General features: G+C 35.9%; 1 protein-coding gene across 1 annotated transcript; it reads left to right on the forward strand.

The window, feature by feature from the left end:
• The first annotated feature begins 13830 nt into the window (after nucleotides 1-13830).
• Nucleotides 13831-106090, forward strand: Axud1 (AXIN1 up-regulated 1). Its single transcript, XM_090409735.1, has 3 exons — nucleotides 13831-14002; nucleotides 67115-67483; nucleotides 104244-106090. The coding sequence occupies exons 2-3, from the start codon at nucleotides 67135-67137 to the stop codon at nucleotides 105761-105763; spliced, it is 1869 nt and encodes a 622-aa protein (XP_090265861.1). The 5' UTR covers nucleotides 13831-14002; nucleotides 67115-67134; the 3' UTR covers nucleotides 105764-106090.
• Nucleotides 106091-144179: the final 38089 nt, after the last annotated feature.

A 144179-nucleotide genomic window follows, 5' to 3' on the forward strand; every position in this document is an offset into this window, starting at 1 on the left:
TAAACTTAAGAAAATAATGTTAAAGTTAATGAACACGAGACTGTGGCAGACAGTCTTCTCCCCGGATGGTAGTTAAAATCACCAATAATCTTGGGCCAGCTTTTCTGTGATTGGATAAAGGCGGAGACTATCTCTCCACCAGATTCAAAAGTTAGTTAGGACTAAATGTGCTTGCCTATTCCCCTTTCAGGAATAAAAGTCGTTAGCAGTTTTTTTTTTTCTTTTTTTTTTTTCACACTGGAACACAGGCATATTTTAAACCTATAAATAAATATTAACTTTATTCTTCAACCAGAGTATCTCACGAATGGTCTTTCTCAAAACTTAAGTAATGTCTAAATAGCCTGAGCAATTGTCTTACAGAGACCCCTTGAATCGTCTATGCTAATATCATGCAAAAGAGACATAATAATATAAATAACGAGGATATTTTAATGAATTACTGTCAGAAAGTTTTTTAGAACATACTGCGTAATACAAAATAATGGCTTCGTTGCCTCTTCATAAAATGATTTCCCAGGTCTAATTTTTCAATTTCGCCTTTGGCGCACTTTGTCCATTTACTCTTCGAAAATGCGCTACTTGAAGATACTTATTATTATTATTATTATTATTATTATTATTATTATTATTATTATTATTATTATTATTATTATTGGTAATCTTTATTGATCTAACTAAAGCATTCGATACACTCACACATCAAACCTTGTTAGAAAAGCTGAGGCATGTTGGAATAGACGGGCCTCTGCACAGGTGGTTTAGAAAGTACCTACAAAATAGAAAGAATATCACACGCATCGGGTCAAACCGAAGTGGAGAGCTTCGGTTTGACCAGTAACCTGTGGAGTACAGGTTACTGGTCAAAGAGTACCACAGGGAGCTGTACTCTCCCCAACTCTATTCAACATTTACACGCACGATATTAATCAGCTACCTCTCAAACACTGGCGCACCCAGGGAGGGAGCCAAGGGGCCCGCTCCCCCCAAAAGAAAAAGAAAAAAAAAAGACTAGAAAATTTTCCAAAAGTCTTTTCCTAATGAAATTTATTATTATTATTATTATTATTTTTATTTCTGTTGTGTCGTGTCTTCTATTTCTATACTACTGTACTTATGAATTAGCAGTCGCATGAGGTGGGAATACCCTCTGGCTCTCGGCCGTTGTGAACGAAAAGCAAACGAAGTAGTGCTCGGGAAATACTTTGTTTGCCCGAGCCGGTCCAGAGATCACCGGTATCATGTATTGGCGATCACTGCGGATGCTTAGTCATAGGTCGCATGCAATGCGTAGTGTGTATTCTCAAATCGTCTACTCCCCCCCTCCCCAAGATTAAGTTATGAGTACTCGGCCCCCTCCAAGATTAAATCCTGAGTGCGCCACTGCTCTCAAAGGTAAGATATTCCAATACGCAGACGATATAGCTATAATATCCATCCACAATAACGCAAGCATAGCCCAAACAAATATGCAACATGATATAAATCTGATCACAGACTGGCTCACGAAAAACTCCATACACCTAAACTCAGAAAAGACAAAATTAACGATATTCAGAAATCCACTGACTCCACCAGTTGATAACAAATATATAACCATCCGACATCCACTTTCCAACATAAAAAAAAAACACACACAGAACAGCAAAACCACTACAATCACTCAGGTTGAAATAATACGATACCTTGGAATTTACCTCGATGCAGATATGAACTGGAATGGCCACATAAACCATCTACACAACAAACTCCGAACAATAACTGGCAAACTCTACAGGTTAAAAGACATAGTTCCCATACGCCTAAAAACACTAATATACAAAGCACTATTTCAAAATATACTAAGATACGCTATAAAAACGTATGCTTTCTGTGTACCCTACAAACTAAATAGATTAATGTCGCTACAGTACAAAATGATAAAACTGATCTTTTGGGGAACAAAGAGACAATAACGACTTTATATACACTGCAATGTCAGAACACAAAATACTGACAGCAAAACATTTATGTCACTATGCAGCATTGCTAAAACATTATTTCGATGCCAACTACAAGACCTCAGACAACTAATTAAATCACATATAAATACTGTACAATAATCACTACGGAAAAGCCACGCGAAACTTCTACATCCCAGACATGATAAATAAATTACCTTTTGAATACAGAAACCTTGCAAACTACAATAGCCTGAAAAGAGCTCTAAGGACATACTATGAACAAGAAACACGCAAAATACCATCCAAACGCAATATATTCGTTCAGGCTTCCAGTTCAGCGACACATCAAGACATTCCAAGTTATCGTGTGTGTGTGTGTGTGTGTGTGTGTGTGTGTGTGTGTGTGTGTGTGTGTGTGTGTGTGTGTGTGTGTGTGTGTGTGTGTGTGTGTGTGTGTGTGTGTGTGTGTGTGTGCGTGCGTGCGTGCGTGCGTGCGTGCGTGCGTGCGTGCGTGCGTGCGTGCGTGCGTGCGTGCGTGCGTGCGTGCGTGCGTGCGTGAATTTCTCAATCAACGGCTGCAGTGGAAATCAAGCCAGTTAAACATAGATTTGATTTCATAGCTTCCCAACACAGCAAATAAACCAAATAAATAATAACCGGTGTCATCCTCAGATAAGCTCACAAATAAGCTTCGAGGATGAAAGCTGAGAAAATACATCTCATCTAATCCAAGATAAAAATAATAATAATAATAAATAAAAAAATATTAATAATAATAATAAATAAAAAAATATTAATAATAATAATAAATATATCATATGTAATCAAATGCATGAAATGTATGTATCACATGTAAAGAAATGTATGTAATGTTGTATCATACGTAAAGAAATGTAAGTAATGTTGTTTTATATGTAAACAAATGTATGTAATGTTGTATCATATGTAATAAATTACTATTATTATTATTATTTTAAAAAAAATATTATCTCGGCGCATGTACTCGCCTCTACACATTAACTGGAAAAAAAAACTGTTAATATATATATACATATCTTCATATATAGGTTTCCAAGCACATACATACTCGTATAGACAGTTAAATCTACACCCTGGCTCGCCACGATTACTGAAACAAAATCACGAAACCACCGCTATCTACGAGGGTGGTTGAAAGGTTCTCGGCCTCTACCATAGATGGCAACACTATCGGCAAGATTTTTTTTTTCTAAGTTGGTACATCTTGATTGTAAGGGAAGCGGCACTCCCATGGACCCCTAGCTGGATCTATCCTCTCCTTCTTCTACTTTGAGGAAGACCCACTTACTTTAATCTTTCCTATAAGGCCTTATCAGCCAACTCTTCTTACTTTATGACCCTTGTGCTATTAGAGTACTCGAGGGCCATGGGAGCTTTTCATTTCTGGCCTTACAACTATGTCCTCTCTATAAACCTTACTATATTTCTTCTATAATCTACCCTTTCCCCTTCAATATACCCTATTCCTCCTATGGGTTTAAATTCGGAAGAAGGCGAGTTCAGAAGCCTTAAGGTAGCAGCCCTACCACTGAACTATTCCATCGTCAGGCTAGTCCCCTGACATGGAGAACATAACCATACTTGTAAGCTGACAGAAAAAGATAATCAGATTGAATCTATGGGAAACGACCCTGGAATGGAAAAGGGAAAACGAAAATGGAAACGACAATGGAAACGACAAAATATAATACACATAGCAAACTGGAATGTAAGAGGAATAGCATATAAAGAAATAGAATTAGACCAGTTATTAAATGAAAGAAATTTTAAAATAGCAGTAATCACTGAAACAAAAAAGAAATTAAAAGGAACTATGAGAACTGAAAATTTTAATGTGATATACAGTGGAGTCGACAGAGACCAAAGAGCACAAGCAGGAGTCATGATTTGGATTCATAACTCCCTTTCAAAACAGTTAAAACATTATAATTTATGGAATGAAAGAATAATAGAAGCTAGAATAAAAATAGATACAGGCTATTTAACAATAATTGGTTTATATGCCCCAGAAGAAAGAAGAAAACAGGATAATATTGATTTTTATAATCAGCTACAAAACATATATAATAAAATAAATACAAATGATTACATGATTTTAGCAGGAGACTTAAATGCAAGAATTGGAAACACGAAAATTAGTAATAATATAGGAATACATGGAGAACACACTCTAAACAGAAATGGTAAAAAATTGATTGACTTTGTAGTTTATAATAACCTAAAAATAATGAATTCCTTCTATAAACATAAAGACATACATAAATATACTTGGGCAGCAAGAGGATGGAAATCAATATTAGATTACTTCATATTAAATGAAAAGACATCAAAATTTTCACTAGATGTTAGAGTTCACAGAGGATATGAAATAAACAGTGACCACTTCCTTGTTAAAATAAAATTAAGATTACCACCTAAATGGCTACAAGTAACAAGAACAGAAAGAAAAATTGAAACATTTATTTATAAAACTAGACTATTGAATGACACAAATGTACAATGGCTATATGAACAAAGAATTAACCAGTATCTAGATAAAATAAAACAAAATGAACAAATAGAAATAGAATGGCTTAATATAAAAACGATACTAAATGCAGCAGCAAATAAAAGCTTAGGAAAGACCAAAAAATTCAATAAAAGAAAAAACTGAAGATGTGGGATGATACAATCGAAAAAATAATCAAAAAGAAAAAAGAAGCCTATCACAAATGGTTAAGCAGTAAAAGATTAGAAGATGAAATAGAATATAAAAGAATAAGAGCCATAGCTAAAAGAGAAGTCAGAAAAAGACAGAGAATCATGGAATAAATTTGTTTCTAATTTAGAACATGATTTATATAAAATAAGACCCAATGTATATAAGATTTTGAAACACCTACATGCAGATACCAAAGAAAACATAAAATTAAACACTGAATTGAAATTAAAAGAATTTCTAAATTACTACACAGAACTGTGGACAGACAAATATTTTAAAAAAGACAACTGGCAAACAATTAACGAAAATGAAAAGGAAATAACTGAAGAAGAATTAGAAATCAGCCTGAAAGAAACAAGAAACGGAAAATCACCTGGAGAAGATAAGCTAGGTTCAGAACTATATAAATACGCAGGAACAAGATTCAAAGAAAGACTCCTATTATTTTTAAATAAAATTTACTCAACTGGTATCCCCCCAATAGAATGGAAAAAAGCAATTGTGATTCCTATCTTTAAGAAAGGTAATAGAGATGATCCTAAAAACTACAGAGGTATCAGTATACTAAATTCATGTTACAAAATATATAGCAGAATTTTAAATAACAAACTAATGAAATATTCCGAAAACTTTCTTCTAGAGGTATAAAATGGATTTAGAAAAGGACGATCATGTATAGACCCAGCTTTCTGCCTAAAATTAATAATAGAGAAAAGAAGAGAATATAATTTAGAAACACATATTGCATTTATTGACTTTGAAAAAGCATTTGACAAAGTTAAAAGAAACATATTATTTAACATATTAAAAGAAAGACAAATACCAAATAATATCCTAAAAGCTGTCACAAGTATATATGAAAATAATCAAATACAAATAAGATTAAATCACGAGCTATCATATACAAGAGAGATAAACCAAGGGGTTCGACAGGGATGTCCCCTCTCAGCAACTCTTTTTAATATCTACTTAAATGAAATAATAATAAAGTGGAGTAAAAATTTACATCAAGGAATTAAACTTTCACCTACAGTTAACTTAAACACTCTCCTCTTTGCAGACGACCAAATAATAATTACAAATTCCGAAGATAACTTACAGAAAGCTATTTTAAATCTAAATGAGATATCCAAAGATTATGGTATGATAATATCAACGGAAAAATCAAAAACTATGGCCTTTAAAGGACAAGATCCAGCAAGAACTAAAATAGTATTAGATAACAAGATCTTAGAACAGGTGAATTCATTTAACTGCCTAGGATGTATGATCACTTATGAAAATGAAAAAGATATAAACATAAAAATTGCAAAATATTTAAAAATAGCAGGTGTAATTAACTCTATATTTAAACCAAACCTAGTTCAAAAACAAACCAGGCTAAAAGTATACAATACGTTAGCCCTACCGGTCTTAATGTATGGAAGCGAAATCTGGACAATAAAACAAAAAGACAAATAAAGATTAACAACAGCAGAAATGAAGTTTATGAGAAAAACTGCAAAGTATACCCTATTTGATGATCACAAAAGAAACGAAGATATTATGAAAGAATTAAACCAAGAACCAGTAATTGAAAAAAATAAAAAATATAAGCATAAATGGATGGAACACGTTCAAAGAATGAAAACAGAAAGATTACCAAAACAAGCCTTAAAGTACAAGCCATTAGGAAAAAGAAAACCAGGACGTCCTCTTAAACGATTCAACGATGACTTCTAAGGCCGGAACAGGCCATACTAGGCCTAAATCTTTGATACGTATGATGATGATGATGATGATAAAAAATATTCAAAGAAAAATACAAAAGACAAAATGCAGAAAAAGTATGTATATTTATATAAAATTATCAATTATTATTATTACTATTGAATTGTGTGTTGTATTACTGCATTGTGCAGTGAACTGTATGCGAATTTGTGCCAGTCCATATGTAAATATGAAGGATAAATATTTAGCTAGTTTAAAAATATACATACTGTATTTATATTTATAAAAATTTAAGTTCATCATTTTGTACTGAATCTTTGTACTGTACACAAATATAATAATTACTATTGAAAAATAATAAATATTATAATTATAATTATAACCGCGCACTGACTATTATTGCCACGATACCTCATAACTCTCCTTAAAATGATTCACTGATAAAACTCTCTCACGACTTCCTCCAACATATATCCCATTCATTCACCATCCTTAGCAATATATCTAGACCTCGAAATCCTACTGATTACCTCTTGCTCTATATCCTGCTGATATATATATTGAAAAGTTTCTTCCGAATCTATTTTATAAACTTACATGTTTCTATTATGTCTCCTCTATTCTCTCTATCAACTAATTTGTGTAATCCCCAATTCAACGTATCCTTCTAGGATGTATTAAATAGAGAATATCATTATTCTGTATTTAATATTTTTTTCGGCATCCAAGTGATTATCTGTGCTGTTTTGCTATTTTATTATTATTATTATTATTATTATTTTTAGCAATATGTTTTCTGAATGTCAGTTCACTGTGTATCCATCATGATCCACAAATATATGGACCTCATCAGTTTCTAGCAGTTAAACCCGATCAATATAATACAAATATTGGAAGATTTTCAATACAAAATGCATAACTTCACACGTTTTAATGTTGAAGCAATAATTATTTATCCTGTTTTAGTTTATTGTTAGAGAAAGTAACAGCTAAATAACCGATAGAAATCCTGTAATATTGCTATCGGTTTTAGCTACTGTTGCTTCCTTAAGTATCATTAGCAGACAGCTCGATATCACCCGCCAATTAATTTCCAATATCATTAATGTGCAAAATAAACAGTAGAGAGAACCTCGTCTTAAATGGTTGTTTAATCATATAATTTGCTTCTTCCCCATTCCTTCTACATATCCAAGCCATCTCGGTCAGGGAGCTCTAATTTCATCAGTCAGTCAGAGGATCTCCATTCTCCTGTTATGATATCACTTACAGGTATACAAACTTTTAGAACGATTTAATTTTAAATGTGCAAGTTTTTCTTCGTGTTGTTTTTAATAAGCTTCTTGTTACTCTCCATATAAAATAAGTCTACTGATTGTTTCGTATACTTTTTAAAATTCTATTTGAAAGAATTTTTCGAAGATAATAAATTATATATCGATTGATAAGCTCTATTGCAGCTTGTATTTCGATAATAGTGTCTTCAGCACTTTCTCCAGCTAAGCATATGTTATATGCAGGGCCGGTCCGAGAGTATCTGATGACCCTAGGCAAAGAAAATTTATGCGCCCTATATATTGTCTCTCTTTATATATATTTTGTCATCCTCACACAAGCACACGTACACCGAAGTCTTAGCACCCCTAGGCGGTTGCCTAGGTTCGCCCAATGATAAAATCGGCCCTGGTTATATGCATATTATCGATCTACTTACGGTTTTTCTAATGCTATTCTCTAAAACTAAAATAAATGAGTAGAATGTATCTGATTGTTTCGATTCCTTCTTAATAAAATCAGAGGATGAATCTCTATACATGATCGTATTGTAGCTACTCTTCTAAGCACAACACCCAATACACAGGTCAATAGTGCACTCAGGATTTTGGGGTGCCCTAATTGAGTAGATGATTTAAGAATACACACTACGCATCGCATACGACCTATGACTGAGCATCTGCAGTGATCGCTAAATCATAAATAGTATAGAAATAGAAGACATGAAATAACATAAATAATTTTAAAAAAAATTTAATTAGGAAAAAATTTTTGGAAAATTTTCTAAGGTTTTTTTTTTCCCTTTTTCTTTGGGGACCAGGGGTCTCCGTTGATGCCCGCACGTCATACCTGAATGGTATGATACTGCGTTGGAAGCAGCTGCCGCATAAGTTCAAAGACTACTTTCCGTTCTAGCGCTATAGCAGAAGTACCGTAACAGTGCGAATGCAACGCCAGCTAGCGCTGCCTTTCAACGGGAGATGAGAGCGGTATCATTGCAGTGGCATGGAATTCTGAATTCGAAGCGAATTCAGAATTCGAATATTTTACACCATGTGTTCAGAAGAGTTTTGTTTCTTTTCTTTTCTCTTTGTCTTTTTTATTTTATTTACTTATGCTTTTTTTTTTTTTGACACACTGGTATGATAAGGTATTGTTTCTATTCTGAGGGCATTTTTTTTTCACTTTCCATATTAAATTAATCAGTTGATATATCTCGAAGTTAAATTCACCACTATATTTGATGGTCGTCTTCATAATCAAATTCCTGAGAAGATGAAGAGTTGATTCGGAGAAGAACTGTGTATAAATTTACTAGATTTACATGTATTAAGCAGATCGTCCTCGAATTGATACAGTCGAGCCTTCTCAGGAGGACTTATGTGCACCATCCCAAATGTTAGAATAATATTGCAAGATGACAGGATTTTTATCAAATCATGATAAAGTCGGAGGTCATGAGAGAAGGAGCGTTTTAAATAAAATAAAATAAAAAATGGTATCTGTTTGAAGTCTGGGGAGATTATAGATGTGATATGATTGTACAAGGATAGGCTAAATGAAAGCATTAATCCCCCCCCCCCCAAAGCTATCATTATTGAATTAAGAGAAGTAAAGCAAGATCTTAAATTAAATAAGACAGAACTGTATTTTGATAGCGTTGAAATTTCCTTCATTATTTTCATCTGACTTGTGATGGCGAGAAGAGATCACTTTTAAGGGATTGCTTAGAGATGATCTTGAAGCTTGAATAATTTGAGCATGTAGAGGATTTATAAATGAAGAAGGGGATAAAATACCTCTCATCAACAAAACTACGGATATGACTTGATTTTAGTGAGAAGAGATTATTGATGCAGAGGAGGAAGAGTGTGGGCAAATGAAAAGAACTTTAGGATATCTCAGCATCCAGGGAGAAATCTAACGAAAAGAGAGTCGTGGGTTCCACATTGATGCCCACTAATTAACTGGTAGGCTTCCAGATGATAAAGTTGACCATTAATGATCTTCATTACTTTCGAGAGTACTAACGTGAGGTCAAATTATTAGTGATAGTAATAGGACTTTTATTTCCCCCTTATTTTAGGGAGAGGACTTATTTCTATGCTGCTGGTTATGCAAGCTATTATATTCGCCTGTCCATGTCAGTCGTGCGTGAATTGCTCGAACAGACGATACAGGATAGATGTAATTCTGGAGCACTAGCTTTCGGCACAACTGGAGGCGCGCACGCACGCACACACGAATTTATTTGCAAAACGTTTCAAATATGACAATAATTCGTCCATGGCTTAGTGAATTTAATAAACTTTATTAATCATAATATGATGGTGCCTGCCGATTAGTGACTATGCGCTTCGCACCCATATGCCTGGGAAAGGAGTGTCCTGGGCTCGATTCCCGTCGCCTTTCTCCGACATCACCAAGTTGGTCTTGGGAGAGGACAGCAGGGTTTTTCTCCCGCAAGCAGGCAAACCTTCCCCGTGAACATACGCAGCTACAGCCATAGAATATACCGGAAGGCATAGGACTAGGTCACCTTATTCTCGGGGGATGACTTACACGGGCTTAAGTTAGTTCTGTAACAGGCCAGTAGGCCTAATACTTAGAAGGGAGAAGAAAAAGAAGAAGAATATGGTGGTTTACAACCCTAAACAAGTTTTCGAGACTTTGCACTTCAGTAAGATGTATTGACATATATCCAATACATCATTCGGAAACATTACTGTTCCCATAGGAGACACAACCAATCAATACTATTCCAATCAAGAAGATTCACCTTGTTAGTTCTTTAAGCCTACTGACGTTTTCAACGAAAGTAATCCGTGGAATAATAAACAAATCCCTCATAAATAAGGCCGTATTTTAGTTACTAATTCAGCAGAGAAGAAAACAAACTTGTATTCAACAAGGGCAAGGCCATGAACCTAATCCATTGCCTTTCCTTCATAAGGAAGAGATAAAGAAATTAGAGTTCAAATATAAGAAATTGCAGCAAATGATTTTATAGGTGTATGCTATTATTTCTCAGCATAACTGTCGCATTCCACTCATTTGAATCACTCGATAATAAGATAAGACAAATGCTATCATATGTTGATTGCTTTATCTGTCTTCACTACTGATAAGAATAATCTGTTATGTGTTTACAAAAGTCAAAAGCTGTTATAAACGGGAAACACGTGGCTGATGGCATTTACGTCAGACAAGGAAAGGCACCTGAAGATACTGTGGTTGTATTGCCTATGAGAGTAGTAAGGGTTTTTCCGAACGAAAGCTCGAGTTTTTCATCCCCTAAAGAAATATAAGGACTAGAAGAACACATTAACATACATAATATACTGGTTCATAATTTTCGATGTAATTCCAATCAGCCAATCTCAAACTTCTATATGATATCACAATTTCGTGAAGAAATTGTGATATCATATAGAATGGGCTCTATAGAATTCTATAAACAAATCCATCTATTCAAGATCTCTCTCTCTCTCTCTCTAGATAAGGATTGAAAAGAGAGCATCATTTCATGTGAAATCATCAAATTAAAAATTAAATTGAAGCTGCATATTTTGTATTTTAGATGAAAGTGAGTTATTTAGAGGTGAAAAGTTTCTAATCTAAAAGCCAGAACACCCTCCATAGAAATCACTAATCCCCCACCTCCATTTCTCTCACTTATCCTTCCCGAAAAGAACACATTTTTACATGCAATTTTTCAAGTATAACTTGCATTTTTACATGCACCATACAAAATCCTATCAGGTTTCTTAACTGACTGTTCTCAATCCTGAATTCAAAATTAATTTTTCAACTTTGGTTTCGTGCCGCTGAAATAAAGGGTGGCTATGAAATGTTTAACTTTGGTTACTTAAGTATAAAGACCTATAAGCTTCATTTCGGCAATGAAAACATTATTTAAATTAAGGGGATATTAAATTATAGTGTACTATATTCGGCAAGAAACTCTCTGATTCGAATCTTTGAGTTTCTTATTCGGTTTTAAAACTATGTGGGATTTGACATCCCCTTAATTTAAATAATGTTTAACTTTGAATTTTTAATTAGAAATATTTCCTCTCTTGTATTTTTAAAGTCATACACAATTTAAAAAAAAAAAATAATTATTCCTGATACATTAAAGACAAAAAAAAAGATACACAATTTAGGTAATTTAATTTTTAATTAAAATCAAATTTTGCTTTCGTGTGTCTATATGAATTTGTCTGTCACTAAACTTATGACATCAAATTTCACTAAATTTGATACACACACACACACACTTACTAGCGAGGTAGTAAGTGAAATGTGCTTCCTCACTGAATTCCGGAAGTGAACTAACAAATGAAAGTTTTTAAATCAGACGCACATAAATAAATCCCCAAGCGCTTTTTTTATTCCAGAAATGAGTAGACTGAACACGATTAGCCCGAACTTACTTTTATTTATTTATAATGGGCGGTAGATGGCGTTGATGGTAGTAGGTAGTAGTGTAGTAGGAGAATTAAGTAGTGGACAGGGTGGGATGTATTTAGCGAGGTAAAGTAGAGAGCCCTTCCACGATGAGTCCTTGGACTCCCTGGAGGTGTCATGTAATAATAATAATTATTATTTTATGTAATTTTGATATTATATAGATGTATATTGATTTCTGTGTATTCCATCATTAGGCAAAGAAAAACAATTTTGTAATTGTAATTATATAAAAATGACTGTATTCTTAGAGAATTTTTTGTTTTTTTTTGGGAAATACAGATTCTCTACTTTATTTATTTATTTTTAAATTAAAGTAAAAAAAATGTAAAAAGTCAAGCATGTACACGGTTCTGTGTGCATGCTGCAGAAAGTTAAACCAATCTGTTTAAGATAGTGGAATTAACAGGCGATAGATTAATGACAAATCATTAATGAACCAATATTTTTCTCCTTAAAAAAAAAAAAAATCAAAATTTTGAGAACGCTTAGTGGTAATATCCGTGTATATGAAGCACAGTATTCTTTGGTGGGATAATTCGTGATTTTTATAGATTAATACCGAGATACTCGAAATTTTCATCTGGCAAAACCACCAGAACATAATCCGTTAATGGACATACAGTATTTATATTAGGCTCGTATCCTTATTGGGTTCTCTGTAATTCTGAACAACTGTTAATACAGTCTTGGCGATTTTTAATGTTCAGAACAAAACAGAACAACCTAGCTCCTTTAATCCTGGGGAGGTGATATCTTATTAAGTTATTCCAATAAAAAAAAAAAAAAAAGGCTAACGTATGGCGATCTGAGGATTACTGAAAGTAAACGTCTGGGAAAAGAATCCTTTTTTTTTTTTTTTCGTGAAATAAGATAGAAATTAATTTTTCTGATATTGGACTTATCACGGGTATTGAATTTCCATTCAGTATTTAAGGTAGTGGATCGACTTCCAGTGTGGCGTGAATGTTTGTGAAAGTTAATAAATATGATAACTAGCAAATTATTCTTGTGATGTTACTGCAAATAAGGTCCAAAAATCTGGAGAAAAAAAAAGGTCAGTTGATGGTATATACAAATGCAAAACAGATGACGAGATAAGTTTTTCTATTTTAATTTTATTTTTTTTAATGAACATTTTAAGCGATAGAACAGAATTTTCTTCGGAGTAAACATTTTTAAATATCACAATCATCGTGAAGTTAATCAACATTCTTGGTCAAAGTTGGTCTATATATATGTGTGTGTGTTATGCTATGTACATATATACACGAAGACTATATATATATTATAATATTAAAATAATGATTCTTTCGATTTTGCAACTTCTGGGAATATTACGTCACAATTGTTAGCAGAAAGTCAAATTTCCAAGCATATAAGTGAGAAAAGTCCTGTATATATGTTTCGATATTTTTTATCATGTAATGCAAACAAGATCGTTGCTCTTTTTATTGTTATTACAGTATTATTGAATACAAAGTAGAAAAGTAAAAAAAAAAAAAAAAAAAATCAATACTGCCAGAAGGAACCTATCGCGTGACAGTAACGAAGCGCTCATTGCACACCGTGTATACCTATCCCTGAATGGGCACATCCTGCTGGTGACTGGGTGGGCGTATGACGTCATCATGATATGTTGGAAATCTTACGTGACTGGTCATTCCAGTACCGCTACCAAGAGCTGCCATCTGTCGTTGATTTTGCGAGTGAGCAACATTAACTAGTTTGTATTGTTCGTTTCTGTTTGAAATTATCTGAATAACTTTATGCAAGTTTGGTAGTTAAATTTAAGCTTACTGTCTGCAAAGCTTTCTCTCATGGAAGCAATCGAAGTTGATTAACGATGCGGAATTAAAAACAGGTAAGAAAGGAAAAGTTCGTAGTCCTAATTCTTGAAATAATAAGGACGCCGAGCCATTTTTACTCCAAGGTGGCTTTGTATACGTGTTAGTTGTTAGAGCACCCCATAAATTGTTTTGTTCCCCCAAATCACAGGTTTTATGTAATTGCTGAAGATATTCATTGCTTATGTAATCGATTTCACTGCAAGATAATTTTAGCCTAATGAAATGATGTAATTAGATTAAAACATACTCAAAGCAGTATTCTTATTATTAAAATTAAATCAGGCAAAAATTGTAATAGTATATTCATATATACTGATATCAGCAAATGAAAGAATAGTGTCACGCATAATGTTTACCTTCGGTTTTCTCAGTTATATATTTCCCGTGTTTACTTAACTCCTGCTTTCCTATTTTGAAAGCATATACTGTGTATATATATATAGAGAGAGAGAGAGAGAGCTAGATAGATAAAGATAAAATGCGGATATATTAAATATTCTTACTACTCTTAAGTAATAGTAGTAAGAATTTTTCGAATTATTTGCGGAGCACTTTGCATTTCCGTTGATATATGTGTGTGTATATATATATTATATATTCTGGATATCTTTAGTTGTGGGTGGAGTAGGATTTCCTGATGCAGCGTTTTCAATTATGTGCAATTTCTACGTTTTTTTGTTTGTTTTTTAATTAAAAAAAAGATTGACAAATGGAAGAAAGTGTTGATTTTAACATTTTTCACTTAAAGGTGCTATTTGTATATGAGAAACATTTGAGCGCTTGAAAATTTACCTTACTAAAAACCGACCCCCCCCCATTCCATTGGTGATTATACTATCTTGATGTGATTCGCCCGTGACTTTGTATATACTTCCTTTATCGAGTTAGTTTGAAAAGCGGCGGGGTCGCTTGACGGAATTTGCCGATGCTTTTATTCACTGGTAGTCTCACAATCATTTCTTGAAGTCTGAAGAGTCTAGTCTTGCTTCGATCGATTTATGATTCCATGCATTAAAACTGGATCTTGAATATATGTATATCGCTTTTGTTCAAAGAGGACTTGTTATACAGAATTATTTGTTGATTGCCAGTAATTTTCCGAAGTCAAAATGCTACTAGATCACTAATAAAGTTTAAACGTCATACATGCATTCGATAACACATTCTACTGAAATCGTGAATGATTAAAAACAATGGCAGTCACTACTTTATTAAAGATGGAATGTTACCATGAAGCTTTTAAAGACTCAATTTTCTTCTGCTCTTGGATGTATGTACGTTTATAGTAGTTCACCGATTATAATCCTCGATGAGTATGGACTCCCTGGAGGTGTCACTAATAATAATAGAAAGAAACAGCTTACAAAATTAAACGTTTATATATGGTTTAGTTTTACAATAAAATTCAGTTACATCATATTTACTGCTTGTGTAGAGAGGAAATCAAATTACAAGTGCATATGATATAGCGAATGGTCAATAGTTTCATAGATATACAGTAATTATTTTTATTGATGTTTGTTCTAAATTACATTTCATTTAGATATAAAGCATACTCCTTTGATTTGAACAGATGTGTCATTTTTAAATGTATATTTGGATAAGACTAAGGATTTTGGTGTGTTGTGATTTCAAATATTGTTAACATTGTGTTATAGTGTGTTTAAGTATCTTAAACCATAGTCAGTATTAGCAAGTCAACAGTTGGGAATTCAAAAACAGCAATGCAAGTGCACAGAGAATTGTATCTTTTTTGCATTAGGATCGAATATAGATATGTGCAAGACAGTCAGTTAAAAAAAAAGTATGGAACAGTGAAATAGTTTTTTAAATGTTCGACATAGTTGATCATTGAGAATTGATGTTTGGGATGAAGGAGGACCTCAGCAGTTTATGTGAAAAGATATTCAAATTTCTGGTTGCTTCTCTGTAATAATTACCTTCATTCCACAGAATTTATGGCTGGTGTTTCCATGTTCGGCAAGACCAGATGTTTTGACTTCAATATAAAGTTGGTGTTGAAATGCATTTTGCAGCAGATTTGCGCATTTGTCAGAAGTAGAACAAATTACAATTACAAGGAATCTGATAAACTTCATGTAGCAATAAAGGTTGTACTTTATCTTTTGGAGAAGGTAACAGCTGATTTTATTAATAGGCTTAAATGTGACTGCAAGATGGCATTTCTTTAGTATATGAGCAGCACGTTCCAAATTGCCTTTGGCATATAGGATAGTTATCCTATGGAAGTCATCTCTTCTTGTGGAATTAAAAGAAAAATGATTGACTTTTCATTGGTTTTCAAGTTGGTTTGGTACTATCTTTAAAAGATAAATTACAACCTTTATTGATAATTGGAGTATATCGGATTCCTTGTGATTACAATTTTTCCTGTCTTCCTTCAGACAAACAGGCTGCTCCATCAGAAAGCACATTTCAGAACACGAATCTTATACTGGACTCAAACACCACAAATTTGGCCTTACTGAACATTGAATTAACAATACCAGCCAAATGTATTGTTAGGATCCTCTGAAGTGAAGCTAAATTACTACACAGAACAACTAAAATTTTGAATGCCTTTTCAGAGTTTTTAGGTCCTTCACCATTCGAATTCCAATGATGAACTGTCAATAACCGTATTATTTAATTTATATATATATAGAGAGAGAGAGAGAGAAAGAAAGAGTCACTCACTCATACCTCTAAATCAGATTATTATTATTAAGGGCAATTCCAAGGAGTCCTTAGACTCATTGAGGGAGGCCCTAAACATCATGTCAAGAACTATTCAGCATTCGCACAGTATTTATCATATTTGGCTTTGAACTCATTCACAGTCATGGCACCCACAACAGACTGACAGTTTATTCCACTCATTCACCACTCTCCAAGGAAAAAACCTAGTTCTAACATCCTTGCTAACTACACTCTTGCTAGATTTCCATGGATGGCCCTAGTTCTCCCACCACCAGACCTGTTCTAAAAAATTTCCTTTGAGCTAATCTTGTAAAATCCCCTCAGTAATTTGAATGTCTCAATCATATCACCCTTTTCCACCTATCAACCAATTTCTGTAAACCACAAATCTTCAACTTGTTCTTGTAAGGTTCATTCCACAGACCACTACCATCTTGGTCGCTCGCCTCTGGATCCTCTCTTCCCCATCACCAAGAAACCCTGGTACCCAGCTCTGTGCTCAGTACTCAAAATGGGGTCTTATCAAGGATCTTTTCACCCTAAAATGCATAACCTTATACTTTGCCGCATTAAACTGACATCCATTCTCCTTAGCTCAGTGTCAATCTATACAAATCATCCTGCAAAATGTGTATCATGTGTATTCACTATTGCTCTACTCAATTTTGCATCATCGGCAAATAACTGAACAGTTCTTCTCAGATCCTTTCCTCTATCATTAATGAACAAATTAAATAGCAGTGGTCCAAGAACAGAACCTTGTGGCACACCACTAGTCACAGGCCTTCTTTTGTACGCTACTCCTGAATAAACTACTCTCCATCAACCACCCTCCTATCCATCTCACCAACCGTATATATTCATCCCCATGTGCTGCAGTTTACTGATTAGAATTCCATGTGGTATTCTGTCAGAGGCCTTTGCAAAGTCCAGCAGTATCATGTAAACTCATTACCCTTATCAGATTCTGGTGGTATATGAAAGGTCACCGCACATGGGTTACAATTCTTGAAATATTCAGTTGTTTGCTGATGATGCGAAATTAAGTAGAGTAATAGTTAATCAAGGCGATGTGGAGAGCTTGCAGAAAGATTAAATAGGCTGTCGGTATGGGCAAAAGTTGGGTGTTAGTTTAATGTCGAGAAATGTAAAGTTATGCATTTTGGGATAGACAGATTACAAGCTGAATATCACATTGATCTGTCCAGGAAATAGATGAAATTAGAGATTTAGGAGTGGTGACAGAGAGTTCAAGTTTAGAGAACATATTGTTAAGGTTGCTAAATTAGCCCATAAGATTACTTGGCTAGTGAAGAACACATTAACAAGTAGAAATAAGGAAGTTGTAATTCCTCTTTATAAGGCCTTGATACTCCCACATCTGGATTAATGTGCTCAAGTCTGGTCCCATGGGTTTCTTGGGGATGAGGAAGTGGTGTAGATGATTCAGAGGCGAGTGGCCTGTGGAATGTTCCCTATTGAGGATACATTGAAGGGGTGTGGATTACAGAAGTTGGTTGATAGGAGAAAAAGAGGGGAATATAATAGAAACATTTAAATTGCTTAAAGGATTTTATAAGATAGATGCAAGAGAAATGTTTCAGCACTTGGCTAGAGAAACCAGAACGAGGGGCATCCCTGGAAGTTGAATAATGGTGATTGCAGTAGAGGTGTGAGGACTAGATTTTTTGCTTGGAGAGTAGTGAATGATTTGCCAGATCAGTTATGAGTGCTTTGTCTGTTAATGGGTTCAAGGAGAGGTATGATAGATTGAGTTTCCCATGATGAGTCTTCGGACTCCATGGAGATACTAGTATAATAATAATTCTTCATTTACTTTCATTGTCATTTTTGAATTTCCCATTATTCACTTCCTAACACTGACAATGATTTAAGATACTCAGACCAAAATATGTTTAATTATAATTTATTGAACATTTTTTTATTTAAGGAGATGGCATTGATTCATTTTCATTTAAATTTACTTGTCTGGATTTGACCCCTTACCTTCAGTATGAGAGAAGATATTTCAAAGGGTACAAAGGAGGATAGACATTTGATTGCAGGGCATCTGTAAACAGTCACTCATGTTGCTGTTTTAATGGAGAAAACACATCTAATAATAATTATGAACTAAACTTATTAATAAATATAATAAATTACTATGCCAGTATTTTACCTTGGTCACCAAGGCATCTTCAAACATTCAGCTGCCTCACTTTGTCTAAAACATGGAAGATAGTTATTTTGAGACCTTCAGCAAGTTTCCATCACCACACTCATAGAGGGCACCAATTGCCTTTGTCTGTATTTTCCACACTGCTAGTGTTGCCTGCATGGATGTGTTGAGTTATATTTCTTTGTGCCCACGAAGATACCCAGGTGACCAAGGTGAAATATTGGTGTGGTAATTTATTAGCTAAAAAAATGAGTAATTATCTCCAAATGTATGCTTTCTCTGTTAAACGGCAACATGAGAAACAGAACGTAGACTTCAGAACTTCAGTTATATGCATCTAAAAGGTGATTTGAAGTTTTTAAGATATGGTTACTAGAAGGTATCACAATAGCATTTTTTATTACTAGTAGTACTTGGGAGGGAACTTGTAAAGGAATAACCAGGTTCACAGCTGAAGTACTAGAACATGTTACAGAAATGGATAGTTGGGCTCCCATCCCAACAGCACATTCATATAAGGTTTTCTGGATATCTAAATTATGTCTAAGATTAACACATACTGTTTGGATTACAAGACCATAGGTTTTAATACACATATATACAAAAATGTCTATTAGTTTTGCTAGCTGTAACTGACTAGCTTTGTCAAGATGAGAAGGTAAAAAAAAACTACTAGTAAATGCAAAAAAACAACAAAGGAATGAGAACTGTTAACAACCGTTAGACAAAATTGGAAAGGTTCGCGTGACATGATACGCATGAAGCATGAGGAGTCAGTCATTTTTACAAAGTCGCGTTACATAATTTTTGGCGAAATTTAGCTCTGCTAAAATTATGAGTTAATCAGATTTTTCCACATGTCCTTTAATATAACCCCTTGGTTACGATTAAGGTTAAAGGACGTGGAAAAATCTGATCAACTCATTAAGTTTAACGGAGCTAAATTTCGCCTAAAATTATGTAACGTGACTGTAAAAATGACTGACTCCCTCACGCTTCATGCACATCATGTCACGCAAACCTTTCCAATTTTGTCTAATGGTTATTAAATGTTTCTGCATTCCTTTGTTGGTTTTTTTGCATTTACTAGTAGTTTTTTTACCTTCTCATCTTGACAAAAAAAATACCAAATATAACTTCCATCATGAGCAATCTAAATTATATCTATTAAGGTAATAGATGTAATTCTCCCACACTTCCGAAAATGAATCTGTGGACTTTGGAAGGTGTGGTGTATGGAGGGAGGCACTTGTATGCATACATTTTGTGTTTTCAGATTCTTGTCATTTGTATACTGAATGCAACATCCACGCAAAATTCTAAACTTTAGTCCCATGAGACTAAAACCTTGGTCTGAGTTCAGTGTGCAGAGTCTGTTGAAAGGATGGCTGTAAGTTTTTGGGAAGAATGTTTTTACATAAATACTTGAATGCATTTAGTTACAGGAGTAGAGAAATTTATTGGTATGAGATCTAATATTATTATTACGTTACACCTCCAAGGAGTCGAAAGACTCATCGAGAGAGGGCACACTCTCCATTTCCATCACTTAATCTGCCACTACCATCCTCACCTGCACAAATGCCATCTACCACCCATCACCACTGCCACTAGTATTTTTTTTGTCTGTAAATTGCGTGTGTTCTCGAGGTCAATTTGTCTGTATGCGGGATGAAAAACCTGAGTTTCCAGTAGGGGAAAACCCTGCTACCTCTGTATGATATGGGCTAACTCAGCTTCATTTGGAAAAAAAAACATGCAAAGATTCCTCTTGTCACAACAAGAATCGGACCTTTTGGAAGGTGTGGTGTATGGAGAGTGCAACATATTTTCTTTCTTCCAATTGTGTTTAAGCACTTAAAGGCTAAGTAAACGTTCTTCTAGTTTGGCGACTGGAATCGAACTTGTGATGCTCTCTCTTTGGACAATTTAGTAGCATGGCATGCGCACACACCACTTCCACTGAGCTACAAAGAGTCCTTTTTTTTCTTTTTGATGGGGGAGACATTACTTCATTATGATGGAAGAAATGGTTAGAAACTAAGAGTGACTAAATTATGTAATGCACTGTGTTTATGATATGAATATGCTTAATCATGGAGATGATAATGATGAAAGGATGATTGTGTATTCATCCAGTTTGGACTTCAGTATGCATAAGAAGGTCTGCATAAGTGAGGCATTAGATAAAAATAGAGATCTGCTTTTTTTCTGTCTGGATCATATAGACTACAGAAGAGAGTATACAAAAAAAAAAGCCTTGAGGTAATTTTGTGGCTTTGGTGAATACACTGGGCCTTAGATTGTAAACATTAGTGAATCTTGAGTTGAGTTGAAGGGCTATATATAGCAAAGATTTCAAATACAACTCAGAGGACAATTGCAATGCTCAAATGAACATTGACAAGGCTTTGATGCAACCTCATCTGGACTGTTTTTGTCTGTTTTCCAAGGTGATGTGGAGAGATGTAAAGGAGATTGTTAAAGATGATATTGGGACTATGGAATGTAGATTATGAGGGTAGATTGAGAATTTGTGGACCGCAGACATTGGCAAACAGGAGAAAGAAGGGATGATATAATTGAGACTTACAAACTTCTGAAAGTGCCATATATGATACCAGTCTGGAATTTTTAATTTTATGAAAGGTGGGAAGAAGATGAATGGACATCCATGATAGTTGAAGGTGAATAAAGTCAAAGGGGGGAAAGCTAGATCTTTTTTTTTTTTTTTCTCATAGTGTTTATAATTGGAATGGATTGCCTTTGGAGATAGTTGGTGTAGGTAATGAAATAAAATAAGATAGTTGGTGCAGGAAATAAAAAAAAAAAAAAAGTCTTGCATATCCCCCCCCCCCCCCTTCAGATATTTGAATACAAATATTTTGCTATATTATTACTACCAGAGACCTCCACAAAGAGTTCGGAAGTCATCGATGAAGGCTACCTATCATCCACATCAGCTGTCATGCCTTTTGTTGAATTTATTCACATTAACTGCACCAAAGGCAATCCATTCAAATTATAAACAAATGAGAAAAAAAAAATCTAGAATAAATTTTTTACAGAATAAACAGAAAGAAACTTTTTATGTTGCCTCTTATAGTTTCCAGATTCCCTCTCATTGTGGAGATCTGTGTAACTTATAGTACATGTCACAAAAAAAAAAAAAAAAAGTCCAAAAAAGTAAAGTAAAAAAACTCTGAACCATGTATACAGAAAGCATGAGAAGTGGTACTTGACTGCATTATTTTTATTAGTGGTATTATTGATGGTATTAAGGTATTGCGTGAATTTCATAGTTTCCGCAATGAAAACAATGACTTCAGCATTTGCAACGTCTTGCCCGCTCAGTACTTTTTTTTTTTTACATCAGGCAGCTGGTTAGTATTAGTTGAACAAATCAGCCTGTAACAGTGTAATATGTGTATATTTTGTTTTCTTTTTAACCATTTGCACCACCATTTTAGTCTAGTTTTGCTTAAATTGTTTGGTGGAGGGGGGGGGTGATGATCTTAAGACAATATTTTTTTTCCAAATATGATTGAATGATGTGCCTTGCTGAGGTGCCTACAGTGGTTGAAGAGAACCATGTTAAATGTGCTTGTTTTATTAACTGGATTTTCATTTACAAGATATGTCTTGTTGAATAAAATAGCAGATCCCAAATATTCAGCTTCAGATCTGTGAAAGCCAGTTTGTGGGGTTCTAATTTCTTATGTTTCAGGTATCTCCAAGCCAATCTGAAAAATTTTCGAGAAATATAAGTTGGTACAGCTACTTTCTTCTAAGGATAAAAGATTTCTTTCCTCTTTCTCTTTTAGTTGTGTACTAAGTTCCTTTAGTTGCCACTTTAGACAAACGAGTGCTCTGTAGGAAAAAAAAAAATGACAAAAACACTAATTGTATATCACCTACAAGAAATTTGACTACTTGATAACTAATAATTAAGGAATTGACAGCGTACACTAGAAATATAAATTAAATAAACTTTAATATATACTTTCCGATATTTCGGCAAACGTCACGTTGCCATCTTCTTGGGAACTTATTACAAAGACAAGTGCACACAAGTACTACATAACAGCAAATGAGAACTGAAGCTAAGAAGCTATTTTCCTAAAGTCCTGATGGTGCCCCCTGGTGGGCTATATTGGTAGTTCTTGGCCTTTGGGCTGAAGTTCTTCTGATAAATGTTTCCCAAATTTGGGGCAGTCTCATGCATCCAAATTTGTTGAGGTTTGGCATGTTCCTAAGGGCTGAGGCTGATTCCATGAATAGTCTTTCATATTTGAACTTGCTGTGGTGTATTACTGTGGCTTTCTTCCATCTTATTCTGTGGCGAGTATCCAGAGTGTGGTCTGCAAGCCCAGAGTGGCTGTACTTGTAAAATCAGATGTAAATCTTGTGCTCTGAGATTCTGATATTTGCTGTCCTGCCTGTTTGGCCAAAGTAGGACAGTTTACAGCTGCAAGGGACCTGGTATACACCAGATAGGTCTAGGGGAAGTGGTTGGTCTTTAGTGGAGAGGATAAGGGATGCCACTTTTCTATGTGGTCTGTATCAGGTGGTCAAGTCATGTTTTTTTAAAATTTTGTTGATTTTTTTCCGAGGTGCCTTGGATGTAGGGAATGGTGATGGATTTAGAGTAATCTTTTTTGTGAAGGGAGGGGATGGTGGGTTGTGGATAACTGGGTTAAGTATTTTTTGGATTCTTTTGGGGGGGGGGGGTAGCCATTGGCTGAGAACGTGTCACGGATGTGATTTAGTTCAGCGGTTAGGGCTTGATCATTTGAACAGATTATTCTGAAACAGAATAATCAATTTTATTGCAACACTAGATGTTGTATCCTTGTTGCAAGTGTTGCAACAAGGATACAACACTAAAGCATTTTAGTGTTGTATCCTTGATAGAAACTCACCATATGATAATCTATAGAAATATTAGATATGTAATTTTTATTTAATGTGTTATCTAATACCATGTCCTAGACCTCAAATTCTTTGTTACTTTCATTACTAGGGTAACTAGTAATGTGCACTGAATTTTTTTAAACAGTGTAATGGCACAATTTTACTCTTTTCACACCTTTGAGACTTTCTTAAGGTTTTTATTGAATAGCTAATTTAAAGGTGCTGTCAAATTCCTTAGAACATTGAATATGATCATTTAATCTTGACTTATTTTCTTACATTGAGAATATTTCTTATTTTTCCATCATATAGTTCCCATTGGCAGAAATACTGTAATACAGCAGCTGGTAATTTCTGTTATTCTATTCATATGAATAAAACAGAAATCCCTCTAACCATTTGTAAATTATCCTTACTTTGATATTTTGTTCATGTAAAGAGCAATAATTAATTTACATTTGGTTTAGACACCAGAATCTTGTTATTCCATTCTTTGCATTCAGCTAGTGTTATAACATTAACATCTAGCTAATTAGATGAATCATTGTCATCTTGGACCCTCATCCTTACCTCATCCTTACCCACATCTAAAATATTAAAAAGTTAGAGCTTGCAACTTTGTTGCATGGTAATGTGATTTAAATAATATCAAATGGGTTTTCCATTTATGGTTTTGTTCATTATGGTTATTATTGTGCACATGTATAAATAAACCAGTTATTCTTTGTGTAAAGAAATCTCAAGACATGCTTGTAAATAGTGCATTATACTTGTTTGATCAAGAAAAGTTTCATCTCTTTTACAAAATTTTTTGAGTTATATTGAAGCATTAATATCATAGGATTGAGGGAAGAAGAAAGCAATGTTTTATACCACTCCTGTGGTGGGGCACAAATTAAAGAACCACAGGAATCCACTTATTTATTTCATTAGGAAGTTATATTATATTTGAGGTCTCTTTTTGAATGAATCTATAGTCATTAGCATCGTTGGATGAATTTAGAATCATCGGACTACTATAGATTCATCCTTTAGCTGAATCCATAGTATTTATTCATACTGACAGTTGCTGCTTCTGTTCATAATGTATTACAAGGATACAACACTAAAATGCCCATGATTTCTTTCTGAAAATATTGCATCTCAAATATATTAATACCACATGGTTCCAGTTACTTCACTCCAGAATATGCTGACTTGGTAGTATCACATTCCAAAGAGAAAAAGAGACTTCAAAAATATAACTCATTTATTTATTTTGCCAACTTCTCAATAGTTGTAAATCTCTCAAAATATTCTATTGAGCTGTTATGTTCAGATTACAGGAAGATAACTTTTATTGAGGAACATCTTTTACTTGGTATAGAAATTATGAAAGTAAGTTTTGTCTCATTTTATATGGTACGTTGGTGCATTGTTGAAAGTTTTTTTTTTTTTTAATATAATAAATTTAGTTTAATCCTTTATCCAAGTGTGAGCAAACAAAGTTTGCGCCTGAAAGTATCTTCAGGACTGGGGTAAGGTGGTACAACATCAGGGCAACTCGTTGCAAAGGTGGAGCAAGATACCAATACCCAGTTTCTCCTATAATGCAAAACACATCTCCTTGCGGATATGTCTAATGTTATGCATTAAGGGAAGGGCCACTACCCAGACTAGTTTCGACCTTTATTGAGGTCTCTTCAGTGGGAGCCAGGCCCAGGCCAAGTTGGTGCATTGCTAGTGTAGCATTGTGTGAATTAGGAACACCCTTTATGATGCTAATGACTAAAGATTGTAGATTCCCTCAAAAGAGACAAATTCTACTACCTGATGAAAATAAATAAGTTTGCTATAACTGATCTGGTTCATTTGAAGGAAACCTATAATAATCCCTCAAGTTACTCTTGGAAATAGTGCAGTACGAAAATCACAAATGGTCCATTGCAGTGGCATTTTGCTAGATTAGAAATTCAACTACACTAAATTTCTATGCTTATTTTTGTTGTTTTAAGGATACTTGCGACATAAAACTGAATGATATAATCACGTAATCACAAGAAAGATATTTATTTAACCAAATATTTCGGTCTGGAAATAGCAGACCATCGTCGGTGGTATTACAAGAACAGTTTAAAAAAAAAATATACAAGCTAGAATACTAACAATAGATCGTTGAAATTAGAACATGCCGCGTGATGTTATATCACTAAGTATGAAACGAAATATTTTGAAGTAGAAACATGATTGAATTTGCTATAAAAAAAAAAAAAAAAAAAAAAAAAAATTAATGAGTAATCTTGATTAGGCTTTCCCAGATTTTTGATATAGATATGCAGTCATTACGATTCAGGTTGGGATGATGGAGTAAGGCCTCCACGCTTTCCTTGAACAAACGTTCGAACCTATAACGGGATCTATGTAAGAGGCGCGTTTTGGACCAAAGGATGCTGTGGTCAGTTTCAATCCCGTGTTGAGCCAAACCAGACTTTTCAGGTTTATTGTGAAGAATGGATGATTGATGTTCTTGGATTCTTTTTTCAAGAGAACGTCCAGTCTGTCCAAAGTAAGAGAGATCACAGTTGCAAGGAATTTGATAAACTCCAGGAAGAGATAAAGTTGAGCGTTTGTCTTTAGGAGAAGGAAAATGAGAAGACAATTTGTTAATAGGAGAATACGTAGCTGTTAAATCATATTTCTTCAAAATTCTTGCGATAGGTTCTGAAATACCGGAGATATAAGGAATAGGTACTCGACGTATTGAATCTTTGTTGTTTTGTGGAGGATTATAAGATGTAAGAAGACGTTGAATACTTTTTTCAGAAAAGCCATTGAGTTTCATGTGTTGCTGGATAGTAGAAAGTTCTTTCTGTAGATAATCAAAAGTAGAACAATTGCTATTTGGCCTCACAGTAAAAACACTTTATCTTCCTTTTTTAAACAGTATTAATTCCTTACATCATCGCATAAAGTTTACTATGGAATTAGAAGAAAACAACCAGTTATCTTTTTTAGACGTTCTCCTCATCCGATCATCTTCAAATATTCTTACAACTACAGTATACAGGAAACCAACATTCACAGGTCGTTATATTCTGAAAGAATCAGCCCATCATCCATGTCAAAAAACAGGAATTATAAAATGTCTCATCAAAAGAGCCAAAACTAATTGTTCTACTTTTGATTATCTACAGAAAGAACTTTCTACTATCCAGCAACACATGAAACTCAATGGCTTTTCTGAAAAAAGTATTCAACGTCTTCTTACATCTTATAATCCTCCACAAAACAACAAAGATTCAATACGTCGAGTACCTATTCCTTATATCTCCGGTATTTCAGAACCTATCGCAAGAATTTTGAAGAAATATGATTTAACAGCTACGTATTCTCCTATTAACAAATTGTCTTCTCATTTTCCTTCTCCTAAAGACAAACGCTCAACTTTATCTCTTCCTGGAGTTTATCAAATTCCTTGCAACTGTGATCTCTCTTACTTTGGACAGACTGGACGTTCTCTTGAAAAAAGAATCCAAGAACATCAATCATCCATTCTTCACAATAAACCTGAAAAGTCTGGTTTGGCTCAACACGGGATTGAAACTGACCACAGCATCCTTTGGTCCAAAACGCGCCTCTTACATAGATCCCGTTATAGGTTCGAACGTTTGTTCAAGGAAAGCGTGGAGGCCTTGCTCCATCATCCCAACCTGAATCGTAATGACTGCATATCTATATCAAAAATCTGGGAAAGCCTAATCAAGATTACTCATTAATTTTTTTTTTTTTTTTTTTTTTTTTTTATAGCAAATTCAATCATGTTTCTACTTCAAAATATTTCGTTTCATACTTAGTGATATAACATCACGCGGCATGTTCTAATTTCAACGATCTATTGTTAGTATTCTAGCTTGTATATATATATTTTTTAAACTGTTCTTGTAATACCACCGACGATGGTCTGCTATTTCCAGACCGAAATATTTGGTTAAATAAATATCTTTCTTGTGATTACGTGATTATATCATTCATGCTTATTTTTGTGAGTGGGATAGTGGTTGTGAAAAGTAAATACTGCCACAAAGTAATTAATGCTTTGATAGGGTAGTTAATCCTATCCACATAGTGTATTATGGCTATCAATTGTAGATGTTTTTCTAGTCAGTTTGCCTGTTTTGCAGGATAAAAAAAAAACATTTTCCAGGAGGGGAAACCTACCACTCTGTATGTTGACTAGCTTACTCACCTTCAGTTAAAATAGTCCCAAGAGAAAGGTTCATGTCCTAGACGGGATTTGAATCCATGTCTTTCCATCCAGAAGGCACCATTGAAACCAACTGAAAAAATTAGAAAACTGAAACCAATAGAAAAATTTTTGTTATTAATGAAGCATTTTAAAGCTTTGAGCAGAGATTAGGATTGTATCGAAGATATGACCCCCCCCCCACCTTAAATAAGGAAATTACTACAGAATGCAGCATTCGAAGAAAGTGACCCAGGCAGAGAAAACCTGGATCACCTTCAAGGCTATTCGAAGAATTTGTGGGAAATAGTAATATTCCAACAAGAGAAGAAGAAAAAAGTTAAAGAGGTTGAAACCAGTTCCAAACATTTGAGTGCAGTCTCGAAAGGTCATTTTCTTTATATTCGTGAGAAATTTTCTGGTGAATCATGTGCATTGTGTTCTTTTAATGTCTCTTAAGACATTAAAATAGATCATGGTAATGAAATGCAGATATATCTGATTACTGCCAGATTTCAGTGACACAGAAAGTCATAGAAGAACAAAAGAGAAATTTAACTATATATCCATCTTAAAAAAATGTAATTGTGTTCACATGTTAGCTTTTCTTCCATTTATGAACAATATTTATATTTATATAACTTGCATTTTTCACATTTTTGAAAAAAATAAATGATTTCATATTTTTGCAGTGAAAAATTGATGTCATAAACGTTATTTTAGAAATCGGTACCATTATAATAAGTTGCCTCTTATTGTTAAATCTTTATTTAAAAAGAGTGTAGACTAGTGTGATAATTTTTTTCTAGATGAATACAATATCTAGTGGCAAGAAGTATTATCAACCTTCACTCTACTAACAATATATTTAGCATATTGAACCTTGAAAATTCTTAACACTATCAGCATTCACGATACATTCTCATTCTGGCCATTGTTTCACTTGATCATAATTCTTCATGTGGGCTAGCAAAAACTTTTAGGGATGGCTTCTTATTCTTCTCTCTCACCTTTTACTCTTTTTTAATAATCTGTATAATATATATACTATCCCAATGAAATCCCGGGGTGCTTAAGGGTCAAAGCTATATAACTGAGAGGAGACCTCCACATAGCCTTTAAAGCAATAAATACAAAATGTTATATTCAGGCAATGACAATCAAGGAAAAGAAGGATTAGCCATAGTATTCAACACAAAATACAAGGCTAATCTTCTTGAATGGCAGTCAGGCTCAAGTAGAGTGATGTGGGCAAATATCAGAATGGGGAATTGGACAATGAGACTTATTTGTGTCTATGGCCCCACAGAAGGTTCTACTAAGGTAGAAGTGGAGGAATTGTTTGATGCTTTAGAGAAAGCGGCTGACACAATGAAAAATGAAAAGTTGGTCCTTGTTGGGAATCTAAATAGCAGAGTAGGAAATGATTGTCAGACATACAAAAATATTTTGGGAAAATTTGGAGAAAAGAGCAAAACTAATAATAATAGCAAATACCTGTTGCATTTCTGCTCGGGACACGGACTGGTTATTACTAACACCATGTTCTGACATAAAAATGTGCACAAATTCACATGGAGAGAAGAGGCAAGGAATAAGAAAAGTTTCATTGACTATGTTATTGTTGATAGTGATGTTTTCTCCCTGATGCAGGACACCAGAGTGTACAGAGGATTTGAAATTGGAAGCAATCGCTATTTAGTCTTGAGCAGGATAAAATTGAATTTCATATTGAAAAGAATTACATCTAAGAAAGTTTTAAAGTGAATAAAAGTTGAGCAGCTCTCAGATGTGAACTATAGACTAAAACACACATCTCATCATACTGTTGTCTTAAACACACTCAAACTCCTTGCAGACACCACACTCTCAGGCAAGGCATTCCAATCATTCACAACTCTCAGATGTGAACTATAGACTAAAATACACAAAGATTATTGAAAAAAAAATTATTAAAGCGACACCATAAACAGTTACTCTGTACAAACTCCAAATCTGACCAAGATTAGAAGAGTGCTCTCATAGATAGGGCAGTGCACCTAAGACCTCCCTAAAAACTCTTGATAAAAATTTATCATCCAGCAGTCTGGTTGATAAATGACACTTCTCTTACAGACTCCCTTCAGCCACTATCCCATAGAAGATCAATTTCTGCATTGTGTCTATTCTGCACATATTTTCATGGCCATTGTTCAGCAAAAGTAGCATCCATTATGCCTCGCATTTCTGCTGGAACTCATACTACACCTGCTCAACATCCTTGTACAATCGAACTGCATACTCACCTGCTACTCCCAGTCATGTTTCATTCCTTCCACCTCAATGCTGTGGAACAGCCTCCCTCATGAAGCATTTCCAAAGGACTACAATCTTCAACAATTCAAGAAAAATATCAACAGGTTACTGTATTTCTGAACCCACACACCCACACACACATTTTGTGTGTGGAATTAAAAAGAGATATAAAATATATTGTTTGAGCTCCGCTTGAGGAAGCAGGTGAGATTCAAGATCTAGTGTTAGAGATGAATGACAACGGCATTAGGATTCTGAAATTGTTGGTTATGAAGAAAGGTAAAAGAAATATATGTTGCAGTTTAGTGAACAGGCAGAAAAGAGGTGGCATGACAGACATTTAAGTTAGTGAGGGAATTTCATCATCAAATTCCTGACATGTACCCTCAAGGGGTGTACAGGATATGATAGTACTACATGAAAAATTTACATCGTTACTAACTTCCTATCTACAATTTTCCTCCAAATCAGTCTGTTACTTGTCAAGACTACAAAATTATCAGATCTTATATTTCTATCGTCTAAGGCACTTTGTACCGTATCAATCCACCTATATCTTGGTCTTCCTCTGGGTCATTTTCTTCCAACCTGGCAGAGAACACTTGTTTTGCTAATCATTACTTGTCCATTCTGCTTAAGTGACCATACTAACTGAGATTAGCTCTGTTAATGCATTCCTGGATGCTGACAATGTCAAATTCTTTCCTAATATCCTCGCTTTTAATATGATATTGCCATTGATGCCATCTGTTCATGCCTCTAATCTTTCTCAGGACTCTATGTCTGCAGTCTCTAGTCTTTGGTCAAATGTTTTACTTCTAACCCAGCTCTCAGATCCATAAGCACTGGTTGCCTCACACCAGATTTAACATTAAACCGTCTCCCTGTACTTCCTTCAATTCTAACAGCTGACTTACAACTCAAAAAAACACTAAGTATTGCTTGATATAATGCCCCATTGACACCATATAACTGTAGTGTATTGAATAGCTTCTCTGTTGGAACCTTGTCATATGCCTTGTCATATCCAGATCGACAAAACTTAAATACAGATCTCTGTTATATTCCCTTGCTTTCTCAACTATTTGTCATAAAGGGAAGATCTGATCCTGACAGCCTCTATTTGGCCTGAATCCAGCTTGTTCTTCACCAAGCTTTTCTTCCACAATTCTTCTCAACCATTTCTCAAGTGTACTTGCATAGATCTTGCCAGGAACACTCAATAGGGAAATACCGCTGTAATTCTCACATTCAGTTTTATTTCCCTTTTTATATATGGGTACTATCAGAGCTCTACTCCAATCATCAGGAATTCATCCCTCTGTCCAGGCTTTCTGAACTATGCAGTGCAGCCAGCCACTGTTAAGACTTTTATACCACCATACTTCAGCATTTCTGGTCGAATATCATCTACTCCTGCTGCCTTTCCACATTTCAAGCCTTTGATGGCTTTTTCTACTTCAAGTACGATATGTATTCCTGACTGTGCTATCACTGCTTGTTTCATTTAGCAATTTTTCGAAGTAATTACTCCATACTTCAGGATATCTTTTTCTCCTGTTTTCATGTCACCTTTATCATCTCTAACTCCTTTTACAGCACTCTTCCCTCCATTTCTAAGCTTTTTCAACAACTATCTTACCACCTTCTTGATATTTATTTTCTATGTTCTTGCCAAAGTCTTCTCATGACTTTTGTTTAGCTAGTTTTGCACAGTGTTTTGCTTTCTTACATTTGTCTCTGTATTCTGTAAGAGTAAAAGCTGACTTATTTGCCAGGAACTTTTGATATGCTTTCTTCTTTTCCTTCACTGCCTCTTTAACTTCCTGTGTCCACCAGGGAGTTCTGATTTTTTTATCCTTGCAGACAACCTTACCACATGCCTCTCTGGCAGAATCAGTCAATGTTTTCTTCAGAGTTTGCCACTGAATCTCCAAGGTTTGATTCCTGTTCTCAAACTCTTTCATTTTTTCTTCAATAATCTTTCAATTGGATAAACATGTCAATAATCTCAGGAATTCATTGCCTGACTTAGTTGCGAGCTCTTCGTCTGTAAATGAATTCAAGAAGAGATACGACAGATATTGTTTTGCTAGTTTGGGTCTCCCGCGATGAGTCTACTGACTCAATGGAGATACCCATAATAATAATAATAATTATTATTATTATTACCCCAAGACCTCATGGAGTCAAAAACTCATCTGGGAGGTCCTTTTATCACACACACATCTCATCATACTGTTGTCTTAAACACACTCAAACTCCTTGCAGACACCACACTCTCAGGCAAGGCATTCCAATCATTCACAACTCTCAGATGTGAACTATAGACTAAAATACACAAAGATTATTGAAGAAAAAATGAAAGAGTTTGAGAACAGGAATCAAACCTTGGAGATTCAGTGGCAAACTCTGAAGAAAACAATGATTGATTCTGCCAGAGAGGCATGTGGTGAGGTTGTCTGCAAGGATAAAAAAATCAGAACTCCCTGGTGGACACAGGAAGTTAAAGAGGCAGTGAAAGAAAAGAAGAAAGCATATCAAAAGTTCCTGGCAAATAAGTCAGCTTTTACTCTTACAGAATACAGAGACAAATGTAAGAAAGCAAAACACTGTGCAAAACTAGCTAAACAAAAGTCATGAGAAGACTTTGGCAAGAACATAGAAAATAAATATCAAGAAGGTGGTAAGATAGTTGTTGAAAAAGCTTAGAAATGGAGGGAAGAGTGCTGTAAAAGGAGTTAGAGATGATAAAGGTGACATGAAAACAGGAGAAAAAGATATCCTGAAGTATGGAGTAATTACTTCGAAAAATTGCTAAATGAAACAAGCAGTGATAGCACAGTCAGGAATACATATCGTACTTGAAGTAGAAAAAGCCATCAAAGGCTTGAAATGTGGAAAGGCAGCAGGAGTAGATGATATTCGACCAGAAATGCTGAAGTATGGTGGTGTAAAAGTCTTAACAGTGGCTGGCTGCACTGCATAGTTCAGAAAGCCTGGACAGAGGGATGAATTCCTGATGATTGGAGTAGAGCTCTGATAGTACCCATATATAAAAAGGGAAATAAAACTGAATGTGAGAATTACAGCGGTATTTCCCTATTGAGTGTTCCTGGCAAGATCTATGCAAGTACACTTGAGAAATGGTTGAGAAGAATTGTGGAAGAAAAGCTTGGTGAAGAACAAGCTGGATTCAGGCCAAATAGAGGCTGTCAGGATCAGATCTTCACTTTATGACAAATAGTTGAGAAAGCAAGGGAATATAACAGAGATCTGTATTTAAGTTTTGTCGATCTGGATATGGCAAGGAATATGACAAGGTTCCAACAGAGAAGCTATTCAATACACTACAGTTATATGGTGTCAATGGGGCATTATATCAAGCAATACTTAGTGTTTTTTTGAGTTGTAAGTCAGCTGTTAGAATTGAAGGAAGTACAGGGAGACGGTTTAATGTTAAATCTGGTGTGAGGCAACCAGTGCTTATGGATCTGAGAGCTGGGTTAGAAGTAAAACATTTGACCAAAGACTAGAGACTGCAGACATAGAGTCCTGAGAAAGATTAGAGGCATGATCAGATGGCATCAATGGCAATATCATATTAAAAGCGAGGATATTAGGAAAGAATTTGACATTGTCAGCATCCAGGAATGCATTAACAGAGCTAATCTCAGTTAGTATGGTCACTTAAGCAGAATGGGCAAGTAATGATTAGCAAAACAAGTGTTCTCTGCCAGGTTGGAAGAAAATGACCCAGAGGAAGACCAAGATATAGGTGGATTGATACGGTACAAAGTGCCTTAGACGATAGAAATATAAGATCTGATAATTTTGTAGTCTTGACAAGTAACAGACTGATTTGGAGGAAAATTGTAGATAGGAAGTTAGTAACGATGTAAATTTTTCATGTAGTACTATCATATCCTGTACACCCCTTGAGGGTACATGTCAGGAATTTGATGATGAAATTCCCTCACTAACTTAAATGTCTGTCATGCCACCTCTTTTCTGCCTGTTCACTAAACTGCAACATATATTTCTTTTACCTTTCTTCATAACCAACAATTTCAGAATCCTAATGCCGTTGTCATTCATCTCTAACACTAGATCTTGAATCTCACCTGCTTCCTCAAGCGGAGCTCAAACAATATATTTTATATCTCTTTTTAATTCCACACACAAAATGTGTGTGTGGGTGTGTGGGTTCAGAAATACAGTAACCTGTTGATATTTTTCTTGAATTGTTGAAGATTGTAGTCCTTTGGAAATGCTTCATGAGGGAGGCTGTTCCACAGCATTGAGGTGGAAGGAATGAAACATGACTGGGAGTAGCAGGTGAGTATGCAGTTCGATTGTACAAGGATGTTGAGCAGGTGTAGTATGAGTTCCAGCAGAAATGTGAGGCATAATGGATGCTACTTTTGCTGAACAATGGCCATGAAAATATGTGCAGAATAGACACAATGCAGAAATTGATCTTCTATGGGATAGTGGCTGAAGGGAGTCTGTAAGAGAAGTGTCATTTATCAACCAGACTGCTGGATGATAAATTTTATCAAGAGTTTTTAGGGAGGTCTTAGGTGCACTGCCCTATCTATGAGAGCATTCTTCCAATCTTGGTCAGATTTGGATTTTGTACAGAGTAACTGTTTGGCATTGAAGTACCATGTTGACTGGAAAAGGATGCCAAGTTTTTTGGCGTCCTGTTCTGGTCAAGTTATATAAGGTAGTTATATCATTATGCCAGGAAAGGTTTAGAGTAAGTCAGTCTGAGAAGAGAGAGAGATTTGATCTTTATTATTGAGCTCAGCATTATAAAAGTAAGAGAAGATCTGAGGTCTTTTTTATGGGAAACAAACAAAACTGAGTTTTGGAAGCATTGAAGCTGACTAGGTTGCTTTCACTCCAGTCATGGATACTGTGAAGATCAGTGTTAAGACCATTTATTATAAATGATCTTTTGAAGCAAGAGATTGAGCACTGCACGGCCTGTCATATGAATAGAGTGTGCTTCATCGACAAAACTATGAATACAGTTTGCAGTCAGTGAGAGCAGATCATTTATATAAATCAGGAGGAGGGTGGATGAAATGACAGAACCTTGTGGGACACTGGAATTGACAGGAAAGTGAGGAGGAGAGAAGACTATTCACCATTATATGTAGGGATTGATCTGAGAGAACTGGCAATTCATTTACACAAGGATGAAAGCAGTCTAAATGATGGTAACGTGTTGAGAAGTCCTGAGTGCCAGACCCTATCAGAAGCCTTAGAGATGTTAAGAGGAACAGCACAAGTCTCTCCAAACATTTCTATGGAATGGGTCTAAATGTGAGTTATGTAGGCTAGGAGATCTCCTGTAGATCTGGAGTGGCAAAATCAATACTGATGGTCACTTATTAGATAGTAGTTTTCAAAATGTTGAAGAAGCTGACCGTTGATAGCCCTCTTCATTACTTTAGACAACACTGATGTAAAGCAATAGGTCCATAGCTTGATGGTAAACATTTATCTCCTATTTTTAGGAACTAGTTGTATATGACTTTTTTTCCATGCTGAAGGGTGGATCCATTTGAGTAGTACAGTTTAGTAAATAGATGATAGTTTTAGCTGAAGAAGCACATCTCTTGAGCACGATGAGTGGGATTCCATCAGCACTGGCAGAAGGTCACAGGAGACACGAGATGCAATGTTCTAGCAAGGAAGGAGGTTATTTACCATGGTCACCTATATAGGAGTTGGAAGAGAAGAATGAAGCCAAGACATCGGCCCTGTGTTTAGGTGATGTTACAATGCTACCTGTAGGGTGAGATAGAGGAGGAAGCACAGATGAACAAAAGTTGCATGGCTTTGGCTAGGGGTCTAGAAGGTATGACTGCTGTTGGCAAAAGCAGCGAGTGTTTTCCATTTATCTTTGTTGAATTTAGACTTTGCCCTTTTAATTGTAGTTTTGCAGGCTGTTGGGAATGAAGCTGGTGTTTTGTCTTCAGACTACTCGAATTCCTGACAGTCCCCTTCATTCAATCAACACTCTTAATCTTTTCTTAACTAGTTCTCCTTCCAAGTACTCTGTTCAAGTGACTGCTCCTCTTGGCAATTCAGACCACAATCTTATCCAAGTTTCGCATCTGGTGACACATCCTTCTTTCAGCCATTCACAACCTCGCATGCTCTGGCATTGCAACAATTTGCTTTTCTTGGACAGTCCTAGCACACTCTTTGGGGGACTTGAACAGACTGAGGAATGAAAGTTTCTATTCCAATATGGGATTATTTTTGTAACAAGATTACAACAGATAATTGAATCAGAAGAATGAAAACAGCAGTCTGACCATGAAGAAAAGAAATAAAAGTCACACAAATCCTCCCACTTGGCATTGTTGCAATGCCAGAGCATGCGAGATTGTGAATGGCTGAAAGAAGGATGTTTCACCAGATGCAAAACTTGGATAAGATTGTGGTCTGAATTGCCAAGAGGATCAGTCACTTGAACAGAGTACTTGGAAGGAGAACTAGTTAAGAAAAGATTAAGAGTGTCGATTGAATGAAGGGGACTGTCAGGAATTCGAGTAGGGGAGATTAATGATCTGTTTTAAGTCATTGCTTACAGCAAAAATCTGTGCATCTCTTCCAACTTGTTCAGTGAAATTTGAAAACAGGAGCCAATTAAAATTGTGGACATTGAAATCACCAAGAAGGATGACTTCCCTGTTTGGAAATTTTGACTGTATGAAATCAAGCTTTAAAGATAGGAAATCGAAAAGGTCAGAACAGAATTAGAAGAATTGTAGAGGCATCATATGAATGAAACAAAATGTGGCAAAGAAACTTTAAGCCACAGGAAGTCAAAAAAAGTAAGATTCTAGGTATTCTTTGGCAAGGAATATCAGAATGCACAAAATTGAAGGAGTCATACAGGGTGGAAATAGGACAGTTATGAGCTGTCGTTTAGTAGAAATTTGAGGTTTGGATGACTGAAGATGATGATAATGCATGCCATTTAAGTTACTGTTTATGCCACAGATGTTTGTAAAGTGAATATAAAGGATTTGTGTGTGTAGTTTTTAATTTGTTTCTTTTTTTATTTTATTTTAGAGAGTTTTTTTTAAGTCATGTCTTACAGGACTTATTTTAAGACTTAAGTCATTTTTATTTCTTCAAAAACCAGGTGACAATCTATGTCTGGTAGTAAGGCATTGTAAATAGTACTAGATTTCTACATATCAGTGTCATTGCCATAATTATTGTTTTCATAATTCTCCCATTGTGGTCCTTAAATTTGAGTTCCTTATCTACTATAATTTTCAGGTTTCTCATATGCTTTCAATAAATCCATACCACTTGAATACAGTATGTTCTGCTGTTGCCTTTCAAAGACAGAACTCCATTTGGAGTGCCACAATATTAATTTTCATCCTCATAGCTTTCCCAACTTTGAATCATTTGCAGATATTTATTATACATTAAATCATTCAGTCTGCTCTCGTGAATGTAGTTTTAACATTCCTCTGGAAAAACTTTGCTAATGAAAATAATTCCTTACAGAATGTTACAAAACTGAAATTTACAAGCATTTGTAACATAGTATAAGTATTCTAGTAAGGAATATATTGACATTCAATAATAACTTGTTAGTTATAATAATTATTATTAACATCTGACCTCCATGTAGTCAGAGACTCATCATGGGAGATATGCACTATTGCACACACACTGCTCATCCAACTGTGCCTTAAACTGATTCAGTGTGTCCACATTCACAACACACTCAGGTAATGTATTCCACTTGCCAAACACTCTCCATGCAAAGGACCTGCTCCTCAGTCCTCTGCTCACATCCTCTTTATATAGTTTCCAGCGATGACCTCTTGTTCTACTCCCTCTCCCATTCTATGAAAAATGTCATCCTGATAATAACCCCTGACTAGCTTATATGTCTCGATCATAACCCCCCCCCCCCCCCTGTACTCCACATTCCAAAGACTACTGACTAGTTATATTCAGTTTACATTATATACTGTAAAAGTATATTGTATCATAAGTATTATAACTGAAATAGAAAATTCTTATACGTTGTTATCAAGTCTTTCCTTGAATTTCATGGCTGTCTGTTGCTAAATCAGTTGATTCACACAATCTCAGATGTTACTAATAACTGCTATTTAGAGTTCCTGTGTTACTTTTTTGGCATATCGTTTCTTTATGTTAAGAATTGTAGATATTAGTAATGATGTTTTTATAGTAAGGATATCACATAATCTTTGTAGATCTCTAGGTTTATCAACACCTACTGAAATACCACTGTCCTGTTTATTGGAGGTGTGAAGTGGCTGCCATGTTTCCTTCTCCAGAGTAGGATCAGTGGTTTCTGCACCTCTTCTCTTGAGCATGTTTATTAATGAATTAGGGAGCTAGCTCCTCCATTTGAGGGTACAACTGTAAAGCAGTTTCCCCAGGCTAATCACTAGATGACACATTTACTGGTATCAGAATAATCCTACTACTGCAGTGATAATGATTTTTTAATTAGTTGTTAAATTTGAAACTTAACCTACTAGTTTCACTCATCTATAAAATGCTGTTGGCTTCATCAGGACATAATACACATAAAAATAAGAGTTGTCCAAACACTGAAAAACTTTTCCTTGATGTCCTTATCACTAAGGAACCTGACAATGGTGAATCTCTTGAGGCATATTATAAGCCTAATTATGTACATTATCTTCATTCCTCATCCCTTCATCCTTTCCAAAAATTAGGCATTATCTATGCTCTCAAGATTGAACTTCAGGCTCAAATTTATTTCTTAGTGGCTATTCCAAAACAACAGTTGACAGAATTTTTTGACCCCTCATCTCACTCCATAACCAGAATGTCCATAAAGACTGTTGCCATTCTATATATTGGCAGTCTGTCAATTAAATTGCTTCTTGTTTATTCTGTGCCAATTCAAACTGCAACAGTTTGAATTGGCATAGAATAGAATCCATGCATTGACATGTAGTTTAGCATACATAGGACAAACTTGTGGATTTGGGATGAGAAAAAAAGAATATGGAAATTTTGAGCATAAAAGAAAGAAAAAATCTGGTCTGGCCAACCATATTTCTGTCACTAACCATGCTGTTAATTGGAACCGTTCAGCCATACTGTAGTTAGAAAAAAAATTATACTCTAGAATTCTAATGGAATCAGCAGATCATTGAATAAAAACTAAGAACTTATATTAAGCATCATATGGAAATAACTTAACTGATTATTAATCCCGGTGTTCCACCAAGCTAACAACGGGAAGGAGCGATGACAAGGGGCCATCCCTGGAAGTTGCAAGAGGGCGAGGAGTGGTTTCTTTGCATGGAGGGTGGTTGAACTGTGGAATGCATTGCCTGATAGAGTGGTGAGAGCAAGAACAGTCAATGAGTTCAAGGAGTGGTATGATAGACTTTGTGATTCCTAGAAAGACCTCTCACGATGAGTCTGAGGATATTAAATCCCACATTGTTTCAAAACCGAATAAGAAACTCAAAGATCGAAATCAAAGAGTTTCATGCCGAAGATAGTAAATTATAAAAGTATCAGCGGATAGTAGCGTAAGCCAAAGTACAAAACGAGTTGCCCTAGTTTGTACAAACTAGGGCAACTCGTAGCAAAGGTGGGTAAAGATCTGATCACTATTCTTAGTATTTCCCACAATGTAAAAACACATCTCCTAGGAGATGTATGATGTTATACATTATAGTGGAAGGTCACTACCCAGGCCGGTTTTGACCTTTATCGAGGTCTCATGAGTGAGTAGGTAGACCAAATTAATACTGAGGGTATAGCGAAAAGAACTTATATACTCTGCTATACGAGTTGTCAAACAGGTGCACCCATTAAATTACTTAAATAAAGAGCCAATAGGCTTCATTTTGGCAATGTAACATTATTTAAATTAAAGTGGATATTAAATCCCACATTGTTTCAAAACCGAATAAGAAACTCGAAGATCGGAATCAAAGAGTTTCATGCTGAATGTAGTAAACTATAAAAGTATCGGCAGATACTAGCGTAAGCCAAAGCACGTAGTACAAACTAGGGCAACTCATAGAAAAACACTTTGTAAGGGCAATAAGCTTGTCCCCCGTTCAGGCTGGCAATTGAGCCTTCTGGTTCATCACTAAGGATGTTGGGAATAACTTCTGTCCATTGTTTCCACCTCTCTTCCTCATCCTGATGATACCACACACAATATCACCCAAAGATAAGGCCAAATCACCTCCTGTAGTACCATGAACTACTGACTGCATGCCACACTGATTTTTTGCTAGAAGAATATCAAAAGAATCTTCATTAACCTTCATACTGATCTCTTGGTCCAAATGGTCTCTCTCAAGTTGTGCTGAATATCTTGTGCACCAGGATTAATACCCATCATGTATTGCTGTTATGTTCATCTGGCATCTGCCCAACAGCATCTAAGCAATCATTTATCTAGCCTGTACCTAAAAATGAAGATAACATTAGCCATCAATCATCCCATTGCCATCAAGTTTTAGAAAGTGATGGAAAATATCATTGTCATCAACTGGCTTCTTCACTACCTGAAGACCTATCTGTTAGTGATCAACAATTTGGAGTTTTGATAGGTAGCAGTAGATGGTGTTGGTGTAGATCAGTGGTCTCCAAACTTTTCGCTGTGAGGGCCACATTGGGTACTTCAGCACTGTTCAGCAGGCTGTAGTAATAACAAACTCTAGAACTAGATATATGAGTTTTATTGAAAGCAGATAAAAACTGATTACAGAGTATGTGAGATTAAATTATCGTATATTAATGACAACGAACACTATCAGTAAATTCTCATATTTTTATCACAAATTATAATAAAACCATTAATGTGAATGATGTAACTGTGTTTGTGTTTTTAAAATCTTATTAAACTCAGGTTCAAATTTTGAAGTGCTAATTACAAGTAGTGATTTCAAATGTTCATCAGATAAATTCGCCCTGTATTTTGACTTGATCTATTTCATTCGGGAAAAAGCTTGTTCGCAAAGATACGTTGTCCCAAAAATAGAGATAAATTTATATGCAAATTTCTTCAAATTTGCTTGTAAAATTTTGTAAATTCAAATTGTTTTTCTTCTTTAGTCCCTTTTAACCGACCTTTTACAGTCAGAAAGACCGTAACTTGGATTACAGTTACTTTTTGCTATTCGGGAATATATTTTGAACACAATTTTAATTAATGCATTTAAAATCTATCAACACCCCGTGTTTTTTTTTTTTTTTTTTTGTTTCTTATTGAAAAATTAGTCCAATTGGCGGGCCGGAAAAAATCATATTGCAGGCCGTAGTTTGGAGACCTCTGGTGTAGATGATGCGATTTGGTGGATTGAGTGGTGGAAACAGAGTTGTAGAGTAGGTGCCCTCAATGAGTCTTTGAACTCCTTGGAGGTGTCACATAATAATAATAATATTTGTAGGTATTACCTCTTTTGCAAAAGTAACTAATTGATCAGCCTTTAAATTCAGTTTCACCTTATTTTTATATTCCCATTGATTTTAACCAAAGAGGAATTCACAAAATTGTTGTTGGTAATAATCTTTTTCATAGAAAAATTTCGCATCAATAAAACTGCTTACTACACTATTTTTAGTATGTTATGCATTCTCCTTCCATTTGATAGTAATTTTGATTCTGCATTTTCAAGGATTGTTCCCAGGACAAGAGCTGTCAAGTGAAAGAAGCAAACAAAAAAAAAAAAAAAAAAAAAATTGGTGTATTAAATTAACGGCTCACACTCATTATTTTAATTACACATATCTGATCCTGATGCATCGTGTTCTTGCAGTTATCACAATCGTTTTTGTTTTCTTCACTATTTTCTATTGTGTATTCCAAACATCCTGTTTTTTAACTACTGATTCGTATTAAAGGATTTAAGATATACACAAGATTAAATAAAACTTAATATTAATTTTTATTTTTAGAGGAACCTGTGGCATAGTATAATTATTAAAGAACACGTAAGTTCACAGTAATAACTTTTAATTAATAAATAAGGTACAGATATTTCATACTAAAACTAATAGTACATCTTCAGTGTTACAAACAGATAGGAATGGAATACAAGTAACGAACATTTGGTGGATCACCTATTAAAATACATTGTTGTCGCGAGCTAGGAAATGAAAGAAATTAATAAATAATTAATATTTAAGATAATTGGTTTTTATTTAATGATTACATAAAATAAAAGTCTCCCAGGTCTTCGAGAGATAGAGAGAGACAATCATTTCGATTTAAATTTGGGCGGTGTAAAATAACTTCACAACTTTCTTTAAAGAGGCGTTCATATTTGAACATGCATCTATGAAGGGGAATAGCTTTATCCCACTGGATATTATGGGTAATGGTAATACTGTGTTGTGCTAGACCAGACTTCTGAGGTTTGTTGTAATCAATATAATATTGATGTTCTTTAATTCTTTTTTTCCACAGAACGGCCATTTTGTCCAAAATAAGAAACAGCGCATTCACATGGTATTTGGTAAACGCCAGCCAAAGATAGAGATGACAGTTTATCTTTTGTAGAAGGCAATGAGGAAGAAATTTTGTTGAAGAAGAAATAGGAATATACGCAGGAATCAGTTGGTACTTTTTTAAAATTCTACATATAGGTTCTGAGATTCCTGGAATGTATGGGATTGGAACTCTGCGGACTGTTGAAGAAACCTTAGATATTGGAACATAAGATTCAATTATCTGTTGGATTTGATTAGGATGGTAATTATTAGATTCCATTAACTTTTTAACGATGGAAAGTTCTTGTTATAAGATTTCTGGAGAAGAGCAAACTTTGTGCTCTATTAATTAGAGATTTAAGAATGCCAAATTTTTGAGATATGTGGTGAGCAGACTTTTTATGAATATATCTGCTAGTAAATGTGGGTTTTTGAAAGATGCTTGTAGATAAGGTACCAGGTTATTTTAGTTGGAAAAACAAGTTGAGGGTACTGCCATGGGTAGCTCTTTGTCTCCACCTTTGTCTTTTGAAACAATTCGTTTTCATCCATTCACCCTCAGTCATCTCTTTGGTATCGTTATGTCGATGATGTTTTTGCCATTTGGTCACATACTGAAGATGAGCTTTCTACAACAGATAAATAGCCTTCACCCTCATATCCAATTCATCATGGAAAAGGAAAATTCTGGTACTTTACCATTTTTGGACATCCTGCTTACTCGAACTTCTCCTAGTACCTTATCTACAAGCGTCTTTCGAAAACCCACATTTACTGGCAGATATAGTCATAAAAAGTCTGCTCACCACACATCTCAAAAATTTGGCATTCTTAAATCTCTAATTAATAGAGCACATAAAGTTTGCTCTTTTCCAGAAATCTTACAACAAGAACTTTCCGTCATTAAAAAGTTAATGGAATCTAATAATTACCATCCTAATCAAATCCAACAGATAATTGAATCTTATGTTCCAATATCTAAGGTTTCTTCAACAGTCCGCAGAGTTCCAATCCCCTACATTCCAGGAATCTCAGAACCTATAGGTAGAATTTTAAAAAAGTACCAATTGATTTCTACGTATATTCCTATCAACAAAATTTCTTCCTCATTGCCTTCTACAAAAGATAAACTGTCATCTCTATCTTTGGCTGGTGTTTACCAAATACCATGTGAATGCAATGTTTCTTATTTTGGACAAACTGGTCATTCTATAGAAAAAATAATTAAAAAACATCAATATTATATTGATTACTACAAACCTCAGAAGTCTGGTCTATCACAACACAGTATTACCACTACCCATAATATCCAGTGGGATGGGATAAAGCTATTCTCCTTCATAGATGTAGGTTCAAATATGAACGCCTCTTTAAAGAAAGTTGTGAAGCTATTTTACACTGCCCGAATTTAAATTGAAATGATTCTCTCTCTCTCTCTCGAAGATCTGGGAGACTTTTATTTTATGTAATCATTAAAAAAAACAATTATCTTAAATATTAATTATTTATTAAATTAATTTCTTTCATTTCCTAGCTCACGACAACAATGTATTTTAATAGGTGATCCACCAAATATTCGTTACTTGTGTTCCATTCCTGTCTGTTTGTAACACTGAAGGTGTACTATTAGTTTTAGTATGAAATATCTGTACCTTATTTATTAATTAAAAGTTATTACTGTCGACTTACATGTTCTTTAATAATTAATATTAATTATTATTAGACTGCACTTCAACATTTGTTGATAACTAACAATACAACTGTTAAAAAAACTGCATCCATCACAACTTGTGATGGAGTGCACCTATACCAAACATGTATAGGTGCGCGCATGGGATTGAAACAATCAGGACTGTTTCAATTTAAGATACAAATGATTCTGAAATTTAGTGTCGAGTTCTGACTATATGATCTGAACTATTTGAATTGAAACTTTTAATGCAAACATTTTTGAACCATGAAGTTTGAACTTGATCATGCTGTCATACAGATGTGGCCCATATAGAGGTCACTTGATATAGTCCAAGAGATGCATTTTGTGTAAAATTTCCTTTAGATTTTATTTTCAGTTATTGAAAAATTGATTATAGAATAGGCCAGTCCATATCTTGCTATATCAAAATGAATGTTACAGGAGGCTGATCATATATCTTGGGTTCAGTGTATGCCATTATTTCCAATTTTGGTACTTGTCTAGATGTGACAACATAGTCATAACCTCAACTGAACACACCGAGAACTTTTTCATTAAGGTTACAAGTATGTTCACAACACAATACTGAAATAGTTGGAGTTTATCCACTATACACTGTTGAAGGATTTCAGATTTCTGATGTTGGCTTTTAACTATTGAATTCCTTGTCTGCTGCAACTTGTAGATGTGATATTTAAAATATCACATCCACTCATGATATTTAAAATTTCATACAGTGTGTAGAGCATTATTTTAAAAGTTCCACATGAGTAGCCCCAATTTGCTTCCATGTTGGTTAGTGCTAACAGCAAACCTTCAAATATTCACTTCACAATAGAAAAGAATTATTGTCTGCTCTTCCTAGATACACTAGTTTCATGCCTTTCAAATGGTTCATATATTTTTTTTAATATATGTATAGAAAGCCCATGCAGATATTTATGCAAGCAATCTAAGTCCAACAATACAGTATCATAAAAACACTAACACATTTGTTCTAGTGATGCTGCTCTTGTCACTGGAACTATTGTATTAATTTACCCAAAATCTGGGAGACATTCATTTTAAGATCAACTTAATACTTCTAAAATGCTTTATCAAACAAATGGTGCCAAGTTGTTGCAATTATTAAATCTGTTCCTACTAATAACCATTTGTTAATGTTGTGCATAGGGTGACACTGTATTCTCATGATATTGGGTATAATTCAAGCAAAATGTTAGCAGTCAAATATTGTATATACTTTGTTCCTTTGGTGTTGTGAAATAAACTGCAAGATACTGATCCTCCAAGTGTACAGTTTTTCATACATTTAGTTGCAAGCCTCATTCTATTGTTTTTAATAATTTTATTGTCCTCTTTTTTTTTCTTTTTTTTTTTAATTCATAGGTAAATCATTTTATATAGTTCATTTGTTTTCTTGTAAATAGTCAGTTAGCCTGTTGTTAGTGTATTTTATTCTTTCCTTTTTCGTGTAAATGCCCAGCAGAAACAAGTGAAATTTAGTTTTTGTTTGCTTTCTAGAAATTACTTGCTTAGATTGAAATTATTAATATCTCATTAAAGTCCATACTGCTATTAGCTTTCAGTCTTTGATTTTTATTCAGTACTCTCAATAGATTTCTAGATCACTTATAAAACACTTTAAAAGCAGGAGTGTGGTATTAGTACAGTGTACATTACTGGTACAGTAACTCAACAGTAGTATTACTTTCTATATAAATCTAGAGAAAGTTCTTATATTCTGTAATAATTCATTTTTCTAGCAGTATTTAGAATAATTTTTTTTTTTTTAACCACAAGTACAAAAACATTTTATTTTAAATTTCCTTTTTCTTGAAAAAAGATTGTTGCTGAATAATTCCTTTCTCATGCATACTGAAATTGGAATTTTAATACTATCAGCTAGAAATTTAAGAAACACTCCCTGTTGTCACTAAACATCTCTTCTGCAGCTGCATAGAGCTCAGTGACTTAGACACAGCTACTGTTGTATTAAAGTTGCTAGGCTAATAGGCAGTTTGGTTGTAGCTCGAACTCATACTTCATCCCTCTGCTGAGAGTAGACTCAGCCTATTGATTTTTGTTGTTTAGAGAACCTCAGCTAGTAGCAAGCATGGGGGATCAATAGTTGTTGCTAGACACAGCCTACGCAGGTTCACATTGTACCATCTATTGGAGCCAGGAAAAAAGTACTGGTCTACATTGATGCAACAGTGAGTGGCCAGGGTGCAGGACTGGTCCGTCAGGTGTGTTGACCTGTTGGGATAGTAGAGGCATGTTTTGAGTTGTGGTGTGATTTGTTGTGCCATCTTCACTATACTTTAGTGCAAGAGTATTAATGGTGTAGGCATTAGTCATTAAAGTATTAGAGGTTGGTTGCTTTTCTTTTGCTCTGAATAAAATTAATGCTGTACTTAGATTATATAAATACCCCTTCCCCCAGTTAATTTTGTTTTCAGTTATTTTAAGAATGTTATAAATTAATAAACTAAATTGAATTATAGTGTACTGACAGAAAATATGTGTACACTTAATTTACTTCCTCTGTACAAGAGTTTTTTTTGCAGTTTACTATTCAAAACTTAAGATAAAGTGTGTTACTACAGGATCAATTAAGCTGATATATTCTTTGTATGCTTTTCATTATTGTTCATGTCTTATAGAGTTATTGGATATAAAGTTTTAAATTGTAATTGAATTTAAGCTGAGGAAGGCACCTGAATTTATGTTAAGAAAAATCAATAAAGTTGCTGATTGCTTTACAACATTGCATTCTAGGTTTCTTTCATTTGACACATACATTAAAAATAATTTAAAATATTAGGATAACTTAAATAATTATCATTAGAAGTCAACAGTCTAATAATGATATTGTTCTGGATTTGTAAATGACGCAGAGTTCTGATGTTTTGCAAATAAATTTTTATTTAGGGATAAATGCTTCATCTAGTTTCCTGTATCAGAACTATGTCATTTACAAGTCCAAAACAATGCTTTAGTGAAATAAAGCATTGTCTTGTAGTCATTTCATGCTGGCTAATATAAGTCAGAGCAAATTAGAAGCTTATGGCAATCAGAGTAAGAGGCATGAATAAGGCCTTAATGGTCAGATACTAATGAATTTGGTGGAGAAGAAATAGTATATAGTCAATATTGAATGATGGAATGACTAACAGATTCTGGAAAGATTTGAACATCATCATAAAAGCTTATGTTGCTCTGTAAAGGTAAATTTACTGTATATTCTGATGGATGCTTCTTCTGAAAATTTTAGTCATTTTTTTTATTATTATTAACTCTAGTTGATAATTTGGATTGTCAAGTGGAATTTCATTGTTAGTTTGAAGTGGGTAAAAAAATGTGTAATGTGAGAATCTGCATTCTGCATGTTCACACCTATGTCATTGGTGTGACATGGATATGAATAATTTACATTGTGCTTAATCCAGGATTCATTGTACTGTACTTTTTAATCAGCTTAATATCCAGTTTTACATTTGTGGTCTATGTCAAGCATTTTTATATCAATTTACTCATGTTTAATTAAGACTAAACATCATGTATTTTATACCAGTCAATAGCATTTAAATGCATTTCCAATAAAACTAAATACATACACACCATACCACCTTTTAAATGTTTTAAAGTATAATGCACTAATGAAGATAGTTGAAAAACTATCATCTGGTTGATTAATACTAATATAATTCCTAGACAAAGACAAATTAAAACATTTTGTGATGAATATCTTATCCATCTGAACACAGAAAGAACATGAGAATAGAATGGCAACAGTGCTTTCTTTTTTCCACTCTGGTCAGTCGCACGATACAGGAACCTGTGGAAAATGGTAAACAGCCATTAACACAACTATAAACATAACCATTTGGCATTAGAGCACAAAAGAGGAGATTCAAAAAGCTAATTTTATTAAAATCATCATTAAATTATAATATTTACATAAATTGCATGTAGAGTATATATACATTTAGCAAGATTACTCACATAGGTTGGTTTCATTATAGTTCATGTCGTATAGGGTTATTGGATATAAAGTTTTAAATTGTAATTGAATTTATCTGCGAATACACGTGTGTGTACACCAATAAGAATAAACACTAGATTAGTAGCAAGCTTTCTAAGTCACTGTTTCTGAGTATTTTGACATTTTTAGACCATCATTGCAGTTTAGATTAGGTTGATTGCAAAGACTTCCATAGGATTCTTTGAATTCTCTCAAATATGAAATTTGTGAAGAATTCTTGTGTTGTTTATAGGATCCTGTAGTTAGTACAAACTTCATGTTCTGAAAGATCAGATTTTTTGAGATGATGGATGAAATCCATATGTTCTGATCATAGTGTCTTATGGTAGAACTCATCTGGCTCAAATATGAGAGAATGTTCTGGAACAAGGAATCTGGTACACTCCTGGATGAGTCATGTCATGTCTTGAGGGGAAGACAGAATAGGAGAAACAAACATCCATTTTCTCAGAATAAAATTTCTTAGAAAAAGAAAATATTGGAGTCCTTCCTTTCCCAGATTCACTACCAAAGAGCTTTTGACTCAGCTTTTCTGTTTATACAAAGCAGATGTTCAGTTGCGTACATCCTCCTGAACTCAGTGCATCACTGTTCACAAAAATTCTGAATTGTCGAGGTTGTTCTCAGAAGAGCAGATAAAGTACTCTGTAGGCTCTTGCCAATGTCATCTGCCCTTCTCAGTGTACTCAACAGCTACTTTTCATCTAAATTGCAACACATCTTGTATAACGAGAATTTTCATTCTTTATATCAAAGGCATTTCTGAAAACATCAAATTTAAAACAAATTGAATTCCAGACAACTTTCAAACCAGTAAACAAGATTCCCTTCAATCCTGCCTACTAGATTCCTTCTTCTTGCAGTAATCTATTTTGGTTAATCAAGTTGTATACACTGTGAAGACATCTGATGATCAGAACAGGTGGAATACATTGATTTTCTCCAAGCTGAGAAATCTGATCTCGCAGAACATAGAGTTTCTACTAGCCACAGGATTGTAATGGAACACAAAAATGAACACAAGTCCTTTCAGAATTTGACTCTTCAGAGGATACTGTTAAGATTTTGCAATCAATCTAATGTAAACTGCAGTTATAGCTTAAAATTTTTCAAGTCTGCAAAATGGTGACTGAACTCGCTAATAATCTAAATAATCTATTCTTATAATGGTTATAAGTTTTTTTTCATTTGGTTAAACTATAAATTAAAGATGCTAAGAAATTATAGTCTTGGTTTAATCCATTATTCGAGTGTAAGCAAATAATATTTGTACATGAAGAGAAATTATATTTGTTTTCTTAAACTTGGATAATGGATTAAACCAAGAATATAATTTCTTGGCATATGTACACACGTATTGCTTGAGATTATTTTTTTTTTTAGTTTTTATATCTGCTTTGCATGATAATTATTGGTTGTGTATGTACTTTATAGGCAAATATAGTTTTTTTTATAATGAAGGTTTATTTTCTTGATCATATGAATTAGTATAATAATATTTGGTTTACAAATCAAGTATTGATAAAATTTATTAACTCTACCAACTAGTTTCGCCACACTTTAACTGTTGGCATCTGCAGGGTACTGACATATAGGCAACAATCTCACAATTATGAGTAACTGTAAAACCGACAAGAATAATTACAAATAAAATAGCATCGAACATGAGTGAAACACATATCGTGTGTACAAGATTAACTAGCTGTTGCTAAGGAACTTCCTGTAGTTTGTGTTGAAGTTCATTTCTTGTATTTTTAGAGATCTAATTAGTGTTTTCCATATCTCTGGGAGTATTAAACCTTGATTTCTGTTAAGGTTAAAAGTAGAACGAGCGACTGTGGCTGCTTCTTTGAAAATTCTTGAATGGTAGTTTCCTCTATGTAAGGGGAACAGCTTTTGTTCCATTCGATGACATGGTTAGTTGTAGGGAAATGAGACGATAGGCCAGAAATGTCCTATCTCTTGTTTTTTACATAGCCAATGTGCTCCTTTTGCCTGATTTCGAGGCTTCTTGAAGTCTGTCCGATGTAACTTGAGCCACATGAGCATGGACTATTATAAGCACCAGCATATTTATAGAAAGGATGGTTGTCGTTTGGAGATCTTAGTAGTTTACGAATAGTTTCTGTTGGTTTAAATGGTACTCTTATTTTGTGCAGTTTGAGGAGGCTGGAGATGCCACTTACATACGGAATCGCAATAGTTTTTATATATTGAATATCTTCTTGTTCTCTTTGTGGTGGTTCAAAGAAAATAGTTTAATACTCCCAGAGATATGGAAAACACTAGTTAGATCTCTATTGGATGAGCATTTGTGTGCAATAGTGTACCTCCTACGATGAATCTCTGACTCCACAGAACCGTAGGATAGAATTTGTATTCAAGTAGCTAAATTGAAAAAGATAGAATATCATTTGTAAAATAAATGTTGCATTTGTATGATTAAACATACATAAGTTTCAAAATATATAGTTTTAAATGGTCAGTAATTCATTATTCTGCTAATCAGACTTCAATCACACCTCTCACTCCCTGAATGATAACAAGAGCAAGTGTGAATTTCAAGAACAGCATTTTCCCCTGCTTCTTACGCACAGAATAATTACATGTACATTTGGTACATCATAGTGCCCTAGTGGCGAATTTTGGAACTACTCCCCTCCCTCAGATATTGCTTGTACATGATGCACAATGTATTCTTGCAAACTTTTTTGGATTGCTGGGAGGTGCTCGACAAGGGCTTAAAAGGGATACTTTAATTTTGATCACCCTGTACTTTCACATTCTTTATTTAGACATTGTACTTTATCTTTTTTGCATTTGTAATTCTCTAGAAATCTGAGAAACTGAATTTGTATTGCTATTGATCTTCATAATGTAAGCTAAATTATATATGAGCTTACTATGCATGCAAGAAATGTTTAATATAACACCTATTTTGTAATGAGTATATCATCATATCACAATTAACACATAGAAGGGACAGTTACTGCTGTGCCTTAAACTGATTCAATGTGTCTACATTCACAACACACTCAGGCAATGCATTCCACTCACCAACCACTCTCTATGCAAACAACCCTTACCTCACCTCACTCCTCTGCTCACACCCTCCTTATATAGTTTCCAGAAATGGCCTCTTGTTCTATTCCCCTATCCCATTCTCTGAAAAATCTCTTCCATGTCAACCTAGTAACAACCCCTGACTAGCTTAGATGTCTCAATCATATCCTCTCTCTTTCTCCTATTCATGAGGCTTTTCAACTTACATTCTCTCAATCTGTCTTCGTACTCCACATTCCAAAGACCTGATCACCTTTGTGAATCTTCTCTGGATCTTTTCCAGCATATCCTCATTACCATGAAATCCCAGTGACTAAATCTGTGCACAATACTCCATATGAGACCTGATCAAGGTTTTATACAATGACATCATAGCCTCTTTATTTTTGCATGTTGGGGCCCTCTACATCATTGCCATTATCTGATGTGACATCTTCACAACTGCAATGTGGCCCCTGAATTTCAGGTCCATGTCCACCATCACTCCTATTGTTGATTTATTTTAATGGTATAGATGAGAACACAGACTGATAAGAAAATAACTATTTATTAAATAACTAGTTGAAAAAAAAAAAAAATGAACAGCCTATATTTCTACCCACTGCAGGTTGAAGGCCTCTCCCATTGCGGGAGGTTTTGGGTCTACTACTCCCATAGTGATCTGGTCCATATTGGGGGAGAAATAACTAGTTATTAAATAATAACTATTTATTAACTTATTACTGATATTTTGCTGGTATTCTATTCAGCATCTTCAGAGCACAAATCAGTTTATTACAGTACGCGAAACAACAACAGTTGGGTATAACAATGGGACTAGTTTAAACAGTTGTAATGTAAAACACAAAGACTAAAGTCCTAATTAGACACTATCTATGTTGGAAAAAAAAAAAAAAAAACAGAGAAAACAAGTATTAATTAAGTCTTAAAATGACTGTCTCCCAAATCTTTGGCAAATTTATACAGCCATACTTGTCGAGGTTTGGAGTATGTTTCAGGGCATCTTTTGATTCCCAGATCTCTCTGACTTAGAACAACTTCCATGCAGCACTTTTGTTTTTATCCAATTGATGTGTACAGAGGTATCCAAGGCATGGTCTGCTAAACTCGGCTTACCATAGCAATAGTGCCGCATGTATTTTTTATGTTCACTGAGGCCTATGTCCACAGTTCTTCCTATCTGTCCATAATAGGCTCGATCACATGAAAGAATCTATGGAGTACCACCACAGTGGGTGACAAATATCTCTAATTATCTGCTTGTTGAAACAGGAGTGCTACCCTGAATCATCTACAATTTGATCTTGTGTCAGTTATAGGAATGTTGGTATCTACTTCCATTGTGTGCTGAAGGCTTCACGAAGGTGGTCTGTATGCTCCTTTCCCTACGCCACAGGAGAGAATACTAAAATCAGCCAGGCCCCATGTCGATTGGGCCCAAGAACAATGGGGATCAGTTAATTTGCTTACAGATGAGTCCCAATTTGCTCTACAAAGTAATACAAGGCATCTGTGATCTGGAGACAACCTGGGACACATTATCATCCATCATCTCCCTAATATCTGGAAAAGGTTCACTTTTGGATTTACTGACCTGTATATGTTTCCTAGCAGAACCATGAATTCTGCAGCTTATAGAGATGAAATCCTGGACCCCTATGTTCATCCATATCCAGGTGCAATAGTGGAGGCATTTATCCTGCTAGATGATAATGCTCATCCTTGTCAAGAAAAGCTCATGGACCAATGTTTTCATTTAGAGACTATCATATATATGTGCTGGCCAGCCAGGTTTCCTGACCTCAATGTCCGGGATGTTCTAGGTTGACATGTCTCTCAACCCTCTCCCCAAAACCTTGAGGAACTTTGGAAAGCTTTACAGGAGCAATGGCTGCTATTACCAAGTGAACTCTTGGACACCATTATAAACAATATGAAACATCATTGTGCACTGTATGGCTGTGAGGAGTGACAACATTCCTTATTGAGACACTTTGACAACCTCATTTTGATCTTAGTTTTTGATGGTTGTCTTCATGTACTCATTTGTTGGTGAATTAAACTTTATTTACAGTTTTTCGGAGTATTTCTTTCACATTTCATATTATAATGCTTTTCACTGAATTGCATAAAAATTTATCATACAGTTTTTGCACTATCATCATTTTACTTTTGTTCCTTAATTTATGGATTCAGAGTGTAGGAATAATACTGAGTTATCCCTCCTCCACCCCCCTCCCTTGCACACACACACACACCTAGCATGAATTCTAAAATCTCATTTATGTGTATAACACAAGGTCCAACTTATATATTTCTATCACATTTTTCCTCTTCCATCTATTACTCTAAACTCTGTAGACTACATCATATCTGAACACAGTAGTAAATATTTGGTCTTATCAAGATATTGTACAGTGAAGAATAACTTCCTTATTCCTGCTTGTTAATATTTTCTTCAATACTGCAGTCATTTGATATTATGCCTTCTTCCATCCTAACAATGTTGCCATAAACTTTGACTCTTCTTCTTCTGTCATTCCATCTCTAGGTTCATTGGCCTTGTAGCAGACTACTATTTATCATAATGCTGTGTTTGTAATGTCCTCAGTTCAAAATGCTTAACTTTTCATTTAGTATTGAAGTGATATTCATTGTCATTTGCTCATAAACTAGCTTGTTCAGATCTACAAGGATTGTATATCGAAAATGTCCCTTATCGCCCTTCCTAACTTTGAATCTTTATCAAATAATTGTATATTGCTATCCAGACAAATTGCATTATCATTAATATACATATTGAACAACACAACTATGCTGTCCTCTATAGAGAATTAAAATGCTTTCCCCCCCACTTCTCAGTATGAATTTAGATTAAATTCTCCAGCAATTTAATGACCACTCAAACAATGCTGATTGATCTATAATTGCCTGCTTTTCTCCTAGCTCTGTCTTTATATAAAGCAATCAATAATACTATTTATTTAAAACTGTGTATTTCAGTCTGGATGTTGCAGGCCGTCATCGGTGGTGACGATAGTTGGTTGCAGGGTGGAGCTCGGGCAGTGGATTGATTTGAGGGAGTGGGAGCAGTGCAATGGTGTGACTGAGGGAGTGTTGCAATATTCATTGTTCATTGGCTATTTACAGGAAAAATTAGTGATGTGTGTGATTGGAATGGGACTTTTCCATGTTTTGGATGGGGAGGGGCAGTTGTTCTGATTTGGGTTCGGATGGTGAATTGGGCCTCGACACATTCTTTGGACAGATATTCAAATTTATGCCAGCATCAGTGAAATAAGTGTGTTTCAGACCATACGATTCTAGCTCAGATAGCAAGGAAACAGTATGTCAAGTATATTTCCCTTACATTTCTGGCGTCTCAGAACTCATTTCCAGAATTCTTAAGAAATACAATTTAGTGGCTACTTTTCCTCCTATCAACAAATTATCAGCATGGTTTCCATCTTCCAAAGATAAACGGTCTCCCCTAACTCTGCCTGGTTCTACCAAGTTCCTTGTGACTGTCAGTGTTTTATTTCAGAAACTGGATGCTCAATAGAAAAGAGAATACAAGAACAATATTAGCAACAGTAAATCTGAGAAATTTGACTTGGTGCTACACAGAATAGATACAAACCATAATATCCTATAGTCTGAAACATGCTTGTTTCATTGATGTTGGCGAGGTTTGGGTGTTTGTTTGGGGAGGGTGTTGAGGCTTTGCTTCGCCATACAAACTTGAATCGGAATGGCTGCCAATCTCTGTCTGGGATGGGGGAAGGTCTTGTTCTAGTCGCACATCACTGATTTTTTGAGTAGCTGATCAATGATGAATATCTCAATGTTCCCTCAGTTGTGCCATTGCACTGTTTTGTGTATAGCATCGTGTGGCTCTTGCTTTTTCACGTCGGTCCGTTGTTCGTGTTCTGCCTTGTAATTGGCTGTCGTTGCCACTGGTGGTGGCATGTGGTATTCAGGCTGAGATGTGTGGCCTTGGATGAATAGTATTACTCATTCCCTGTGTTTTTTTTTCATGTTCATTAAAAGAAACGTCTCATGGCACAAGTATCTCTTCAAGATACTTGTGAACTAACATAAATGAATTATCTTGCCTTTCCTTCACTTTTTAAGAATGATACTCTTGTTGAGACTCAAGCTGAATAACTAAATGAAATACACTGCTAATTCTCTGGGGATTGGATGGGATATCATCTCTCTCTCTCTCTCTCTCTCTCTCTCTCTCTCTAACATTTCTGAGTGAAAATCTCAGGATTGGGAATCAAGTTATTGGAGAGAAATTGAAAAATCCACAGGAATGGGCTACTGTATAGTGGACAACATGGCTTTGTGAAGGGTAGGTCAAACCTCATCAACTTACCTTTAATCGTGCAGTGACACTTGAATCGGATTAAATGTAACAGGTATATGGTGGTAGTGCTGGATTTTGCAAAGGCATTTGACAAGATACTAAATGGAATTCTAATTAATAAATAAAAATAAATTAAAACAAATGGGAATGGATATGAAATTAGTGGAGTGGATAAAAGGATGGCTGATGAAGAGATACCAGGTAGTAGTTTATTTTCAGGAGCGGAGTCCAGAAGGCCTATGACTAGTGGTGTAGTTGTTCTGTACTTGGACTACTGCTATTTTATTTGTACATTAATATTTAAGACTCACTTGGAGTTGTACTAATAGAAGTGAAGGAAGCAATGGATCTTGGGATGATTACATACAGAAATTTGAAATTTAAAGGACACAGTGCAAATGTTGTGAAGAGAACCCAGAGGACTGCCTAGCAGAGATAAAGCGATGACAGCAGGGTTTTTTTCTCCTGGAAAATCGTGTTTTTCAATCCGCATACAGACAAATCGGCCCTTCAGAACACATGCAATTTACAGACAAAAAATACTAGCTGTGGTGGTGATGGTTGTGGGCAGTAGGTGGCATTGATGTAGGTGATTGGTAGCGATGTTCTGTGTAGTAGTGGAGACAGAGAGTTGTACAATAGTTGTCTTCCCGCAATGAGTCTTTGGACTCCTTGGAGGTGTCACGAATAATAATAATAAAAAGTTGGTTGTAACTTAATTTTCCCAAGCAACACGCACACTTGTAAAGGCTGGCTAGAGCTACTTTGACTGCGTATGGCCTGTGTTTAAGATGACGTGAAGGGAGCGGAAATGGCTATGAAATCACAGTGCTGCGAGGACTTGGAAGCTCCGACAACTGAGCAAGCCAAGGTAGCTTTGATTAGACGAGCAAGCATCAGCCTTCGATACACAACGCAAAGCTCAATTATTGCTGTGCAAGCTTAAAATGTCTTCTGTCTACAAAATAAAAGCCTATGGAATGCTTATAAATGTATGCATTTATTAACAAATAAATATTACTTCTTTCTCAAGTAATGAACTTGTGCAGCAAGCATGGAGAATTCGCGCCTGGTAAGGAGAAAAGTACACAAGTATTAATAACATATTTTTATTCATTTCCATTATGCATTCATGGGCTGTACTGTTCAATGTGTGTTGCTTTTCCTGATATGCCACAAACTTCATCCTTTGCACATGTGTTCAACAGCACAATGCAGCTGGTCAGGACTGATGTTGTGCACATGCTGTGTTATGCTGTCTGTCATTGCTGACAACTTATCAGGATGATCCCGATAAGCCCTGTCTTTGAGAAATACGCAGAGTTAGAAGTCACGTGGGGGGGGGGGGGATCAGATCAGGTGAACGAGGCAGCCATGCAGCTTTATTTATTTATGCTTATGGCTACATGAAACTGGTAAGTCAAAAGTACAATCACAATTTCCAGCAACAAATAATGACAATCTTAACATATAAAAGTTCATTACATAAAAGGCACAACCAGCTTTCTAAGTCTTTCCTTTTTTTTTTTTTTTATTTAAATAAAACAAAAGTAACTTGTCATAATCAAGCCAGGGACAATTATCGTCCTACTGTAACAAGTATGACAAGGCTGCATGTTCTCACAACATAAATGTAGCTGCATCCTAGGTTTAATTAGAGGGCAGTTGTCTTGTGTGAGAAAACTTGATCCATTAGAGGGGGCCCATTTCACATTACATCATCTTCTAACACGAGGAGGAGTTCTGTTGATACTATGACAAGGAGAGAGTGACTATGAGAATAACATCTTTGTGGTGAGATGGGACCGTGAGCTTCTGTTTCCTCCATAACCACTGCCACACCAACTACACCGCTACACCAACAAGGTTCAGGCTGGAAAGCCAATTCAAGGCCTCATCCATCACTTTGTGGATGTCCTGTAGGCCACCACCGTGAAATTGGCGCCTTGGCCAGTCGTACACAATATGAGTAATCTGAGCCACGGGAGAACAATCACAATAAGGGTGATTTGACAGCCTCCATTTATGTGGAAGGTAGCCACATCTGCCCTGACTAGTTCTGATCCTGTTTATTGATGACCAAATCTTCCTAGGAAGATCAAACCAGGCTGCGGAGCACAGGGATCTTCTACCAGGAAGCCATTTGTTGGTAGCTTGTTGGACCAGTGTTCTCTCCATATGTCAGATGTTGATGGCAGCACAGCTGAAGAGAGTTCATCCATGGACCAGAGAGGCTTTCTAGATTTGAGGCATATACTAGGTGGGTTTATATGAGTTTGATGTAGGGGAAGGAGTGGGTTGCTCACTGCTTTATTAAATTCCTTAATTGAGGCTTGTCTTCTCCATATGTGTGGTGGAGCAATGTTAGATAGAACAGGCAGCCAAGAGAGAGGGGTGCTTCTCACTGTCCCACTAATTGTGCGCATAGTAGAGTTTAGCTGGGTGTCTATAATGTTCATGCGTACTTCTTTCACAGACAGGGGCACAATTTTCTGCTGCAGAGAATGCGAGGGCTAGTGATGACAACCTTAGGACTTCTGCACCACAACCCCAGGTTGTTCCAGCAAGCCTTGAAATGATATTATTTCTGGTTTTAATTTTATTGGAGAGGTTGATGATGTGCCTTTTATAGGTTAGGCTTCTGTCCAGGCTCACCCCAAGGTATTTTGGATGAGGCTCGTGTTCTACCATTTTTCCACAGAAAGAAATATTGAGTTGTCGATTTGCCTCAGCATTGTACAGGTGGAATACTGAGGACACTGTTTTCGTTGGATTTGGCTTCAAGTACCACTGCTTAAAGTTCTCTTCCAGGGTGTTCAGGTTTGTATTCAAGGTTGGTAAAGGAGGTGGATTGATGTAAAATCACTAGGTAATCTGCATACATATACTTGCTTGATCTGGTATGAGGTAGATCATACACGTAGATGTTAAAAAGTATAGGCCATGCAGTGGGATATATACAGTTCTTGAAGAAACTCCTATGTGGATCGATCAGTGTGTGAATGGACCCCATCCTGCATGAAAATGACTGAATCCATGCACAGGTGCTGCTGTAGCTATGGCTCAACAACATTATGTATCATATTGTGATTCCTCTTGGCAGTAGCTGAGGTCACGGGGCCTGACTGGCTAATATCCTCAAAGAAGAATGGTCCAATGATAAATGAAGCTGTAACCCATACCAGGCAATAACTTTGGGTGAATGCAAAGGAATTTGTTGGATTGCATGTGTGTTTTGCATAGCCCATACCAAGCAATTGTGGGTATCTTAAATTCAGGTGAAAGTGAGCTTCATCTCGCCACAAAATCATCCATGGCTACAAGCATACAACTCCACTCGAGCAAGGAATGTTAAAGTGAATGTCAGTCGACTTTCAAAGTCCTGCAGGTTCAACTCCTGTGGATAGAAATGCAGAATCTTTCATTTAATTTTCCAGACAGTCATGTGTCTTGATACACCACATGCACTGCAGAAATCAATGCTGTTATTCGTGGCCTGCTCCACAATGGTAGTATAAACTTCACTCAGCTGTTGTGAACTGATTGGTTTGCCAGGTATACTCAAGTGCAGCAACAGCATTGCAATTGTTTAGGTAGTACAGCTTTGCTAGCAAAGCATGTTGGGCAGGGTTAGTGCCATCACTGTGGATGGTATTAACAACCAGAATGAAGGGGAAAAAATCCTGTGTCCATCGTTTTAAATCCTCCTAACATCTGCATGATATGCAAATTCTGTGCATTTTGTGCATACAATACCCCTGGAATTTTGGAAGTACTTTTTTTTCTCAGATGCCTCTTTTGCATGATGCACAATGTATTCCTGCAAAGTTTTACAGCATTTGAATCATTGGATGGTACTCCACAAGTCCTTAAATGGATACTTTAATTTTGTATCCTGTATACTAATACAGATGTACTCCATAAATTGTTTTCAGCTGAGCATTCTAAAATCACAGCTGTAGATATTTTGTTTCATTTCATTAATCTCTTATTAAATATTTAATTCATATTTTTACTATAAATCTTTACATGGATAATTTTATTCGGTTTCTCTTCAGCAATAGTATCACCATCGCAGCATCCATGAAATTATTAAATATTCAGAAATTGCTTTTACTAATAAACTGTCTGTCTGTTGCACCACTTCCAAATGGGTATGTCATTGACCTTTACAAAACTTATTTGGCCTCTAGTTTCCAGTGAAATAAATTTTGGTTTTGAGTTCAGATCATAATTCCTCTTTTGAGATGTAGAGAATAAACAGCAGATTTTAATGCCATGAAAGCAAAGGCAGAACAAGCAGCTTTCCATTTTAAGTTCTTATTGACTCGTAAAATATTGGTTATTTTATTTTTTGAAAGAATAGAGCAGGTGAGGAAGTTAATCAGTGCAAGTTACTATGATAATTAGGATTATGGAATGTTGATTGTGTCAAGCTTGATTCTTTCATGAATTTAAGGATGTATGTCAGAGGTGTAATGGAGCTCTGCTGGACAATTGTAGTATTAATAAACAATGCCACCAGCACCATTTTTGAAAAAGAATTGAATTAGTCTACAAAATTCTCTCAAGTTTTGTGACATGAACAAATTAGAAATTTATTATTACAAAATAATTACAGGTGGATGTTTGCTGTATTAAACCGGGTATATTAATTTCCAATTCACTGTTTAAAAAATTGGGATTTTTGGTTTTGATCAAGAAGTTATTTTTAGTTTGTTTTTGAAGTAATATCTGAAAATAGTTTAATTCATTAACAATACATATGTTGTTTTACTGGTATTTCTGTATTTGCACTTGGATTCAATTGTTTGTGTTTTATGTATTATGTATTGCAGTAGAACAGAATGAAATTATCTGAACCTTTGTATACTAACGTTGTAGTTTTTTTTTTTTTTTAGTCACTGCTATCTAGTTCAGAAGCTTTTATCAAACTCATGCAACAAATAAAATATTTAGATTTGGTCCAGACTGTTTATTTCAACTTTTTTTTCAGAATTTGTAACAAATATTTTTTGAAATCGGGAAGTATTTATATTCCAAATTTGCCTTCGATGTAGTTTTGCAACTGTAGGTGCACATGTTAAAACCATTGGAATTAAGTTGCATGCTTAGTTGTGCACTCACTGCACTAAAACTTCAGAACATTTTAATTCAGACAATAGTGTAATAGACTAACTTCCATGAAATATTTGCCATTACATCACCTTTATTGTAACATCTTAGGATTCTAATTTACATACCCGAGCTTGTGGCAATATGGTACTATTTTTTTTGTAAACTAATTAGCATACACAGTATTATAATTACAGTGCAGAACCAAGTCAGTAAGAATTATTTTAAACAAAGTAAAAGTAAAAAAAAGTAACAAACACAGCATAAACAGAAGTCATCAGTATTCTTTGAGGTGGCCAGGAAGGCATCTTCAAATTGCAGTAATTCCAACATGCATTTCTTCAATGAGTGCACATGTTTTTGTATAACGTGTGCACTCTGGTATTGTATAACCAGAGACAGATTTAAAGCAAATACTCAGATTGGCTTACAAGGATTTGTTGATTACTATGACATTACTTAGTTGTGCCTCTGTATATGAATCAACTTTATGCATGGCATAAATGAATTTCCAAATCTCAGATAATCGTTTAGGTTTTCTTACATTCTGTTACAGTTGTCTCAAGACTCCTTCAGTGCATGATCCTGTTTTGAAATCTGGTTCATCCATGTGTTGAAAAAAGATACTCTTGCATGTCTGATACTCTCATTAAAATATCAATAATATAATATTCACTGTGCATTTCTTGAAAGGAATGGATTAAGTGTATTATAAATATAATATAGCACTTCCAATAGTGCAAAAGCATCGACTTCCTTTGGCTGGCCACTTCATATAGCACTTCCAATAGTGCAAAAGCATCGACTTCCTTTGGCTGGCCACTTCATATAGCACTTCCAATAGTGCATAAGCATAGACTTCCTTTGGCTGGCCACTTCATACTTCCATTGGTGGTATCAGATGTAGATTCATATCATGTAACGCAAAACAGTTGATTTTTTTAATTAGAGATGAAACAGGGGCCTCCTAGAGATTTCATCATTTTGTTCTGTTCAGTTGTATCACATCATTGGCATCAAGAGTATAACAAAGAAGATATCACTTTAGGTTGAAAAAGCCAGCTAGTAAAGAAGTGTCTGAAAAAGATTCTGGATAGCAGTATGATTTTTCAATAGTTAGATGCTTTAAATATTGAGAAATCAGTCCTATATATGGTGAGATACCCTCTTAAATTTTATCATTTAAGGCATTTAGTGGTCTAACTTGCATTTCGCAGTTCATTTCGCATGTGTTCTTATGTAATATTACATATTAGAGCATACGCAGTCAATTTATGCAGAATCAAGTTCAATTTTCAATTCTGCAAATGCTTAATTTTCCAATTGATGAATAATTTCTCAAGTCATTTTGCTTATATTGCCATCCCTTTCTAACAACTGACAGATGGAACAATTGCCATTAGTAATTCAATTCAGATTACTTACCTACCAGAATACCCAAATACCAATCATAGCCTTTTAAGTATGTAACCATGCTGGTTCTGCTATAACAGAGATCATTTTACCCTAGATTTCTTCTGTAGATGATTTTATTATTTTGTCCCTCCACCACCAAAGTGGGGTAGTTTTTTTTTTTTTAATACTGAACTATCATATAAATTTCTTAATAAAGTGAGAGAAGGGAAAGCATATACAGTAATAAGTTTTAATAGTGGCTTTTGAATGATTAACAGAATGGAGAGTGATCATCAGATATGTAAGAATATATTGGAGAGCAACTCATAGAGTATCATAACAAATTCTAATTAATTCCCAAATTTATTCTACTGTATCAGCTTAAGATTGATAATCTTAAGCTGATACAGTAGAATCAGCTTAAGATTATTAATCGGCTATTGTTATCAAAATCAGTCGGTCCCAAAACACACCATTTAAAATCAATTAAAAATAATCTGTCTGTTATAATCAAAGTTCCAATTATTGTTATCAAAATCCTCAAATGTTTAGCCTTTTGCATCTCAGAATTAAGAACTTTAAGGGTTAATCAGGAGAAAATTTGACAAAGAACATTTGTCGAAATCTGACTTTTGTGTTAATCTTCTTTTAATCTTATTCTTCCGTAAATCTTATATCTTCCAGGCATATAAAGGTGGATTATCTTCTTATAATTTTAATGTTCTTTTAATCTTCCAGGCAAATGTAGGTGGGTATAAATACAGTTTAATTGGGATTTTTTGAGTTTATTTTTGTGCTCTCTTTCATTAAATGAATTTAACTTTAAGTTCTCGTTAAAACAGCCCTTAGCATTATGGCAGATGATGATGATACAAGTAAAAGAAATACAAGTACAAGTAAAAAAACGTAAAGATTTATCTTTTCAAGAAAAGCAAAGAATTTTGGACTGCTGTGATAAGTTGCCCAAAATGAGTCAGCATAGTGTTGCTATACATTTAAAAATTTCATAACCACTCTTGTGTAAGATCTTAAAAAACAGATCAAACATTGAAAATTCAGCTCTTACTAATGAGAACATGGATTGGAAGAGAGCCTGATCTGGTAATGATACTCAAGTTGAATCAGCATTAAAAATTTAGTTTAGTAATTTTGTGAAAAGAATGCTTTGATTAACAGGCCTTTTCTATATCATAAAGAAGAAGTTGCAAAAACAACGGGCAAAGAAAATTTCACTGCAACTGATAGATGGTTTAACAGGTGGAAAAAGCAAGAGAATATTGTGTATAAGTGCATTCATGGTGAAGAAAAAAGTGCTGATTTTTATCAGCTGATGCATGCATCAAGACCAACTAGCCAAAAATTATTGCTGAATATTCTTCCAAGGATATTTACAATGCAGACGTAATAACAGGACTCTATTTTCGTGCAATGCCTGAGCATACTTATTTGTTTAAAAATGAAAGTACTAAAGGATTTAAATCTTCAAAAGAGCAAGTGACAGTTCTTTGTTGTGCTAATATGAAAGATGAGAAATGAGAGCTCCTAGTGATTGGAAAAAGTAAAAATCCTCTGTGTTTTAAAGGTGTCAAAAGTTTGCGAATTCTTTGTCATGGTGTGCAACATAGAGCAACAAACTTTGAAAGGCATTATGAGTGTGAGCAAAGACACGACAGACAACACCAGATGAGTTTTTAAAATAATTTTTTTGTTGCTTATTTAAAAGTTTATAATAATAAATGAAATTAAATCATGTTCATAACAATAAATTGAAATAAATGATGCAATTTTTTATATCCTTTGCTTAATGTTATCAGCTGGTTATTATTATCGAAAAGTGACTGTCCCAAAGTGATCACAATAAGTGGTGTCTACTGTAATTGGGCATCTTCTCTAGAAAACATCAAAGAAAAACTCTGCCACCTCTTAGATAGAGGTAAATGGGTTCCCCAACTCAGATTCTTCACCTGTAAAATAGATTTTGGCTAGAGAATGCACAATTATTGGGCATAGTACAGGGCGTCCACATTGGACCGCCCTAGTTTCAATGTGTTACCATTACTAAAGAGTGTATGGACCATGGTGTTGAAATTGTACAGATGAGAAGGAACACTCACCAAGTTTTCGTGGTCTGGAATGTTTGAACAACCCAAACCTTACAAAATTTCCTCTTCTTCTTCCTTTTTTTTATTTTTTTATTATTTTTTTTTATAACCTGTTTGAAACTAGGGATTCCAATGTGGACACTCTGTATTACTAGCCCTTTGCCTTATTAGTTTGACTGTCAATAAAACAGGATTTGGACTCATCTTTCCAGCTGAAGGGTTAAATGTTTTCCTCGCACATGCATTAAGGTGAGATGCCAGAAACAATCTTGCATTTTTGAATCAGATGGAGTGATGGGGACAATATTGCAGGAAATGAAGGAAGCAAGAGATCTTAGTTAATAAGGAACTGAAGTCAGGAAGTCATGTTGTAAAGATGGTACAGAATTGCTTAAATGATGGTTCTGCTGTAATTAGGCCTTGTTGAGACCATCTTTGTACTAGTGTATGACTGATTTGGTTGCTTGCATTTTGATAAAATGAAGAAACCCTGATCAGTATGCAGAAATAGATAACAAAGTCAGTATTAGGTTAATAAAATGTCAGCTATGAAAAGCTAAGGGCATGTAATTTGTAAAGGTTTGTGAATAATAAGTAAAAGATGATATAAACGATTTATATCATCTTTTACTTAAAAGATGATATAGACATTTAGATACACATATCAACTATATTAGAGAGCAGCATGAATTGTTGAAAGGATTTGGTTTTGTGCATGAAAGATGATAGGTGATTGAAATGCATTGACAGAGGATGAGCACAAACTGAATGAATTTGAGATATAGTATGATTACTATTGTGGCAGTTAGATGTGGACTTCCTGCAGTGAGTTGAATCCATGATGATGTTCTGTTCTGTCAGTCTTGATTTCGTTAATGCACATTCTTACAGTCTATACTCAAACCAGAATTCTTAGTATGATTATTTGTCCTGGTTATTTGCTGCACCATCAAATTTGAATAACCAAGGAGAGTAATTTTTTTTCCCTTTTCCCCAAATGCAGCCAGAGAAGTTGCATGTATTCACATGTGATCTAAACAATAGTTTATGTAGTAGAGCAGACACCTACCTTGGTACTTCTGGCTAGTGCTCATTTTGTGAACAGTACAGCAAGCATTTTCTGCATTCCTTAAATTTAGTTTTCCCTAAGCATATCCCAGGATCACTTGCTTCTACCAGCATCCTAACATGGACTTCTGTTGAAAGTGCAGGGACAACAGATGTCATTAAACAGCCATCCTCCACTCTTCTTCAGAACTATCTAAATTACATCCAGATAAAATGAATAATTCATTCAAATCATTTATATATAAAATGTCTCTAAGATAGCACTCCCATACACATAGTAAGACATCAGTGTATATTGATTCCCACTTCCCTGTTAATTTAAATAAACTCACGTTTCAAAAATTTTTTGGTCATCATTATTAATATAGCTCATAAAAATTTAATCTTATATTATAAGATAAAAATTTTAATAGTCACTGCTGCTATGTAATGGTGTTACCCCACTCCAGAAACTTATGTAAGTTGATACTTGCATTGGGGTATCACTATTACATAGTAATAGTCCTTCTTCCTTTCTCCCTCCCACTTTCTGTTTTGAGATAATTTTACTCATAAGATGCTTTACATAATCAAACCAAAGGCTACCTCAAGAGGATTTCTTTAGAACTTCTATCATCTACTCATCTGCTTTCATATTCAGGTTTCATATTTAGCTTGACATTTCTAACACTGCAAGTACAGTAATTCAAAAGGAAAAGATGCCAAGAAATTATATTCTCGGTTTCATCCTTTATCCAAGTGTAAGCAAACAAAGTCTGCATGTAAAGTAATTTCATGATTTGAGCTACTTGTATATGGAGGCTAATGAATTCACATCAATTGCCTTAGTATCCCATAATGCAAGGCATATATCTTTACATGTATAATGCTGTGCATTATGGGAAAGGCCACTACCCAGACTGGTTTTGATCTTTATTGAGATCTCATCATTGGTAACTAGACCCAGGAGAAATACCAAGGTGTTGAAGTAATGTCAGAAGTCATATACAAGTAGTCAAAATTTTCATACCTTCTTACTAAAATACTCTGGATTAGAGCTACTTGTTGAAAGTTTTTTTACTTGGTTATACTATAAGTTAAAGATGTTAAGAAATTATATTCTTGGTTACATTTGGATACAGGATGAAACTGAGAACAAAATTTCTTGGCATCTTTAACTTATAGTATAACCAAGTAAAAAAAAAAAATTGACAACATAAGATCATATATACATCTGCCTCTTTTTTCATATTTTTGTCATTTATAATTGAAGCATTTTGAATTATTTATAATTGTTTATTTTTTTAAAAATTATTTATGTATAATTTATAATTGAAGCATTGATGAATGTAACTGTTTGAAACTGTTATATTTAAATAGAAGATGCTTCTGAATCCTCGAATACATCCTTTATTTACTCACTTTCATATAAATTCTGTGAAATCTTATTTTTACTCTTTATTTTTAGGTTAAATTTCATTATTCCTCATGCCAAAGCGCCAGTTTGAAGAATGCATCTCCAGTGATGCAGAAGATCGATTAATAAGCAAAAGTTGCTTAGAAAATGGAAGTGATGGGAGTAAATTCTCACAGAGTTTATCTGAAGTAGTTGAAATAGATGATACAAGCAATAGTAGTAGCATCAAATCAGAGGGTAGCTCAGAAGCTCCCACTACTTCAGGATATAGTCAAGCTAGCACAGACAACTCTGAATCAGAAGAACCTCCTCATAAGAAGAAAAAGAAGAAAAATGTTTGTTTTAATGGTGTCACCGTTTATTACTTCTCTCGTACACAAGGTTTTACCTGTGTACCTAGTCAAGGAGGATCCACATTAGGTAGCTATGTTATTTTGTTTTTATTTCTCTAGACTTAAGGGGTTGCAGAGTCATTGTAGATCTTCATAATACTATCCTATCTAACAATAATATCTGATCTTTATTGATTGACTGTTGAGTTCCTGTCCTCTATACCCTGTGTCATATTAGGGCACAAGAACTCTCTATTTATGCATCTCTTGCAACTAATTGTCTCCCTCCCAGTCTAACCATCTTTGTTTTCTAAGTTCCTGAGAGTGTTGTTTTTACCCCTGCCCACCCCCACACACTTGCATTTGAATTTCTTCATTATTATTATGCACTTTAAAGACAACAAATTACACAATAACTACAGTAATTAACTTTAATAAAAGTACTGTGGTTATTGTGTAATTTGTTTATAGTTATGCTACATGTACCTTTAAAGATTAGACTGACGATGTTTTAAGATAGTCAACATAAAATCTGTTAGAATATTTGATTAGTTATCTTTTTGCTGTGGTCAAATGCTTTTCAGTTATAGGGAATTCGTGGGTTCTGCTGCACTTTCAAGATGCAATTCTATATAAACTTTTGTTACTCCCACCTACAAAAGGTTATAAACCTAGAGTACATTAGTACTGTGGATGGGCTAAGGCTTTTTATACATTATTTTTTAATTTTTACATAATCTGGAATCATGCTCTAGAGATCAAAGTAGGAACATTTTTCAAGCAGGGTGGTCTTACATCAAAAAGGGAAGTTTCTCTCTTACTCTCACTAAAGGCATTTACAAACATCCATGGCAAGATTTGAACCTATAATATTTTTAGTATTATTTTAGCCTGAGTCTTGATTCAGAGAGCTCTTTACTCTATATGGATCATATTATGGAAGGAGAGGAGATATTTATGTATCTCTTTACTTTATGCAATGCTATACTCAAATTGAGTACAAGTCTGCACAATTCCTCAGTTCCTAATAATAATGGAATGAAAATAAACTAGAACACATCAGCTGCATCCTGAATGGAGAACATATAGAACAAGTAAAATAAAACATATCAGTTATTTAGGCACAATTTTTAGTGAAGATGGCCAATTAAATAAGGAAAATTGACAATAGAATAAGCAATGCTGGTATGGTGAGGAGGTTTATTGCATATACGGAGGCTGTTCAATAAGTTATAAGACTATATTTATACAGAAAACAGATTACCTTTAATCGTCATCATTTACATGGTCTTTTTCGAAGTAACTACCGTGAGATGCAATGCATTTGTCCCAACGCTGCATTCACTTCTTAAACACATGTGAAAGTCCATTTTTTGAGAGTTCTTTCAAAACTGCCTCCGCAGCTTTTACACGTGCTTTGTTGCTTTCGAAATGGCGGCCTCTTAGTGGTTTCTTGAGCTGAGAAAACAGCCAGAAATCGCACGGTGCGAGATCAGGACTGTATGGAGGGTGTAGTATGATATCTATGTTGTTCTTCTGCAAAACGTCCACTACACAACCAGCAATATGTAGCCTTGCATTATCATGGTGCAATAAGAAGCCATTCTTCAGCAATGGACGCTTCCTTTTGACGTGCTGTACCATTGTCCGTAAAGCATCCGCATAGTATGAGCCGTTTACAGTATTCTCGGGTTCTACAGTGTGTTGGTAAACAATGCCTTCGTAGTCAAAAAACATTATGGTCATAACTTTACCAGCCGATTTTACAGTTTTTGCTTTCTTGGGGGTAGGCGAAGACGGATGCTTCCATTCACTGCTTTGTTGTTTCATTGTAGGGTCATAGTGATACAACCAAGCTTCATCTGCTGTAATGATGCATTTTAAGAAGTTGTCGCCTTCTTGTTCCAGTCTTTCTTTCCATTCTGTGCACACATCCACTTGATGCTGCATTTTCTCTGGTGTCAAGAGTTTGGGAATCCATCGGGCGCAAACACGTTTCAGTCCCAAATGTTCAGCCATGATTGAGTGAACACTTCCCACAGAAATATTCAGGACAACATGCAGCTGGCGTACTGTAATTCTGCGATCCTCATTGATGATAATCGCTGCTGTGTTGATCATTGTCTCTGTGATGGACGTTGAAGGTCTTCCCTCATGTTCAAGATCTTCCACATTTTGCCTTCCTTCCTTAAAAGTTTTATGCCAGCGAAAAACACTTGCCCTTGACATTGCTTCATTGTGGAAAGCTTTGCAGTGCTGATGCCGATTTTTGCAAACGCACACAAAATTTAATCGCATAACGCTGTTCCAAGGACACTTCCATTTCGACGACTGGTCGTGGCTCGTAGGCGTGCCGAAACAAGCTTGCGTTTAGTCACGCGACACTCTGGCACATCAGCCCGTATACGCCATCTATCAACCTCTTTTGTTAATACAGACAGCAACATTTCTTTATTCCACAGAAATTAATATTGTGATGAGTGGTTTCACGACAGTAAAATTCGTCTTATTACTTATTGAACAGCCCTCGTACATTTAATCAACTGATTAAATGTATATGCAATAAAAGATTAGCTGTATATGAGATGTTTAAACTTATCGATATGTAAGTTGGGTTAGAAATAAAACATTTGATCAAAGAAATCTGAGAAAAGTTAGAGGAGTAAATATACATTATATCAGTGGCAGAATCATTAAAAACATGGATATTCAAAAGGAACTTGACATTGTTAGCATTCAAGAATGTGCGAACAGAGCTAATTTAAGATGATGTAGTCACTTGAACAGAATGAAAGGGAAAGGTTAGCAAAACAGTTTTGGTGACAGGAAAACAAGGCCCAGAGGATGACAAAGGCATAGGTGAATTTATGCATTTGGAAGTACCTTAGAAACAAATATGAAGGCCTGACATTATTGGATTCTTGACAGACTAGGTTAGAGGAAAATTGCTGTAGGTTAGTAAAAATATAAACTTTTAATGTAACACTATCGCAGTGTCCTGTAACTATATGGAATTTGATGAAATTGTCTTCATTTATATTGTCATAGTATAAGCAAATATCTGATTTAATGGCAGCACATTATTTCTAGCTTAAAAGTTTTATTATCATCATCATTCAGGACAGCCACAAAGTCATAAGACTCACTGTGGGAGGCCCATCCTAGACATCAGTCTATCATACCACTCCTTGAACTCATTCACCATTCGTGCTTTCACCACCTTATTGGGCAATACATTCTGCAATTCAACTACCTTCCATACAAAGAAACCACTCCTCACCCTCTTGCTCATGTCTTCCAAGGATGGCCCCTTATTATACACACAACTCACTAGTATCAACACTGTAACTACAGTTTAAATATCTCAATTATATTACCTTCTATCTACTAGACTTTGCAGTCCACTTTTCCATCAGTCTGTCCTCATAGCTAACATTGTCCAGTGCTGATATCATTTTGGTTATCCAAGGTTAATTTATCTCCCTTCAACTCCTGTAGACCAAATCTGAGCACAATAGGCCAGGTGTGATCTGATTAGGGCTTTATCACAACTCTTCTATCTCTGCTGGACAACATCCTCAGTATTGCAGCAATCCTGTGGGCTACCTTCACTACTTTTGCAATATGTTCCCTAAACTTCGTTTCCATCAATCATCACTCCAATATTCATTGCCTCCCTCACTTCCTCCAGTGAAATTTCTTGAACAGAGTATGCAGCCTCCCATCGATGTATACAAACTTCAAGACTACATTTAGTTGAATTAAACTGACACCCATTCATTTGCCCATCTTATTCAAATCCTTCTGAAGGGCTACCATATCTGCACTATTACTAATAACCCTTCCTAACTTCTCATTATCTGCCATCAGCTGAATATCCTTTTGCAATCTATTGACAATGTCTTTGATATAAAGGTTAAACAATAGAAGTTCTGGTACTGAGCTGTGTTGTATACCACTTGTAACCTGCTTTCTTGATAATGTAATGCTCTCTTATAATCTTTATCTATCTATTAGACGGCTATTCCACAATCTAATTCACTAACCTGACATATAAACCCAACTGCTGTAACGTAAATATCAACTTATTGCATGGCACCTTGTCAAATCCAAAAAATGGCAGCATATGCTTTCCCTCATCAACCACTCTTGTTACTTTTTATAAAATGCAGTTAAATTATTGCCTTTTACAATAGTGTCCCTTAACAAATCCATGCTGACTCTCACAGATAACATTACCCCTCATTTGCCCAAAGCTATCTCTAATTTCTCCAAAATCTTTTAACTACTGATGAAATACAAACTGGTTTATAGTTTGACACTTCCATTTTAATGGCACTATCTTTGCCCTCCTACTCCTTGGGCACCTTTCCCATATCCAGACTCTCACCGAACCACTTAGGTCAATGGAGCTGTCTGTTCTGTAGCACATTCCCTCGAAACCTATGGCAAAATCCCATTCAGCTCTATTTTTTTGACATCTAGAGCACTCTGTATTTGAAACACTCTCTCTCATCTTGCACTTCTAAACCTCGAACATGTTGTACCCCTCTAGTATTAAAACCATCTCCAGGATGAAATACCCAATAACATGTTCATTAAAAAATTGTACTGTGTGCTCTGCATCAGTCACATTATTATTCCCGTCTTTGTCTAATAATGTCATTCTTCCATAATCATCCCTCCTCTTACTGGCCACATAGCAAAAGAAGTCTTTCTTTTAGGATTTTCTTTGGATCTCGTGGCCAATTTCTTATATTCCAGTTTTGCCTTCCTCATCATGCTAGTCGCTCTCTTAGCCTGAGTTATATATTTTTCATGTATCTGCTCTCCACCCCTCTCCTTATATCTCTTCCATAACTCTTTTTCACATGCATTTTTCATTTAATGTTTGCCATTCACTTTATGCCAAATTGTGTTCTCTTTTTCACTCACGATATTCAACTGGCCATTGCTGCTAATAAACATTTCTTCGCCAGTTGTTATAGATTTCTGATGTCTTGTCCTTCAGATTCCTCCTCCTATTGAAATGCACCAAGCTGATTTTTAAGATAATTATAATGACATGCCCTATAATTCAACATAGATTCCTTTCTATTTGATACTCCTGCTTGTCTCTTCATCCTCCAAGTCAAAACCACATGTCGCTATCTCCAACTAAGGGCAGAGATGCCATCTCAGTTTCTTTGATAACCAAATCCAAAACTTAACCCTCATGTTGCTTCTACTACATTGCCTAAAACATTTGTCCCCTCAAGAATTCCAGAGTTTTTCTTCCCAATTTATACTGCTATAGTAAAAATCTTCCACAATGATAATTTTTTATGGAACATTCCAGAATTATTTTAATGAGTAAATAATATCTGTTACTGTATCCTTTTGCTGAAATGTAGATATCAAACTGAGTACATTTTTTCATAGTTTAATACACTATTACCAATAATTATCCAAATGCTTCAGCAATTTACAATTGATACCAGCAGATGAACCCTAATATCAGGTATGTCCACTTTTGGCTTTGATCACCTGCTGCACCCTTTGAGGGAGGCTTTCCACCAATATGTGGCAGACATCACGTGGAATTTGTCTCCATTTTCCATCAATGCAGCACTGAGTTCAGCAACAGATCGAGGATCTCTGGCTGCTCTGAACCTCAATTGCCACTCTAGTTCATCCCACAATTGTTTGATGGGATTGAGGTTAGGACTCTGCACAGGCCAGGGAAGTCGTTTAGCACTCATCTCTTATGATTCTATAACAGCTGCTGCTTTGTGGCATGGGGCATTGTTGTCTGGATAGTAATATGGGTCATTTCCATAAAAACTCCACACTGTAGGCAGCACCTGATTATCCAGAATATCAAGGTATTGAGCTGCCTTCATGGAAGCATGGACAATGACCAATGATCCCACTCCAAACCAGCTGAATGCATCCCACACCATTACTCCTCCACCACCAAATTTTACTGTGGATAACAACACACTGTGGTAACAAGTGTTCACCAGGCTGCTTCCACACCCACACCCTGCCATCAGGCTGGAAACAGGTGAAGCTCAAGAGTACTGTTTTCCACTGGTCAATTGTCCATTTCATGGGCTCTTTGCACCAACCAGACAAGCCACCTTGTTCATTGGTGTGATTTTGGCTTGTGTGCTGCTGCTCTTCCTTGGAAACCCAGTAAATGGAGTTCTTTTTGTACAGTATTAGTGCTCACTAATACTGTACAAATGGTGTTAACTTCGCTCTGGAACTCAATGAATGGCTTGAGCCAGTTGTAGCTTTTGGTTTTTGCATGCTATCCATTTTAACACCCTCCTCTCCCTGTCAGTCATTTTTGACAGCCACCCTAGATGTTTTCCTGCACTATTGATGCCAGAATGTTGCCATTTGTTGATCACATTGCCAACTGTTGATTTTGGATGCTCCAGTTGAGCAGCAATGGCACGTATGGACATGCCACGAATGTGACAGTCCACAATGACACCTTTCTTGAAGTCACTGAGTTCATGTCGTGTTACCGTACCACCTGTATTCAACTATTATGATGAAATACTGCTTCTTGCTATATGTACACTGGTTTTTATGTTATTAACAAACCTGGAATGTTCCATAACTTCAAATATCAGGAGTGTCTGGATAATTATTAGTAGATAATGTATATTAACATTACTAGTTGCCTCTATTAGTGTTCCTTGAGTAATTATAAAAGTTGACTAATCACTCTATAAATTAATTAGAAAAACTTGCGGATCTATAAACAATAGTATATTCTACAATACACTGAGTTAGCTTTGCATTAGAATCCACCCCCCACACTTATTTACATATTTGGCACGATATTGAAGTACAATGTGATATCAGTGTTATGTGCAGCTGCTATAAATGGGCACACCTATCCTCTATAGGTGTGCCTATTTATAATCAGTAAAATTTTTGCTAGTAATGGGGAAATATAGCAGTGTAAGCCAATTTCACTTTGGTCCTGGATGGCAAGTATTTCGGTAACAGCCACACTTGTTGGATGCTCCCATACTACTGCATCAAGGATGTACCAGGACTGGATTAACCATGAACAGACATCTAGCAGAAGGGCTCACATTGGTTAGCTTACATGGTTGATCCTAGAGGTGAGTGTCAGGTCTCATGACTGGTTTCTCAGCAAGTTACACAGCCTATCCACCAGTATAACAGTGGGACAGTTCAACCCATTTCCATATGCACTGTACCTTGCTTTGCCTGGGGTTCAACAGCCGGACCAGTGTACCCATGATGACAGCCAGGTATGAATTCCATGGTCCATGCATTGGTATGAATTCCAACATTCCATGGCCTGTGCAAGGTGGTGTTTGCATGGGACATGGAATGTCAGCACTGTACCTTCGACAGATGGAAGGAAGTCATCTAGAGTGATGAGTCCCATTTCCTGCTGCACCATGCTGAATGGCCAGGTTTGCATTTGGCATAAACAGCATGAAGCCCTATCCCCTGGTTGCATAGTTATGGTCTGAGGAACTTTTTCTGGCACACCCTAGGTGCGTTAGTTAGCCAATAGTCTCCATCCATATCTGCACGAGGTCTACCCTAGCCATAGTGTCATCTTTCAACAGGACAACACACCTTGTCATCTGGCTTGTACAACTACTGAGTGGCTGGAGGAACACAACAATGAATTTGCCACATTGTCTTGGTCTCCAAACTCCCCTGACTATAACCTAATTGTGAACATGCCTGGGATATGCTAGAACAGGGTGTGAGAACTGCTGATCCTCCTTCAGAATGATTGTGAACTGATGTAGTTGCTGCAGCGAACATAGGTCAAGTTATGCATGGAAGATGTTCGGCACTTTGTGGAATCTGTTCCTAGGCATCTGCGAGCTATGATTGCACAGAGAGGTCGACCAGTGCATTAGTTGGTGGGTGTTCCTAATGCAAAAAGTGTATGCATGTATGCATTCATATTACAGGCAAAGTTTTAAATTGCATGTTGAACAACAACAAAAAAAAAAGAAACAAGCAAAAACAGTGCTAGTTGGTAAAATTTGTCCATAAAAAGGTATTTTAAATTGATAGATATGATAAAACTTCTTGTAATTTTTTTTTATGTTGGTCTTGCCCACAGAAGCTTATTTGTAAACCTATAGCACTTTCATACCACGTGCAAGTTTAGGATTTAAAAATATTTATATTTGTATATTTTGCTTATTGTTTAGAAAGTCTTAACCATACTCTAGAGACCAAACATGGAACTTTTTCAAGCCACTTCAGGCCTCCAATAAGCAGGATGGTCAGCATTCTTACATTGGGCAATGAAATTCGTCTTCCACCTAAAAACAATCACAAACATCCATGACCATAGCAGAATTTGAACCAGCAGCCTGTTGGTCTGAAAGCAGATATGCTAGCTATTCAGCCAACCAGGCCATCTTAGATGTGTTTTAAAGAATCTTTTGTGAATGAAATTATCCCTTTCCTTATCCAAGATGTCATTAATTAAACATGTTAGAATTATTTAAAATACTATCATTTTATGATATTCTTAGGCATTTAATCTAATTGCTAAATGAAAAATTCAGGCAGTGTAGTTTCATGGTTCAGAAATTTTTACTCAAGTTTCATTGTGTGAATCACTTAGTTCTAGACTGTTTAAGTATGTGCTGTCCTTGGTTTTACAGATCATTATTTCATTCATCTGTTTGTAGCATATGTCCATGTTATATATGCCCTTCAAGTATTAAAAATTATTTAGGATAGGTATTAGTCTTGGAGTTTAGCACAATTAGAGGCACTATCAGATGGCACATGAGCCATTCAGTCTTCTGATTTATAATAAAAGCTTAGCAAAGGCATGCAGTGAAGTAAAGTATGAGATAGGTTTGAAAAATTTTCAGCCTAACATACCAAATTCGTGCCAATTTTAAAATGGCATGCGTGGCAAATAGCACCATCTATAGGAAGCTTAGTGTACCAGTTTCAACTCTCTACCTGCATCATTCAGTTGGAGGCACTTGTTTAACTAACACGTGGCATACAAGTCACTGTAATGTTAAAAATTGAGTACCATACTGTGATAGTTTTTCACCAAAGAAGGGCTTTCTCTAAGTGCTATCAAATAGCGATGATGTTATCGGATAGCTTCTCCTTCATATTCCACTGTGAAGGAATGGACTAAACAGTTTTGCCTAGGAAGACAGAGAGCATTGAAGATGATCCTTGTGATTGTCATCTTGTGGAAGTGATGACTGAGGAAAATGTCTCTATTGTTGAGGAGGAACTGCTCGATGACAGATGGCTGAAGCTCAAAGAAATCTCACCAAGGTTGGGACTTTCTATAACAACCATCTCTTGCATGATGAAGGTCAGTGTAAGGTGGATATCCTGACTTTTTTCTTCAATTCAGAAGGAGCATTGTGTGACCTGTTCCTGCAAGTTTTTAGAGCTTTGCAAGGGAATCAGAGAGAAGTGCTGGAATCCATTGCTGGATACATGGTCTTTATTATGATCCTCTTTCCAAAAGGGAACCCATGGACTGGCACAAACCATCCAAAGCACTACTGAGAAAAGCCAAGGTCACTCAGTCCACTAAGCAGATCATGGCAACAATCTTTTGACATTGCTGGGGAATTCTCTTGATTGACTTCAAGGAAAGGCATACCACTGTGAATGTAGAATATTATGCTTCACTCCTGCACAAACTGTCCAATGCTATAAAGGAGAAGAGATGAGGAATGCTGAGTTATGGTGTTCACCTGCTTCCAATCCATACAGCTATCATTGTGAAGCTGCAGTGAACGACTGTGGCTTCCAGGAGATTGAACACCCACCCTCTAGCCCAGATCTAGCACCCAGTGGCTACTACCTCTTCTTGAAACTGAAGAAACACTTTCGAGGAAGAAAATTTGTAGATGACAATGAGGTGAAAGATGTAGTTTTAGGCCATTTTCAGACAAAAGTACAGACTATTTTTTCAGGGGCATAGAAATATTAATTCAGAGATGTGAAAAGTGTGTTGAAGTAAATGGAGAATATGTTGAAAAGTGACACAGTTCACTTTTTATCACCTCTAAAAGTTAGTCAGACTGGAAACTTGTGGAACCACCCTCATACATGTATGTGCAGTACTTTGTCTTGATATCATTGAGAGAAAATGATGATGGATCAGCCTAGTCTTTTGAGTGTGGTTATGTTAGGAACATCTGAATGTGAGAGAAGTAGAAGAATGTATGGACGAAACCTCCCATTTTTGAACAGAACCCAAATTTACTGCATTTACCTCGTCATAATCTGATTTGGATTTGTTAATGGATTCTTTTCCAAGTAGCACTATAGGCTGAGCACAGTCTTGTCACTTTATTTGGACTGCTTCGTCATTTGGATAGATATATTTTGAGTGGAATGAAGGCATTCCAATAAGAATCTTAAGGTCAAGGATGTTAGCAGGTTGGTAAAGGGTTGATATTCTGTTGGGTTATTTGGAATTGTGACCAAAACAATTAAAGGCTATGCCAACGTGTTGTCTCGGTTGCCTGTGTTTGTGCTGGTTTGTTTTGCAAGATGAAAAATTTCCTTTTAAGTTAAAAACTCGGAAAAGAATTTCAGGGTAAAATTGTAACAGTTTTTTTTTTTTTTTTATATACATTTCAGTAATACCTAATGCTTAACTGCTGTAGATGAGATGTTCCCTTTTTGCTCCAGGAACAGAATTCTAAATAGCTACTCTAATATAGTGGTTTGAAATCTTAATGTTTTGAGAAAATAAATAAAATTATTTGCAGTTTGACTTCAGTACTATCTCCTTTTCCACCAGTTGGTTGCTGAAATTATTCTGGGCATTATAAATATTTTATACTATATTTTCATTATGTAAAGCTCATTCATATTTGTCAGAAAATGTTTTTTTTTTTTTTTTTTTTTTTTAAGTTGTAGTAAGAACATAGAAAATAAATATCAAGAAGGGGGGGGGGGCAAGATAATATTCTGCAAGTTGTTGAAAAAGCTGAGAAATGGAGTGATGATGATGAGAAGTGATGATAAAAGTGACATGAAAACTAGAGAAAAAGATATTCTTGAAGTATGGAGTAATACATATCCATATTTGAAGTAGAAAAAGCCATCAAAAGCCTGAAACGTGGAAAGGCAACTGGAGTAGATGATATTTTCCACCATAAATGCTCAAGTATGGAGATATAAAAGTCTTACAGTGGCTGCACTGCATAGTTCAGAAGGCATGGACAGAGGGACGAATTCCAGGTGATTGGAGTACAGCTCTCATAGTACCCATATATAAAACTGAATGTGAGAATTACAGAGGTATTTCCCTACTGATTGTTCATGGTAAGATCTATGCAAGTATACTTGAGAAACAGTTGAGAAGGACTGTGGAAGGGACACTTGGTGAAGAGCAAGCTGGATTCAGGCCAAATAGAGGCTGTCAGGATCAGATTTTCACTTTATGACAAATAGTTGAGAAATCATGGGTATGTAACAGAGATCATCATCAAATTCCTGCCATGTACCCTCAAGGGGTGTACAGGATATGACAGTACTACATGAAAAAATTACATCATTACTAACTTCCTATCTACAATTTTCCTCCAAATCAGTCTGTTACTTGTCAAGACTCCAACATGATCAGATCTTATATTTCTATTGTCTAAGGCACTTTGTACCGTATCAATCCACCTATATCTTGGTCTTCCTCTGGGTCGTTTTCCTGCCAACCTAGCAGAGAACACTTGTTTTGCTAATCTTTCTTCTCCCATTCTATTTAAGTGACCATACCACCTGAGATTAGCTCTGCTAATGCATTCCTGGATGCTGACAATGTCAATTTCTTTCCTAATATCCTCATTTTTAATATGATATTGCCATTGATGCCATCTGTTCACGCCTCTAATCTTTCTCGGGACTCTCATATCTGCAGTCTCTAGTCTTTGGTCAAGTGTTTTACTTCTGACCCAGCTCTCAGATCCATAATTTAAAACTGGTTTGATCACTGTCTTGTATACAGCTAATTTAGTGTTCCGACTAATTTCTCTCTTATTCCATATGAATTTATTCAATTGACTTCCCACCATACCAGCTTTGCTGATTCTGTTGTCTATTTCTATATTTAATTTACCATCTTCAGTAAAAATCGTGCCTAAGTAGCTGAAATGTTTTACTTGTTCCACAGGTTCTCCATTCACAACACAGTTGACATTTTCAATGATTCTGCCTATTTTCATTGTCTTTGTCTTTCTATTGCTGACCTTCATACCATATCTATTACAACAGCTATTCAATTTAGTCAGAGAATCTTGCAGACTTGTAGCGGATTTATTTAGAAGTATAACATCATCCACATAAAGCAAAGAGCTGACATTAACATCTCCAATTTTGATATCAGGTTTAATACCACTTTCCTTCATAATGTGATCCATATAGATAATGAATTACAGAGGGGATAATGTACATCCTTGTCTCACATCAGATTTAACATTAAACCATCTTCCTGTACTTCCTTCAATTCTAACTGCTGACTTACAACTCAAATAAAGACTCAAGTATTGCTTGATATAATGCCCCATTGACACCATATAACTGCAGCGTATTGAATAGCTTCTCTCTTGGCACCTTGTCATATTTCCAAATCGACAAAACTTAAATACAGATTTTTGTTATATTCCCATACTTTCTTGACTATTTGTCGTAAAGTGAAGATCTGATCCTGACAGCCTCTATTTGGCCTGAATCCAGCTTGTTCTTCACCAAGCTTTTCTTCCACAATTCTTCTCAACCGTTTCTCAAGTATACTTGCATAGATCTTGCCAGGAACACTCAGTAGGGAAATACCTCTGTAATTCTCACATTCAGTTTTATTTCCCTTTTTATATATGGGTACTATGAGAGCTCTACTCCAATTATCGGGAATTCGTCCCTCTGTCCAGGCTTTCTGAACTATGCAGTGCAGCCACTGTAAGACTTTTATACCACCATACTTCAGCATTTCTGGTCGAATGTCATCTACTCCTGCTGCCTTTCCACATTTCAAGCTTTTGATGGCTTTTTCTACTTCAAGTATGGATATGTATTCCTGACTGCATGCCTGGTCAGTGTTTTTTATCACTGTGCTGTCACCACTCTTGTTTCATTTAGCAGTTTTTCAAAATAATTACTCCATACTTCAATGATATCTTTTTCTCCTGTTTTCATGTCACCTTTATCATCTCTAACTCCTTTTACAGCACTCTTTCCTCCATTCCTAAGCTTCTTCAACAACCTCCAGAATATTTTGCCACCTTCTTGATATTTATTTTCTATATTCTTGCCAAAGTCTTCCCATGACTTTTGTTTAGCTAGTTTTACACACTGTTTAGCTTTCTTACATTTGTCTCTGTATTCTGTAAGAGTAAAAGCTGACTTATTTGCCAGGAACTTTTGATATGCTTTCTTCTTTTCCTTCACTGCCTCTTTAACTTCCTGTGTCCACCCGGGAGTTCTGATTTTTTTATCCTTGCACACAACCTCACCACATGCCTCTCTGGCAGAATCAATCATTGTTTTCTTCAGAGTTTGCCACTGAATCTCCAAGGTTTGATTCCTGTTCTCAAACTCTTTCATTTTCTTTTCAATAATCATTCTGTATTTTAGTCTACAGTTAACATCTGAGAGCTGCTCAACTTTTATTCGCTTTAAAACTTTCTTACATGTCATTCTTTTCAATATGAAATTCAATTTTATCCTGCTCAAGACTAAATAGTGACCACTTCCAATTTCAAATCCTCTGTACACTCTGGTGTCCTGCACCAGGGAGAAAACATCACTATCAACAATAACATAGTCAATGACTTTTCTTATTCCTAGCCTCTTCTCTCCATGTGAATTTGTGCACATTTTTATGTTGGAACATGGTGTTAATAATAACCAGTCCATGTCCTGAGCAGAAATCCAACAGATATTTGCCATTATTATTAGCTTTGCTCTTTTCTCCAAATTTTCCCAAAATATTTTTGTATGTCTCACAATCATTTCCTACTCTGCTATTTAGATCCCCAACAAGGACCAACTTTTACTTTTTCTAGAGCGTCAAAAAATTCCTCCACTTCTACCTTAGTAGAACCTTCTGTGGGACCATAGGCACAAATAAGTCTCATTGTCCAGTTCCCCATTCTCATATTTGCCCACATTACTCTACTTGAGACTGCCTGCTATTGAAGAAGATTAGCCTCGTATTTTGTGTTGAATACTATGGCTACTCCTTTTCCTTGATTGTCATTGCCTGAATATAATGTTTTGTATTTATTGCTCAGAAAGATCTCACCAGTTTTGGTCTTTTTTGTTTCACTCACCCCTATTATGTCGATCTGGTACTTATCTAATTCCTCAGCTAGCTCCATTTCTTTGCCATTCAGCCTTTTTTCGTTGATAGTACCGATCTTTAACTCTGGTGATGTTGAGTTGGGGTTTGTTTTCAGATTTGTTCCAGTAGCTGACTTTTCGCTGTTCGCCCTGGTTCCCTGGCGAAAACAACAGCATGAAATTTTGTCATGTTGTACCATCATTTTTTATTTTGGTTTAACCAATAAGAATACAATTTGGTTGGCTAAATCCCAAATTGCCAGCCCATCCTCGTTCGTTCAGTATCAAAGTAGATACCCAACAGGGTGCACCACGAGAAGGTGAGGATTGGACATTAGGTCAGAAGCCCTGGTAGGTTCTACGCATTCCTTTAAAGGCTATGTGGAGGTCTCCTCTCAGTTATACAGCTTTGACCCTTAAGCACCCCTGTAACAAAGATCTGTATTTTAATTTTGTATATCTAGAAAAAGGCATATGATCAGGTGCCAACAGAAAAGATATTCAAAATGATGCAGTTGTATGGTTAGAATTAAAGAAAGTGCAGAAAGATGGTTTAATGCTAAATCTGGTGTCAGACAAGGATGTTCATTATCCCCTCTGTTGTTCATTATCTATATGGATCACATTATGAAGGAAAGTGGTATTAAACCTGATATCAAAATTGGAGATGGTAATCTAAGTTCTTTACTTTATGCGGATGATGTTATACTTCTAAATCCATTACAAGTCTGCAAGATTACCTGACTAAATTGAATAACTGTTGTAATAGATATGGAATGAAGGTTAGCAAAAACAAGACAAAGAAAACAGGCTGAAGCAGTGATATTATAAACTTCATATTGAATGGAGAACCTATAGAACAAGTAAAATATTTCAGCTACTTTGGCACGATTTTTAATGAAGATGGTAAATTAAATATGGAAATAGACAACAGAATCAACAGAGCTGGTATGGTAAGAAGTCAACTGATTAAATTTATATAGAATAAGAGAGAAATTAGTCAAAACACTAAAGTAGTTGTATACAAGACAGCAGTAGCAGCCCGTACATAAGCACCGCTACACTGCAGCACCTCCAAGGAAAAAATGAAAAAATTAAATTTTGTTTGTGTTTATAAATAATAACAATTCTTACAACATTATATAAATGGAATAAAACATGTTAAAGATTACAGCTTATGTTTTGACATTGATTGAATAGTTAATTGGAATTGTTCGATTAATGCTTTAGATTACGAAACAAATACACTGCCGCTTGGGCAATGTATCATAAGCTTGCACGTTATTTCTGTGAGATATGAAATGTTTATTATTGGTGTGTGTTCATGGTGAACTATATTTTGTAAATCTTATTTTATTTTGTTAAAATAACATATACTTATTTATTTATTATAGATACAAGGCTGAATTATAACAAGTGTCACTGAAAATGTTAAAAGAATTATATTTTTTCAGTTATCGTTACACGAAACAAATGCACTGCGATCTTACGCTGATATTCGTTTGTGCTTGTCATTGCTATTGATATGAAACTTTTATTATTGGTGTTTGTTCGTAGTGAGGATGAAATATATTTTAATATGTACATTTATTTATCAATAAATTCGTTCCTGATTTGGAATTTTTTATATATATATGTAGCACCCCCACTTAAAATTTTCACTGGCTGCCACTGCAAAACAGTGATCACACCAATTTTAACTTATGGATCTGAGAACTGGGTTAGAAATAAAACACTTGATAGAGACCACAGATATGAGAGTCCTGAGAAAGATCAGGTGCATGAACAGATGGCATCAATGGCAACATCATATTAAAAATGAATATATTAGGAAAGAACTTAATATCATTAGCATCCAGGAATGTGTTAAGAGCTAATCTTAGGTGTTATGGTCACTTAAACAGAATGGGAGAGGAAAGATTAGCAAAAGAAGTGTTCTCTGCCAGGTTGGAAGGAAAAAGTCCCAGAGGAAGACCAAGATATAGGTGGATTGATACAGTAAAAAGTGCCTTAGAAGATAGAAATATTAAGAACTGATAATGTTGGAGTCTTGACAGGTAACAGATTGATTTGGAGGAAAATTGTAAATAGGAATTTAGTAGTGATATAAGTTTTTCATGTAGTACTATCTTATCCTGTACACCACTTGAGGGTACATGTCAGGAATTTGATTGTTTTTTTACCCTCCCTTTTTTTCCTTAGGGAAAGAAAGATAATGTACTAGGTAATAATCTCGGTCCCAGTAAAGGGTTGAAAATTTAGATTACTCACACTGCTATTAAGAAAAAAAGAAAGAATAATGCAGTATATGTCAGCAATAATTTATTTTTCCTCCTTCATCAGTCTATTTAGTAGACATCTAAACAGAAATACTGTTATTTCTTTTTCAGGCTACTAAACTAAGTCCACCTAATCATGCTTAAAATTCCAATTTCTTATCAGATAACAATTTGAAAGAAAAGTGCTGTGTGTCACTTCCATTCACAAGAGAATTGAAATGTATTTGCTCACTTGTAATGTAAATCAATAGTTCAAAATGTAAAAATGGTAAAAGTAGAGATACTTAAAAAATGCCATGTCACTAACACTAAACGCCTTTCTTTTTAAAATGCAATAATTTTTTTCTTTTTACTGCAAGAAAATAGCGAGTGATAAGTGGTATTTTCTTCGTCGGGCATGATCATTTCAGAACCACATTTTATTTACAGTGTTCTTTATTTCATTCTTCAAAACAAAATGCACAATATTATTTTCTCTATTTTTATCACGCACATCAAAAAAATTATAAGAATGACAATAATTGATATTGCTTTAAACTGCCATACATTCAGAATGCATACAATGCTTTTAAATATATATTCAAATATAATGACTATAAATTAGTTTTTACTACTAGTCTCAACAAGTTCAAGGTTATACAGGCTCTACGATTAGATCATTATGGGCAAGACTGAGCGAACACTTCCGTGATTGCAATATGCCATTTCCAGAACATCTATGTAATAAGAAGAGTAAAAACCAAAATAAGAACACAAAATCAAATACTGTTAAAAGAAAACAGAAATTGTGATCCATGTGCTTGAATAGAAGCATACCCCCATTGATTTAAAAAGCCACCATACTTGACATACTCCACAAAATGCAAGTTAGACCAAGATTCCCACCAATAGAAAGCTTTTAGTTTGCATATTTTTATTTTCCATGTATTTTTATCTCTACTTATTCTGAAAAAAAGGGTTACTTGAATGTATTTTTAATCCCATCGATAGTCCAAAATGTTTTTATAGTTCATTTTTAATGGTTTTGAGTTCAGTTATTATTTTTTACTGATTATATTTCTGATGCATTTCATCAAATAGTTAAACTTGAAGATTCCATAAAGGTATGTCAAAAATTATTCTTCTTATATTATTTTTTGTTCATTTCTTTTGAAATACATATTGTCAATGTCTTAATTTAACTGGAATAAAAAAAAAAAGTCAATGATTTAATACAAAGGATACTCCTTTTGAAAATAGACAAAATAAGCCATGAGTATTGATATCAATTTAGAAGAGTAACATGGAAAAAATTTTCCAGGATAATAATATTTAACCCCCCCAACCGGCCACGACATCTATAGACGTCAAGATAAATCTGGATACAAAGCTCTAAAACCCATTGAATAACATGGATAAGAAGTGCAATTTGGTGTCACTATTTCATCCACATTGGCCGTAGGGAGGTTAAAGGTATTGCTTTAGTTCCATGTTATGCAGAGAGCCTATTGGATACATAATTTGTTTCTTCATAACTGTTTCGATTTGTAAAGCATATCTTGGAAAGATGGAAAATTAACTGTAGCTCAAAGTATTGTGGATAACATATATCATAAATATTGTGGTTTTGTAAATCGGAACCATACAAGTGCAGAAACAAAGCATTCTTTGAAGTGATTTCTAACTAGAATTATGAATAAACAAGGCAATGTGAAAGAAACATATATTTTTTTTAACAAACCTTTTCAATTCTATAAAATAACTGTAGGTAAATTCTTAGACAAAAAAAAAAAAAATAGCCATTCTGAGGCAGTTAGGTAAAATTAACGGATAATTAAGGGTATTCTGGTATTTGATTTTGGCACAAGATTTACATGCAATAACTGATTGCAACCATTTTCTGTACACATTGATGGCTTTTCTTTACCCCTTAAATATATATTATTATTACTCTTACTACATAACACCTCTAGGGAGGGTACCTACTCTACCACTCTGCGTCTCCACCAGCCACAACTACCTTAATCATTTACACCAATGCCATCTACTGCCGACCACTACCACCAGTATTTTCACAAACAAACATCCATGCCCACGGCGGGATTTGAACCTACAGCCTTTTGGCTGGAGAGTGGATACGCTAATCACTCGGCCAACCAGCTGGCCGAGATATAAAATATAAAAAACAAAGTTTTGTTTTTATAAAAAAATAAAAAAAACAAAATAGATATAAAAATATCAGAAAAATACAAAAAAGTCAGAATGCAGTTTCTCTTATTTTTGTCTTGCCAGCATATTATGTAATAAAACAACTAGAAGCATAAAAGTATACTGTATATTTAGTCTATATTTAAAGTTACAGCTACTGAGTGTACTGGAAGATATGAGTTTCATACTGTCTAGTATTGCTGCTGAGATGCAGCCACAAATGTCTGTTAATCCAGTTAAGTGTTCTGAGTGTGAAGGATTATCACATCTCAATGGAGATAATTGATGGCTTGCACTTCACATCCACATGTTTCACATTCATATTTTAATAGATGGGTAAACATGGCCAGTAGGGGGTTCAACCATCTTTAAGTATGTCATTGAAAAAGAAAAAATAATAATAAATATTAAAAATATATAGTACACGGCCATACAGAAAATCAGTGCATATATATATATATATATATATATATATATATCATGTGGGAAAAATAAGTGTCATCCTTATAACTAGATTAATGTTTTATGATAGAAATGTTCAATGCTTACCATTACCATTAAATATTCATAAAAGATTACAGTTACAAACTGAACATGGTGAAAATATCCAGCAGCTTTGCAACCTAACCTGCATGCTGGGCAGAGCTACTATATTTACTTTATGCTTTGTATGAAAATTTTGCATTCAATGAGGGAAAAAAGCTTAGTCAAACCATTCTTAAAGTAACAAATGAATGAGTTAACCAGAATGATGATGATAAAGGTCAAACATTTCAGTTATTTACTTAATAATCCATAACTTCAGTTAGTCTTGAAACAATGCTATGCATTGTACCCTTCTGACCTGTGCTTAATTGGGAACTTAGTTGTCAAATACCTGCTTAACATTTTAAAATGATTTAAGTGAATGTTGCTTCTTTCGCTTAAAACAAAGGATAATGACTTGTGATGTACTTTACATTCTTGTACAAAAAACAGTACCTCATTACTCATTACACAGTGATTTCCTCCTAACATCGTGATTGCAAATTTGTTAGTCTGCGTATTTGTATAGAACGTATTTAAAGAATTCAACATCATATGGTCTGTTCTTTCCAAATTTCACCACAAAGCACTTAGTGGAGAAAGTCTAAACATAATTGAAAGATAGGTTATATCCTAAGTATAAGATGGACATCAAATGCTGATAATTTCAACATTTAAATTTTTTGATACAGAACCATTTGTTGAAACAGTAGTTTGTTGTAGTTACTGAAAATTTCACTGGATTGCAACAGCATCACAAGCTTGTTATGTTGAACTCAGTTGTAGCTGAGAATGCATGGCTGACAGTAAATATGAAAGTGATTTTATTGAACACCTGCAAGAAGCAATTTTCCTTTTGGCTTTAACTGCAACATAGCATAAAGAAATCCATCGTATGTAGCATTAGTTATTCAAAAATGTTGAAATGAAGTTGTATTCTGAAGTTCAGGGAAATCAACAAAATGAGCAACTCATTATTCATTTCCACAAATTATTAAACGTTGTGTTCTCTACAAAGTTTTAATGTATTTCGGCAATTTTCCACCAAAATAAGACTTTAGTTTGTTAAATGGACGGGGGGGGGGGGGTCAGTCGATATTGTGTTACACCACATCATGTTCTTGCCTAAAGCTTGTTTTCATTTAGGCAGGACAATGACCAGGCATAATATATAGTTTTGGCAATAGAATATTATCAGTTTCATGGAAAATGTAGCTGCAGAAGAAAGTAACTGTTGGTAGTTATATTGTCATGTTGTGATTAGACCTTTTTTTTGTAACTGTCAAATCTGCTTTGTATTTATGTATGCTTCAGAATAACTGCCCATCCCACTTCAACTAAGTTGCCTTTGAATGCTAGCAATATATATATCCATGTATATCACACATAAAGGGCAGATTTTCTACAGACTGCCCTTTATACTGTTTATCATCAGTATATCTTATTCCCATGTTGGGAATAAGATGGAGAAACAAATTTTATAGGGGGAGGGGTCACAAAAGAGATTATGCTTGAAGAAACCTGTTAGTCTTGTCTAATTGAGGGTCAAAATCATTCATTTCTGTGGTAGGATTGATGGTCTTTACAAATTGTTTAGACACCTTCAAGGTGCATATAAACATAATAGGTACGATGAACACTTCCTACCATAATTTGCTACAGATCTGTAGCATGAAAGTCATGTTAGTCCCTTTCCATATCCGGTGAGTGATGCCATCAATGACATTAATTACACTGTAGAGGGGGGAGCCCAGACCCTCCTATTCGAGGGTACTGCAGTAAACATTCTGCTGGTTAGTAATGAAACTGGAGGCTTCCCAATCATCTAGCATCAAATCTACATGCTCCTTTGCCAATTTGTGACTGGAGGGAGACCAGGTATTGTGTTTGTAAGGAGAACTGTCAAGGCCATGTGTGGACAGGACACTGGTTCCCTCTATGTGGGTAAGGTGTTTCCAAGTGTCACTTCTCATTGCATGCCCTTTTTATGTCTTCCTCCCACATTTAAGCGGATTTAGCCTAAAGAAACGACTTTACTGCATATCCCAAAAATTCTCCTGCAAAAAATAGTCTTAAAAAAAAAACATTAATTCTTACCAAGAAAAACAGTTTCTATATCTACTTCATTTGTGGCCTAAACAGCAATATGAATGATGTGTATACCACCACTTAGTCATGTAAACCAGAGTTTGTATTCCTAACAGAACCTCAGTGCCCAAACCTTTTTCAGCATTTCTATTTATTCAACTAGAAATACTTTACTTCATATCAGTTGCAATTTTGGATAATTGTTTTTGTCTCTAGTATCAATATTTTCATTCTGGATATTCTCTGCCACTGTTCATGAGTGCTAAAAGCAGTATATGAGAAGTGTTAAAAGCGAATGTTAACTTAAATTTGAAAGTTGGTTGTTGAGAGGTGAGGCCACAAATTCTCATGTAAACATGAACAAGTGGTATCATCAAAAATGAATGTGCAGTGCTAATATTAAGATGGTATGGTCACAAAGAGAATGGGAGAGAAATGGTTAGGAAAACAAGCAGTCACTGTCATGATAGCTAGAAAACTCAGAGGATCAAGATCCAGTGGATAGATGAAGTTAGTAGCGATTATCTATGTTGAAGGCCTGATATTAATTTGGAAGAAAAATTTTTGATAAAATAATAATAATTACATAGTATCCTATACACCTTTTGATGGTCCACATCAGAAAATGGCTAATATCACCACTAAAGGTGCAAGCTTAATTATTGAGAGTTGTTTTTGCTGTATTATCGAGTTGAATATGCACATTTTATGACATTTAAAGATACTCATTCCTGAAATTGAAAAATTCTACCAACTTGAAGTACAGCAATTTCTCAATTAATGTGCCCTGATTAGTGCTTCATTTTTTTTTTGATACCCAAATTCGATTAGTGCGCCCATATACATCTTAAAAATAAATGTTACAGATTTTTAAAATTTTCTATCTATGCATTTTTTATGGTCAATTATATCTATTTGTAACCTTGAAAGAAAGAGCTCTCAATGATCACTGATGGAAAAGAAGAATTCCATGTTAGTGATGGGTGGTTTGAGAAATAGCCTACATAACGTTCTAATCAAAGGCGAAGTTGCGAGTGCAGATAAGGAGGTGGCCGCAAATTATCCAGAGATCCTGAAGAAAATTGTGTAAGAAGGGCTATTATGACCAACAAATATTTAATATCGATGAAACCGGCCTTTTTTTGGAACTGAATATCTTCCGAATCTTTTCTGGCCAGGTCAGAGAAATCTCAGCCTGGTTATAAAGTCGCAAAGTCGAATGAAATTACTGCTAGTAATATGCGAGCCATTTGGAAGCACATTTTTCCACATTGTGCAAATGATTTTAGAGGCTTTTCAAATGAATGTAATTTAAATCTCATTCTGAGAAATTGAGTAATTTTGACCTGCTAAATTTAGATGCACAGCAGGAAGATCCTGAAGAATATGAAGAAAATTTAATCACTGACAAGCCAAAGAGATTTCACAGAAACAATTTGAAAATATATTTTGGGCAACCAAAGTTTTTAAGCAGAAATGCTTACAGGCTGACCTTGATGAAGAGAGAAGCAGTAAAATTTGCAAAAGAGGTAATGGGCCCTACCGTTAGTTGTATGAAAAAAAGAAACAGAATGCCCACCAAACTTCTTCTTCTTCTGCAGCTTCTCCCACTTAAGTGGGGTCACTGTTTATTATGAGTCTCCTCCACACCTTCCTGTCCTGGGCTGTCACCACATCCAAGTTCTTCATCTTCAAGTCCTCTTCTACCAGCTCCCTCCATCTCTTCTTTGGCTGCCCACGCTTCCGCCTTCCTTGCACATCCATCTGCATGACCCTTCTTCCCACGTATTCGTCCTCCCTCCTCATCACATGACCAAACCATCTCAACCTTGCCTCCTGTATTTTCGCTCCTAAGTTCGTAACTTTCACTGTTCCCCTGACATAGTCATTTCTCAGATGATCCTTTCTGGTCACACCGCACATCCACCTAAGCATTCTCATCTCTGCTACTTCCATCCTGCTAATGTTATTTTTCCTCAGGGCCACAGTTTCTATAGCATATGTCATAGCTGGCCTCACTACTGTCCTATAAATTTTGCCTTTCAGATTGATCGGCACCCTCTTATCACATAACACTCCAGCCATCTCCCTCCAGTTCCTCCAACCTGCTTGTATCCTGCATCCCACTTCCTTCTCACCTCCTCCATCTTCTTCCACTGTCGAACCTAAGTATCTAAAGTCTCTCACCTTCCTGATGACATTTCCTTCCCGCTCCAGGTCTGTCTCCTGGCCACAGCCCACTGCCCAACACATATACTCTGTCTTACTTCTGCTCAGTCTCATACCTCTCTCTTCCAGTACTTTTCTCCATCTTTCTAGTTTAGTTTCCGCTTCTTCTCTTGTATCTACACACAGCAAGATGTCATCTGCATACAACATTCTCCAAGGTGCATCTTCTCTCACCTCCTCTGTTACCACCTCCATCACAATATTAAACAGAAACGGACTTAATGCTGACCCTTGATGCAAGCCAACTGTTACTTGAAAACTTTCTGTCTGTCCCAAACAGATCCGAACACTTGTCTTCACATTTCTGTACATTTCCTGCACCAACCTGACATATTTCTCCGGCACCTTCTTCTCCCTCAGACACCTCCAGACTTCTTGCCTTGGCACTCTATCGTATGCTTTCTCCAGATCAATAAATACCAGATGTAGCTCCCTTTGTTTCTCTCGATATTTTTCCATCATCTGTCGTAACCCAAAGATAGCATCTGTTGTTGATCTTCCAGGCATGAAGCCAAATTGTTCCTTTGCAATCTCCACCTCCTCCCTCAATCTACCATCAAGAACCCTTTCTAGGATCTTCATTGTGTGGGACATCAACTTTATTCCTCTGTAATTTTTACAGTCTTGTGCATCCCCTTTACCCTTGTAGATGGGAACAAGAATACTCTCCCTCCATTCCTCGGGTATATTTTCCTGTTGGCAAACTTTCATGAACAGGTCCCACAGCAGGTCAATTCCCTCTTCCCCCAGTGCCTTCCATGCCTCCACTGGAATTCTGTCGGGGCCCACCGCTTTTCCATTCCTCATCCTCTTCATGGCCTCCGTCACTTCCATTCTACTGATGTTCTGCACCATCCCCTCAGAAGGCTGCCCATCTCCTCTGTGAGTCCTTGCATTTTCCTCATTCAGAAGTCCCTCAAAGTATATTTTCCATCTGTTTCTTATGTCCACATCCCTCCATAATACTCTTCCTTCAGCATCTTTGATCTGCCTCACATGTAAGATGTCCTTAGCTGCTTTATTTCTACATTTCGCTAGTTGGTAAATTTTTCTCTGTCCTTCCTTTGTTTCTAATTGATCATACAGATCTTGATATGCCATGGCCTTTGCCTGTGCCACAACTCTCTTGGCTTCTTGCTTTCTCTCTTTGTACACCTTTCTGTCCTCTTCCACTCTTGACTCATCCCACTTCTGCTTTGCCTTCCTCTTAGCTGTCACTGCCACTTGTACATCATTATTCCACCACCAACCCTCCTTCTGCTCTCTAATCTTTCCAGATGTCTCACCAAGCACCTCGATTGCACAGCTCAGGATTACTTTTGAATTATGTTTCCACCAGTCTTATACACTTTCCAGTCCATCCGAAATCCTCTCTAACACTCTCTCCCTAAAATGATTCCTCACACTCTCTTCTTTTAAGCGAAACCACTTAATTGTCTTCATCCCATGGCAACCAGAAGTTCTTATCTTCGATCTTAATTTAAAGTCTGCGCACAGCAGTCGGTGTTGTTGTGCTACCTGATCTGTTGGAATTACCTTACAATTTGTCACAACCTTAAGATGTTTTCTTCTAGTCAAAATGTAGTCAATTTGTGAGCTGTTGTTACCACTTCTAAATGTTATCAAATGTTCTTCCCTCTTGAAGAAAAACGAGTTCACAATTGCCAGATCAAATGCTACTGCAAAGTCCACAACCCTCTCTCCTTCCTGGTTCATCATTCCCACTCCGTGGCCACCATGCACCCTTTCACAGTCTCTATTCTGTCTTCCTATGTGCCCGTTCAAGTCTCCTCCGACAATCACCATCTCATTTTCTTCCAATTCCCTCATTTCTTCATCTAACACGTTCCAGAACTCATATTTTTCCTCTGCTGTACAACCAACTTGCGGGGCATATACACATAATATGACCACCCGCTCTTCTCCAAGACCCAATTTCATTCGCATGATCCTGTCGTTCCTTCTACCCACGTCCAGTACTTCACCCTTCATTCTGCCAAACACCACAATTCCTACACCATTTCTTCCCTCGTTATTCGCTCCAGAGTAGAACAATTTATATCCATCTCCCAGTTCCTTTGCCTTTCCCCCTTTCCACCTTGTCTCCTGCACACATAAAATGTCCAACTTCCTCTTCCTCATCATGTCTGCCACCTCTCTTCCCCTTCCAGTCATGCTTCCAACATTCAGTGTTCCCACTCGCAACATCCTCTCCACCTGCTGGGCTCGCTTCTTTAACCGCACCCGCCCTTGATGCGGTAGCCCTCGTCCACTTCTCACAGCTGTAGGGCGATGTCGCTGCGCGTCGCTTAAGGGGTACGCCCTAGCCCTTATATCATTTTCTCTTCGACTCATAATCATAGTTTGAGTTGGCACTGAAGTTTTACGACCGGATGCCCTTCCTGACATCAACTCTCGCATTTATCCGGGCTTGGGACCGGCACCTATTGAGGCTAGCTTGCCTCCTTCGGTGGCTGCATCAGACGAAATGACTTAGCAAGATAGGAAAGACTCACCCCTAGCCCTCGAATACTCTAATAGCATCAGGGGGAAGGAGCAAGGAGAGGAGAAAGAAGCAAAGGAAGAAGAGGAGGGACCAGTCTACAGAATAATATAACAGATATATATTACATGAAGTAAGGCATGATCCAGCATCAGGTACCTCAGGTTTGCCATGCCCGTACTCACTAAAGTGAGCCCTTGAGTGAAATGCCCACCAAACTACATTAGCTAAATTCTTTGTTAAGAAGCAGAATAATAAATTTATATTCTGAATATGTTTTGTCTTTCAGCTTCATGGTTTTCTTCTAACTAGGCCTTGAGTATACCCTAATTCTTTTATTAAAAAAAAATCAAGGGTCAAAAGAGAAATTTGAGGAATGAATTATACTTTTACCCCATAGGTTATTATATTCGATTAATGCTCCTATTTTAAAGAACGCATTAATTGAGGGATTAGAAGTTTATTTTGCACTTGGTTAGACTATAATAAATATAGTTTAATCCTTTATCCAAGTATAACTAAACAAAGTTTGCACCTGAAAATATCTTCAGGACTGAGGTAAGGTGGTGCAACACCAGGCAACTATGAGCAAAGGTGAACGAAGCTCTCATCACTCCTTATCTCAGTATTTCCCATAATGCAAAGCACATCTCCTTGCGGACATGTATACTGCTATGCATTAAGGGAAGGGCCACAACCCAGACCTGTTTCGACCTTTATTGAGGTCTCGTCGATGGGAGGCAGACCCAAATGTGGAGATACTAAGGTAGAAGCAATAGGAGAGGTCATATTTATCGATACGAGTTGCCAACAGGTGTACCACCTTATTATTGAATTACTCTGGATTTAGAGAAAGATGTTGGAAGTTTATTTTGCACTTGGTTAGACTATAATAAATTTAGTTTAATCTTTTATCCAAGTGTAAGCAAACAAAGTTTGTGCCTGAAAATATCTTCAGGACTGAAGTAAGGTGGTACAACACCAGGAAACTCCAAGCAAAGGTGGACCAAGCTCTCATTACTCCTTGTCTCAGTATCTCCCATAATGCAAAGTACATCTCCTTGCGGACGTGTATACTGCTATGCATTAAGGGAAGGGCCACTACCCAGACCAGTTTTGACCTTTATTGAGATCTCGTTATGGAAGATACTGAGACAAGGAGTGATGAGAGCTTTGTCCACCTTTGCTCGAAGTTGCCTAGTGTTGCACCACCTTACCTCAATCCTGAAGATATTTTCAGGTGCAAAGTTTCTTTGCTTACACTTGGATAAATGATTAAACTAAATTTATTATAGTCTAACCCATTGGTCTCCAAAGTGCAGTATGCGAGTTGATATGTGGGAGTATGTCAAAAAAGTTTTATATTGATAGGAAAAAAATTAAGTAATTAATTAAAGATAAAGAATATTACTTTCTTTCATCATTTAAACCATCATCATCATCGTGCAGGATATGATAGTACTACATGAAAAAAATTACATCATTACTAACTTCCTATCTGCAATTTTCCTCCAAATCAGTCTGTTACTTGTCAAGAAACATTATCAGATCTTATATTTCTATCGTCTAAGGCACTTTGTACCGTATAAATCCACCTATATCTTAGTCTTCCTCTGGGTCGTTTTGCTGCCAACCTGGCAGAGAACACTTGTTTTCCTAATCTTTCTTTGCCCATTCTGTTTAAATGACCATACCACCTGAGATTAGCTCTTCTAACGCATTCCTGGATGCTAACAATGTCAAGTTCTTTCCTAATATCCTCGTTTTTAATATGACATTGCCATTGATGCCATCTGTTCTCGCCTATAATCTTTCTCAGGACTCTCATATCTGCGGTCTCTAGTCTTTGGCCCAGTGTTTTAATTCTGATCCAGCTCTCAGATCCATAAGTTAAAACTAGTTTGAACACTGTCTTGTATACAGCTAATTTAGTGTTGCAACTAATTTCTCTCTTATTCCATATGAATTTATTCAATTGACTTCCCACCATACCAGCTTTGCTGATTCTGTTGTCTATTTCTATATTTAATTTACCATCTTCAGTAAAAATCGTGCCTAAGTAGCTGAATTGTTTTACTTGTTCCACAGGTTCTCCATTCACAACACAGTTGACATTTTCAATGATTCTGCCTATTTTCATTGTCTTTGTCTTTTCATTGCTGACCTTCATACCATATCTATTACAACAGGTATTCAATTTAGTCAGAGAATCTTGCAAACTTATAGCGGATTTATTTAGAAGTATAACATCATCCGCATAAAGCAAAGAGCTGACATTAACATCTCCAATTTTGATATCATGTTTAATACCACTTTCCTTCAAAATGTGATCCATATAGATAATGAATAACAGAGGGTATAATATACATCCTTGTCTCACACCAGATTTAGCATTAAACCATCTTCCTGTACTTCCTTCAATTCTAACTGCTGACTTACAACTCAAATAAAGACTAAGTATTGCTTGGCATAATGCCCCATTGACACCATATAACTATAGCGTATTGAATAGCTTCTCTCTTGGCACTTTGTCATATGCCTTTTCCGTATCGACGAAACTTAAATACAGATCTTTGTTTTATTCCCATGCTTTCTCAACTATTTGTCGTAAAGTGAAGAGCTGATCCTGACAGTCTCTATTTGGCCTGAATCCAGCTTGTTCTTCACCAAGCTTTTCTTCCACAATTCTTCTCAACTATTTCTCAAGTATGCTTGCATAAATCTTGCCAGGAACACTCAGTAGGGAAATACCTCTGTAATTCTCACATTCAGTATTATTTCCCTTTTTATATATGGGTACTATGAGAGCTCTACTCCAATCATCGGGAATGCGTCCCTCTGTCCAGGCTTTCTGAACTATGCAAGCAGCCACTGTAAGACTTATACCACCATACTTCAGCATTTCTGGTCGAATATCATCTACTCCTGCTGCCTTTCCACATTTCAAGCCTTTGATGGCTTTTTCTACTTCAAGTAGGGATGTGTATTCCTGACTACATGCCTGGTCAATGTTTTTCACCACTGTGCTATCATCACTGCTTGTTTCATTTAGCAGTTTTTCAAAGTAATTACTCCATACTTTATTTCCTCACATTTTCATGTCACCTTTATCATCTCTAACTCCTTTTACAGCACTCTTTCCTCCATTCCTAAGCTTCAACAACCACCAGAATATTTGGCCACCTTCGTGATATTTATTTTCTATATTCTTGCCAAAGTTCTCCCATGACTTTTGTTTAGCTAGTTTTACACGGTGTTTAGCATTCTTGCATTTGTCTCTATATTCTCTAAGAGCACAAGCTGACTTATTTGACAGGAACTTTTGATATGCTTTCTTCTTTTCCTTCACTGCCTCTTTAACTTCCTGTGTCCACCAGGGAGTTCTGATTTTTTTATCCTTGCACACAACCTCACCACATGCCTCTCTGGCAGAATCAATCAATGTTTTCTTCAGAGTTTGCCGCTGAATCTACAAGGTTTGATTCCTGTTCTCAAACTCTTTCATTTTTTCTTCAATAATCTTTGTGTATTTTAGTCTACAGTTCACATCTGAGAGCTGCTCAACTTTTATTCGCTTTAAAACTTTCTTACATGTTATTCTTTTCAATATGAAATTCAATTTTATCCTCAACACTAAATAGTGATCACTTCCAATTTCAAATCCTCTGTATACTCTGGTGTCCTGCACCAGGGAGAAAATTACTATCAACAATAACATAGTCAATGACTTTTCTTATTCCTTGCCTTTTCTCTCCATGTGAATTTGTGCACATTTTTATGTCAGAACATGGTGTTAGTAATAACCAGTCCATGTCCTGAGGAGAAATCCAACAGATATTTGCCATTATTATTAGCTTTGCTCTTTTCTCCAAATTTTTCCAAAATATTTTTGTATGTCTCACAATCATTTCTTACTCTGCTATTTAGATCCCCAACAAGGACCAACTTTTCCTTTTTCATTGTGTCAGTTGCTTTTTCTAAAGCCTCAAAAAATTCCTCCACTTCTACCTTAGTGGAACCTTCTGTGGCACCATAGGCACAAATAAGTCTCATTGTCCAATTCCCCATTCTGATATTTGCCCATATTACTCTACTTGAGGCTGACTACTATTCAAGAAGATTAGCCTCGTATTTTGTGTTGAATACTATGGCTACTCCTTCTTTTCCTTGATTGTCATTGCCTGAATATAATGTTTTGTATTTATTGCTCAGAAAGATCTCACCAGTTTTTGTCTTTTTTGTTTTAGTCACCCCTATTATGTCGATCTGGTACTTATCTAATTCCTCAGCTAACTCCATTTAATTGCCATTCAGGCTTCTTACGTTGATAGTACCAATCTTTAACTCTGGTGATGTTGAGTTGGGGTTTGTTTTCAGATTTGTTCCAGTAACTGACTTTTCGCTGTTCGCCCTGGTTCCCTGGCGAAAACAACGGGTCCTTGTTTAACCGGGCGACACCCCAGCCGACATGAAATTTTGTCACGTTGTACCATCATATTTTATTTTGGTTTAACCAATAAGAATACAGTTTTTGGTCGGCTAAATCCCAAATTGCCAGCCCATCCTTGTCCGTTCAGTATCCAAGTAGATATGCAACTGGATGCAACCACGAGAAAGTGATGATTGGGCATTAAGTCAAAAGCCGTGGTCGGTTCTCCGCATACCTTTAAAGGCTATGTGGAGGTCTCCTCTCAGTTATACAGCTTTGACCATTAAGCACCCCCCATCATTTAAACATATATCTAATATAGACAAAGACGTTATAAAGATCCTGTAAACTTAAATTTGCGAGTAGCGCACATTGGGCAACTTTGCACACATAATCGTCCGTGGCAAAGCAGCCATGTTTTTTAAAACTATGGAGTAAATCTCTTACTTCTTATCATTGCCATTGTTTGTAGAGCATCCTAGTCTTCACAAGCCCAACTAGAGAAGAAAAATTGCTTAGTTATCCTGCTATGTACAGATTACACCACAGTTGTATTAATTATTTGACTCTTAGTAGTAAGTTTAATGATTTTTTAGTATATATTGTTTCTGTGCAAATTCAACACCTTTTTTGTACTTACTTTTACGTTTACACTAGAAATAGTGAATTAATGTTATCAAAATTGCTTATATTTTTTAAAAGTGTTCGATATTATGAATAGTAAATGAATTATATCTAGCATTTTTAATTATTATAAGGCAAATGGAATTCTAATCAGTAAATTGCAGCATATGGGAATGGACATATGGCCGCTTGGTGTCGCACTGATTAGATTGTCGGCTTGTCGAGAGCTCCTGAAAAGATTAGTAGTATTTTGTGTTAACATTAAATATTTTACTAGAATTTTAAGTAGTATTGTTTGCTTTTTGTTTCTTGGTGTGTCTGTGCAATTTTTGCATGTTTTCTGTTATTTTAATTATTATTTTTAAGAAAAGATAGCGTACACATGGCACCAATAAAGAAAAAAATGGTGGCCAGGTCGCCATGTTTGTTTAAGAGTTTTGATGTAAACGAATTTATGCAATGTGCTGTCTGTGAGATGTATGCCTTGCGAAGAGCGGTGGGAGTCTGGTTAGAAAGTGATAGTGGAGTTAATATGTGTAGAAAGTGTAAAGAGAATGAGGACTTCAAGCGTGTTTCGTGTGTCGAGAGTGATATCGTTAACGATAGTCAGAATGTAGAAAATGGCGGTGTGCTAGAGAATTGTGTGGTAGTGCCAGATAGGTGTGATAGCGTCGCTGAAAGTGTAAATGAAGGTAGAAACACAGAAAGAATGGATGATTTGATTGATAATGAAAATGGTGAGATAAATGCGAGTAGCGAAATTGCCCGTTTGAATGGTGCGATACACAGAGCTAAAAGACAACTGGAGCGTGTGGAAAAATGTGTGTTGAACGTACCGACCAATAACCGACGGAAGTCTGTGACGGCAAATAATAGAATGTTCGTAAACGTCAATAAAATGAAGGAGCGAGTGCTGTATGGGGATTCGCTATTAAGAGGCGTAATAATTGAGAGTTTAACGAAGTCGTACCAGCCGGGTGCGAACATAAAGGACGTCAGCGAATCTATTCGACTGCAAAAACAGAGGGTGAAAGAGATGATAATCGTGGCAGGAACGAATGATTTGAAAGAGGACAAAATGGAAATGATAGAGGATGTGAGGGAGTTGTTTGAGGGAGTTGTTTGAGGTAGCAAAAGAGAAGAGTGAGAGAGTTAGGATGGTGAGTATCTTACCGCGGTATGACAGTGAAGTGTTTAGAAGGAGGGCCATAATTACCAATGACTTTATGCGTGGGTTATGCATGGAGTGTGGTGTGGAATGAGTTCGATGGGCAAAAGGACTTATATAAGATGGATGGGTTACATTTGAATGGAGTTGGTGTACAGAGACTTGAAAGAGTGTTGATGTACAGACTCAGGGAAACTAGATTTATTAAGAGGGGGGGGGAGTAGATATGCAGACTTTAGGGGGGAAGTTAAGTGTATGAATGAGTATATTATGCCCAAGCGAGTACGACGGACAACAATTCAGAATGGGATAGTTAGTATAAGGCATCAAAGTAGGGATGGGACAAATGGGCTTCTGTGATTCATGTACACTAATGCCAGGAGTATTAGGAACAAGAAGGAAGAGTTTTTGGCCATGGTTGGCACTTCCAGGCCACAGGTTGTCGGTATTAGTGAAACATGGCTGACAGAAGATGATAAAGCTAGTGGGATTGAATGCGGCGGGTATAGCGTGTTCAGGAGTGACAGGGTGAATAAAAAGGGGGGGAAGAGTGTTATTGATGATAGCTGATGAGCTTCAGCCAAGGAGTATAGAAGTTGAACTGCAGGATGGGGAAAAAAGCACATTTGAGGCTGTTTGGTGTGAGATAGAATCTAGCAGAACAAAATATACAATTGGGTGCTGCTATAGACCGGGTGATGGAGTAGATGGTGGGGATAGTATGCATAAGCAAATAGAAGAAATGAGTGGAAGGAGGGTAATTATGGGTGATTTCAATTATGGTAACATTGACTGGAAAGAGGAGAGGGCACATGGGAGGAAGCAACTGGATTTTATGCGGTTATTAAGGGACAACTATCTACGGCAACATGTATTGGAAAATACCAGGGGGCAGAGAGTGCTGGACCTAGTAATTGCAACTGAGAATGCGGCTGTAACGAACATGACCATGTTGCCACCAATTGGTGAGAGTGACTTGGGAGGTGGCTAAAGGAGTCGAATTTACAATTAAGGCGGTACATGTGGAATTACCGGGCTGGTAAGTATGACAAGCTTAGGTGTGTGCTTGGCTCAATGCCATGGCATGTAAAACTGCAAGGGCTGGATGTTGATAGTGCATGGGAGGTGGTTAAGAACTGTTTGCAGGAGGTAATGGTTGACTGTATACCAAGAGTCCAAATTATAAATCAAGTAGGGGTTAAATGGATGAATAACACTATTAAGCTTGAGCTGCAAAAAAAGAAACAATTGTGGAGGGAATTTAAGGAGAAAGGTGACCATCAGGCGCAGGAACAGTATAAAGCTCAGGCCAGGATGGTAACAAGGTGGTAAGAAAAGCAAAAGCAGATTACGAAAGGAAATTGGCCACGCAGACTAAAGAGAATCCCAAACAGTTTTTTCAATATGTTGCAAGTAAAAGGAAAAATGCTCATGGTAGAATGATCTTAAAAAATGCTGAGGGTAGGGAGGTAACCGAATCAGTCGATATTGTGGAATTACTGAGCGAGCACTTTGCAAGAGTATATCATCCAGGTGGTGACTTTGTAGGAATGGAAGAACCAACAGCTTATACTGGAATTGTAATGAATGAAGTAGAGGTAACTGATCTATTACAGAACCTCAATGTCAATACATCTGTGGGATTGGATGGTATACCAGCTCGTGTCGTACGTGAAACGGCTAAAGAATTGTCAGTGCCCTTGACCATTTTGTTTAATTTGAGCCTCAGGACTGGGTCAGTCCCAAGGGGGTGGAAAGAGGGGAAAATAGTTCCACTGCACAAAGGTGGTTCCAAGGCTGCTGTTGAAAATTACCGGCCAATCAGCATAACAGGAATCATTATCAAGGTCTTAGAGAAAATAGTCAAGAGGAAAATACAAGATTGGATAGAAGAAAATGGGATACTGTATCGGGGACAGCATGGTTTTGTGAAGGGTAGGTCATGCCTCAGTAACTTGCTCACGAATTATAACAGTGACAGCTGAACTGGATAAGGGTAATGGGTTTACAGTAATTCTACTGGACCTTGCTAAGGCCTTTGACAGGATACCACATGGAATTCTAATCAGTAAATTGCAGCATATGGGAATGGACATAGGGTTGGTGAGATGGATAGGAGGGTGGTTGACGGAGAGATATCAGAGAGTGGTTTACTCGGGAGTAGAGTCCACAAGACGGCCTGTGACTAGTGGTGTGCCACAAGGATCTGTTCTTGGACCACTGCTGTTTAATTTGTTCATAAATGATATAGGAAAAGATCTGAGAAGAACAGTTCATTTGTTTGCAGATGATGCGAAGTTGGGTAGGGCAATAGTGAATGCAGATGACGTCAAAATTTTGCAGGATGATTTGGATAGATTTTAGGTCTGGGCTAAGGAGAATGAATGTCAATTTAATGTGGCAAAATGTAAGGTTATGCATTTCGGGGTGAAAAGATTGGCGGCAGTTTACTGCATTGGTGGAACCGTGCTGCAGGAAATTGATGAGGCACGAGATTTAGGAGTGTTGGTGGATAAGGAATTGAAATTTAGGGGACACATTGCAAAAGTGGCCAAATCAGCTCATCAAATCACTTGGTTGCTGAAGAATATGTTGACAAGCAGAGACAAGCAGGTTATTGTTCCTCTGTATCAAGCCTTGATAAGACCCCATCTCGACTACTGTGCTCAGATTTGGTCACCTAGGTTTCTTCTTGATGGGGAGGAGGTGGAGAGGATCCAGAGGCGAGTGACCAAGATGATAGCAGGTCTGTGGAATGAACCTTATGAGAACAGGTTAAGGATTTGTGGGTTGCAAAAATTGGTTGATAGGCGGAGGAGGGGAGATATGATTGAGACATTCAAATTACTGAAAGGTTTCTATAAAATTAATTCAGAATATTTTTGAGAACAGGGCTGGTTGTGGGAGGACTAGGGGACATCCATGGAAACTGGGCAAAAGTGTGGTTAGTAAAGGTGTTAGAGCTGGGTTCTTTACTTTTAGAGTAGTGAATGAGTGGAATGCGCTCCCTGAGTCTGTGGTGGATGCTGTGACAGTGAATGAGTTTAAGGCGAGGTATGATAGATACTGTATGAATGTCAAATAGTTGTGATGAATATGATTTGGGGCCTCCCTCGATGAGTCTAATGACTCCCTGGAGTTGCCCGTAATAATAGTAATAATACTTATTACAATAGAATTTTGCTCAATCAATGGGGGGTACATGCTATTTATTTTTTCTGTCTTGGAGGTATGCGATCAAAAAAGTTTGGAGACCACTGGTCTAACAAGTGCAAAATAAACTTCCAACATCTTTCTCTAAATCCAGAGTAATTCAATAATAAGGTGGTACACATGTTGGTAACTTGTATAGGTAAATATGACCTCTCCTATTGCTTCTGCCTTAGTATCTCCATGTTTGGGTACGCCTCCCATTGACGAGACCTCGATAAAGGTCGAAACCGGTTGGAAGCTTGGGTGATGAATGGCAATACTGTAGCCCGTGAAGTTTTAACTGAGGCTCGGCTGTTGCTGTCACCCTTCCAGATGAGCAAATGAGCAGCTCTGCTCGGTGGTGGGGGAGCCTGCTACGGTGTAGAGCCGACTGAGTTTCTGACTTTCTGATCCTGTGGGTCGCTCATTATTGGGTGATCTGGGGGATTTTCGACTTTTTGGAATGGTATCCCTGCACTTAAACAAAGGGAAACCGGTCTGGGTAGTGACCCTTCCCGTAATGCATAGCAGTATACATGTCCACAAGTGTGCTTTGCATTATAGGAGATATGGGAGATACTGAGACAAGGAGTGATGGGAGCTTGGTCCACCTTTGCTCAGAGTTGCCTGGTGTTGGCACCACATTACCTCAGTCCTGAAGATATTTTCAGGCGCAAACTTTGTTTGCTTACACTTGGATAAAGGATTAAACTGTATTTATTAATTGAGGGATTGCTGTATCATATTGTCAGGTTGAACACAAAACATAAGTTTTCTTTATTTTGTGCTTATTTTCTAGTTTGTTTCCCCTATTACATTTTGAGATATGCTGATAGACTGGACTTACTGCTCTGACTGACATCAGAATGTATTAAATATCTTTCTTTCTGGTATTGCTTCTTTACCTGCTGAGATGGTAGTCTTAATACTGAATTAAAATGCTAAACTACTATTCATGCTAATTCATCTGATACTGCACAGTAAATATGAAGTCGCCACAGTTGCTGTCAGCTGAGATTCATTTCAAAATGCAAGTGTAATATTCAAGATTGGTACTGTTTGCAGATTTAGTAACTTAGATTGTTAATAGTGCATGTTTATGATATATTCAATTACTATTTGTATGCTGAATGAAAATGTATGGTTATATTCCATAATTGTGGTTTACAATACGTCATTATGCACCTCTTAAATTTAATAGTTGCATAATGTTAGAATTTTATTGATATGTAAATTAGGTGATCAGCTATAGATAAATTTAATACCCTAATTAAATTTTCTTTTCAGGTATGGATATAGCACACTGCCAAGTGAAGAAATTCACTCTTCAAGAGCATGCCGAAGAACGCAAACGTATGCATCGTGAACTTTTACTTCATCGACATCACCTTGCTAGCCACCAGCCATTATCATCAGAATCCGAAGATAGTGATGATATGAGTGATCTTTCAGACTCTGAACTTGAGGGTGACAGTTGCTATTTTTTGCAGCCTATGCCTATCAGGCAAAGGAGGGCACTTCTTAGAGCTTCAGGAGTGAGAAAAATAGATTCTCTGGAAAAGGAAGAGTGCCGTGATATTAGATTATCTCGAGAGTTTTGTGGATGTGATTGTAGGATCTACTGTGATCCAGATGCTTGTTCATGTAGTCAAGCAGGTATAAAGTGTCAGGTTGACAGACTTTCATTTCCTTGTGGTTGTACACGTGATGGTTGTGGTAATTTGTCAGGTCGCATTGAATTCAATCCACTTCGTGTTCGTACACATTTTATCCACACCTTAATGAGACTCGAACTAGAAAAAACACAAGAACAGCAGAATTTAGGTAAAAGTCTGTTTTCACCTGGTGCTCCATTTTCACCACTTCAGATGTATGACAGCTGTAGAAACTCGACATTTACTACTTGTATCTCCTTACCCACCGCTTGTCAGGCTTCAACTACTCCTAGTGCTAGAGACAGCTGCGTGACCACCGTGCCTAACTACGTTCCTCTTGCTGATAGTTTCGTCAAGAGAGAGACTGTCACTACAGATATGTACAGTTCTTCCTTTAGTACAGAGGATAGCTCATACTCTGAAAATTCAGACTATTCTAGTGATGAAATTGATTCTGATCACAGCACAGGAACACTGTCAGAAGGATCACATTCTCTGTTTACATTTACAGGGACTCCAAGTACTTTTGCATATTTGGATCGTATGCAGGTTACCAAGCCATTTTCTAGTAGCCAAAATAGTTCAGATCAGTATGTGGGAAGCAACAGCTGTATTGTTGATAATTCCTTCACTGGCTCAGAAAGAAACTTTAATGGAGTTTCTGTTCAAGCACAGAATGAAGCAGAAAATTCTCTGACAATTTTGCACACTAATGGCCTCCCAGTCCAAAGACCATATGAATCTACATTTTCTAGAGAGACCCTTATGGAACCAGCTGTGGTGGTTACCAAAGAACAGTATACAGTTTGCATACCTACTAAAGACATATTAACAAATGATCAAGCTGCTACTATAGAAAGGTGCACAACTCCAGAAGAAGAAGAAGAACATAGTTATACTGACCTCAGTTCAGCAGTGCCAGGTGCTAGTATAGATACTTACAGAGGCATGCTCTGTTCTACAGTTCAGGACATTACAGCCATTAAGCCTGTCAGTGTAGAAACAGAAAAAGGAGACTACTCACCATTAGCAAACAACTTGGCAAATAACAGTAAAACTGCACTCTGTCCACCTCCACAAGATGATGAAGAACTTGGAGAAAACTTTGGTGAAATAATCAAAAAGACAATGGTGGAGACTGTGTCAGCATGATAACATTTCAACCTTCATCTAGCTGATTTGGTCAGAATTTTAGGTCGATATGCTCTTTTGGAACAGTGCATGAACGAACATTACCTCGTCACTAGAGACTTCAAATAGTTTTATTTGCCATCTTGAATGAAAGATGTCCTGCATGGCACATTTCTTAACGAATGCTATCCAGCACAACCTATAAGGTTCCACTCAGTCATCTTTATCTATATTTGACTGTGTTTTCTAAACAGTATTATCATGATTACAGTATGGAAATATAGAAATTGTTACGGATAGTGTTCTGTGTGTATGTAGCAATAATAGTAAATTTCATTGTTATGGGTCTTTTTATTATTAGTAGTAATTTTCCATCTCTTCAATAACTTTCAGAACTCTTTAGTTCTTATTTTATGTCACCGTTGTGATATTGCACAAATTTATGGTGTAAGGAGATAAATTCCAAAAAAAAAAAAAATTAAATTTAGGTTGTAATTCATTGTTATGTAAACTAAATCCGCTTCAACCATTCATTAAAAAAAATATTGTAAAAACAAAACAAAACAAACTCTTTACGTTATTTAATAATATACAGAAAGATGATTCATATTATGCAACAGGAGCACCATTGGAAGGTCCAACCTATCCTGTTTCTGAACTTCGGAAATGTGAAAACGTATTCAGATTGTCCAACAGGTTCACTGACATCACTTTTTAATTATGAAGTTAAGATGTTCCTATTGATAGTCAAGGAAGTTGTAAAAATCTTTAATTTGTAAATGAAAAGTTCATTCAGGATATTTTGTTTGCAATAATTTAATGAATATTGGTGCATGCCATTTCCTAGATTTGGCAGCCTAAGGATGAGATGAAGAGAATGTTAACGTATCTTTACACTATGAATTGTAAATTATAATTGACAAACTATTTTTATTTTAATCCTTTATCCAAACACGAGCAAATAAGTTTGAAGTATCTTCACTGCCATACTAATTGTATACAGAGGATTATAATTTTGTCGAAGTATCAGTGATGCAAACTCATTCTAGACAGCAGTAGGAATAAAGAATAGTACATACAAGTTTGAGAAATGTATTATTTCTACTAGTTTTCACAGATTTGAAAGAAGGAATTAGATTTAAGATGTTTCCAAACATGGAAGCAGTAGGCCATGCTTGTGCAAATCCATGAAAAGAATGTTAACATATCTTTACACTATTGATTGTAAATTGCAGTTGACAAACTATTTTTATTTTAACCCTTTGTCCAAACACGAACAAATAAGATAGTTGTGGCACATTAGTATTTCAATTGTGTAGTGATATGTGAAAAAAAAGCAGAAGTCCTGCTTTTGAATGCTGATCAATTACATATGCATACAAAACTTGAATGCACGTTAAGAGAAATCTCTTAGATGCAGATAGCAGAAATTAAAGCTACATGTTAATGTAGGTTTAATTTTAAAATTGATGAATTTATATAGCCTGTGTAGCTCAGCAGATGTGGCGTTTACACACCACAGTGCTTGACTGCACGAAGGAAGACTTGCTTTCGAATCTAGTCGGTGACTAGAGGAAATTTTTCTAAGCCTTTTTTCGACCGGTTCCTGAATCAGCCAATCTCTGGCATGGACAAGCGGCTTTTTTCCCCTGGAAACTCTGGTTTTTCGTCCCGTAAACGCAAGAAAATAGACCATAGAACCCACATTATTTCAGACATTAAATATATTGTGTTAGGGTTAGGGACCACGAGACGGCAGCACACATTGAGCCATCTCTCTTTACTCTGTGCCACTTAATTAGTGATAGCGTTGGGCCGTCTATCTCTGATTGGGTACCAGTGGAGATTGAACTTAGCTGATAGGTGAATTTATATATATATAAACAAATATCAGTTTGTTTACTTTCTCAAATCATTAAGGGCTTAAAGTTGACTTCTACATCAATGAGTGACACATAAATCTACCTAGATTAAGCAAAGGATTGTTTTTTCTATATAGCAAGTTTTTCACATCAAATCCCAAGAAACCCACATTCACTTTAAAAGATACATTTTGGTTTGAGAATCTGCTATAACATTCTTAAAAAAAAAAAAGTCCAGTTAAGTTTGCTAATAACGTTCACTTGATGTCAGGGGTGGCTCGTGTATAGGCACTGTGGGACCCCCAATTTTCTCGATATATAAATATTAATGAAATAAAGAGTCCAAAAGGCTTCACTTCGGCGATGTAAAAATTATTTAAATTAAGCCATTGCCAAATACCGAGAATAGCGATCCTAGCGTTATCCACCTTTACTACGAGTTTCCCGGTATTGCACCACCCGGGTGTTTGCTCACGCTTGGACTCGCCGAACTTTTAGTTTGCTATATTCAGCATGAAACTTTTTGATTTTTTTATGTCTTAGAGTTTTCTTATTCGGCTTTGAAATAATGTGGGATTAAATGTCCCCTTAATTTAAATATATTTATTAATTTATTTATATATTTGCTTCTAATATTTAATTTTATCATCAACAATCCTATGCAATTCTTATTTTGTATAAAAAATAATAAAAATCCATCTTGTAGCACTTGGAGGGCGAAGGAATCTAGCAGCACTGTGTTTACCGCAGTATCATATTGCTATCTGCGCAAGCATATGCATGTCATAGTGAGATGCGAGCTATTAGCGTAATGCGGCACTGTCTGTCACGCAGTTCCACTGTTGTTTATATGCAATTTGTTCCAGTAGTCTAGTGTTTGTAGTGCTTATCATGTTTGCTCTGTCTCTTTAAATATTTGGACATTATATTTAAAGAAACATTTATTATATTTTTTATTTTAGAACATTATAGGGGTTATGATAATGGATTTTATTTTTAAGTAATTTTGAATTATACCAAACTGTATAATTTTATCTATAATAAACAATATTGTTTCATGTTTAATTTTTTTAAAAATTTCAACCATAGTTTTTATATTTTATCCAAACACGTATACACTGTACTTTCAGTATGTATATATTTCGAAAGTTGCAGCACCCCCACAATTTCAAGCCACGAGCTGCCAATGCTTGATGTTTCTCAGTTAGGGAATATCTAAACATGTTACATGCAAGTTCTTACAGATTTGAGAACTGACAACACATTTAGAGCATGAAGGTTTTTAATCGTATAAAAAAGCTCTTTTGCTATGTGGCTAAGGAGGAATGGCTATGGAAAAATCCTTAAAAAGTGCAGGTGGTAAGGAGGTAACAGAAGAACACCAAATAATTTAAATACCATCTAGGTGATAACATAGAATATAGGGGTTGAAGAAATGGAGGTGCTTAGAATATTACGGAACCTCACTATAAATATAGCCATGAAATTAACTAAAGAGGGCTCTAAGATAGAAATAGCAAATTACAGACCAATATGTATCTCATGAATGGGGTTAAGGTATTCGAGCAATTGTTAAAAGACAGAATTAATTCAACACTGGAATATGATACTTTATAAAGGACAAGATGGTTTTGTTAAGAGTAGGTCTTGCCCTAGTAATTTGTTTACTTTTAATAATAAAGTCATAAGGGAAATGGCTACTCATTGATTCTGCTGGACTTTGCTAAGACATCTGATAGGATTCCACAGAGGACTTTCATAGACTGAAACAAAATTGGAATAGATCTGATGATTTGAATTAAAGGATTGCTGATAGACGGATATGAAAGAGGAGTTTATGGGGGATATGAATCTAGGAGAAGATTGATACCCCTCTTGTTTAATTAAAAATGATAATTCAGTTGTTTGCTGATGTAAAACTTGGAAAAGTTGATAGTAAATGAAAGCAATGAGATCCTGCAGAATGACAGACTAGCGGTATGTGCAAAAGTAAATGGCTGCTAATTTATGTACCAAGAGTAAGGTGGAGCACTTTAGGAAAAAGATCACAACCTGTGTACTATATATATATATATAGATGGAAATGAACTCTAGGAAACTGAAGTCAAGGATTTGGAAGAAGGGGAAGTAGTGCTTGTGAACTGCAGGTTAAAGTTTAAGAAGGCATATTGTGAACGTCGCCAAAATAGCACAGATTGTGTGGTCATCGAAGAATACACTAACCAGTATGGATAGAGAATTTATTCTTCCCGTTTAGATGCAGCTTTAATAAGGCCACATCTGGACGACTAGTGCAGATCTGGTCACCTGGATTCCATGGGGATGAGAAGTGGTGGAGAGGATAGAGGCAAATGGCAGATTATGGCAAGTATACAGAATGCACCTTATGAGAATAGTTTGAAGGTCTATAGGCTTCAAAAAACTAGTTGATAGATGAAAGATTAGTTAGCAAAGGTATTAGGTTTTTTTTTTTTTTTTTTTTTTTTTTTTTTTGTAGAGGATGGTAAATGGGTTGCTAGTGCTCATCAGTGAATGAGTTTAAAGAGAGGTATGATACATATTGTGAATAATGGTTTTCTTCAACGAGCACCTCCATATATATATATAATGAGCAAATGAATCAATATATATAGTTTGTGCAGAAGGAATAATGTAGGGTCTGTAGTCAGTGTTTGATGAATTTGTATAGGTTTTGGAAAGGAGGACTTCATCTAAATGGTTTGTGTTAGGTGTCTAGAGAGACCTTTGTTCACCAAGCATGCTGAAGTATAGATTCAGGAAAATTTAAGCAATTAGGTTAGAAGCATTAGTTTGTGTGAAGCAAGTGAGAATGCTGAACTTTTTATACTAATGCCTGAAGTGTCAGGGAACAAGAGGTGGGGGGGGGGGTTGGCATAGAATGTGAAGGGTTTAGTATTTTAAGGGAAGATAGAAAAGGGCATACTGCTGATGATAGCAGATGAATTGCAGCCAAAAAGAATAGGAGATAAGCTCGAGGGTGGCTGTTCATTTTTGAAGTAAGCTGGTGTGATGATCAAGGCCTAAATATACAAACATAATATATAGTTGGTTGTTGCTATTGGCCAGGTTGTGCCATGGGTGATCTGGAAGACATGCATCAGCAAATCAGTACAGGTAGAATGATTATTATGGGTGACTTCAACTATGGAGATGTATACTGGAAAAAAAGATCAAATGGCAGGAAGGAAATAGAATTTATACACCATTTGAGAGATAATTACTTGAGGCAGCATGTGATGGAGGAAATTAAGGATGTGAAAAAGTATTGGACCTGGTCATAGGATCATAAGAGCTATCCATATAATCAAGGTGACCACATTGCCTCCAGTTGGCAAAAGTGACCATGCAGTCTTGACTTAGATTGTAAAACATGAGTATTCTGTCAAGAAAAGGTGTACAAGGCAGGTAATTATGACAAGCTTTGGAGTAAGTTTAAATTTGTGCTATGGCAAACACTGAGAGAAGGATGTCAGTAGTACATAGATAACTAGAGGAAGCAATATTAAATTGTATACCTAAGGTAAGGAGGATTAATCACTTAGATGGATAATTAATATATGCTTAATGATATTAATTATCCATCTAAGTGATTAATCCTTCACATGAGTGATAGATGAAAATGCTGTGGGGGATATATAAGGAGAATGGTGACCAGCAAACTCATGAACACTGCAAGTAAGGCAAAATCAGATTACAAGAAGAATCTCACTGACCAGGCCAAAGGAAATCCCAAAGAGTTTTGTTACGTGACAAGCAAGAGGAAGAATGACTATGGAAGATTAACCTTAATGGGTGGTGATTGTCACGAGGAGACAGAAGCAGATAAAATAGTCGAGATACTCAAGGACCACTTTGCAAGGGTATATATACGTCCAAATGAAGTTACAGCTATAGCATGTAATGGATTGGAGGTTCTTAGGATATTGCAGAATCTGAATGTAAATACAGCTGTGGGATTAGATGAGATATCAGCTAGGGTTTTGCAAGGGAACTGGCAATGCCTTTTCTAAGGTGTTTAATTTAAGTCTCAGCTCTGGCAGAGTTCGAAGGGAGTGGAAAGAGGGCAAAATAATTCCTTTACATAAGGTATATTTTTAGACTGCAGTAGCAAATTAGAGACTAATCAGTATCTCAGGTATGATTTATCAGTAATGGACTGGAAAAATTGGTCAAAAGAGAATTTAAGAATGGGTGGATAAAAAAATATGATGCTGTATGAGGGACAACATGGCTTTGTGAAGGCTCAGTCATGCCTTAGTAATTTACCAACTTTATAATAGAGTAACAGCTGAGTTACTCTATTAAGGAAATGGATTTTGCAAAGCCATTTGACAGAATACCACATGGAACTTTGTTATGCAAATTAAAACAAATGGGAATGGATATGATTATGTTGATAAGAGGATGGCTACTGGACAGATATCAAGCACATTGGTATATAAAGAGGGCAGAATCAAGGTGAAAACAGGTGACTAGTGAAGTTCAGTACTGGGAGCACTACTGTTTAATTTGTGCATAAAGGATATAAGAAACTACCTGAAAGGAATTATTCAATTGTTTGCTAATGATGCAAAATTAGAGTAATCAAGGTGATGTGGAGAGCTTGCAGGACGATATACATGCTGTGAGCATGGGCAAAAGATAATTGGTGTTAGTTTAACATTTGGAGAAATGTAAAGTTATGCATTTTGGAATAAATAGATTACAAGCTGTGTACAACATTGATAGCACTATACTCCAGGAAATAGATGAAGCTAGAGAATTAGGAGGTAGTGGTAGAGTTTAGATTACTGTGATGAGCTGTTTATGACAAATTCATATTAAGGATCTCAACTATACAACCTTCAGATAACATAACCTGTTATTACTCGACTAAGTAACAGACCAGGTTTTCTGATCACGTAATTGTCGGGTTTGATTTGTTCGAGACCATTAAAATGTGAAAGAGCTGATCAATAGTGATAAAGTTTATAAGGAAACAAGTTGATTTTTCTCCACAATGTTATCTGACCCTTTATTTTTGAAATTGTCTGGTTAATATACTTTATATATATATTCAGTTTATAATTTCACATTGAATAGTATTGAAAGCAATAGATTACAAAATTAACCATTCTAACTTATAGAGTTGTTTCTAGTTGCACCCATATCAAGCTTTTACAGAAAGTAGAAATCCTGCTGCAAGATAGATATTAAATAATAGTCTAAAATTCTCAGGATGTAACATGCTGATTATGCCACTGTTTGCATATAAAGATGTTCACAGAAAGCCATTTTATACTTTGCACATTGTCTTTCATCAGAAATGTGTGTGTGAATAGTAATTAAATGTGCCTTAGGATTTTCTGTTTACTCATTTTTAATCTCTCTTAGTAATGACATCTTGCAACTATTTGAAATATCAATATGCACAGTGTAAGATATATATAAATAAAATTTTGTGTCACTGTCATCTCCCATGCCCAGCATAGTTAGATGCTGCAAATCCAAGCTCGTCTATTTTCATAGATAAATTACTTCATTGTATTTTTCCAGTTTTAAGTCTAAAACAAAATGCTTCCTATATCAGTTCCTTTTCATTGATTATCGATGCATACTTATTTTAGCACTTCATTACAAGTAAATATGCCAGAAAGCCATCTTTTGTTTTCATTCAAGTGTAATACTCAAAGTAATGCAATGTAACAAGCCTGCTTGTGCAAATAGGAAGATGCAATTGATGCTTAAAACAGATCCATAACATTTTTTTTAATCAATGTTATAATTTTGCTGTTTCAATATTAAAGAATTTGACTCATTTTATTACAGATAATATATGCCCTGCTTGAAGTTATTAGTCCCATATCCATTAATAGTTCTAGCAGATTATAAGAGCCTATCTTTTACATTTTTTGAAGCCTATTATGAAAGAATTACTCTAAAAAAAATCATTTTTTCTGAGCAAAACAAAGCAATTTAGGCTTTGTTCAATGGGATCTTTATGTATTTCTTGTGAATAAACCATTTCCCATGGATCCAACCCCCATGCCATGATCTGCTTTGAGTATTATTTATTTTTTATATACTTTTTTGAATTAGAGAAGCACCATATGGATAGAATCAAGACGCAGCTGTTAAAATACCAGGAATGATTCCACTAATTAATCAAGATGTCATTCAGGAAATAATGATTGGGAAAACAAAGGAATAATGTAGTATTAACACTGAACAAGGATAGACTTCTTGTGTAGCAGGCAGTTTCATGTGGACAAATCTCAAAATCCAAAACATTTGATACTGTGGATAAAACAGTTTAAATTCTGCAAATGTGTAACAATCTCAGTCAGCAGTTAAATTTGAAGTATAGAAAAAATGGTTTGATGTAAAATAAGGCATGTGGTGCTTGTGTAATCTTTAAAAAAAGTACCTGTGGCATAACTATAAAACAAAATTACACTATCATCATGGAAGTATCAGTACTTCAATGAAAGTACTGACATTTCTTTGATTTGCTTGCTTTGATTTGAAAATAACAGCACACATTGGTGTGCTGTTATTTTCAGTATAAAATACCTGTTCTTTCATTAAAGTTTATTATTGGGGTTATTGTGCGATTGTTTTTTTTTTTTTTGAATGTGCATGCCATCTCTACTATTATCGATATGCACACCAAGCTGTTTATAGCACCTACACTAAAACTGCCATTCAGAAAGTGACAACCAACAATCAATTTTTTAATTTTAAGAAAAAGCAATGATTTCTTGACAGAAATCCCATTGAGTTGATAAATGCACTGCAAGCACTGGGACTTTGGGACTTGAATTTTACAAAAACCATTACTAGTAGCTAAGAATTCTTATCTTTGGATGATAAACATTGCATACATATCAGAATACATGTAACTATTGTCAGACAAATATCTAACAATAACAACTCCAGACTTAATTTCTAGATCTTAGTTAATTATCTACCACAACACCAGACTTCAATATGTAATGTGGTAAACACACCCACACACACAGAGCAACAAAATGTCCAACACGAAGAACTAAACCATCCATGTCTTCAGTGGAATTCCAATCCAGGGAATCTTAGAGGAATGTGCTATCCACTCAGTGAAGCAAGCTGGCTGGCTGATACTTTGAGTGGAACTCTGTCTCAGTTTATGTGTGAATGCATATTGCATGTTGATTCTGAAAGGATTTTTGCAAGTATACTTGAGTAAAACTAAAAAAACAAACAAAAAACTATGGAAACTTAATGGAGAATAAGCATCTAGATCAAGATCAATCAAGATATTCAAGATATTCTGTATGTATATATATATGGAACTAGCTTTTGTTAAAGATAAGGGGAAACTGTTCAACACCACAATCTATATAGTTTAAATGATCATACATAACATACACTGGCAGAACTGAAGGATGTGCTGGAATATTTGATATTACATCAGTTCTTAGGCAGCATTGTGTGCTATCCACTGTTATAAATGACTGCATCATTAAGGAAGGGATAATAGATCAGTCAATAGATATAGTGAAGGATAACACCAAGCTTGTTCTCTTACTCTTATTCCACTACATCTGTCATCTAGAACAGCCTACACCATCAATTGTTCCAACAGCTACAACTTCAAGAAAAATGTCAGATTTGTTTTCTCACACCCTCAGTTGCATGCTTCCTCCCACAGCACATGTTTTATAGGTCTATCCACAGGATCATATAGAAGTAGATTTAATGGGATAATCTTAGTTCTTTAAGCAATGTTCTTGATACTTGTCAAGAATGATTGTTTGATCTTTTACCCAAGTATAAGAAAAGTTTTTTTTTTGGGGGGGGGTTGATTACACAACCCCCCAAATCATGTAAAGACAAAAACCTGTATATAAGTAGCCTAGTCACAGAAGTAAATCATGTGTAGACTAATGCAATCTTGGCATGCATGATTTACTTTACATAACTAATTTAAAAACTTTCTACAGTGTTCTTTACTCTAGATATTCTCTAATCCGTTAGTCTTCAAGATCACATTAGGCAATTACTGTGAAAAGGTTTGTAATATAATATGAAATATAAAGTATTTTCTTAATAAACTTTTTTCTTAATCAGTGATTAAGAAAAAAGAATCGAAAGTAATGAAAAAACTTCTGTAGTCAATAGAACAGATTACATTAGGCACTGTTTAGTGAGAATAGGAAAGTATGACCACGGGAGTGGTCATACTTTCCCTCTTTGCAGGCATCTGTAGCTAAAACCAATAAGCGGAATGACATCAAATTTTATATTGTTGAGACTTTTGAAGGCATGGGGAGATGAATTTCGCCGATATGGGGAAATTTTGGCGCCGGTGGAGCTAAAAACAAGCGGATAATAATTACATTAAATTAAAGGCAGATAAAATGGAATAATATTTCGATGGTGTCAGGGACAGCCGTGTCACTCATTCCAGCTTAATGTAATTAGCCACTTGTTTTGGGTCTGCCAGTGCCAAAATTTCCCTTATCAGCGACTTTTGGCACTAAATCTTTTTTTTTTGTGGAAGTCATCTTCCCATGCCTTTGAAAGTCTCAATATAAAATTTGGTTTCATTCCGTTTATTGGTTTAAGCTACAGATGTCTCCAAAGAAGGAAAGTTATTTTATGGCCACCCTGTATATATGGAAGTAGGTATAGTATGATGAGTAGCCAGGTGCAAATTCATACAGGGCAAAAAGTCTTAGCACCTTTCATTCTGCAAAGGGAATAGGCAGATCCTTTACCCCTAACTTTTTGAAGATGTAAGCTCCCAGTCTCCAAACCCACACTGACAGGGAGCAGAAGTTATCAATGAATTAAAGCTTTTCAGGGGTAGAGGAAGCAGAAAACAAATTACCACCTGCCCCAACACTTGTTACTGAACGATAGTAATATGGTCTGATGATGTGTGGGATTAAAATCCAGGATTTTCATGAGAAAATCTCCAAAATGGAAAAGTAAGGTTTAACTCAGAAACCAGTCAAAACATTTTGAGGCTATTTGACCAAACTTAGCTCATTACACAGCCTAGCTTGCTATTAAAAAAAAAAGGCATTACAGCATTTTTTTTTATTTTATAGCAAGAAAGGATAGGTTGTTGATGGATAGCCTAACTCTACAATGCAGAGTTTGTAGGAATTTGTAAGATTCAGAAAGGAGGGTTAAAAATAAAGCATTTGATTAAAGACAAAATCAAATCATTGAATGGTATGGAAATTTAGGGGAGTGAACAGATATCAGTATAATTTAAAAATGAAAACAGAATTTTGCTAATATCCCAGAGTGTAAGCAGTCAATCTAAGTAGTATGGACACTTAATAGTTTGGGGGGGGGGGGATGTTAGAAAAAGGACCAGGTAAACTCCACAATGTATTGTAATCAAATTGGTCACAGACAGACCACTTTGGAACAAAGTTTCTGATCAGAAATTAGAAAGGAAATTGATGTTCTGTTCTGCTTTATCTTTGGTGAATAGTACTGCAGAGCTCTTTGGGGTGGTTGAGATATGCCATTTGCTGTACCAATTCTCTAATTCCTTGATTGCTATCTGCAGTTTGTTTATGGCCAGTTGTGGTCTGTGGGATTTGGCTATGATCATGTCATCGGCATAGAAGGCAGTAATGGATGGATCAACAAGGGAGATTTACTATGTATATGGAAAAGTGTAAGGGAGATAGAGAGGCTTGGGGGACTCAGCCATGATTTTTCTTTCAGTGGATCTGATTTCATTGATTTTTATCCTAAATGTTCTCTTGTTCTGATATGATTTGATGAGTAGAACTAGCGGTAATGGGATTCCTACTTGGTGTACGTTGAAAATGAGTCCAGATTCTGTCAAATGTTTGTGTTATGTCCAGGAAGACTGTGCCAGAGTGTTGGTGCCATTTAGATCCTAGAGGTGTATATAATGACTGTAAATAAATTTGGAGAGTTGTGGAATGCTGTTTCCTGAAGCAGAATTTTTCGTCTTGTATGACGTGATTGTTTCCTGCTGCCTCTTGAATCCGTGTAAGTATAGTGCATTCGGCTATGATCAGCCTATGCAAGAGATAGTAGACTGATCATAGTTGTGTAGAAGTTACATATTTTTTCGTGCTTTTTGGAATTAGTAAGATAACTAATTCCACCATCCCACGTCAAGTAATTTAGCCATAGGATGGCATTAGTAATGGCCACTAGATGCATAATACCTTTATGCATGTAGTTCGAACGCCTTGTTCGTGATTCCATATGGACCCAGTGCCTTATTTATTTTTCTAATGATTTGATATATTTCTTTGCCGATAATGGTTTAATGTTGGAGTGAATTTGGCGTTCTGAGCTATTTTTCGCATTTGGGTGTGGATTTTTCTTATGAAGTTTAAATCTATTTGGGGCTACATTGTCTTTCCGAGCTATCTTCAAATGCTTCTATTTCTTCATCTATATAAGCTATTCCACATTCACCTTGCATTGGAGAGAGAGTGTTGTGAGCAAAGTGATCTCATAATTTTCCATAATGATTGATCTTCTGTGTTTAGGTGATGTATCTTGTTGTTCCAAAGTTGGTTTCGGTGGTTTTTAGTGCATACCGAAGCTGGTGCGTTGCTCTTTTTAATTGCCTGTTTATCTGCGGGATCCATTGTTCTATGATATTGTCTTTGTAATCTGTTTTTTTTCCCTCTCCTCGGAGAGAAAAAAAGTCCTCTGGGAGAGTCTGTTTGGCAGTATGCATTATATTTGTTACATGTGATATCGCTGTTAATATTTGTTTTTCAAAGGTTGTCACTGCCTTTTCTATTTCTTCAGTGGATGTTATATGTGGTAGTCGGCAAAGGTTTGCCTGGAAGGCTAAGGGGAGTCGTTTCCAGTTAATGAAGGTGGTGGTGTTTTCAGTCGGATCTTGTATGGTGCCTAGTTGCAATATGATGGGGTTGTGATCAGAACTCAAGTCGTTTATTGCTTGTATTTGACGGCCATGTTTTTTAGTACTGCTGTATATAGAGTACATTTGGATGGCTGGTTGCTCCCTAGTATGTCGGTTCTGTGGGTCTTATTACCTATTTCTCGTCGTGGTATATGAATTGAGTATTCTGCCTTTGATATTTTTTTGAGTTTCGGCTATTCCAGCTTGAATGTTTAGCATTAAGATCTCCAGCAATGATTACTGCTCTATCTGCGTGCAGTATCTCATCCAGGTCTGATTCTACAAGTTTTTTTATTCAGCGGGTTGTGAATATCGTGATACTGATTGTGTTTTCTTTATGCATTTCTATTCTTGTTGTTTCTGTGTTCTGTTTGAGGCTTGGCTATTTTGCTATGTTTTATGCTTTTGATAAAGATGGCGGTGCCTCCTCCTCTTGCCTAGGTTCTGTCTGTGCAGTATAGTTAATTTTTATCTTGTCACTTGGATGTAGGTGTTTTGATTATTAGAATGATGTCTGCTTGGATCGTTGCTGCAAATTCCTGTAGCTGTTGTGCGATCTCTAGCGAATTGGGTTTTCTTTTGGTCTTATCCATTAAGGATTTCAGAGAATAGTGACTGTGTCTTAGGATGATATCCTTGGCTTCTTGAGTTGGGTTGATTTGCCAGAGTTCTGCGAGAGCATTTCTCATATGCAGCTTATGTTGTGATTGGTTTGTTCTTGACTTTGGGAGTTTTAGGTAGGTTGGTCTTGATACTCAGCGTACGATATTTCATTTGCTATGGACCCTGATTTGTTGGGCAGACCTGCATTCTTGTAGGGGCTGGTGATTTTGAGTTGTGTCTTCTGGTTTTGGGGAAATGCTCTGCGACCCCTATAGTTCGCAGGGTGTGGGTTTACACAGTTTGCTGGTTGTGTAGTTTTTGGCATTCAATTGTTGCATATTTGCTTTAGTCTTGCACAACAGCATTGTGCGGGACTAAACTTTCGGCAGCGATGATATTGCATCGTTATTGATTTGTGTTTTAATGATCCAGATAGTTTGGAGATCGTAGATGTGTTTCTGGTCTTTGCTGATTTCTACCAGTATTAGGGGATACGGCTGACTAAATTGAATAAGTTTGAAGCCTCTGTTTTGGAGGTTTGATGTGATTTCATCTGTTATTTTGTTACCCCTCTGAGCACAACTTTGAAGTTTTCACTCTTGAGTTCAAATAATGGTAGGGTAGGTTGCTATTATCTAGTAATTTGGTTAGTTTTCTGTAATTGATGGAAGTTTTTATTTGGATGAGAATTCCTTCTGTATTGGTGGCTTTGGTAATGTTATTTCTAATGTTCAGAGTGAAGTAACAACGGATATCCAATGGTTTTTATGCCTTAAGATGACTGGGAGTATTCTTATTGAATTTCGTATTATTATCAGTCTCCATTTCTACTGGTTTGGGTGCGTCTCTAGTAACGGAGATTTTTCTTTTTTTAAAAAAAAAATTATATTTGGGTGCGTCTCTCGTAACGAAGATTTTTCTTTTTTTAAAAAAAAATATTTGGGTGCGTCTCTAGTAACGAAGATTTTTCTTTTTTTAAAAAAAATTTATATATTTTTTTTTAACTATTTGGAATTCCTCTACTGTGTCCGATATAAGGTTGGCATTGTTTTGGAATTTTGCTGCTTCCTCAGGATTTGGTGAAGGGTCTGAGCCGTGTTATCTGTTGTTTAATGTGTTCTCGTGGTTTCGGTCTTCCAGACTGTCTTCTCTGACGATTGTGGGGAGAATTCTCATAGAGCTTTATCTTTTCTTGCCTGTTATTATTAAGTACATCCCCTAATCTGATGAACGTCCGATATATACATCTTCGAATTTCGTTTCATCTGTTAGTTTTTCTATGTCTGTATGTCCATCAGTGTTCTTTGTTAAAATTAAAATGTTTTCCTCACCTGAGTTTATCGCAGCTTCTCTTCTAATGCAATTCAGTTTAGTCGTGCCAAAAACTATCACTAATTGCTAACGCATGTTACAATTCATTCCAATCTCACTTACGCACATGACAATTTCGTCCTTTGCCTCTCAATTAAATCCGTTAAACTCGACATGACATTAAGAATTGACGTGGGCTTTTTGAAATGAAAGATGATTAGTCAGTCTTGCAGGCAAACCAATCAGAATACATGATTGATAGAGTAAAATGCTTAATTTGCAGTGAATGGTTTAGCATGAATTGCAGATCACGTAGTCTCCTGTAATAGGAAAAGCTTTTACAGGAGAAAGTGATATCTGTCAGTGGAACTCGTTGGCATGCATCTCTGCATTAGCATCCCCACACCATTTAAGATTTCAGCCTAGTTTGGAAAACATGTCTATGGCTGTTATGCAAATTTGGTGTTCCCTTAGCAACGGATACCGTTATAGTAATGTTCATGATCAGCGTTACAGGAAACGAACAGTTTCTTGGCATGACTCGGTTCCAATAAATTACTGAATGGCACTATTGTGGCAGCGAAGTAACATTCTGCATAGGAAACTTAAATGCATTTCCAAGATATGCATTATGTATACTTACCTGGAGATGCATCGACCTATGTATGTAGTGTCCACACTTTCCACATGTAATGGTTGCACAAGCCTCCCATTTCCAACGGAAATGGGATATCCCGAATACAGATTATTAGGCATTTAACAGTTTTTTGTATTGAGTTGAGTGCCTGGAGTTCTGGAAATGAGAAAATTACCTACACAAATTAAAATTTCATTATTTAATGATTTTTTTTTCTCTTCTGCCTCAGCAATCCGTTGATTTTGTGTCGAGGTTCCTTGCACAAAACTAGGTCACAACACTGCCTTCCAGGATTAACTTAATGTTGTTAATCCTGGAAGGCAGTGTTGTGATCTACTTAATTCTTAAATTGGAAAATAGTCTTTCACAAATGTCGAAAATCACTCATATAATTAAAAATTAAAGCCTGCATGCATCAGGAAATGTAGCTAATAGTAAAGTATAAAATTTAAACTATGGGCAAGTTCCCTCATCGTTTCTTAATTTCAGAGTTGGAATTGTATTGAAAAAGAGTGCTAAGGAATTCAACAATATCTGAATATTCTTTTACTAGTATAGTAAAAGAATTGCTAGTTAGTTTACAGATTTCTGTGGTGTTCGAAAACATCATGCTTGTCAAGGACTCAGGCATAGAGTGGCCTGTTCCGGCCTTAGAATCAGTGACGTAGCTAGAGCTTTTGCTGCCCCTCTCAATACACACCAAAAATATTACAAAAAGTCAAAATGACGTAGCGAAAGAAATTAAAACACTATGTTTGTGTTTATTTTAGTTTAAGTATAGTTGTTGAAAACTAATTACTAAGTTATCATAAATAGAAATGCCCGTGTAGCTCAGTGGCGTTTGCACTCCACAGCGCTTGACCGCACGAAGAAGGTATTTGGTGGTTTAAATCTAGTCGCCGACTAGAGGAAATTTTTCTAAGCTTTTTTCGACCGATTCCCGAGTTAGTCTATCTCTGGCACGGGCAAGCGGGTTTTTTCGTCCACTAAACCCAAGAAAATCGACCGTCGAACCCACACTATTTTCAGACATTAAAAATGTTCTGCTAGGGACCACGGGATGGTGGCACTAGCTTGCCGCCTTCATTGCGTATCAATGAATCAGTGATAGCCTTGGGCCAGCTGACTCTGACTACCAGTGGAGATTGAACTGCCCACTCATTCTCCAAAAGTTAGATAGGGTAAACGGCTCTGCCTACTCCCTATAGGGGAGCAAAATAGGCGTTAGCTTTTTTTTTTTTTTTTTTTTTTTTTTTTTTTTTTACATAAATAGAATATTCGTCCAAAAATAAAATTGTCTCATATGAAAAGTGCTGACCTCCGCATCCCCCCCCCCCCAGCTACGCTACTGCTGCTTCTTAGAATTCATTGTTGAATCTCTTAAGACGTCCTGGTTTTCTTTTTCCAAATGGCTTGGAATTTAAGACTTGTTTTGGTAATTTTTCTGTTTTCATTCTTTCAACGTGTTCCTTCCGTTTATGTTTACATTTTTTAATATTACTGATTCCTGGTTTCGTTCTTTTGTTATCGAATAGAGTAGAGTACACATTGCAGTTTTTCTTGTAAACTTGATTTCAGGTTAATCTTGGTCTTTATGTACAGATTTTATATCCATAACAGGACTAGTAGGACTAATGTATTATGTGCTTTTAGTCTGGTTTATGTACTGGGTTAGATTTAAATATAATTAAACCTTTTATTAAATATTTCGCAATTTTTAGGTTTACATCTTTTTCATACGTAATCATACATACGAGGTAGATAAATTAATTCACCTGTTCAAAATTTTCGGTATCTATTACTACTTTAGTTCTTACTGGATCTTGTTCTTTAAAGGCAATTGTTTGAATTTTCTGTTGATATTATTTATTATTTGACACCTCCAGGGAGTCCAAGGACTCATCGAGGGAGGGTGCCAGGTCTACAACTCCGTCTACACCATTCAATCACAACTACATACCAACACCATTTACCGCCTACCACCACTGGTATTTCCACAGACAATCACAAATATCCATGCCCACGGTGGAATTCAAACCCGCAGCCCTTTGGCTGGAGAGCGGATATGCTATTCACTCGGCCAACCAAGCAGGCAAGTTATAAGTTGTCAGAATTTGTAATTATTTGGTCATCAGCAAAAAGGAGTGTTTAAGTTCAGGAGGAGGAAGTTTAGTACCTTGGAAATTATTTTATTTTTTAGCTAACAGCTTTTCATTCCTGCATAGGCAGTAGGCGAGGCAGCATTTAGCCCTATCTAACTATTTTGGAGACAGTGAGCAGTTCAATATCCACTGATACCTAATCAGACATAACCAGCCCAAGGCTATCACTAATTAAGCAGCATGCAGTGAAGAGGAGAGTCAACAAGTGCCGCCATCTCGTCGTTCCTAACCCTAACAATATATTTAATGTCTGAAATAGTGTGGGTTCTACGGTCGATTTTGAGTTTATGGGGCAAAAAAACCCGAGTTACCAGTGATCGACTAACTCGGTAACCGGTTAGTCGATCTATTTAGAATTGTAAGATGCTTTCCAGATTCACAAGGAATTCTGTGTATTTCATACTTGACATAAAATCCTATAAAAATAAATATTTTAACTAGACATGCTTCTTCACCCATCTACCAGCGCCAAGCACTACTTGACTAACGTCTCAGGTAGATAGCTGAAGCAGTAGCTCGTTCGAGTGTGCTGTCTAGTGCCTTCCAGATACATCTCGAAGGTTCTCGATACTTCGTTATTTTTCATATAAATACAAGAGGATCTCATCCATAGTCAGTCAGTCATGAACAGTGTGATATTCGTGTATAAGCACACGCAGGTTCGTCGTGTTAGCCATAGCCTATTGTGGTTTTATATTGCCAGACATTTTTCATTAGTGCGAGACATTCAATGGATAATAACCGTTACACGGCCATTTTGGATCCTTTGGGCACACCTTCCATCACTATGGCTTCTACGAGTAAAAAGCTTAAATCAAGTGATTGTCGGGTTTTTAAATGTAAAGTGGATCAATTTTTACTTTTTTGTGCAGATCAATGATAAGCTAGTGTGTTTAATTTGTTGTGAGTCAATCTTAGTATCAAAATAATACAATATAAAATGACACTGAGACAAAGCATGCATTCAATTTCGATCACCTTCAAGGACTGCTTCATATGAACAAAGTGAACAGTCTCCAAATTGATTTAAAATGCCAGCAGCGTACGTTTAAAAGGCAGAGGGAAGAGAGCGAAGTGTGCGTCAAAGTAAGTTACATAATAGCTGAAAAAATTCTCATTGCTGCTGGGGTTATTCTGTGTCCAAATAATAAGGAAGTATTTAAAAAACCGAGTTTGTCTCGGGTAACTGTAGCACGACGTGTCGAAGTACTTGCCAATGACATTGAAGGACCTTTAAAAAACGGTCATCTGAATTTACGTCATATTCACTTGCTTTAGATGAGAGCACAGATGTGAAGGATGCAGCACAACTGGCTATCTTTGTCCATGGCATTGATCAACAATTCAATGTGACAGAAGAACTGCTGGCGCTCGTACCTATGAAGGGAACGACGAAAGACACTGATATTCTTGAAGCCGCCAAGAAAACGCTCCTGCGTTTCGATCTCAGCTTAACCAACCTGAAGGGTTTGGTAACTGATGGTGTCCCTACTATGGTGGGAAAGAACGAAGAGTTTGTTGCGCTGCTACCAAAAGAACCGGAACTAGAAGGAAACGATTTCGTCCATTACCATTGTTTAATCCACCAGGAGAATTTGTGAATGTAAACTATTGGATTTGAGAATGTCATGGAAGTTATTGTGACTGTTAAACATTATTAGGGCAAGAGGATTGAATTATCGTCATTCCCAAGAGCTTGACCCAAGAGTGCAAAGCGGATCACGGCGATGTGGTTTATTATAGTGATGTGCGTTGGTTCTTAAGTTTGACTTAAGGAGCGAAATATAGTTCATGCAAACCAAGGCGAATCCGAATTGCGGAATTTAACGATCCGAAGTGGATGACAAATTTTGGCTTTGTGACCAACATCTCATTGCATTAAAAAAAATCAGCTAATGCCTTTTTATTCCCGTATATTGGGAGTAGGCAAGGCCGTTTAGCCCTATCTAACTTATGGAGACTGACTGGGCAGTTCAATCTCCACTGGTAGCCAATCAGAGATAGCTTGCCCAAGGCTATCGCTAATTAAGCAGCACGCAGTGAAGAGAGAAAGACGGCTCAACAAGTATCGCCATCTCGTAGTCCCTAACACAATATATTTAATGTCTGAAATAATGTGGGTTCTACGGTCGATTTTCTTGAGTTTACGGGACGAAAAACCGGAGTTTCCGGGAGAAAAAACCCGCTTGCCCGTGCCAGAGATCACCTAACTCAGGAACCGGTCGAAAAAAGGCTTAGAAAAATTTCCTCTAGTCGACGACTAGATTCGAAACAGTCTTCCTTCGTGCAGTCAAGCGCCGTGGTGTGCAAACGCCACATCCACTGAGCTACACAGGCTGAATGACCTAAATACGCGGCTAAAATCCAGAAATCAACTGATGCACACTGTTTGATCGCATGAAAGCTTTTGTGGCCAAACTCAAACTTTGGAGGACAACTCGCAAAAAAAGAACTCATTTTCAGCTTCTCGCTGAGTTCAACTGTTCATCTCTCGATGAATATGCTACAAAATTAGCCGTGCTGCGAAGTGAGTTCGAAGAGACATTTAGTGATTTTCGTAACCAACAGTCTTTAGATTTATTTTCAATGCCATTCAGTGTCCATGCTGCTGAAATGCCAGGCTCAGTACAAATGGAGCTGCTTGAACAACTGTTGAGAGAAAAATCAATGTGCCCTTGGTTACGTTTTACAGAGGTTACATTTCTGAGGACGCATTCCCTAATCTTTGCCAGTTTACTTTGAAAATGTGCACTTTGTTAGGAAGCAGATACTTATGTGAGCAGTTCTTCTCCAGAATGAAGCATGTGAAGTCCAAGACAAGAACTCAGATTACTGACCAACATCTCGAGAATACTCTGCGCATAGCGACTTCCAACATTGATGCCAACATCGACAAGCTGGTCAAGGAAAAAAAAAAAACATTGCCAGTTACCCAATGACATTGTAAAAAATGAATTTTTTCTTCATTAAATTATCTTTTTTTCAAGTATTGATTGTATTTACTTATCATGAACCCAACTCCTACTTACGTTCTTAAAGCTGAGTTTATTTTTATAGGATTTCATGTAAAGTTTTTTAAAGTATCAAATGCACAGAGTTCCTTCCGAATCCGGATAGCATCGTACAATTCTAAATACCACAGTATAGCTTAGTGGCCCGCGTGCTTCATTGAAAATTTTAATGTCGCACGCACTGTCTGAAAGGTTGAAGATCCCTGGTATAAACCTTTCCTGTTTAAAAAAAAAATTTGTCGTAGATAGTGGCATATATTCAATGTTGATGCCATTTAGACAGGAATTCGAGTAGTCACTATATCCTCCTCTTCCCGAAATGTATTAATTTCTAAATTGCTTATATTGTTCACCGCGTTTATCTGTCAGTTCAGTGGAATCATCTGAGAAGATGGCAACGACAGCAAACTGAAGTCAAACTTTTTTTCCCAAAGATAGCTAGTTTTATTGATCCAATTAAAATTTCTGTTTAAGTATAGCTGTAAAAAGATGGCTACTCCTACTCAACACTTCTGATTGCAAAAATAATATTTGTGTAAAGAGATGGGAGACTTTTGCTGTAATCATGTATTACAGACATGTATTGGAGAATCTAAACAGCATGGCTACGGAGTCAAATACTTTGTTATACTCAACAAAAGCAACGTGTAAAAAGTTTTATTTTACATAAGCAAACCGACTGGTTTGCTTCTAGTTGGCCAGAAATTGCTTTGAATAACATTTTGAATAATAAATGAATTTGTATTGTGAGAAACGGGGCAGATTCTTGTGCATTTACGAGTAACTTCGGAATTTTTCATGAGTGAAAAGATTGTTATAGAGTTTCATAATAGATTCAATTATCCGGTGCTTAGATACAAGAGTCTATTTTAATAAAGTGTTTAAAACTATTGAATTATATTTGGAATATGTAGTGGTTCGAAATTATCTTAAATTTACATAACGTTAACAAGGATATCTTAAATGTTTCCAAAAAAGCCGATTGGATGAAAATCTTTTTTTCTTTTGAAGTGGCTGCACAAAGCAGTTCTGTATGTAATTAAGATACGAGAAGGAATTTTCCTCAGTGGTTTCGTTAATTGCAGCGTGACAACTTATTTTGATAAGCAATAAAAGGCTTCAGTCGGATGGTAATAAATGAATAACAAAATATTTACTTTATATTTTGCTAATTAATTGAGTTAAACAGTGACAAAAGGCATGAATGACGAAATAAAAATCTAATAAAAGATTAACCACTACTAAAACAGATTTAACGAAGTTTATTTACATCATAGAATGACTGACATTTCAGGGTTAATAATACACTGCATGCTATGCGATACAAATACGCAATGCTTCCTTGCGTTGTTTAAGTATACAAAAAGTAATAATCGGAATTGTTTAAATTTAATATTTTGTTCATTAATTACGTACATAACAAAATTATATAGAATGTACTAAGTTTAGAATTTATGAACAAGAGACATTTGTAGATTTGAACATTTCATAATTTAGCCTGGTGTATCTCCATTCACTTCTCATTATCAATTAAGGCTCATTGTAAAATTTACAGAACATACGGGAATTTTAACATTGAATTTGAGAAGCAATAATTTGGAGAAAAAAGTATACGTTTATTGTACATTTACGATACACTATAATTATATTAACATTTGCTGACCAAATGAGAAAAAACATGTTAATACAACAAACATTAGTCTTAGAAATTTAGATACATGCTGGTTATTATCTTCAAATCAGATATAATTTTATACTGTAGACAATTCCCTTCCCAACGTAATCGGCATTTATAAATTGCAGTACCTTTAATGTTGATTTGATTTAATAATACTCTCCACAAAATTTCTATTTTCTATTGAAATACATAACTACGTTATGGCAGTTTATAAAGTAGAACCCATCACATTTGATTATGAAACATCTGGGGAATTCATTTTCGTTACTAATTGGACTACTTTTGTAGACATTAAAATAGTCAGGTGATGGAATTTCATCCATGTAAGCATGCCTCCAAGAAGACGGACTGTTGATTATATTAAGGGAATCTATGCGTGAAAATAATCATAACTGCTATTTTCTCATAAAAGACAGCCAGGTAATTTTGATATTAGTTTTGAGTAATTTTCAAAAACTGAATTATAAAGACACTGAACTTACATAAATGTGGAATTTACGTTCTACACGTAAAATTTGGACTTTAATAGAGCATAACTTCTCTATTCAAGAATAACTACTAAAGGAAACCATCTCCACTAACCTTAAGATTAAAATAAACTTGTTTTAAGAATTATTGTAAGAACATGATTTATATACATTTAAGAAAAACAAAGTGGGGACAAAATCTTATTAGTCAAGAACTTAACTCTTCTTATCGAGGGCAATTTATTTAGATTAGTTCTTTGAAATTCAGTGAGTTCCAGTATGAAAACGATATATTACAAGATGGGATTGAAATGGAAGATCAGTGATGGAGTGCTATAAAAAAAGTGCCAGAGCACTAGCGTTTTATTCTTCATGCCAACGGAGTACTCCATTGTTGGAGAGTAATAAATTAGTAAATATGTATCTATAAGTTTTACTGCATAATAACAATTATAAATAATATGGCAATATTTTGATATTCCTAAAGAAAGTTGATATTAACTTAAATATATAGATAAAAAGAAAAAAGAACTGACCAGTGCATTCCGGCCCCTTTAAACTCGTAATATTATTCAGATTATAACAGAAACATCCAACATAATAAAATAAAAATAATCAGTTAATGCCTTTTATTCCCTTATAGGGAGTAAGCGAGGCCTTTTAATTCTACACCATTTTATTTATTCCGTCATACTAATATCGTACAATTTGATGCAGTTTAAAACACGATGGTTAACCAAAAAAAAGTTCAATTCTGTTTCGCAATCTTTAGATCTACTTACATCGCAATCTGGAAATTAATATACGACTACTAGTATGGTAACACCGAAATATTTTTCAACAGGGGAAACGGTACCTATACGTTGTTCAACAATAAACGTTCCAAAAGGTTTCGGAAAGACGTACAAAAATATTTTATCTGCTTAATAAAAAACTTAACTTCTAGAAGAGTGAATAATCAGAAAGTTCATTTTTCTGAAAGATACTCTAAAATGAGAATTTTTTTTTTTTTAAATTAGAGATCAATCATTCGTTTTATAGACCGAGAAGGGACAGTTTATAATCATGCTGCCATAGAAGATTTGCAAACCAGAATTAACCTCAAAGATGCAACCGTGCCTAATAATGGTCAGTATAGATTACTAAACGGTGGTGTGACTGGAGGGAGCACGGATGGATCCATCACCAGTTTCTATCATTTACCCTGGTGGTGGGAAAAACCTTTTCTGCTATCTGATTATTGGCATTTTTATATAATTTCGGTTGGGCTGGTCGTGATTCTCTTAAAAAGATCAAACGGAGTATCACAAATTTCATGACAAACTTCTCCCTCCAAGATTTTATTTATTTTTTTTTTACATGTTCTATGACATGCTTAAGTTAATCGATCGATTGTCTGTGGCAGGAAAATTTTCGTAGGTTAGACTGGTTGTTAGAACTTCTAAGTTGGACCAAATTTACCCTTTAAGCGCCTCGCTGCTTAGCCTGCATGATTTCTGAATTTAAAAAAAATGTTGAAATGACCCAAAATATTTCCATTGTCCCAACACTTGTTCTGGATGTTTTATATATCGATTATGAGGAAAAAACGGATGCAATTAAGATTTTAAAGAAACTAAGGCTTTAGTTCTTCGCATGATTACAGGGATTCAACTCAGTTTATGCCATATAGAAGAGGATGCCCCGTTCCAGAGTTATTTTACTAAAATACAAAAAATTTTTTTTTCATGAGATGCTGAATTCTGTGGTGTTTCGAAGACCAAATGCAAATAAGCCCTTATATCACAAATAACTTGATGGAAAGTGTTCACTGCCTATTTTGGGTCACCTACTATTGCTCCAGTCACTTTAAAAAACGTTCAACTACCACCAGGAATTGCAAGTACATACCTTCTTAAATGTGTGCTTTGACTATCGCTCATAGTGTTTCGAATCTTGAGTGATTCAGGCAACTGATTTTTCTATGAAAACGAATGTTTAAATTTCTACTTAACTGATTTATATTTTATTACTATTTTATTTTATATTTTAACTCCTTTTATTCCCTTATAGTACGCAAGGCCTTTTAAAGACTGAGTGGGCAGTTCAATCCCCACCAGTAGCGAATCAGAGATAACTGGCCCATGTCTATCACTAATTAAAGATGGCACTAAAGAAGAGATGGGCAAAACCCTAACAGGATATGTTACTGTCTGAAATAATGCGAGATCTACGGTCGATTAGGAGATTCTAGGAGAGAAAAAAACCCGTTTGCTCGTGCCAGAGATCGGCTAACTCGGGAATCGGTCGAAGATAGGCTTAGAAAAAGTTCCTCCAGTCGACGACTAGACTTGAACCAAAGTTCAAACTTTGAGCGACCTAGCGCAGAGGACACAAGCTTCACTTCCACTGAGCTACACAGGCTTTCACTTAAAATATATTTGTTGGAAATTGTCGTTGCAACAAATGTTAGGCTGCTTTCGCTATAAGGTAAGTCGTCTATCTGAAAATTACTGTTGCTACTAGAAATATTGCAAATATTAATCAACGTTATGTATTCAATCCAAAAAGGTACCCAAAAAAGTATTCGGTTTTCTTAACACAAGCTAAGAAACAGGGTCATCACCCATTAGTGCATGTGTGGCTTTCTTGTTATTGTTTTTTAGTTACTAACAGGAGTTGTTGGGTGAAACAACTCCCAGTTGTTTCACCCAACTGGGTAGCTCAGTTTCTAGATGACCCGTTTCTTGAAAAATAGGTAAATGAAAGATCATTCAGACCACCAAACCAAACTACAAAAAAAAAATTTATTTCATATTCAATTCAGATAGAGTTTTAATTTACGTATTTCATTTTGGAATATGTCAAATTTCCATTTTCGGTCTGTGTTCGAAGACGATGATAAACCACGACCAAGGTTTATCTTAGTATTCCTAAGGAGACTAAGAAGTGTTTAAGCTGCCAGAATGCAAAGGTTTCTTTCCTCATGAGTTCCTTACACCACAATCGATTTGGGGATAATTCCATCCCCGAAATTGATGAACAAACATTTACAAAGTTCCAAAACTTGGTACCCAAATTGCTTAGACACCGAGTATTGTCAAAGCTGAACTTATGTAGGACAACGTACTTGTTTTTCAAGATTCTTGCTAAAATGTTCTATAGCATCTTCCGAGGTCAAACATAAACTGCAGTTTATGTTTGAGTTTCTCATTTTTTAAAAACACTTTGGCCATTCTTTCTGCTCAAGGTGTTATGGGCGGGGGCATTCGAAGGCTTTTGAATGGCTACAACATATCCATTCAGCATTCATATTCTTTGGGGGATGAAGTTCCTTTTGGACCCCTTTTTAGATGGGAAAATTCTATCTGAATTCTGCAGATGTTCACAATTAGTTGTCATAAGTTCTACAAGTCTTATTTTTCAGATAAAAGAAACCAAGACGAATATCCTCTGAGGAAACGGATAACGAATCCTATTTCCATAGGAGAGGATTTGATGTAATCTGAATTTGTAAATGTAAAATTTGCATGCAGAAAACATAGCCACAAGGAACTTTATTGCTGCTCTTGAAACTCCAGATTCCGTTTCGTCTCTTAGTGCTTTGCATAGAAGTAGAATTGACTTATAAATTGCATTACAAAAAACCTTAAATTTTTTTTGGATTTCAATAGCCTTTATCAACGGATAATGAAATGCCAAGTATTTCCTATAGACCATATCTTATTCTCTTTAATTTCGACTATAACTGCTGCGTCATATTTTGGTATTGACCATGCCGAATTGCAAGGAAGCACTTTATGAACTCCTTACTAGTTTTGCCCATCACCTTATGTGCTACCTGTGCTTTGGAAACGGCACTTTGTTCATATGCTGACTGCTCACGTTCGGTATTTGGTGCACTCCAGAACTCTATTAGTTCGTGATCGCACAGTTTTAGAAATTTATGAAGTGTTGTATTTTTCCAAAAATTAACAAAGCACTGAAAACTTGTTAGCTCATTATATTGCTGTTCCAAAGCATAAGATTGATCTGGACTGCCTGAGTGCAAACCCCAGCAAGCCTACTAGGATGTGTTTTTGTTAAGGGGAAGGTATTACATAGATAAGTTAGATGAGCATATTCAGTTGCTAAGGTTTGCTTGAATTCATTAGTAGCGTATGAAATAAGGCATTGGATTTGCAAATGCAATCCATTCCTGCTATGGGAATATTATTGTTATGGGTTTAACACAGAACTTTTCCTGTGTAAAATCATTCGATTGCATCATTCCAAAAGATATTTGGATAATAATTTTGAGAAACGCATTGTATCATTTGATACAACATACTTTTTCTCACGCGCATTTAGAGCATAATTCCTTACATGCATACATCCAAATAAGCAAAAGATACCATCTCGGTCAGAACACTAGACCATTCTACCTTGGATGTAGAAAAAAAAAAATCTGCATTGTTATCCTCTTAGCAATACATACAACAGTTGTTGCAATGAATTCCGTATTTTATTTTTAGAATTAAAATAAAAAACAATTTATATTGCGAAATGTATCTACCTTTGAAATGTAAACAGTTTTGAACCAAATTCAAAGCTCCACTTTTAGAGCGACATACTAAATGTGGCACAAAATGTAGGGAGGAGGAGAATTAACAGCACCAACTTAAAAAAAAAAGGTTAGGAAAGTACTGACTTAAATGGCCCGTAATATATATAAAATAAAAACACCCACTAGTTTTCCTATCATTTGCACGATGCTAATTCATCATTTAGATTAATAGAACACTAAACTCGCCCACTACGTCAAAGGATCGTGCCTGTTACAGTGAAAATCAGCATAAATTGACCAACCTAGAATTCATGAAAAGGTTTAAACTTGCCTTAGTTTGATTCAAACTGAACGTGGTTATTTAGCTCAAACTAAGGAGAGCACAAATGGCTAATGCTTCCATAAACGGTTCACATCACTAGAATCACAGGGTGATTTTGCTGACAAAGTTTGAAAATTTTCGCTCTCTCAATAGCAATTACATTATATTTAAAATTTCCGCGACTCCAACTTCTCACCTTACCATTCAGGTTTTTCCAGATTAATCTACAGTACTGGTAGACTTCGGGCAGGAAACCTTAATTTACACCTACATTCCTGTATCTTGCCCGGAGGAGGAATCTAATAGTTAGCTTACTACAATGTTGATCGACTCAAACAACACGCTTACCACAAATACCTGTCACATTCTTCCCCAAAGAGGCTGCCACTAAAACATTGCACCTAAACATTAAATCATAAAGCCATGAAATCTCCAAAAATATATCAGAGCCTCAGTAGAAATGGCGTTTCAAAAATGTCAATGACAATCTATATAATGGAAGAGCTTGACCACATTTTTATGATGTATGATAAGTAATTGTATTTTTTTAAATATGATGTATGTAAATAGCACTTAAAGTTCTACGATAAGTTCATAATGTATGAACCAAACCTTTATTTAAAAAACAAACATTACACAGGTTTAATAGAGAAGAAATTATTCAAGAAGTGTTTCCTAACACGACAAAAAAAAAAAAAATATATATATATAGCATAAAGGAAGGAAGACGTAATATACTACCAGCAAACAGTTAAATGTAACTACATATAGAAACAAATAGGATTTATGAAATAGTAATCAAAATGTTAATATGAGTGCTTAAGATAAAATGACAACAATAATTCAAATAGAATGATAGAATGTATGACACTAAATTAGGAAAAAAAATCAATCAAAAGCTCAGATGAAGCATAAGGACTACAGGAAACAGAAAGCACTGAGCAGATTATCATGAAAAAAAAAACTGTATAAACACAGATAATATACACAGCATGAAACCATAAAGAAATGTCAAAGAAAAATGCCAATTAGAATACTATTGTACAGCATGTATATAATTGTAAATAGATGTAAAATAGGATGTATGAAATAGTAATTTAAATGTTAATATGAGTGATTCAGATAGAATGATAAATGCATGACACATTGAAGAGAAAAAAAAATGTTTAGATGAAGTATAAGGACTTTAGGAAACGCAAGGCACTGAGCAGATTAGCATGTAAAAAAAAAATATTGTATGAACACAGATAATAGACACAATGTGAAAAAAAACTATAAAGAAATGTCAAAGAAAAAATGCCAATTAAAATGAGCATACTATGTAAAAAATGTATATAATTGTAAATAGATGTATATATATTTATTCCTATTCAGATTGTACATAGATGCTTTGTACAAATGCCCCTCTTATACAAATTGGATTTGAATAAGAGGGGCATCCTACAATTTAACGCATTTGATATCGGGAGTCTTGAAAAATTAACTGATATGAGATCCAGTTAGTGAAATTGAATTCTGAAGAGGGAATTCGTGAGAATTTAAGAGTGACAATGTTAGGTAACTTAAAAATGGGAATGGTCATGAAGAGAGAACGGTCCGTGTTCCTCCCGTACGAACCTATGAATCATGTGTAAAGATGTCTGGATAAGTAAGGAACTAGATGGGAACAGATCTGCAAGTTGATCTGTCATGCAAACCACGAGAGTATGCAAAGGGACATGCAGGTTACTTATTTCTGTGTACAAATGCTAAGAGTATTAGAAACAAAAGGAGTAGAGTTTGTTGCCTTGGTTAATATATTGGGACCTTAAGAGACCTCCAGGGACTCATCGAGAGAGGCTATCATATTTCTTGAATTCATTCACACACACATCCAATGGAAATCCATTTCAATCATACACCAATAAGAGAAAAATTTAATCCTCACCCCTTCTTGACAGTTCATTCTCCACTTCCATGGATGCCCGTGCGTCTTTTCCCCACGCTCCATAAAATAAAAAATTTCGTTTGCTGAAATCCTGTGCGACCTTTTCAGAAGTTTGTAAGTCTCAATCCTATCACCCCTCTTTCTCCTGTTTGCTGGTGTCTGCAGTCCAGCAATTCTCAATTTTTTCATAATCATAACCCACAATCTAAATAATTTTAAACACACTCCATCATATTATCTCAACTGTGTCAGAATCGCAACATAAACCAGGAGACCAAACCTGCGCGCCATAATTCAAGTTTTATCAAGGCCTTGTAAAGAAGCAAAGTGACATTCATATTTTTACATGTGAAAGTTCATATCAGTATGAACTTTCACATGTATGAACAGTTTTTTATTTGAAAAGTTTGCTACATGGCCCTTGAACTTCAGCTTGCTATCCAACACTCCAACTAGCCTGATCAGTCTCTTATAGCAAACTCACCAATATAAAAACGACATCGGATATCAAATCCAAAACCCATGTTTTTCATTCCAAAGTAGAAATCCCATTTCTGAATGCAAGCCTTAATCAATTTTTCCCAAACTCACCACCACTCCTGTGATACCGACTGGTTGATAGTTGGATACATCAGTCTTTGCACCACCCTTGTGCAATGGAATTACCGTACATTCTTTCCATTCCTGCGGAATCTTCACTGTTCTGAGACTCAGATTATATAGGCTAGTCAAAGAAATAGCTAGTTCAGTTGAACACGTAGTACCTGTTCTGATATCCCAGTCATGTAGCTGAATTCTTATTCGGGTTGTGCAACAACTGTAATACCTCCTCTTCATACACCTGAGTTTCTTCATCTAGTGAAGAGCTAGCAGTGAGCTCAATGTTGCGCATCATATTGATAGCTTTTACAAAATGGGCAATCATCCATTGAAAAATCCCTTCTCCATCTCTAACCCTCACGCCACCTGCATTCAGAACTTTTCATATTGTTTTACTAGCAATACAGCGATAGAATTCTTGTGGATTGTCCAGCTTGCAGAGCTAGTTTTTCATTCTCAGAATGAAATATCCGTACAATAGTTCACTATGTAGCCTGCTGCTTAGATACCATGTGCGTATGACATGCACATGGTATTCCTTCTATACGTTTCCTACGAATCTCTTGCTTAATAAGATTAAGCATCCATTTGATTACTACCCTATTTATTCTTCGAACTCTCAGGACACATTCTAATATTGCATCAGTAAAGTATCTTTTAAGTGCTTCCCATGCACTGTGACCTCGAGTTCCTTTTGTCACATACTGCTCGAGGAAGTTCTCGCAACAGCTCAATAAATGGTTTTCTTCTTATGCGATTTCATCGCTACCCAATCAATGTTCGGAATGCATTTCTTCGTCAGTAGAACCGATCGATGCTATAGGCATTGAGACCTGGTTATCAGAAGCAGAGTGCGAAGGATACAGTATTTTAGGAAGGATAGACAGGATAAGTGAGGCGGGACGTGCTGCTAGTGATATCAGATGACTTGAACCCAGTTTTAGTTCAGACCTATGACTGCAATACTAGTAAAATTTCATGTGGTAGTGAGTTTGAAGCCATCTAGTGTGAGGTGGAGTCTAACTAGATTAAATCCATAGTGGGGTGTTACAGACCTGGTGGATCGGTTGCTAGTGATGAAAATGCATCGCCAAATAAAGACGATGGTGTGAAATCGCATGAGAACGAAACGGAATTTATTGAGCTGTTGCGACAGAAACATCAAGTAGCATGTAATAGAAGCAAATCGAGGTTAGTATTAGATTGGATTAGTGTCGGGGGGGGGGAAAGAGTTTCAGTTAGACAAATTTCTACCACCTGTTGATGAGTGATCATGCGGTACTCACATGGGAAGTAAGTTTATGAATTGTTCCATTCAGAAAATGTTACATGCTTTACTAGTAAACACGAAATAATGACCAGCTAAGGAGTATGCTGGGTTCTGTGCCATGGTGTCAGTTATTGGATGGGAAGGATATCGACAGTGCTTCGATATCCGTCAAATATGACGACAATTTTGTTTAACGATTAGCAATACGTTCATATAATTCTTGGTTTTAGTATATAATAATTTCTGATAGCCTAAAACGTTATTAGAACATTGAAAGCACAGACACCTGGTTCAGAATATTTTTCTGCCATTGGTGCTTTTATATATCACTCCTTGTACAGAAAGGAGTGTTTCTTGAATAGTGTACCACATTTGTTGCTGCAAAACTCCATTCCGTGATTATGTAAAGTCACTCCTTTTAAAATAGTCAAAATGCATTAACCTCATATGCCGATTTCCTTTTCAGAGATTGAACCCACACATCTGAAATGTCAATTAAGGCAAGGAAGCACACTATTCTTTTACATAGGATGACATCTGCCCAGTCGCATTGAAAAGTATGCAAATATGTTGGGACTTCAATTTGGCTGCCTTTAAAGTTTTCTCCTAATGGGTTCTAATGAAGATTAAAAAACTTGTGGCATCCATTGACTACACTGAAATTACTGCAATGGAATACCTTGGTTGGGAGGGTCATGAAATTATTTTAGAAAAATTTGTGCAGCCACGTACTGGTAATCACACGAACGGTCCTCACTCGTAATTCTCCCCTCAAACCATAGGATGACTTCAAAATCTGGTCCTCAAAGCTATTATTTGTTCCATATTGAAACAGCTGTTTACTCTCCTGCCCTTTTCCAAAATTCTATCCTGAAACCAAAAATGGCGTCCTAAAATTACATTTAAATCAATCTAAAACGTCAGCGCTTTGTAATCTTGAACCAAAATGTGAATTAGCTGAATCCCCAGGATGATGTCATCGATTGTTAATCTGAATCCACCAGGGGACCACCAGTTATTTCCCTACGAGGGAAATAACCAGGTTCACTCTCAACCTAATACCACCTATCTTTAATCTTAAACTTCGACATGCCATCGTTTTATACCACCAAGAAGTCTAATCATTAATCCCAAGCTAATACCGTTATGACGTAATCGCTTGATTTTAAATCTGCTTCTCCTCACCTCTATTTAGTTCAGTGACCAGACATTTGACTTATGGGAGTCACGCAGGTAAAAGTGAAACTTACTTCCTTATGAGGCCAACTCTGTTGAAATGCCATTATATAAAAGTTCATGCATCCTCGTTAACTTATAAGGCCATACTTGGCTTCATCGTTCTGACTGTACTATGAAAGAACTAGGAAAGAACTAGATAAGAACCCGATAATTGTATTAATATTACTGGTAATTGCCCGGGACTATCTGTATTATACGACATATAGCAATAACTATTTCACAACTACTAACAGCTGAATTATTCGATAGTTATTTTGAATGAGAGTGCACTGAACATAAATTAGCAATAAGTCGCAGGTGAATCTTTAGAAGCAACTGCTCTGGAAATGAAAAAATACGCTATTAAGACGAATTTTTTTTTGTTTTTTCACTTTTAATTTTGAGAGTTTTTGGTTTTTATCTAAACTTTAGAAGTTATTTTATGCTTAAATTTGTCATTTAAGTTTATTTTCTTCACTACATTTGAAAAAAAAATTGTTCCTTATTTATCAGGACATATTTAGCAAATGTTTGACTTAATGTAAACCTGACATCGTTTTCATGAAACGATTTAAGAAATAGTTTTTGCAGTAAAATACCCATTGTTAACTTTTGCGCAGAAAAATTAAGTTACGGAATACTAATGTAACTTGCTATTACGATATTACCCATCTTGGTAAGATATTGTAATAGCGAAGATTTCCATTAAAGCATTTTTTTGAACAGCCGTTTATTAGTAGTACCGAGTAAAACCACACCAATACACATTTAACGGAAGCATACCACAGAAATTGAATGTAGTGCTAAAACAAATTTTATGTATATTATGGTTATTATCAGTAGTATTACGAATAACATGTGAATTAGCAGAACAGATGAATGCAATTTATGGAAGTACCATTGCCGATATCTTAATTCAGTTCTTGGAACTTAAAATGCGCCCAGAAAACAGGCATTTTTTTACTATGGGATAAGGATCGACATTCAGAGGTTAAGTTTTTACTACAACGTTCTGTACAGGATCTACAATTCAAACTGGTGGTCCTATTTACTTGAAAATCAATCGCGAATGCCGCGCCATGTTCGATCACTTAAAAACTGTTTAAAAAAAAATCTACAGAAGGGCAATAGTACAAAATGAAATAGAGTTAGCGTATCTAATAAGCAAACATTCGAAGAACAAAGAAAAAAAAAATTCAAAACAACAATTCAAAATTCGGAATTGTCTTTTTAGAAACTCCTGCTATCGGAACTAGTCACATGCTAAGTTCCCACATAATCAAGTTGCCATGGGAATTAAATACCATTTCATGTTCACAACCAGTAGCAAGTAATATTCTGCTGGAAAATGAGACGGGTGGCTCACAAAGCATCTCAAAATCGATCGTAGACCTCACTGTTACGAGTGGTAGGGCAGAAGATAGTTTGCTGTACTCGCAACCGAAAGTGTGATAGCTTGAGCTGACCATGAAGGCTGGCTTGCTTGCCAGACTTCAAGAATGTTACGGATAAAGGAACATCGCCTACTTCCTTTGGGGAATAAAAAGGGAGTTAGTTGATTTAATCTCTAGGCAGCATGAACTCAATGTTCAAATTCTAAATAAGTTGGAACATCTAAAGTTCTTCCAGATCTAACATTATTTTCCACTATATTAGATTCTCCTGATTTAGTGTATTTGAAATTTCAGGTGAAATATAGGGGTGGGGTAACGAAAATTGTTTTGAGTTCAACATACCAGAATGTTTTCAGACAATAGTGATCCAGGGAACTACTTGGAGCTTTGCTTACAGCAAGTGATTGCAGAATCCTGCAAAGCACGTAAAACTGACGATTTCATTCAGAGATCAAAGGTCACCATTACTAGTTTTACGAATATTCTCTTCATTTTTATTAGAAATGTAAAAATTAGAGATAAATTATGATTAGGTGTCAATCTTTACTCTTCCACTAACTCACTGTAGATTGAATTTTTTGAACATCTTCTGTGATGGATGATGTCTCAGTGCGAGATCACCTTGCTTAGTAGATGTTAACACATGGCCCTTTAAATCATGGACTATCTCGGGGTGAGTACATGGATTATACAATCTTTGGTGCACCCTTCGAACTAATCGATAGGTTCGCCCTTGGGAGTCATTTATAAGCAGCTTATCAAAATTTTATAATTAATACGTGCATATACAAAGCACAACACAACATATTCCTGTTCTACTGCCAGTTGATATGACAACTATGTACGAATACAAACCTGCGTCAGTTCTGTTAGTTGCATTCAGTTTGCATTTCAGACAATAAATGACAGCAATTGCGAATAATCATTAATTTTTTAAATCATTATCTTTACCGTCAGACTTTCCTACACAATCATGGAACACATTTTATTAAGAAAAGCTTCAAATGAGTACATGCAAAGTAAAGACAATGCCACTGCGATTTATTTATTTAGGGATAATGTCTTCTGAAACAATACATTAATGAACAAAATTTGTAAATGTATTTTTCGAAGATTGAAAATGAGTAAGACTGCCCGCTAGGATAGCCACCATGACCAGGTTCACGTACAGTTGTGTTCTTGCGTAAGGGTTGTGTGGTCACTTCGTTAAGCTCGTGAATTGTTTTAGCTTGTGTGTGCGTGCGTGCGTGCGTGTGTGTGTGGAGTAAGTAGTTCCCCAGTTTGCTCTGACCCAGTTAGAGCATGAAGTCAAGAGTACAAACAGAATAAGAACAAATATCTTGATAATTCAAATGAAAGCAAGCAGTCACCCAGTCATGACTGCAACATGGTTATGCTTGGTCTGTTTAAAAGAAAAGGAGTTTTCATTTGCTTCTCGGAGAAAAAGCAAATCCGAAATGAAACCGAATGGTGATTGGTATGCATGGAAGAATGTACGTTTTACGAAAGCGGCCTGTTAGTAAGCGGTGTGGTTTTACTGAATTGCATGAACTGGGACAAAGATGCACAAAAACAAGTCTCGAAAGACTGTTTTATAGCTTTATCGAGAAATATTCGTGGTAGACATGTGTTTATTCTCACATCTTAAATGTGGGGAAGAGGAAAAAAGGGATCTAAATCGCCCAAAATAAGATGCTCTAAGAAGATGCTCTTTTTCTGTTAATCAAAACGTGCGCGAAATCATAGATTTCGCGCACGTTTTGATTAACAGAAAAATTCCTTCTCGGTGGGCGAAAAGGGCTTGCATGACGAAGAGCTCATTTCCAACAAATGGAAAAGGATTTCAAAGAAAAATTCCGAAGATAATTGTCCTAAGGTAGTGAAAATCTAAACATCTCAGTGGCTACTTGAACCAAATTTCACACCAAAATTACCAGGCATCTTAGGTTTCTGGCACGACCTTTTCCGTTTCTCATATTTATCCAAACATGAGAAACAAAAGAAAACAATCGACGATTCTAATTGAATATTATGCAGAGATCACACTTTTGAAAGTCAAACTTCCAGGATGAAAAAACGAGTTAGTGCTTGGATATTTCTATTTTCATCACCGCATGATGCTATTAAAATTACTGATTGCTATTAGTGGAGAAAAGTCTGCAAAGTTAGGACTAAACGGCCTCGCCTGCTCTTTGGGGAAATAAAAATCTGGGGATTTTTTCTTGAACAGGCTTCTCTATGAAGTCCGGAGATCCATCGTAGGAAACCCATATTAACCGTTATTTACACAACAGCTTTCAATACTTCGTCAGACTCATTCGCTAATAGCAAATTGATGACCGCTTTGAACAATTCACTCCACTCATTCACATCCTAAGCTTCGTAGAACTCCTTGAAGATTTCAAACAAAATGTCAGGCCACTACAGGTGATAAATGAAGATGGATGATAAAAACAAGCATAAATCTTATCTGCATTATCAGAGTTCATGTCTAAATAACTACCGAACCTATTTTAAAAGGTCATTCTGTTTCCCTCGAGTTTTTGAAGTATCTCAATTATATCCCGAGTGTCTCAATTACATATCAGCGTTATGTATAAGAAATGTTCTCTGAAGATAACGCAAATCCTTTAATTTCAAGGTGTTTTATTCAAAATATATTCCTGATTTAATGTTGAATTTCAACGCGCCTTTCGTAAGCAAACAAATATTAACTACAAGATCTAAACCAAGTTAAAAATATCAGGGTGCCCCTAAACACAATAAGCTTGCTATTATATGGACTAGCAAATACAGGATTGCCATCAACAAAATTTCAGAAATATACCGAAATCGTAAATGGAAAGATTTAGACAAAGTAGTCGCAGATTTTAAGTATTAATGCAATACATTTCACATTTTAAAAGCCGAAATGTTTATTAGTTTCGTTTATTGCATAGGATGAATAGCAAATGTACCGAAGTGTCTAGAGGGGATGATTGATCAACCGAACCCCCCCCCCACACACACACCCAATATTATCTCAGACTGTTTCTGTGCAATGAAGTGTATATATGGACACTAGCTGTGAGAAATTGCACCTTGTAATTAAAAATTATGGAAATTTTGATGTAATGAAAAAATCTCAGGAATTCGATCTGGATACTTTCCCAAGTTGAATCAAGTAGCTTCTGAATAACTGAGGGATATAGAACAGCAAAATATTACCTAGATCAGCGTCATAAGGAAGAGTATTCGGTTACAATTTCGATACGAATCCAATCGAGAAGAATCCTAAGAAAACAAGCACTTGCAAAGCTTTTGAGATTAACGCAACCTGTGAGGAATACGTCAACAAAACTTTACACGATCCACACATAGTAAACTGAAAGCTGAAACTTTTGTAACAGTCACTGAAGCCTATCCATGGTTCTGGGGATAACATCGGCCATTGGTGCCATACCATTCAGTGCAAATACTTCAAACTCCAAATTCTATACAACTAGTGCCTCACATTCGTGCTGTTCAATAGATAAAAATCAACATTCAATACTATCGAAAGGTTTTAAGCCTCGAAGAGGATCATTTTATTTTCCTTTGATAGTATAGAAATCACCAGACAATGAGATTTCTTCGAACAGGAATTTATTCCCTTATAGTTGACATAGTTCTCCACTCAATGCTCTTCACCGTGTACCAAGCCCAAATCCAAACTGATCTTAACATTGTTCTTGTTTTGGGTGGAATATCGAAACCTCAAAATTCTTAATGAGATCGAAGAGAATAGTCTAGCTAATCAAAGATCCAACTATTATTCCGCTTTCATTAAATATTTAATTTTACACCACAAAACTTATTTTGTCTGCTTCTATACTTTAGAGTTTTTTTCCCCTCAAGCGTTTGCATGTGCTACAACCTCCAAGCTTTTCCTGAAGCACGTCGAAGTTAAAGATGTAGACTAAACTGCGTACATTAGAAAAACAAATTGAACAAGAATTTTAAATATTTAGGTATTCAAATTAACTCAGAAGGAGTGACAGAAAATGAAGTTAAGATCAAAAGCTTAAAGCAAACAAGATTTTTGGATGTTTAAACAGAACATGGAAAAACGAGTCTAAAATTACAACTAAGACAAGTAGAGTAAGACGCAGCTTTAGTATACACCTGAGAGAAGATCTCCGAACCGCCAACTACAGCAATGAAAACTCAGAAGATAAGAAATATACATAAAATGTACCTTACAACAAGTAAATAAATGGCGAACGCATGTCAATAGAATGCAGAAAGAGAACGAATTAAAAACTTCATCACGAATTTCACGTACCTTTCAATCATCGACCCCACTCTTCAGGTTATGTTCTCGGCAACAAGCACAAGTCTCTCATGGAACAAATATTTCACTGAGTGATTTTCAATGACAGCGCAATAAATTTATGCAATTGAACTATTCTTTACCTAATCAATAAGTTCTAAAATAAAGCTAACAGTTTGCAAGAAATGGAGATGCAGAGGGCGCTGCAAGTGGTTTTTGGTACTCGAAAGATGGAAAA

Source organism: Typopeltis vanoorti, chromosome 2 (genome assembly GCF_054136105.1).
Source record: "Typopeltis vanoorti isolate ZY-2024b chromosome 2, IOZ_Tvanoo_1.0, whole genome shotgun sequence".
Lineage (NCBI taxonomy): Eukaryota > Metazoa > Arthropoda > Arachnida > Uropygi > Thelyphonidae > Typopeltis > Typopeltis vanoorti.

Bases quoted from the DNA above. Each gene is read 5' to 3' on its own strand.
- Axud1 (XM_090409735.1), top strand. From the start codon at position 67,135: ATGCCAAAGCGCCAGTTTGAAGAATGCATCTCCAGTGATGCAGAAGAT. The intron at 67,484-104,243 runs GTAGCTATGTTA...TTTTCTTTTCAG, and splicing joins TCAAGGAGGATCCACATTAG to GTATGGATATAGCACACTGC.